This window comes from Eleutherodactylus coqui, chromosome 4, assembly GCF_035609145.1.
Source record: "Eleutherodactylus coqui strain aEleCoq1 chromosome 4, aEleCoq1.hap1, whole genome shotgun sequence".
NCBI lineage: Eukaryota > Metazoa > Chordata > Amphibia > Anura > Eleutherodactylidae > Eleutherodactylus > Eleutherodactylus coqui.
In genome coordinates this window covers 285,029,376-285,171,985 of record NC_089840.1, presented here as the reverse complement: position 1 = coordinate 285,171,985, position 142,610 = coordinate 285,029,376, and the positions used below count along the sequence as shown (strand labels likewise).

Sequence of the window (142,610 nt, the reverse complement as noted above, 5' to 3'; positions counted from 1 at the left end):
GTTTCTATCGCTCACCTCTTCCCTTGGTCTCTCACAGCTCACAGCCTCTCCCACTCACAAGGATGGCAATGCTCTTGATTTGGTCTTCCTCCATCTCTGCTGTGATTCCCACTTTACTGACTCCCCTCTTCTGCTCTCGGACCAAAACCTCCTCTCTTTCTCTATCAATCTCTCTAACATCTCTTTTGACCCACCGACCTACCATACGTACAGGAACCTTCAGGCCATTCACACTCAGGACATTGCCAAATCCTTACAGTCCTCTATGTCCCTTATCTCACTCCTCCCCTGCCCCAACCTGGCTGCCACAAACTACAGCACCACTCTCAAATGTGCCCTGGATGAAGCTCCACCCCCCCACCCCCGTGACACAAGCCATCTGATGCAGACCGCGGCAACCCTGGCTTACGCCTCAAACACGTTTCATCTGGCGGTGATCGAGGAGTGCTGACCAGCTGTGGAGAAAGTTGCAAATGTCCGCAGACTTTCTCCACTACAAATTCATGCTCAGAACCCACAACCTCGCCCTCCACCATGCCAAACAAGTCTATTTCACCTCTCTCGCCTCCTCAGTTTTGCACAACCCTAATCTACTCTTTGATGCTTTTCACTCCCTTCTCAGCCCTAAACTGCAGCCCATAGTGAATAATTTCAGTGCTGAAGAGCTGGCTGCTTACTTCCAAAAGAAACTTGATGACATCAATCAAGAAACAACCTCCCAATCCCAGATTAGCCTTGACGCTAGTTTCATCAATACTGCATCTAGTACTACTCACTGCCTGTACTCCAACCAACGACAGAGGAAGAAGTCTCCAATTTTCTTTCCTCTGCTCGCCCCACCACCTGCACTCACGGTCCTCTCCCCTCACACCTCCTCCAGTCCCTCTCCCCAGTGGTTATTTTCCATCTCACCACTATATTCAACCTCTCTCTGACCTCTGGCATCTTTCTCTCTTCTTTCAAACATGCGTGAAACCGACTATTGACTCGACTGATACTGCCAACTACTGACCCATCTCAAATCTCCCCTTCATCTCCAAACTATTGAACGCCTGGTTTACTCTTGCCTTCTAAGCTATCTATCATAAAACTCTCTTCTTGACACCCTACAGTCCAGCTTCCAACCCCTACAATCGACAAAAACTTCCATTACAAGGGTGTCAAACAACCTCCTGACAGCCAAATCGAGCGGCGATTACTCCCTATGATCCTCCTTGACCTTTCCACAGCATTTGATACTGTTGACCACAAACTCCTCCTCAGTAGGCTTTGCTCCATTGGTCTAAAGGACACTGTTCTCTCCTGGTTCTCCTCCTACCTATCTGACCGCTTCTTCAGTGTCTCCTTTGCTGGTTTTACCTCTCCTCCTCTTCCCCTTGCTGTTGGGGTCCACCAGGGTTCGGTTCTCTGCCCCCTCCTTTTCTCTATCTACACAGCCCCTATTGGCCAAACCATTAGGAGATGGCCTCCAATACCACCTCTACACTGACGGCACCCAGTTATACATCTCTTCCCATGACATCTCTGCACCTTTCCTCCAAAACATCACCGACTGTCCACTGTCTCTAACACTATGTCCTCTCTCTACCTAAAACTGAACCTCTCCAAAACTGACCACCTGGTGTTTCCGCCCTCTATTAACCGACCTCATTCTGGCATCTCCATCTCAGTGTGTGGCACCACCATAACTCCCAAACAGCATGCCTTGGGGTCATACTCAACGCCGATCTCTCCTTGACCCTCTACATCCAATCTCTGGCCCGAACATGTCAGCTGACCTCAAGAATCTGCCCTTTTCTCACCGTGGACTCGCTTAAAATGCTCACTGTTGCCCTCATCCATTCTCGACTCGATTATTGCAACTCGTTGCTGATTGGACTCCCCTGCTTCAGACTCTACCCTCTCCAATCCATCCTGAATGCAGCGGCCAGTCTCATCTTCCTGTCCAGCCGCTACTCTGACGCCTTTGCCCTGTGCCAGTCACTGCACTGGCTGCCCGTTAAATACAGAATTCAATTTAAACTCACTACCTTCATCCATAAAGCTATCCACAGTGCCGCACTGCCCTACATTGCTTCCCTCATCTCAATCCATCACCCAGCCCACGCCCTCTACTCTGTTAACAAAATCAGACTGAGTGTTTGAACCTCTCATTCCTGCCTCCAAGTCTTCTCCAGAGCAGCACCAGTCCTCTGGAATGCACTACCAAAGGCTATCCGGGCAATCTATGACTCACAAAACTTCAGGCGTGCTCGAAAAATGTACTTCTTCAATTAGGCATACCATATCTCCTAAACCAAACCCCTCTGTATGCCGCCTGATAACATGCTCCCTGACCTACTGACTGCAATCCCTGCTAGCCACTATCAACTACCCTCTGCAGTCACACTGTTTCTGCCCTCACACAGCTTAATATCTGACCATTGTCTATGTGCATAGCATCCCTCACTCTCCACCTCGCCATACTGGGCACATCTCCAGCCCCTTTACCTTCTGTATCACCCAATTATTTGTAGTATGTAAGCTTGTTTGAGCAGGACCCTCACCCCTATTGTTTCCATCAACTGATTACTACATGTAACCGTGGTTCTGTAATTTATGTACTTTTGTCCTTCTGTATTCCCCGTCTTTATAAGCGCTGCAGAATATGTTGGCGCTATACAAATAAAGATTATTATTACCCCATTTCTTTAAATCTCATCCTCCTCAATCTCCTTCTCTTGTTTCACTTTTCAAGCAAACTCTTAATTTGCCTTTGGGCCCAGCAGCCATTGTTCTGGTTCCCACTCAGGTAACGGTGCATGGAGTTCTATCAGAACCAGTACATCGTCCCCAAGAAGGATGGCTCAGTCCGCCGCATGATGGACCTAAAATGCCTGAACCAGTATATCCGTCTTCTCCGTATACAAATGGATTCCCTCTGCTGTGTGATAGCTTCATAGAGGACAATGAGTTCCTATTCTGGGGGACATTTTGGATGCTTACTTGCACTTTCCCATCTCCCCACTATAGGGTTCCTCCACCTTCCCGTTCAGTCTGACGACTTCTAGTTTGGGACACTTCCGTTTGGGTTTGCAGTGGCTCTTTATGAGTAGTAATATGTGAACATATCTCGTCAAACAAGAAAGTGAGAGTTGCATTGCCCCTTTATAGTGTGTTAACAATGTCCCCACATTTTTTATATAATCTTTATTTGTATAGCACCAACATATTCCACAGCTCTAGATTAATAACCATGCCTCCCACACCCTATTGTAGCATAATAACTAGGCCCCGAGGCCAGTTTTAGGTTAATAGCACCTTATATAGTCAAATTACATGCCCCCTCCCACACCCACATTAGCATAACTAATTGCCCCCCCCCCCCACCGCACAGCTGACCCACCCCATAAATTAGCATAACATAGCAGTTCAGTCCCAGCTCTTCTGGTGATAATACATCATAGGGAGGGGTTATTATACTTTGGAGTTATGCAGCTGTTACATCTACCATGTGATGTTTGGTAATGGAATTATCCAGCTCCGAGGCGTCTTATATGCAGTCCTCCACATTTTTTATTCAGCTTGTATACTTTTATTGAAAGTCATCTACTTCTGTGTCTTATTATAAAAAAAATCACACAGCAGACAAATGGAAAGTTTTAAAATCTTTATTGATCACTCAGCAGGATACAGAATAAAACAAAAGGTAATTGCTGTTCATAGAGGCACTTATACCGCACAAATCTGTACATGTTCAGTATAATTTACGATGTTAACCATGCTGTTTGGAGTAATGGAAGGGTTCTTTCTTTAGGTAGTAAACTTTCTTGCGTTATTCTGGGAGATGCAGGAGAAACACTAGGGTTCTGCGCTGCGGTGGGGCAGGTTCAGAAGTAGTATTCAAGTCCCTTTTCAGGCTGTAAAGAATTTCTTTAGTAGCGAGGTTACCCATGTTATGGGAATAAATCATATTCCAACAGATTTCACTGATCTGCTCCAGATTGGTTATAATGAGAAGCTTAAGGCATGAATATATGTATTTGAACTGACGGATGTTATTGGTCAGCCCCCAATACTCTTATGATTTATTCAAAGGAAGTACAATACAAATATAATTGACCATGATGCACCAATTACATGCATGCCAAAAAAATCACAGGGGCAGAGGGAACTACTGTGACTAGGAATTACATGCATGCCCCACCCAACATCATAACAACTCCTGATTGTCCAAGTATGTAAGGACGCTAATGATTAACATATGTTTTTGCCCCAGGTATATGTCACTATGTGAACACATAATTCCTATATACCCAAGGAGCATAGACTTTATTAATACTCTAATCTTAACTGAAAGAATGCAGTCAGTGATGTGAAAAAATAATTAATATAAAACAAGAAAATAATAAATACATATAAATTACAACAGAAAACAACACAACAACACAGGCTGTCCCCAACCAATTTCACCATGTCAGAGATGGTGAATTGGGAAATGACTCAATTTACTGATATGATTGTATTACCCTCATGCCACTAATGCATGAATAGCAGTAGCAGTTGAATTGCCCCCATTTCCCATAAGTAAAAAAAAACGGATGCCGGCCAAAAATGTTATGTCTCTGAGAGTGATAAAAGTATCTTTGTCCTGAATATTCATGTGCTAGATCTGGCGGGTCAGCCAGTTGGTGGTATAGTGGTTAGGATTCAGAACACTCACCACCGTGGCCCGAGTAGATAAGCTAAGAGACAAGAATATGTCCGGATACTGGGTTCTGTTTTGAGTGCCTCTAGGCGGGACCCCCCGAGAAGGATATAACAGACAGATGGAGTGAGCCCTTATAATAAAACCAGGAGTACTACAAATAAGACCTGTGTCATCACCTGTCTTGAGTTCTTTGAGGTAGTATCAGCCCCAAAGAGTGCAAGACAGATGGAGGTAGACTTTGAACTTCGCTTAGTGACCCGTCGTGATGGCCTTGGGGTGGTATCAGCCACGAAGGCTGGAGACAAAGGCGGGGAGGTTCTGCCTATGTGATGACATTTGTAGGAGACACCTGAGAATTAGTAATAACCAGGTGGATCATGGGAGGCTCACTGAGAAATGAGGGGGGAGGGTAAGGATGTGTTCAAGTGCCCACTAGGCAGATAGTCCAAGAAATAGAAAGCTCTCCTGTCAGATGCACTGACTACAATAGACTGACTTATAAATATCTTGATAGCTTAGACATGAAAGACAGAGAAGGAACAGATGACAAAACATTTTTGCATACACAAAGAATTGCTGGACTGGGGAAGTGTAGAAATATGCCTTCTGGGAACGAGATTGTGGTGAAGTGTATTCAGGAATTGAATGGAGAACCTAGGGCTGATACTGTAGGGTCAGCGGGTGCAGCCATGGATGGGTGCCAGAGTCAGTGGCAGAGGGAAAAAGAGATTATAAGAGTTAAAATTGAAAATCTTCAGAAGCAACTTCACGCTAAAACAATAGATGTCCAGGAAAAGAGAAGGATTATAACACACCTGAAAGGATTGGGCGAAAATATAGGACGCCGTATGAACAGCTTAAGGTCCAGCATAATAAGTTAATATCTGGACCTTTAGTTGCTCAAGGGGGAATGAGCTCTCCTTGTTATAATTATACCCCGACACAATTAGTGGGTAGACATTGCAAAATGAGTAGATGCTGTAATGGTATGACTATGACAGACCTGACAGAGTAAAAATGTAAGACTATACAGAAGTTTTATGCCAAAGGGCAGGTACACTGCTCTGAGATAGTGAAACGTAACCATCGAGAGATGGCAAGAGCGGTGGGAAATATTTCAGAAGTAACATTTAAAGAATAATAGGAAGCATGGTAGAGGACGTGATGAAAAGAAGGGGGCATTCACTCATTAAGTTGTTACAATAGTGTAACGGTGAGACATCTAAAGAAAAAGTGTAGAAGCCCTCCATGCTCCCCCTTCAAAACGAGTTCTAATTCAGAATACAGTGTTATACCTGATCAACTATCTGAGCTGGTGACAGAATTTCCCTTCGGATTTATTAACTGCATATCAAACAATAAACTTGAAAGTCATGCGGCATCATCCTCAGAGCAGTCTCAGAATGCTGAGGTTATTGCCCAGCAGCCTATAGGCAATGAAGTACCTATGTCCCAGCTGCATGATATGACTCCTGTACAAGATTGGGATGATGATGGGTTTCAGGTAGATACTAGTATACATATTACATTACTGGTCCCAGAGGAGATCCCCAAGTATTTCCCAGAGTATTCTGTTAGACCCATAGTAGAAAGAGATATGGATGGTTAATAAATAAAGGTTCCTAATTAGAGATGAGCGAACGTACTCGGTAAGGCCGATTTCGCAATCGAGCACCGCGATTTTCGAGTACTTCACTACTTGGGTGAAAAGTACTCCGGGTCACCGGGGGGCGGGGCGTGGTGTGGTGGAGTGGGGGGTAGCAGCGCGGAACAGGTGGGAGCTCTCTCTCTCTTCCTCCCTCTCCCCCCCACTCCCCTCTGCAACCCCCCGCTCACCCACAGCGCCCCCGAGTACTTTTCACCCAAGTACGTTCGCTCATCTCTATTCCTAATGTTTGTGTAGGATAAATTTGCAGTTAATAAGGGAGGGGCTGTCAGCTTTAGAGGATTATATTAGAATTTATATTACTGCTGCGTCCCGTGTTATATCATATGGAATTGTTGTATAGCATATAAAATATACAAATGTACTCCAAAAAGTGATACCTTTAAGCTACAGCATGTATGAGCCCAAGTAGCCAAGGATAAATTGTGATAATAGTGGTGGAGGTGGCTATTTGCAGCCTCTCTAAGCTATGCTTTTTAGGTAGGTTGTAGATTCCCTAGGATCTTGAAGCATCTGGGCATAGCGCCATTCTTGTCTGAGGCTTACATTTTATGATTCTGACTCTCACAACCAGTAAGTGGCCACATGAAATACGAGCACTTGGTTTGAGTGTAAAGTAAGCTGGGGAGCCCCAATTGTGTTGGAAGCTCTGTATGACCAGACAGAATGATGCTTGTAATGGCCCTTGGTAAATAAGTACTTCACCTATGCTAGAAATTATTGTAAAAGTGTGTGCAAAGATAATTGCAATATACAAAAAAAATGGTCGGTGCACGCCGCAGGGGAGAGGGCGGCTTTATGATTCCCTGTGGTCGTGATGCAACTTCGCCCCGCCCCTCTGGGCGGGGAGTTCTGCATATATACCTTGCTGGCCCAGACTCTGGTTACCAGTGTTTGGTTTTGACTTGTCTGCCTACACCTGCATTTATTGACCTGACTTCAGTGTGTTTGACTTCGGCTTTTCATTTGACTCTGCTTCTGTTTTGTCCTCCTGTACTCTGCATGTGTCTTCTGGTTTTGACCCTGCTTGTTTCTCGACTACTCTCTGTCTGCTTAGTTGTTCCTTCCAGTCAGCTACTCGGTGCTCACCTGCCGGTCTCCCTGTCCCATCTTCTTGGGGTTCCCTGTCACTAGTGCAGCACAGGGACCGTTGACCAGTTGTCGCCCTGGGACCTAGCCCAGGGGGGCAAGTAGGTGGGGACACGGGAGAGGGCTGGCGTAGAGATCCCCTGTCAATCTGCCCCTGCCAGTCCTAACAGAAACACTAGCCCATATTGGGTATCCGGTTCGACCTTCCCGTTTGACCCCTGATGTGGAGGCTATTGCTGCTCTTGTCAATCAAGTGCAAGTCTTGACAGGTATGGTGCAAGACCTGTCCACTCAGCTCCAGCAACAGGAGCAGACTGCTACCAGTACGTTGGTCACAACTCCTGCAGGTCGGGAGTCGAATCTAAGATCTCTCTACCTGATGTTTTCGATGGTGACCGTAGGACGTTTTTCTCTTTCCGGGAAGCGTGCAGGTTGTATTTCCAATTACGTCCCTACTCGTCGGGTTCTGAATACCAGAGGGTGGGCATTGTTATTTCATGGTTGAGGGATGACCCCCCCAAAACTGGGAATTCTAGCTACCTCCCAACTCACTGTCCCACCAATCGGTAGATGCCTTTTTTACGGCCCTTGGGCAGATTTATGGTGAGCCAGATAGGGCAGGTTATGCCATGAGTAAGTTATTGAGTCTTCAGCAGGGAAGATATCCAGCGGAAGAATTCAGTTCCCAGTTTCGTCAGTTTTTTCACCGAAGTAACAAAAGGTTTCAATAATGACTTGTGAAAGACCCTATGAACCCTCCATGTAGCTGGCAAATCAAGTTCGCAGAAAAAGCCTTCGATAAGATGGCCTGGCCATTCTTAAACATAATATTGGAAAAAAGAGGTTTTGGACAGATCTTTGCGAATTACATAGACACGACGCAAATGAACGCCACTACCACCCTCACAGTCAACGGCCTTAACACCCCCAACATAGATCTATTTAGAGGAGCCAGACAAGGGTGCCCTCTCTCACCACTGTTATTTAATCTATCAATAGACCCCCTACTTAGATACCTGACACAAACGACACTCTTTACAGGGGCGACCTGCGGTGGTACTAAGATAAAAGTTGAAGCATTTGCAGACGACCTCCTATTGGTGATAAATAACCCCAGGGAAACACTAACCCCCATATTACAAGAAATCAAGAAAATCGGTAAACTCTCGGGCTACACTTTAAATCTAGACAAAACAGAGGCTTTGCTTCTCAGAGGACCGGCCAAACCCCCGTGGTCAACACAATATCCATTCAAGTGGGAAAAACATGCTATACAATACTTGGGGGTACAAATCACAAGAAGCCCACTCAAACTATATAACACAAATATAGAACCCCACATCAAAAAACTAGAAACTACCCTAAACACATGGAAAAACTTCACGATCTCTTTCTTGGGAAGGATAAGCCTAATAAAAATGATAGAATTTCCCCGCTTATTATATATCCTACACTCGCTACCCATATTTTTAAAACTAAAAGATATAAAAAGAATAAACTACCTATATAGGAACTTTATATGGGGGGGAAGAAGACCGCGTATTGCGCTCAAAGCGCTACAGAAACATAGAGAGAACGGAGGAACTAACTTACCTAATCTCAGAGACTATAATTTAGCAGCCCAGGCGCGAATCATCCACGACTGGATTCACGATAAGTCATACTTTACAAACAGACCACTTGAACAAGAGATGGTCGGCGCAACACGACTCCAGAATATCCTCCATCACACATATGCAGAACTCCCAGAAAAAACTAAAAAGAATCCCTTGATACTGACGGCCTGGAAAACATGGAATAAACTGCGCAAAGATAGCCAAACATCGCCACAAACATCACTGTATTTGTCACTAATGAACAACCCCAATTTCCAGGACGGTAATCCCCACAATATATTTAGGGAATGGGGGGCCCAAGGAATACATACTATAGATAAACTATTACACATAAGAGAACGACGAGTTTTAACACACGACGAAATGAAACAAAAATACCCCGAACTCCGAATTCCACTATTCTCGTACCTGCAAGTCAGACATTACATCACAGAACTCATACCACGACTACAAGAACCTGATTGGGTACAAACAGGCGACACTTGGATGACCAGGAAAACGGGTCCGCGGGGCATGATCTCAAAGCTATACAGGGCAATAAGAAATATGAGAGAGCAGGAGGATATTGATCCGGGGGTGGGCAAATGGGCCACGGACAACCCCGATTTCACACCGACGCTGATAATGAAATCCCTAACCTCGGCACATAGGTATTTACCATCGGCCAGGTTCTTAGAGATGAGATTGCAAATTGTTCATAGATCATACCTAACCCCAAGCAGAGGATACCACATAGGAATTTACAATACCTCAAACTGCTTCAAATGTCAAGCACCACACGCAAACCTATACCACAGTTTGTGGACATGCCCCTCAATACAGGAATTTTGGACACGAATAGGCGACTACACAAAAACACACTTGACGAACTTTTGCCCACAAGAACCAACATGGGCAATACTTGGCTATTTAGATCCCGAAATCTATCACTGCTCAAGGGGTGTCAGGAAATTACTGCACTTCATAGCAGCGGCAGGACTAAAGGCCATTTTACAGACATGGATACAACCAACAGGGCCTCCATTTAGACTGTTCCTGGACAAGCTAGCGTTTCTGTTTCAAATGGACTGGGCAGAAACATCGCTTTTTAAAGAAAAAAAGGTACAAGCCTTCTTTGAAACCTGGGGGAGTTTCATTCAATTATTACCACAAAGGGTAAAAGATAGACTGAGAAGCTCCTTCCACTATACTTGCGGGTTCCAGGAACAGGTGGCAATAGGAGACATACCTATCTAGGGTGAAACACAGACCGTGCCGTAGCCGTGCGGGGCCTCCACAAAGTTTTGCAGATCCTCAACAAACAGGTCAGTAGACCAAAAAAACAAAAACTTGTGGTCAAAGTGGGTCAAAAGTTTTGATTTAATATGTATAGTTTGTTTGATTTAATGTTTTATTTTATGTTTTATAAAAATACAAAAAATGCAGGTTGATACAAGAAACAAAGAAAAACCCTGCAAAACTACGAGAACACTGAATGTATGTTTTAACCTGTTTAATAAAGACAAATTTAAAAAAAAAATCAAGTTCATAAGCGAGCGGATTTACTACCCGCGTGATGACAAAGGGACCCACGTAACGTGGTGCCAGTTTCAACGACGGAACCTTTAATTTGAGATTTCTAAAATACAAATATACCTTCTGTCCCACCCTGTATGGTTCAGATGCTGATAGACTCCTCCCACTACGCAACTGCATACGAGCCCCCATTGTTTCCAGATTCTTCTGTACTTCTTTCCATACTCCAGACGGAGTAGAAATAGCTATAAGGAAGCAAGGATGCTGACCATATACGCAACGGAATGGAGACACCCCAGTGGAGGAACAAGTACGGTTGTTTAGCGCACACTCTGCCAGGGGCAGGAATTCTGCCCATTCATGAGCCTTTTCGCTAGCAAACAACCGTAAATATTGCACTAAATCCTGCTTCTGCCGCTCAGTCTGACCATTAGTTTGCGGGTGGAATGCTGACGAGAAGGAAAGCGACGTTCCCAGGTTCCTACAGAAGGCTTGCCAGAATTACGCAACAAACTTAACCCCGCGATCAGATACAATGTTCTCGGGCACCCCATGTAGATGAATGATTTCTTTTACAAAAATCTTGGCAAACTCTATAGCAGAAGGTAGCTTCTTTAGTGCCATGAAGTGTGCCATTTTTGAGAAGCGGTCCACAACAACCAGTATCATGGTGAATTTCTGAGACTCTGGCAGATCTGTGATAAAATCTACTGATAAATGCGACCACGGACGAGACAGCACCGGTAACGGTCTCAGGGGCCCCTCTGGACGCCACTGCCGACTTGTACTATGTGCACAGACAGAGCATCCCTTAAAGTCGCAGAGCTCCCGCAACTTGCCTGGCCACCAGTAGTGTCTAGAACAAAGATCCAGAGTCCCCTGAACCCCCGGATGACCTGCGAGAACATATGAGTGAGACTCTTCAATGACCCTGAGACGTAAGGTCTCTGGCATAAACCATCTGCTCTCCAGTACCCCGAGGGAGCGTCCTGCTGACAACTCCGTAGACGAGGAAGAATGAGATCAAATTCTACAGCTGCCACCACCACCCCAGGTGCCAAGATATTCTCTGGAGCCACTGTCTCACTTTCTGGCGAACCAAAACTCCGTGAGAGGGCGTCTGCCTTCACGTTCTTCTCCCCTGGAATATATGTAACGACAAAGTTAAACGCCCACCTGGCTTGAGGAGCTGTGAGTCTCTTGGCATTGGTGAGATATACCAAGTTTTTATGATCACTCTATACAGTAATGGGATGCCTTGCCCCCTCAAAATGGTGACGCCACTCTTCTAAAGGCCACCTAATCGCCAACAACTCACGATTACCCATGTTGTAGTTACGTTCTGCCAAACTGAACTTCCGCGAGAAGAAAGCACATGGGCTATACCCAGATCTCCTGCTGATCTCCTGAGACAGTACAGCCCCTGCCCCTATCTCAGACGCATTGACCTCAATGAAGAACGGTCGCCACGCGTCAGGCTGTACTAGTACCGGGGCAGCAGCAAACGCCCTCTTGAGACAACTAAAAGCCTCTAGGGCCTCTGGTGACCATCTCACCAAGTCGGCCCCCTTCTTTGTAAGATCGGTCAGGGGCTGCACAATAACAGAATAATTCTTAATGAATTTACGGTAAAAATTTGCGAAACCTAAAAACTGCTGGAGAGCTTTCAGGTTATCTTGTCGTAGCATTCCTTTGCGGAATCACGGCTTACTCAATTTGGAATGTTTACAGCTCTCCATATTAATTCTGAATTGATAATGCGCATAAGAAGTTTTTCACACTGACACGAGGTTCAGCATGCATAGCTTCCTCAATTCTAACTTTAATGATCGGCGTGTAGCCTATTTTAAGAGTTTAACAAATCCGCCCATCTGGGCAGGTCAAAGATTACATAGATACAACGTATTGTTTAATTATTGGATAAGCATCTTGCAATTCTTCCATCCTCCGGTCATCTGTGATTGGCCATCAGGTGGTGGATGAAATGAGTGGGTTGTCTTGGAGCCACGTGGGGTTCCTTCGATATGATTGGATGTTACATCATGAACTATAAATTGCACAAACCTCCCATGTTATTTGCATACGTTTCCAGTAAAATTGCTTGTGTAATTTCTGCGGTTGTCCATGTCTGGGTTACTGTCCTCCAAAATTGCGAACAGATGGAAAATGTAACGTGTTTATACTATATATTATCTTGTCAGCGTTTTGAGAACAGAAGTTTCATGTTGGCTTCCCCATGTCAGCAGAGTTATGAAAAAACAGATACTTCATTGCCTAATAGTATTGTGTAATTGTAAGAATATTATATTTATAGCAAGCCAGAAAGCAAATATGTGTATAGAATGTTAAATTGATAACTGTCTACTGCCAAGGCCCACCGATCCAAAATATAGGAATACTGGACTTCCACCACAGACCCCCCTTGAAACTATCTGTTTCACTAAACTCGCCCTGCTCCGTCCCACCCCAATCCCCCACCGCTGACCCTAGACTCGCATTGCTTTGTAGACGACTGGGCCTACTACTGCCATGGGGGTATAGGATGGTTCGACATCATCACATTCTGGATCCATGATGACGACGGTTGCGCTGACAGTGGGCTTTTTGTTGGACGTCGTAGTGGGACAGGTGGACCAGGCAGTCATCAGGGTCGGAATACACTGTATGCAACGACAAACAGAAATTAGGAGGACTATAAAGGTGACAAATATAATGAGGTTAGGAGAGGTGCGACTTTCACTATTTCAGGTAAACACTGCATAACTTGTATAGGACCCCGCCTTCTTGACGTTACCTTGGTTCATCAACAAGAGTGCAAAATCAGGACTATCTAATAACTGATCAACATGACTGAACCCCTGTCTTATTAGTAAGTGCATTATCATATATATTAGTCTGGAAGGAAAGAGCTACAAGCTGATTATTCCCACTTCCCTTTTCCAGAGGCGGCAAGGTAACAGGACCAGGGGCGTTGTAACACCGGTATGTTGCGTGGACATAAGCAGAGTGCACTGCAGATAAAATAAAGCAAAATCTTAGCGAAAACCTATCACAGTGTTCTAAATACACAATGTTTCAAAGCTTATTTTTCTATATTTTTCCCTTCTCCTGTTAGGTACCTAACTGAGGAAAACAGACTAAGGTTAGCTCTTTTTAGTTAGTGCGGTCAGCTTCTTAATGGCAACTGCGTCTTTACCTGTGGGTCACGTTTTGTCTGGAATGCAGGTACAAGTCTCCCCTATCATCTTACAGACACTCCCTTTTTTGGCTAAAATCGTACCTAGTGCCATTCTATTTTGAAAAGTCGTAGTCGAGGTAGGTTCTATTGGTCGACTAGTCCCTATAAGGCGTCTCTAGTATAATTTATAAACCGCTGTTAATTATAATAAACATAATTAATCCAGTCAACATTTATTTACCCTAATGATCGGGAAAATGGACTTGAATCTAGTTTTAACTTGGTCTCTAATTTTTAAAACTTGTCAGGTACCCCCCTTGGCTATCCTATGATGTCAATGTATACGTGTAGATCAAAACTATCACCAGGAGCCTCTCTTCTCACTCTAATGTGCTGTACTAGAAGTACATACTAGTAGTGTGCACAGGTACGCACGGCGTGGGACTCCCTAATCTTCACCCACACCATTGTCCCTCCTGGAGATAGTCCTAATGGTGAACACGTCCAGGTCGCCTCACCCTCGCGTCAGGGTTTTCCCACTGCCCGTAAGTCCCTACTCCTAAAGGGGGAGGGATCCCTACCTCACCTCAGAAGGAGGCCATGGATTCCCTGGGCTTATTTCCGGGCATCCATACCCTCTATCTGTACGAGTTAACACCCCACAGGGTGTGCCCTCGCCGGAACCTAAGGTCTTCTGCACTTTCCCTAGGCAAATGGGAAGTCCACTGACAGTCCGTCTTATGAGACTGAGGCAGGCGCAGTACTGGTACATTTCTCCATTCTTCTGGTAACGTACCTGGTTGGCATTATCGGAACTGGCTCTTCATCTTTTTCAAACAAGGGAAACATTGGTCACATTAAAGGAAGAATACATGTACAGGAAATTACATACCCCACCTCTTTCCGCGAAAATCATATCCACGGCCACTCTATTTTGGAACGCCATGGATGCAGTGGGCCCTAATTGGTCAGCTAACCCTTGCAAAGCATATCTGGTGTAGTTTACAAACCTCTGCTGATTGTACGAGATATAATTCATCTAATCTACATTATTATTAACAGTGACAAAAGCGAATGAGGAATCAAAACCTGCTTTAACCTGATCTCTAGAATTAAATTAATCTCGCTCCCCCTTGGCACTCCTATTACATCTATGTGTACATGTGGATCAAAGTTACCACCTGGAGCGTCAACGTCTCTCTTAGCACGATGCGGTGTTAGATTCTCACCCTCAGTGTAGGCTTCATATTGCACATTTGATTGTATTAATTTGTTCTGAAACAGGGGGCTAGTGTACAGTAGTCAAAGGTGTGTGTTAGAGGAATTGTACCACATTATAGCATGTAAGGATCATTAGTTTTTTCAGTGCGAAGTGTGGATCCAAGTGGGTTTTCCTTTGAGCTTAACTGCAGTTGGGGTGGTGAACAACATCTGGTAGGGACATTCAAACAGGGTTTCTCTCTTAAACTTTTCCACATAGACCCTGTCACCTGGTTTTAGATTGTGACACTCATCTGTAGGACCTGGGGAAAAGCAGAGACTGCAGAATGCATTACTAACAATTCCTTGGAGAGGCCTATGACAAAATTAACAAGAAAATCATTCCCCAAATTCAGCTACTGTGGCATGTATCCTCCTAAGAAAAAGAAAAACTAATGAAAGACACTCAATTCAAAATTTACCCATTTTCTCTATTGTCTTTCGTATCTACTTTTCCCCTACTCCGTGGATGGTAGGGTGTGTGAAAAGCCTGAAATATACCCAAAACAGACATGATGTGTTGCATTATTTCACCTGTGAAGTGTGTACCTTTGTTCGACTCAACCACTTCTGGTACCCCATATCTGCAGATTACCTCATTCATGAATTTCTGTGTGGTTATCTGCTCATTTACCTTAGTATCCGGGTGGGCCTCCAACCTGAAAAAGACTCGAGCAACAACAAGCACATATTCATACTCCCCAACAGGTGTGAGCTGAATGTGGTCAAATTGGCAATCTCTGAAATGCGTAGAGTGGTCAAGGCAAGTGTTATATGGCCACCTTACTTCTGTCCGGACTCGCATATGGCAAAGATCATGCTAACTGGACAAATGATGCAGCAGCTACAGAGAACCCAGGTGTCACCCATTCTTGTTCAGTGTCGCCGTCATCGCTGCTTTCGATTCTGTATACCAGCTGGGCCATCATGGGGAACAGGGACCTCTGTAGGCAAGTTCTGTTGATTGTTCGCCATACGCCGTCCTGTGCTGTCGCTCCCGTATTTTAGCCCATCTGCTTTCCTCGTTGACTTGTAACTGTAAAGTCCTTGACATATCAAAGTCCAAAGGTTTTATCAAAGTCCAAAGGTTTTATCAAAGTCCAAAGGTTTTATCAAAGTCCAAAGGTTTTATCAAAGTCCAAAGGTTTTATCAAAGTCCAAAGGTTTTATCAAAGTCCAAAGTCTTATCACTGACTCATGCTGTCAGTATCTATTCTTCTTTCTTCCACGGCTTGAGGGCCGCTGCCTTTGCTGTGTTGTCGGCGAGGGTGTCATCTCTCGCTTCTCCGTTGTAGAAATCGGTGTGGATTCTCCATTGCCAGGTAGTAGTGGTAGGGTTTCCATGAGACTCTGCACCGCTGCACCATTCTTAATTGGCTGTCCTACTGAGATAACAAGCTGTCTGGCCTTCCATATTGGGCCATAATCATGAGCTATGCCAAATGCATTCCAGGAGTCAGTGTAAAAAGTTGCCGACTTACCTTCTACCACTCCACACGCCTCAGTGAGGGCCTCCGGTTCCGCTTCTTGCCCTGAGACATGCGGAGGCAGAGCTTCTGCGTTTAGGACATCTTGTTGTGTGACCTCTGCATATCTGGTTCGGAATCATCAATCCTCACCCTGATACCATCTACAAAAGAAAACTCAAAATATGCATCATTAACAGTGTGTACATCACTACAATAATGCTATTTAAAAAAATAGCTGATCCGCCATACTCAAATCACCTATGCCTCCCCTCCCCCCCAGGAATACCTGATTAAAAGAAGAGTAGCCGGATTCAAGGTATTACAACATTGGGAAGCCCAGAGCAATATTGGGGGAGGCATGGAAAGAGCACATTGTAGTCGGATCTAATAGGCCAGAGATAAGTGCTTGGGTTGCACTTCCATGAGTATGTTCTGGGTGTCATTTGGGGTGTGGACCACTAGGGGGTAGTCCAATACCAACTTAGAAGATTTGTCAACCATTGCCTGTACTGCTGCCACCGCAAAAGCAGATGAGGGAGCTCCTCAAGTCACTGGATCCACCCTCATGGCTGTCAATACTGTCATATGGCCGGCAGTATGAAACAAGGCCCAGAAAGGTGCGGAATTTGGCAACGGGTGTATGTACAGGTATGGCCTGCAGAACTTGGTTAATCCTTGGAGGCCTCCAGGCCTTACAGCCTTCTGCAAGAGAAATTAACAGTGAAATTGTGGCCGGTTGGCAGTTTTTCCAAAGCATCAGCACACAGCACCTAACATGTGTGGCTGACCCTTCACCCTTTTTTTTTTTTTTTTTTTTAACTAGGGGGATACTGTTTGACCCAGGGGTGTGTATCTGGGTCTCGTATATATTATCATGGTCGATACATTCAATTTTCCTATGTCTGTCTTGTGGGTGTCCCATAATTTGTCAGGAACCGTGGAAAGCTGAGTTTGAGACAGGAAGAAAAAAACAAAAACTTTTTCTTCTGGCTATCTATGATTCTTACCCCCTCCTTGGATAAGAGACGTGTTCTTGCATCATCAAGCTCCACCCCTCTGAGTGTGGCTAATCACTTACTTCCTTATTCTCTCATTCAATGTTTGGCAGTCCTTGGGTACACATCACAACTCAATAAAGATAAAGTCTTATGCACCACACAATTTACATTTTACAAATTACGGGTCAATCTGCCCCGTTCCTCCTGTGGATACCCGGCCTTATCGTTACCTGCTTGTTTCCTCTTCCTTGGCTTCTCTACCGTCTCTTACTCCCTGTAGTTTATTTTATTTATTTTTATATTGTCTGTGAATATACGTTACTTGTGCTGGGACTACAGGGCAAGTAACTTCCTCTTTTCAGAATCTCTCCCTCCCGTGACAGCCTAGCGAGAGGATTACAACAGTTTTTGTCCCAGACTTCCAGCGACTGGGCAGATGCAGTCTTAGATGCCGGGCATCTCCATCTGATTGGTAATGTACTGCAATTCTCTCTATTCACTAAAATGGTGTCTTTGTGTATTAATACAGACGCCATTGCAGCCCACCTTCACTTCCTCTTTTTAAGTCTCTTAGGAAAATTCTAACGTCTAATGCATAAATCACATATATTATGTTGTAACTTCTGTCATAGCGGTGACCACCTAACATTGTATGTGGTTACAATTGAATTGGGGACTAAACACCTATTGGGGACTTGGCAAACATAGACGTATTTTCTTGTGGGCACGGTGTATTGGGATTTGGTGGACTACGCAGTCTGTATTCTTAAGAGCCCCCTCAGGATGTGAGTGGCATATAACTTTTTACATTTGTATGACGGATGTATTTGTCTGAAGGATTAGGTTACATAACAAGCCATCCGCAGTAGTTTTAACATCCAACAGTAGTTATTTATTACAGCACAGGAATTGCTCCGCTTCTATTAAGAGTTCCACTTCCTCTTTTTAAATGAAGTTAGTAGCCTTTTTTTTTTTCTTTCTCCAAACACACTTACGGGCATAAGCCTATACTTCTATGCTATTATTAACGTTTAACAATTCAAAGGCAACACAGTTTAGTAGTCTGTCTTTTACTAGAAGGGATCCAATAATGCAACCTAACCTATAAAGTCCAAACCCACAGCGCGCCGCTGTGTACGGTGCATTATCTTGGCTATAACCCAGCCAATGCATTCTCATTGCTAACACTCCCTTCTTACAGTTTAGCAGGACTGATACTAATTCTATATGACCAACTCAGCAGGATTAGCTCTACACAACAGACAAGCACACTAACTTTATATAAAGGACAGGTAGGACGTTTTAAACACACAGAAAGATTGCTTGATTAATCAATGATAACTTGACTCTCCACCCCTTCCACACTTTTCTGGAGGGTGTAAGAATTAACCTTGGCTCATTGTTTGCTGCCTTGCAATTTCAATCATGGCTGCCAAATTCATGATTATAGAAGTCTCCTCAGACGCCGGACACAGTATGCCCCGCCCTAGAGTCTCTAGCATTTCTGTCGCTACACAGTTTATCAATCTACCCTCAGACGGAGGGATCTACTCGTGGACATTCAAACGATAAACAAATATTTGTGGACACACACAAGTAGACAGACAATTAGACGGAGCACCAGTACGGCTGGTTTGGTCTAAACTGCCCCTCGGGATACTGTCTGGCAGCCCCTCTGTCCTAGATCTTTTTACCAGACTTTACCGGAGCATCGGTGCCTGTCCAGACGTTTGACCGTTTCCTGACTCTAAGGTTTTAGACACCAAACCTGACCCGAGCAAGGACCTCCTAGTCAAACTACCCCGTCAGGTTCTCCTGACTCTAAGGTTTTAGACACCAAACCTGAACCGAGCAGGGGGCCCCTGCGGGGACTTCCTCTCCCTTAAAGCAATTCACTGACCTTGCCAACCGACCAGTACTCTCAAAACGACAGGCATGTAAACATTCCTTTATATCTCATGACAGGTTCTTATCGAGTGATCGAGACTTAAAGAAGTACCTTTCGATCGGGTCCAAATCATTCGGCCTTGACACGGCACATAGGCGAGCTTGAACTTAGCCACACAGGTATAGATAATTAATTTATCTCACCGTGTTCTGATGATATTTTGGGCCCACCAAGTCCAAGGTCGCATATGTCCGTGTCTTCCGTCCGAATTCTATGGAACCTGTGGATCACTCCCCGTACGGGCCACCACTGTCGTAGCATTCCTTTGCGGAATCACGGCTTACTCAATTTGGAATGTTTACAGCCCTCCATATTAATTCTGAATTGATAATGCGCATAAGAAGTTTTTCACACTGACACGAGGTTCAGCATGCATAGCTTCCTCAATTCTAACTTTAATGATCGGCGTGTAGCCTATTTTAAGAGTTTAACAAATCCGCCCATCTGGGCAGGTCAAAGATTACATAGATACAACGTATTGTTTAATTATTGGATAAGCATCTTGCAATTCTTCCATCCTCCGGTCATCTGTGATTGGCCATCAGGTGGTGGATGAAATGAGTGGGTTGTCTTGGAGCCACGTGGGGTTCCTTCGATATGATTGGATGTTACATCATGAACTATAAATTGCACAAACCTCCCATGTTATTTGCATACGTTTCCAGTAAAATTGCTTGGGTAATTTCTGCGGTTGTCCATGTCTGGGTTACTGTCCTCCAAAATTGCGAACATATGGAAAATGTAACGTGTTTATACTATATATTATCTTGTCAGCGTTTTGAGAACAGAAGTTTCATGTTGGCTTCCCCATGTCAGCAGAGTTATGAAAAAACAGATACTTCATTGCCTAATAGTATTGTGTAATTGTAAGAATATTATATTTATAGCAAGCCAGAAAGCAAATATGTGTATAGAATGTTAAATTGATAACTGTCTACTGCCAAGGCCCACCGATCCAAAATATAGGAATACTGGACTTCCACCACAATCTGAATCTCCGTGGGTGAAGTCACATAACCCAGGAAAGACACTTGTTTAGTGCCAAAATTGCATTTCTCCAACTTGACAAAAAGTTGGTACTCACGCAAACGGGTCAGAACCAGCCTCAGATGCCGCACATGAGAATCCCAGTCTGGGGAGTACACCAGAATATTATCGAGATATATGACCAAAAATACCCCCAGGAAGTCATAGAAGACCGCATTCATAAATCCCTGAAACACAGTGAGGGCATTACAAAGTCCGAAGGGCATGACCAGACATTCAAAATGTCTGAACGAGGTATTGAATGCGGTCTTCCCCTCATCTCCCTCTCGGATGCAAATTAAATTGTAAGCCCCTCTTAAGTCTAATTTGGAAAACCAGTGGGCCCCTACCACCTGATTCAATAAGTCAGGAATCAGGGGCAAGGAGCACTGGTTCTTCACGGTAATTTTATTCAAAGCCCGATAATCCACACAAGGCCTCAATGTCCCATCCCTCTTCCCTCCTCTCTGTTTGGCCAGGGACTCTGAGATATAGGACTTAAGGGCTTCGTGCTCATGCCCCGACAAATTGGAAATGGCTCCCTTAGGGATGGGGATCAAATCAATGCCACCGTCCCACTCCCTATGGGGGGACAAAGTCTCAGACAGGTTCTTGGAAAATACGTCATGAAAATCAGACAAATACTCCGTAATAAGTATGGCATCTGCTGAACACATAGGTATAGTAGATAAGTGACTATGACAGGACAACCCCCAATGTGTCAATTCCAGAGTGGACCAATCAAATCGGGGATTGTGCAGTGCCAACCAGGGCATGCCAAGCACTACATCAACGGACATCCTTTCCATTACTAGGAATGACAGATTCTCTGAATGGAGACTTTTGCTGACAAGCGCACACACACAGACGCTTACTGACGGGCACGCACACAGACACTTTACTGACGAACATGCACACAGACACTTTACTGACGAACATGCACACAGACACTTTACTGACGAACATGCACACAGACACTTACTGACGGGCACGCACACAGACACTTACTGACGGGCACGCACAGAATATACTTATCAGCCCGCAACAGCAGCAGACTTCTCTTCATCAGCAGCCGAATGACATCACCCTCAGTCTTGGGACCTCTCTCCTTGCGGCAGCATTCTTTGGTCTGGTGCCGCTCCACTACCTCTGCCTGCTGGATGGATCCTTCAGCAGGCAATCTCCCTCGGTCTCCTGATAATGGTTCCTGGCCGCTCCGATATCTCCCTTCTGCCCTGCTCGCTTCTGGCGTCTGACGCCACTTCTGGTCAAATGCTTCCTGTCATGGGCACTTCAATATGATACTTGCATTGATTACTAATGTACCTGATGCCAGTAAGGCTTGTGTAGTTTTTGATGCCAGGGACACCTTCACTGGCACAGATGCTAATAGCAGCCACAGACACCCCCGCTGGCACTGAGTTTTGTAGCGACTACAGACACGCTACAGACTACTTCCACTGATTCTTCCAGCGACTAGAGACGCCCACGCTGGCACTGATGCTACAGACATCCCGTCTGGCACTGATGCTTGCAGCGACTACAGACATCCCCGCTGGCACTGATGCTTCCAGCGACTACAGACATCCCGGCTGGCACTGATGCTTCCAGCGACTACAGACATCCCGGCTGGCACTGATGCTTCCAGCGACTACAGACATCCCGGCTGGCACTGATGCTTCCAGCGACTACAGACATCCCGGCTGGCACTGATGCTTCCAGCGACTACAGACATCCCGGCTGGCACTGATGCTTCCAGCGACTACAGACATCCCGGCTGGCACTGATGCTTCCAGCGACTACAGACACCCCGGCTGGCACTGATGCTTCCAGCGGCCAACCAGTATGGAAATCCGCTCTGTGCTGAACACACTGGCCCAGAGAACAGCTGATCAGTAGGGGTCCCTAGTGATGGACTCCAACGATCCACTATTCATACCTGGTCTTGAGGATCGGCCATCAATAGTTTACAACTGGACTATCCCTTTAATTCTCAAATCAAACTCTGCTACAAATCTGTAATTCAGGATAAAACAAACTGTAACCAAAATGTTTGGCTGAGTAGGTGAGGAGTAACAGGCACCGGCCAGGATGAGGACAACATAAAACATATGGGAGTGGGTTCTTATAGGCTAGCAATTACTTAATGCTAGTCTCTCAATTCTAGGTGGGCTGGTCTATAGTGGAGTGTAGGGGACAAAACATCTGTTCTGTGCTGCCTGAGGATGAAAAGGAAAGTTCAGACTTATGTTTATTATTTATTGCTTAGACTGTTATGGAAAGAAGCATAAGTAGCAACGTTTCGGCCCCAGGACAGGCCTTTTTCAAGCACACTTGAAATGCTTGAAAAGGCCTGTCCCAGGCAAAACGTTGCTAATTATACTTCTTATGGAGATTTAAATAAAGAAGGCACGGGTTAGTGCTGAACCAGTTTTAACAAGAATCCCTGTGTGCTGCTACATCTTCAAATTTTTGATTCCTTTTAAAGCAGTTGCTCTGTAATTCCAGACTGTTGTCCCCTCTGAGGTCCTGCAGACTGCCGTCTAGGAGGTGGGGTGCCCCGTGTGTATATTGTGTATGTATATAAGGGAGTAGGGGTCAAATAAGTTTTCCAGGATGTAATATTGATCATATAGCCTTAGGACAGCAATATCAGACCAGTGGGAGCGCAACTTCCAGGAGCCCTATCATTTTAGGGTCTTTGGCCTGTGAGGTCATGCTCACAGATCACATGGCCCGTGCATCTCTGTCCCATTGAAGTGAATAGGAATGAGATGCAATACAAGCCACAACCACTATGCAATGTACAGCGCTGTGCTTTTAAACAAGATGAAGGTGAAGATAGAAATTGTATTCATCTGGAAGGCATCCAAGTAATCCGGTCTCATACTTAAAGGTTAAAAGAAAAGTTTATTTAGAATACGTTTTACTAGTTAAAGGTAAGTAAATAAGAAATACAAACAAGGAGACCCCCACAAAAAAAAAAGAGCCAGAATCTAATGAAACACCGTAATGGTTGTATGTAAGTATGTTTTCTGGTTCTCCGCCATAAGGAGTCTCAATGTTAATATGATGAATTTTCAAGAAATCTGCAATTCAGCAACAATAAACATACAATAAACTTAAAGAGCTTCTTACATCTATTAGTTAAACATGTCTGCATCCCCCCGCACCTCATCAGAAAACCTTCTGGCCAAGAACATTGCTTTATCTTTACCATTTAGGCCTCATGTTTATGGGCAGATCGGATTCCGCATGCGGATTTCTACAGCGGCAGACCTGCGGAAACCATTTTCAGGAGATCGCGGATGTAATTGTTTTTCCGCACGGATAATCTGTGCAGAAAACAATCTGCCGCCCCCCCTCCAGCCTTCTCCCCTTCTCCCTAATTGATTTTAACTTTCCAATTCACAGTGCCTCCACAACTGTATTTGCGGATACACTGTGGATCATCCGCACCCATTGACTTCTTTTGAGCCCGTCCACACAGAATCTGCACTGAAATGGAGCATGCTGCGATCTATTTTTCATACCAAGCGGTCCGTACATCAAATCCGCACGCTTAAATTCAGCTGCGGATGCCTATGCTTCCCTAAGGGCAGATCGAATTGCGGATCTTCCACACGGGTCACCCACAAATAATTCCACAAATCAAATCCGCTCATGGACATTGGGCCTAAAAGGGTTGTCACACTTCTAGCTATTTTGCTGCAGGAAGCAGACAGCTCTGTGCAGCTATTTGCAGCCCGCCATCTTGTATTCGAACAGCTATGGATGTTCAATGTATAAATTATAAGGATTGGATAACGGAGTCTTATAGACTTGCTGGACCCATGTTAATATCTGGATATAGTATCTCCATTGTCTTGTGATTCTATTGTCTAATTAATCATGCAAATCTATCATCATTGTCTTCTGACTGAACTGGGCCTTATGTATATTTGGGGGTTAGTGCTGTCAGGGTTTTAAGAATCAGTTTTGTTTCTCTGATCTGCTCCCATTTGAGGAATGGCCACTTACGGCTGTGACCTTGATATTCTCAATACAAATAGACAAGCAATAGATGATACTAAGTGTAAAAGACAGGAGAAGGCTCTGGAGAGTTAGTAGCATGATGGACCTGTGATGGGGAATGCCCTCCCACAGTGGGGTTCCCAAGAGGCCCCTTGTTCTCTGACTTTTCAGAGCTGCTTTTCCAGTTGACGCACAAACGAGTATACCTAAGGCTCTTCATGTAACCATTGTTTAAGAATTATTTACAAGACATATATGCAGTATCACCTATTTTAGTCTATTACTTTGTTTTATTTTATCACTAGCTTACCCGTCACGCGTTGCTGCGAAGACAGACAGACATACATACATTCGTTTTTATATATCTAGATAACAACCAATCACAGCGCAGTTTTCATGTTACCCCAGCGGTATAATATATAACAACCAATCGCAGCGCAGCTTACATGTTACCTCAGCTTTATAATATATAAGACCCAATCACAGCGCAGCTTTCATGTTACCTCAGCAGTATAATATATAACAACCAATCACAGCGCAGCTTTCATGTTACCTCAGCAGTATAATATATAACAACCAATCACAGCGCAGCTTTCATGTTACCTCAGCAGTAAGAGAAATAACAACCAATCACAGCGTAACCTTTATTCTGCCTCAGCAATATAAAAAATAGCAACCAATCACAGCGCAGCATTCATTTTACCTCAGCGGTATAATATATAGCAACCAATCACAGCACAGCTTTCATGTAGCCTCAGTAGTATAAGAAATAGCAACCAATCACAGCACAGCTTTCATGTTGCCTCAGCAGTATAAGAAATAGCAACCAATCACAGCACAGCTTTCATGTTACCTCAGCAGTATAAGAAATAGCCACCAATCACAGCGATGCTTTCATTTTACCTCAGCATTCTCAATATCCAGCAATTGTCTTGTGATACGTTTGGTGGATGCATCATTTTGTAGTTGAACACGCATCCCGTTGCTCGTAATGCCTTTTGCTTTCGTGCTTGAGATGGAAATCAAACGATCTTTGTCTGGGGGGCAGAACTGTTGACAATGCTCGCACGCGCGCCACCTATCATAGGATAGTTGTACTATGCCAGTAATCTTCCCAGGAGTGTACTCAATGACTTCCCAAAGATTCATGGCGATTGGATGAATGGTGCAGTAATGAATAACGGACAGACAGACATACATTCATTTTTATATATATAGATGACATCAGGAAGTGAGAGAATTAAGATTCCGTACGTAAAATTTGGACGCTAATTCTTTTGCGCTTAGAATTTAATAATCGAGTTAGGACCTATTAACTTTTCCTATTTATGACAATCAATGCTCGTGCCAAATTTCAAATTTTTATGACATTGGGAAGTGAGAGAATTAGTGGCAATGATGGAAATCGAACGATCTACGTGGGGGGGGGGGGGGCGTAACTGTCGACGACGCTCGCACGTATGCTATTTATCATAGGATAGATGTACTATGCCAGTAATCTTCCCAGGAGTGTACTCAACAACTTCCCAAAGTTTCATGGTGATCGGATGAATGGTGTAGTAGCGCATAAAGAACAGACAGACAGACATTCAATTTTATATATATAAAAATTTGTATTAATAAATTGTGTTGTATCAGCCCACTTGTCCTTCTTTAACCCCTTAGTGACCAAGCCTGTTTACGCCTTAATGACCAGGCCAAATTTTGCAAATCTGACACGTGTCACTTTAGCATGGAAAAAGACCAGAAAGGTTTTGCATATCCAAGCGATTCTGACATTGTTTTATCGCCACATGTTGTACTTCATTTAGGTGGAAAAAAAAGACCGATAGAATTTGTGTTTATTTATTAAAAGCGCCAAAATTGGGAAAATTTTGAAAAAAATCCTCATTTTTTCACATTTCCAACTGCAATATCTCAAATATGTGCAAACATAATATAGAAATTTTTGCTAAGATTTATATTTCCATCCGTTTACTTTATTTTGGGCGCACATTGGAAAAACTTTCGTTTTTTTTTTAACCATTTAGGAGACGTACAAATGTAACATTACTTTTCAGCATTTTGAGGAACACTTTGTTTTCCTACACCAATCCAAGATTGGAAAGGCTCATAGGAGTCAAAATGATAGATACCCCCACAAGTGACCCCATTTTAAAAACTACACCCTTTAACGTATTCACTGAGGGGTGTCATGAGTATTGTAACCCCACAGTTTTTTTTCAGGAGTCAATGCAATTTAGAAGAGAAAAACAAAAATTTCATATTTTTGCAAATATGTCATTTTAAAGACAGGACTTTTTTCTATAGTACACATGAAAATTAGGATTTGCACCCCAGAATGGATACCCCTGTTTGTCCTGTGCTCAGAAACATACCCATTGTGGCCCTAATCTTACGTTTGGATGCACAATGGGGCCCAAAATGAAAGGAGCAATCAGTGGCTTTCGGAACAGAAATTTTGCTTGAAGGAGATTTAGGCCCCATTGCCCACTTGTAGAGCCATTGAGTGACCAAAACTATGGAGAACCCCCACAAGTGACCCCATTTTGAAAAGTAGACCCCTTAACGAATTTATCTAGGGGTATAATGACTTTTTTGACTTCACAGTTTTTGAATGAATCTAAGCAAAGCCGAAGGAAAAAAATTACAATTTTCATTTTTTTGGTAATTCTGTCATTTTAAAAGCAGTTTTTTTGTACAGCACATATATGAATGAAGACTTGCACCCCAAAATGGATACCCCTGTTTCTCCCGTGCTCAGAAACATACCCATTGTGGCCCTAATCATATGTCTGGATGCACAATGGGGCCCAAAATGAAAGGAGCAATCAGTGGCTTTCGGAACAGAAATTTTGCTTGATGGAGATTTAGTCCCCATTGCCCACTTGTAGAGCCCTTGAGTGACCAAAACGATGGAGAACGCCCACAAGTGACCCCATTTTGAAAAGTAGACCCCTTAACGAATTTATCTAGGGGTAGGATGACTTTTTTGACTTCACAGTTTTTGAATGAATCTAAGCCAAGCCGAAGGAAAAAAAATACGATTTTCATTTTTTGGTAATTCTGTCATTTCAAAAGCAGTTTTTTTTGTACCACACATATATGAATGAAGACTTGCACCCCAAAATGGATACCCCTGTTTGTCCTGTGCACAGAAACATACCCATTGTGGCCCTAGTATTACGTCTATATGCACAATGGGGCCCAAAATGAAAGGAGCAACCGGTGGCTTTCGGAACAGAAATTTTGCTTGAAGGAGATTTAGGCCCTATTGCCCACTTGTAGAGCCATTGAGTGACCAAAACGATGGAAAACCCCCACAAGTGACCCCATTTTGAAAAGTAGACCCCCTAACGAATTTATCTAGGGGTATAATGACTTTTTTGACTTCACAGTTTTTGAATGAATCTAAGCCAAGCAGAAGGAAAAAATTACGATTTTCATTTTTTTGGCAATTGTGTCAATTTAAAAACTGTTTTTTTTGGAAAGTGTACATAGGAATGAAGACTTTCGCCCCAAAATGGATACCCCCATTTGTCCCGTGTTCAGAAACATACCCAATGTGGCCCTAATCTACTTAAAGGAAACATAGATAGGCCTATAATGGAAGGAGCACCCGTTGGATTTCAGGGTACAACGGAATAAATTCCAGTCCCCATTGCCCACATGTAGAGCCATTGAGCGTCCAAAACGATAGAGAACCCCCACAAATGACCCATTTTAAAAACTAGACCCCTTAACAAATTCATCTAGGGGTGTACTGCATATTTTGACCCCAAAGTATTTGAATGAATCTAAGCAAAGCAAAAGGAAAAAATTACGATTTTCATTTGTTTGGCAATTTTGTCTATTTAAAAACTGTTTTTTTTGTACAGTGTACATAGCAATGAAGACGTTCACCCCAAAATGGATACCCCTGTTTGTCCCCTGTTCAGAAACATACCCATTGTGGCCCTAATCTACTTACAGGACACATGGCTAGGCCCATAATGGAGGGAATGCCCGCTGGATTTCAGGGCAGAACTGAATAAATTCAAGGCCCCATTGCCCACTTATAAGGAAAAAAAATTGACTTCCTAAAAATAATCCCCCCCCCGCCATCCCCATTTTTTGGCATTCCCTAAATATTAGATAAAGGTAATAATATAAATGCGTTTTATGTCCGAAGACAGGGGTAATTACGGAGGCTGGTTGGGCTGGGCACATGGGGCAAGAAAACCAGGTATCCCCCCCCCTCCTCTCATGTATTTTGGGGGGTATTTCGTAAACTCAGCAGCGGGGATGGGGTGTAGAAAGTGGCGCTGTGAGGCTTTGTAATCTTGCTGCGGTGCAGCGGTCTCACAGAGAAGGCGCTCAACAAGCTGCTCCTGGAACTGCAGGAAGGCGAGCGTTCCCAGGGCTTCTTGTAAATTACGGATTACAGGTAGCGGTCTGAATAACGCCGGGCTCACGTAGCCGTAGGCGGAATCTGCTTGCGGAGGCCCGCAGCGGATTCCAGCTGTGAGCCTGGCTGTGACCCTGCGTACGGTTGCGTGATGTACTGCACATAACTGCCTACTCACACAGGCGGTTTTTTGTTTGCATTTCCCGCGCCGTCGCTTAGAGATGACTCTGGTACCCGCAGCCCGTACACAATGTGTTTGCATATGGGGTGCGAGTATATCCGCGGTCATAGAGCACAAAGGGCTCTAGGTCGCAGATATTCGTGGTAAAATATAGCATGCTGTGTTCTGTTTCTGCGAGTGGATTACGTAATTCTGACCCGCTAATTGGGGGGAATTGTGTAATCCAATGCATGCGATTGATCCGTGGATTACCGCTGATCAAGCGCATGCAGAACCTGTAATTCCTCTCCAGTCATGTGTGACCGGCCTAATGTTAGTTCGCTACTTTATCATGTGACCGGGGACCGCTCAGCGAGGCCACCGGTCACTGCTCCAAGCACTCAGCAACCGTTGGTCGCTGGGAGCAAGGAGATTTAACATTTCCTGGGCTTCCCGGCTCCTGCGAATGTGTCCGGCATTTTGCCGGCGGGCGCATGCGCAGCAGCCGGAAGGGTCCATGGAGGATAATCGCATCTGGATTCAAATGCGGAAGCCTCCGAGAAGATGTTTCATCTCCCCCCACCGATCGGATCGGTGAGGGGAAATGAAACTGCCACTTTTTAAAGAACTTTTACGTGATCGCCATTATGCATTGGATAACGGCGATCACGTGACCAGTAACCGCATATCGCGGCTCCCCGTGACATCTCCAGGCTCTTGGCTACCTTTTGTAGCCAGCAGCAGGGAGATTTTATATTTCTTGGGCAATCTTTCACTTTTGCGCATGCGTCCGCCATCATGCTGACGGGCGCATGCGCCGAAGCTGGGGTAACATCCGCGGATCAACATCCCACCAGGGAACAAATCCGGGACCTTGGGTACGTAATTTCATCCCCCCTTACGGATACGATCCATAAGGGGAGATGAAACTTTAACTTTTTAAACTTTTTTTTACTTTTAACTTTTTTTTTTTTTTTTTACTTTTTAACTTTATATGATCACCATTATCCGATGGATAACGGTGATCATATGACTGGAAACCGCATACAGCGGTCCCCAGTCATATCGCCCTGCACTCGGCTATCTGTGACAGCCGGGTGCAGGGAGATTTTGAATTTGCCGGGCTCGCCGGCTTCTGCGCATGCGCGCCGCATCGGCACATCGCAGAAGCCAGCGGGGGGTCCAGACATCGGCTGGAGGACATCGGCGGACCTGAGGTGAGTATTTTCACCTCCCCTCATGGATCCGATCCATGAGGGGAGGTGAAACTTTTCTTTTTTTACACTTTTTTTTAACTTTTTTGCGATCGCCGCTATCCATTGGATAACGGCGATCGCGGTACCGGGGACAGCTCACCGCAGTCCCCGCTGACATCTCCTGCCTCCCGGCTACCTACAGGAGCCGGGAGCCAGGAGATTTTAAGTCTCCTGCGCCGCCGGGCCTTCTGCGCATACGGCTGACGTAATGCCGCCAGGCGCGCATGCGCAGAAGGACGGCTACGGCACCCGGAGCATCGGGACAGCTGGGAGTCGTGCGACGGACATCGGTGAGTAATTTCAGCTGCTCCGATGGATCCGATCCATCAGAGCAGCTGAATCTTTAACTTTTATTGCACTTTTATTTACTTTTTTGCGATCAACGCTATCCATTGCATAGCGCCGATCGCAATGCCGGGGGGGGGGGGGCTCCGAACAGCCCGGGATGACAGCTCCATGCTGTCAGCTACCTGCGGACACCAACAGCATGGAGCTGTCACGTCCACAGCCCGAGCGGCATTATTCTCTGCAGGAAGCATGTTTTTACGTCCTCAGAGAATAAGGCCCACTTCGGGAGGACGTAAAAACACTATGGGCTGGTCGTTAAGGGGTTAAAGCCATACCTGAACTTGTTGCCTTTCGAATTGACAATACACTCTATACATTGTGCAGTGGGCTAGATTGGTTTTGCAGGCTTAGTACAATTCATTTCAGTAGTACTCAGCCTGCAGTAACAACCCCAAGCACTGTGCAAAGTACAGAGCTGTCTGCTTCCTGCAAAAAAAAAAAAACGCTAGAAATGGGACAATCCCGTTAAAAAATACAAAGACGGTGCAAAACAATAATATATTCCAGAGGTTGTTACATATAAGCAATCGGTTATTGCAAAGCTATTTTGATTATAAAGGGAGATTCAAAAGTCAGGGCCACCCAGCGTATCTTCTGAACAAAAAGAGATACAAGTGGGTAACTTTGTAAAACAATTAGATAGGTGGGTACAAACTTTTTGCCCTAGTGGTAGTTCCTATTGGCTATCTTGTTGGCAGCCGTCTTAGATTAAGCCTAAAATACTTTCATAGAAAAAGGATCATGGGATGCATGATTTATGAGCAGACTTTCATCAGAAAATGATAGGTGCAGTCATTTTTTTCAATATTTCCAACCATTTTAGAGTTATACATGATGTGATGTTGAGTATTAATAAAGTTATGTAAAATTATGTAGTGTGGAGGACAATGGCTGGATGTTCTTCAGGACACAAATGTCCAAATAGTTTGGGAAATATTGTGAAAGCACAATAGTTAACAATCCCTAAAATAAGGAAGAATGGGAAACATTTAAAGAAACCAGGATGGATGAACACAGAACTTGCACACATGTTAAAAATGAAGAAAAATATGTTAATCAAACGGAAAGAGGGCGGAATATCTAAAGAAGAATATAATGTGGCCCACAGAAACTGTAGGGCAAGTGTCAGGAAAGCTAAAACTAATAATGAATTGAGGCTTGCAACAGAGGCCAAAAGCAATAAAAAAGGATTTTGGGGGGTATGTCAAAAGCAAAACAAAAGTCAAAGATGCTATTGGATGATTACAAGATAAAAATGGTGAATTGGTTAAGAATGATGTTGAGAAGGCTGAACTTTTAAATTCCTATTTTGTATTTGTTTTCTTTCAGAAAGTAGATGGAACATCAGTTGAACTTCCCTGTGCTATTGGGGGGATAAAAGAATGCAGGATATGTATAAGCAGAAAGATGGTGAGGAACACTTAGCTAACTTAAATGAATTCAAGTCTCAAGGTCCAGATGAACTACATCCTAGGATACTAAAGGAAGCAGCGGAGGTAATTGCTGAACTACTCACCAAAATCTGTGAAAATTCCTGGAGAACAGGAGAAGTCCCAGAAGATTGGAAAAGGGCAAATGTCCCTATCTTCAAAAAAGGGAAAAAGGTGGATCCAGGAAACTACAGGCCTGTTAGCCTGACTTCTATACCAGGAAAGATCTTTGAACAAATTATTAAACAGCACGTATGCAAGAACTTGGATGAGAATGGAGTAATTAACCAGAACCACCATGGGTTTGTAACAAACAAGTCATGCTACATTATTCTAATTTCCTTCTATGACAGTATGTATCACCGACTGGGTTGATCAGGAAAATGTGGTGGATATAGTTTATCTTGACTTTAGTAAAGTATTTGACAAAGTATCTAATACTATACTTATTGAAAAAATGACCAAATATGGGATTGACAAGGCAACTGTTAGGTGGATTCACAACTGGCTCAGTGAGCAGACTCAAAGAGTGGTCCTAAATGTCTGCACATCTACGTGGAAGAATGTATCAAGTGGGGTACCAAAAGGCTCTATCCTAGGCCCAGTGTTGTTCAAAATTTTCCTAAATGATCTGGAGGAGTGAATTGATGGGAAACTGATCAAATCTATTGACGACACACAGCTAGGGGGGATATCTAAAACTAGGGAAGAGAGAGAGAGTATTCAAAAAGATCTAGAAAAGCTTGCATAGTGAGCAGCAACAAACAGAATGGTATTTAACAAGGAGAAATGCAAAGTCCTACATCTGGGTAACTCTGCCATTCTAAAATTCTACGACACTAATTGCATGACTTTTCAGGTACCTGAAGATGCTCTTAACAATCCAGGGCACAAATTAGATCATCTTGATGGTCACTAACAGAAGTTCACATTAGGTGGACGAGGCTTTCAATCAAGATAACCCAAGAGGACAGCCAGATTCAAAATATTAATATGGTTTATTCCCTACATAACCTTTCTATGGTTAAAATGTTTTGATTGTCGAGAAAAATATTTCCCACATTCTGGACATGAATACAGGTTTTTCCCTGTGTGACTTCTCTGATGTTTAACAAATTCTAATTTATCTGTAAAATATTGTTAACAGTCTAAAGAAGAAAATTGCTTCTCCCTTGTGTGAATTCTTTGATGTTTAATTAGATTTGGCTTAGAGGTAAAACACTTCCCACATTCTGAACAGGAAAATGGCTTCTTCCCTGTGTGAATTCTCTGATGTCCAACAAGACTTGATTTATATGCAAAACACTTCCCACATTCTGAACAGGAAAATGGCTTTTCCCCTGTGTGAATTCTCTGATGTACAAGAAGACTTGATTTATCGGTAAAACACTTCCCACATTCTGAACAGGAAAGTGGCATCCGCATTTTGTGATTTCTCTGATGATGTTTTTCTAGACTTGATTTAGAGTTAAAACACTTTCCACATTCTGAACATGTGGAAAATGACTTCTCTCTTGTGTGAGTTCTCTGATGTCTAACTAGATGGGTTTTCTGAGTAAAACACTTCCCACAAACTGAACAAGAAAATTGCTTCTCCCCTGTGTGAATTCTCTGATGTTCAACAAAATTTGACTTATGGGTAAAACGTTTCCCACATTCTGAACAGGAATATGGTTTCTCCCCTGTGTGAATTCTATGATGTTCAACAAGATTTGATTTATTGATAAAACCCTTCCCACATTCTGAACAGGAAAATGGCTTCTCCCCTGTGTGATGTATCTGATGTTGAACAAGATGTGCTTTCTGGATAAAACACATCCCACATTCTAAACAGGAAAATGGTTTCTCTCCTGTGTGAATTCTCAGATGCTCAACAAGATTTGATTTATAGTTAAAACTTTTCCCACATTCCGAACAGGAAAATTGCTTCTTTCCTGTGTGAATTCTCTGATGCACAACAAGATTTGATTTAAAGGTAAAAGACTTTCCACATTCTGAACAGGAAAATGGCCTTTCCCCTGTGTGAATTTTCTGATGTTTAACAAGATGTGATTTATCTATAAAACGTTTTTCACATTCAAAACAGGAAAATGGTTTTTCCCCTGTGTGAATTTTCTGATGTTTAACAAGATGTGATTTATGTATAAAACTTTTTTCACATTCTGAACAAGAAAATGGCTTCTTCCCTGTATGAATTATCTGATGTTTAGCAAGATATGATTTTTCCGTAAAACATTTTTCACATTCAGGACAAGAAAATGGCTTCTCCCCTGTGTGATGTATTTGATGTTGAACAAGATGTGCTTTCTGGCTAAAACACTTCCCACATTCTGAACAGGAAAATGGCTTATCCGCTCTGTCAGCTGTTTCTTCTTCAACATCTCTTCCGTAAATGTTATGTTGCTTACTAGTCTGTGATGAATCAGAAGATGGAACCTGTATAGAAGGATCAGATGACAGATGTCTGCTGGGAAGGGCTGAGGGTACATCTGGGATAATGGCAGGCTCTTCATATGTATCTTGTATGATACCATCATCTTCCACTGTAGAACCTGAAGATATCAGATGTCCCTCTGATCTCCTGGTGTCGTCATCTGCCAAGAATTAAACAGATTTTTATATTTTTGAATATAACAATTATATTAATATTTTATTACATTTCTATATAAACTGTTCATACGCATTGTGAACAAGACAGGTTACACAAATCCCGCGCTCCAAAGTCTGCCGGTCGGTAATTGGTAAAGATTATGTATAAGGTTTTACTCATTTGAATGAGGGGTTCGCTGACATTAGAGATCCTCCTCCAGGGTCCATTTTAGCCTCTGAATTATCATTTGTTCCTCTAGGTTTCTTTTGGAGAGTCAGTATCTTCCGCTGTTTATTCCATTAGCATAGGACAATAGATACAATACAGGAGATGCAACACATGTCAGAGGGCTAACAGAGACATGATAACAATCTAAGGTACTTCTTATAACTGGACGACCGGAAGTATGTACGTGCGTGCACCTGAAAGAAAGTGACCACCAAACTACATCCATGCGCACGCCTGACAGGAAGTGGAGGGAAATTTCTAGACACAATTCTGTGGCAATGCTCCGCTCACACGTTATTCACACAGATTTAGTATACTTATTAATGAAGCATCACCACATTCCTGAAAAGGATTTTATATGCATTAATACTCCAGAAACCGCATCCTTTTGTTTTTACCGAAAATCTACAAATTCCTTAGGAACCCCCCAGGACGCCCAATCACAGCCGAGATCAGGTCTATTACCAGTAATCTTTCAGAATATGTAGACTGCCATTTACAACGCTTTTTTATATACCTTCTGGGGCCCGACGGGTCACTGAATGTACCCGCTTTAAATTTTTGGATTTTACAGCGGTGGTCAGCATCTAATGAAATTAATGACACCAAAATCATCCTCCTGAGGTGAGGCAAACTGGTCAGAGTGTGGAGCAGGAAAAGCCTGTAGGCTAATTTACAGTTTCCTAATAGTTAATGTGATCCGTATTCCCTATACATAAAAAAGAAATCTTGGTATTTGTATAGCACCAACTTATTCCGCAGCACTTTCAGGTAATCATTATTTATTACCCCCCACCAAGCTGGGTTCTCATTTTACCAACCTCGGAAGGTTGACCCAGCTACCTGAATCAGGCGGGGATTGAACTTGCAACCTTTAGGTCATAGGCAAGAGCTCCGTCAGGGAGATGTAGTGGCCCTGCCCGCCTGTGCTTGTCCACATGTCCGTTGTTAAGTGGACCTTGGCAGTAACCGCGTTGGTGAGGGCGCGTACAATGTTACGGGAGACGTGGTCGTGCAGGGCTGGGACGGCACATCGGGAAAAGTAGTGGCGACTGGGAACTGAGTAGCGCGGTGCCGCCGCCACCATCATACTTTTGAAGGACTCCGTTTCCACAACCCTATACGGCAGCATCTCCAGGCTGATAAATTTTGCTATGTTCACGGTTAACGCTTGAGCGTGCGGGTGAGTGGCGGCGTACTTGCGCTTGCGCTCAAACACTTGCGCTATCGACGGCTGGACGGTGCGCTGACAGACATTGGTGGATGGGGCTGCGGACTGCGGAGGTAAGGGTGTGGGTGCAGACCAGGAGACGGTAGTGCCTGTGTCCTGAGAGGGGGGTTGGATCTCAGTGGCAGGTTGGGGCACAGGGGAAGAGGCAGCGGTGCAAACCGGAGGCGGTGAACGGCCTTCGTCCCACCTTGTGGGGTGCTTGGCCATCACATGTCTGCGCATGCTGGTGGTGGTGAGGCTGTTGGTGGTGGCTCCCCGGATGATCTTGGCGCGACAAAGGTTGCACACCACTGTTCGTCGGTCGTCTGCACTCTCAGTGAAAAACTGCCAGACCTTAGAGCACCTCGGCCTCTGCAGGGTGGCATGGCGCGAGGGTGCGCTTTGGGAAACAGTTGGTGGATTATTCGGTCTGGCCCTGCCTCTACCCCTGGACACCGCACTGCCTCTTGCAACCTGCCCTGCTGCTGGCCTTGCCTCCCCCTCTGAAGACCTGTCCTGAGTAGGCATTGCAAACCAGGTGGGGTCAGTCACCTCATTGTCCTGCTGCTCTTTCTCCGAATCCTCTGTGCGCTCCTCCCTCGGACTTACTGCCCTCACTACTACCTGACTGCAAGACAACTGTGTCTCATCGTCATCGGCCTCCTCACCCACTGAAATGTCTTGAGACAGTTGCCGGAAGTCCCCAGCCTCATCCCCCGGACCCCGTGAACTTTCAAATGGTTGGGCATCAGCCACGATAAACTCCTCTGGTGGGAGAGGAACCACTGCTGCCCAATCTGAGCAGGGGCCCGAGAACAGTTCCTGGGAGTCAGCCCGATCCTGAGAATGTGTCATTGTAGTGGAGTGAGGAGGCTGGGAGGAAGGAGGAGCAGCAGCCAGAGGATTCGGATTTGCAGCAGTGGACGGCGCAGAACTGTGGGTGGACAATAGCTTGCTGGAAGCACTTTCTGCCATCCACGACAGGACCTGCTCACACTGCTCATTTTCTAATAAAGGTCTCACGCGTGGACCCATTAATTGTGCGATGAATGTGGGGACGCCAGAAACGTGCCTCTCTCCTAATCCCGAAGAAGTCGGCTGGGATACACCTAGATCAGGTGCTCGGCCTGTGCCCACACCCTGACTTGGGCCTCCGCGTCCTCGGCCGCGTCCACGTCCTCTAGGCCTACCCCTACCCCTCAGCATGCTGTATTACCAGTAATTCAGAAACAGAACGCTGTAAGAAATAATGTGGCGCAAGCCTGCTGTTAAACGTAGCCGGCTGCGTATGATTTTTTTTACGTTGTACACCCAGCACACACGTACCCAGAACGCTGAGGACTGTGAGAGGCAGGCCAAATAGATTTTTTGCCCTTTTTTTTTTAAGGAAAGGCCCACTGCGTATATTCAATCAATAATATATGTCTTCTGGCCCTGCCTACACAATTCTGTCCCTGGAGTATTACTGCAGGGCGCAATGCTCTGCACGGCCGATTTGGAAAAAAAAAAAAGGGCAACACTGCAAAAACCAGCCTCCACAGTACTGCACACGGTTAGATGTGGCCCTAAGAAAGACCGTGGGGGTTCTTGAAGCCTACAATCACTCCTAACACTCTCCCTGCCTAACCACCACTTCTGTCCCTGTAGTATTACTGCAGGGCGCAATGCTCTGCACGGCCGAGATACCAAAAAAAAACAAAACGGGTGCAACACTGCAAAAAAACAACCTCCACAGTACTGCACACGGTTAGATGTGGCCCTAAGAAAGACCGTGGGGGTTCTTGAAGCCTACAATCACTCGTAACACTCTCCCTGCCTAACCACCACTTCTGTCCCTGTAGTATTACTGCAGGGCGCAATGCTCTGCACGGCCGATACACCAAAAAAAAAAAACGGGTGCAACACTGCAAAAAAAACAGCCTCCACAGTACTGCACACGGTTAGATGTGGCCCTAAGAAGGACCGTTGGGGTTCTTGAAGCCTACACTAACTCCTAACACTCTTCCTATAGCAGCTCCACTAAGACAGCTCTTTCCCTCAGCTATGTCAGACCTCATGTGTGGCGAGCCGCGGGAGGGGCCGATTTTTATACTCGGGTGACACCTGATCTCGCCAGCCACTCACTGCAGGGGGGTGGTATAGGGCTTGAACATCGCAGGGGGAAGTTGTAATGCCTTCCCTGTCTTTCAATTGGCCAGAAAAGCGCGCTAACGTCTCAGAGATTAAAGTGAAAGTAACCCGAACATCGCGTGGTGCTCGTTAAGAGTAACGAGCATCACGAACACCCTAATATTCGCCCGAGCATCAAGTTCGGACGAGTACGTTCGCTCATCTCTAAGGTTCATATTATAGGTTTCTGTTACTCATGTTTTACCTTTCTATTAATTTAACACTTTTTATTGTATTTTTTTCTAATTGATGCTCATAACTTTCTCCACCTTTGATTTTATAACTCTTTGCAATTTGGACGCCTTTAGGACAAAAACAGCTTTTCCTTGCCATATTCTATGATATAATATCCCATGAGGACTATAAATGTGCTGCTGGTTCAGTAATAAGCATACTGAATCTATCTGAATAACATGTCTGAATGGAGCATACGCACGGAATTAAGTCTAGAATTTACCCAAAATTGTGTCTGGTCAGGCAAGCGTACGTACATAATTTGATGGCCATTTTTCTTCGCCTACGTGTCCGTATGGCATGTAGGATTTTTCTCATGTGTGCCAATCATGGGCGCAGGCAGGTACACACTTCTGGGTGGATAAGAGCTGCTGAGGCCCCCTGCTGTAAACTGCCCTGAACTGCACTGCAACTACAGTCTGCTGATCATGTACGGCTGACCGGGGAATAAAGACGCCTTTACAAGCCCGGCACCGCCATTATCAGTGGGCACAGATATGTTTGTAGCCATTCACTAACCCAGCTGTCTGTTACTTGTACCAAGATGTGGGAAGTTCCTACTGAGCATGCCCAGTCCTTCTGGTTCCAGCAGCAGAGGAGAGGGACATGATAATAGTACTTGCACATGTGCGGGGGCAGCACTGGGGACGGGGGTCCAGGTCTGATAGAGTGATTGGATGTTGCAGAGACCCTGACATAGTGCATGGGGTATCAGCTGGGGGCAGATGGAAGGAGCAGCTGAATGCAGAATGAGGATGGCTTCTCCTTACACGGTGCCTGTGGCTCTACCAAAACATTAAAGGGGTTGTCCGGCCATAAACATTAGGTCTCATTACTTCTGTTTGCCCAATACAATGCACTTTGTAATATACATTGTGCATTGTAAATTAGGCAAACAGAAGTTATTCACTTACCTCTTGGCTGCCCCCCCCCCCCCCGTGTTGCTCCTCGGTTGCCATGGTTCCTGGTTCCGACAAGTCTCTAGTCCTCTTCTTGTCGGGACGACCAGGGACGCGCCTCTCCAGCACAGCTCTGCGCATGTGCAGAAGAACTTCAGCCTGGGAAGCTCAGTTCTGCCTGCAGGGGTTGTGTGTCTGCTGGCTCTTCAACTCCAAGGTAAGAATGAGAGGAGGGGCGGGCTCTCGTGGGGGGATGGGAGGAGGGAGGGAGGGAGGGGGGAGGATGGATGGATGGATGTGTGCAAGTGGCTGTCAGACGTCCCGGGGGGGGGGGGGGAGCGAGCGGCAGTGATGTGTGTGTGTGCAATGTCAGGAGACCCGGCTGTCAGAAGTCCCGGGGGGAGGGGGGAGGGGGGGGGTGCTGTTAGTGTACTTGTGTGTGGGCACTGTAAAGGGGGACTCTGTGGGGGAGGTCACAGGGGGGGCACTGTATAGGGACGCTGTGGATGGGGGGCATGTGGAGGGGGGCTACTTTGGAGTGCAGTGGGGGGACTCTGGGGGGGGGGTGGCATGTGTAGGGGGGGTACTGCGGAGGGCACTGTGGGGGGGGGAATACTGGGGGGGCACTGTTGAGGGGGGACTGTGGAGAATGCTATGGTTGGGGGGAATGAGGGGGGCTACTTTGGAGGGCACTGTAGGGGTGACACTGGGGGCCATGTGTAGGGGGTACTGTAGAGGGCACTGTTTGTGGCACTGTGGGCGATCATTAGGGGGGCACTGTGGGAGAGTGCACTGTGGGGGGGGGGGTCATTGTGAGGGGGGGTCGCCGTGGGAGGGGCACTATGAGGGCATGTGAGTGTGGGGAAATGTTTTGTTTCACTTTAGCAGGGTGGGGGGCAGTAGGTAGCCTTGCAGTGGGGGGCTGCAGGAGAGTTCTCTCTGGTCTCTCCCCCGCCCCTCTCCATTCACTATACACTGTGCTGCTGTTTACACTCATGCCAGGAAATTTATCCTGACATGAGTGTATAACGCAGTCTCCCCTGGCCACACCCCCTCTGATTATAGTATGCAGCAGGGGGCGGGGCCTGGGCGGGGAGAGACTGTAGAGCAGTTCAATAGAGGTGGGCATGTCGTGGGCGGGGCTAGGACGTGAGCTGAGGGAGGCCATGAAATCCTGCCTTTTCATGTCTCTTACTACCATCGGGAGCGCGCACACAGAGGCGCCATCTTTGAAAGCTGCAGTGAAGATCAGAATCTAAGGTAAGAAACTGACATTGCAGCTGATCTGCCGGCCGGTTTGAGCCCCTGTATGCTGTCTGTTACTATCCTTACTGAAAGGAAAGCAGCAGCATTATAAAAATTTTTACCCTGTGTGGCCGGACAACCCCTTTAAGGGGAAATAACAAACTGTATATATCAGAAATACTCCATAAGGGGCCACGAGGGCCCGACGTCCTGTAGTGGAAGCTGAGCTCACATCCCAGCACCATGCAGCCTGAAGAGCATTCGTCAGACAACCCAGAATCGGCAGGTCGGCCATTGGCACCCCGTTCTCTTCACAGATGAGAGCAGCTTCACAATGAGCACATGTGACAGACATGAAAGCGTCTGCAGAGGATGGAGATTATCCAGATCTGATGTGTGATTGAGATGTTCCCTCAGTTCTTTTTAGCAGAAAATATTGAATGTTTAGGTTTACATAAAAATATTATATAACATTTACACTTTATTATATACTAGCTGATTACACGGCTTTGCCCATGTATTTTTTTTTTTAGACACGAAAAGAATTTAAACATGTGTGTATATATATATATAGTATTAGTTTAATATATTCGTATATGAGTAGGAGGTTGTCTGCGTAATATAATGGCATATGAGGAGGTCGTCTGTGTAATATTAGTATTTGAGGACGAGGAAGTTGTCTGCGTAAAATATTATTATCTGAGGAGCAGGTGGACTGTGTAATACTGGCGTAATTAAAAATCAAAAACTCCCCATCTTCCCCTGTAATTTTTGTTGCCAATAGCAACCAATCACAGCTCAGCTTTCATTTGTTATACTGCTGAGGTAAAATGAAAGCTGCACTGTGATTGGTTTCTGTGGGCAACACAGATTTAGTTTTGGACAGCTTTTATAAGAGTGGCTGCTGGGTTCATTTCTGTGTGGTACATAGTGGCTCAGTGCTGGTGGGAAGCTGCGTGGTAGTTGGAGCAGAGGAGGAGGTTGTCTGTGTAAGATATTATCTGGGAGCAGGAGGTCTGTGCAATATATTAGTATTAGAGGAGGAGGAGGTAGTCTGTGTAAGACTGAAATAAAAACCATCTGCTCAAGTACAATTCCGGCATTCGACACCTCTCCCCCCTGGGGTAGTGGGGTTGTCTTATCCCCCCCCCCCCCAAAAAAAAAATTGTCAACACGGAATGACATATATGTATCAAGTTTGGTTGAAATTGTTCCAGGCGTCCATGAGTTATGGTGGCGCATACACACATCCTATTTTATATATATAGATAAATTGTGGCTGAATAAGGGAATATACAGCTGAAAACCCCGACAACACAGACTCTTCTCTACATGCAGTCTCACCTGGGGGGCCATCTGTAGGAATCCCCTCCTTACACGGCTGATACCCCCTCACATGTGTCTCTGTAGCATCAATGGGGATCAGATCTTCCTCCAGTTTCACCAGCTGTGAAATAAATATTGTAAAAGTCATCACACAGTTGGAGAAGTCGTGTGGAAGGTTTTATATGGCCAGAAAAGGTCATTAATTAGTATGAGGAGCCGGAATGACATGACAGCAGTAGTGATCTGGGCCAAATAGCTGCAGGTCTCCTGTATAACTCCAACCTGTTGCTTCTTTATTCCAACCAGAAGTCTCCAGAACCAGAAAAAAGTGATAAGATGTGGAGATCTAATGTCTGCGGTCGGCTGTAATCCTGCCATCTCCAGCTTTCTCATTACACAAGTATCAATCATATAATAAGACTAAACACAAGACCTTCCCAGCCGTCCTACAGACCAGGGGGGAGATTTCATGAGACCTTCTCTCCATCTACCTGATCATCCTGTGGAAGAAGAGGCCGGGGACATCTCTCCGCTGCTGTTCTCTTACTGGATCTACCTGCAGAAAACACAGACAGCCACTGAATTTATTCTCTACATACAAATAATAAAGGCCGTGTGGATTTAGTCCTGTCTATTACCTGGTGATGGGAGGGGTTGGTGGTCCTCCATCATGACGTCCTTGTACTGATCCTTGTGTCCTTCTAAATACTCCCACTCCTCCATGGAGAAATAGACAGTGACATCCTGACACCTTATAGGAACCTGACAACACAATGATACCGTCATCACCCAGACACGTTATACCGCCATAGTGTTACAGTATAATCTCCCAGCATTCCCAGCAGTGTTACCTCTCCAGTCAGCAGCTCAATCATCTTGTTGATGAGTTCTAGGATCTTCTGCTCATTGATCTCCTCCAGTATCAGGGGGTGAGGTGGAGGCCCTGTGATTGGGCTCAGGGGTCTCCCCCATCCATCAGACACCGGGGCCTGACAGCCATCACTAGAAGTCTTCTTCACTACAGTGTAATCCTGTTTATGAGAAGACACATCCATAAATATCCCTGCAGACATTTCTAGAGTCCTCCCAGTCTGGTCCGGCAGTTATGTCGGCTCTTCACATCTGTGTTCATCAGTTCTGTTGTTCTATTCTGTTGGCTGTTGCTGCAATAGTTTCCAGCATTCCGGCCGTCTTCACACTTGGCTGCAGCATTTACAGTACAGGCCATGCGGGGAGATTTATAAAATGTCTTTCACGCGGTGCCGGTATTTTCTATAACAAATCTACTTAGTCTTTGAGAACTGCGGCAGATTCTAAATCCGCAGCGAGACTATTTATACTACGGATTTATGCTGCGGATTTTGAACTCCTGAAGAACAAAGGATAAAATCCGCAGCAGTTTGGCAAGTAAGTCCGCAGCATAATACGAGCCATTAAGATACGGATTTGGCCAGTGCGGATTTACTGGGTAATAGCTGCAGGCTACCATTGTGGAACACCCGCAGTAATCACACTTCATGTGAAGGCGGCCAAAGGACTGAATCTGCAGTAAATCCTCGGCCATAGATGTGAACATAGACTGACAGAGATAAGAATGATGGAACGTGACATCATCCCCAGAATCTCTCACCTCTCCTGTAAGCTGGAAGAGTATCTCTAGGGTGAGGGTGAATATACTCTCCGCCATCTTGTCCCGGTTCCTGTCCATCCTTGTCGGGTCAATCAGGATAATTATCTGATATAGAAGATATCAGCCGAGTATCTTGAATGGGAAGAAGACGAGACAATGTAAAATCGAAGGGTCGAGATGGAATACACCCAAGTTTTCTAAAGGAATTAAGAGACATGATAGCTAGACAGCCATTTCTTATATTGACACTATTGAGACCGGGGTCATAGCACTGGATTGATGCATTGCCCATGTGGTTCCAATATGCAAAAAGGGGTCTGAAAGAGAGACTAGTAACTACAGACTGGTAAGTCTCGCTTCAATAATTGGAAAAATATTTGAGGGATTTCTGAGAGACGCCATCCTAGATTACCTCAAGGAAAACAACACCATAACCGCTCATCAGCATGGGGGAGGGGGGGGGGGGGGGTCGATCATGTCAGACCAATTTGATTAGCTTCTACAATGAAATACGTTCTAGGCTGGACCTGGAGAGTCTATTGATCTTGTATATCCATATTTCTCTAAAGCATTTGATACCGTGCCGAATAATAGGCTGATATATAAAATGAGGCAGCTCAGTCTGGGCAAAACCGTGTGCATCTGGGTAAGGAACTGGCTCAGAGATAGAAAGCAGAGGGTGGTAATAAATGGTTCATACTCTGATTGGGCGACAGGGTGTCACAGGGTTCAGTATTAGGCCCCATTCTGTTCAATATATTTATCAATGACCTGATAGAGGCACTGCACAGAAAAATATCAGTATTTGCAGATGATACAAAATTATATACGAAAATTAATACAACTGGAGACGATCTATGGCTACAAAATAACCTAGATAAGCCGGGGGCTTGGGTAGAAAAATGGAAAATGAAGTTCAATGTTGATAAATGTAAGGTTATGCACATGGGCAGGAGAAACGGATGTCACCAATATACACTAAATGGGGTACTGCTAGGGAAAAGTGATATAGAAAAGGACCTGGGGGTACTAGTGGGCTGTAGATTTAACTGGAGAAATCAATGCCAGTCAGCTGCTGCAAAAGCTAACAAAGTCTTGGGGTGCATTAAAAGAGGTATAGGGGCGAGGGACGAGAACATTATCCTCCCACTATATAAGGCACTTGTCAGGCCCCACATGGAATACTGTGTACAGTTCCGGACACCGGTGCTCAGGAAAGATGTTGCAGTGCTTGAAGGGGATGAAAGAAGGGCAACTAAACTAATAAACGGACCGAAAGGACTGGAATACCCAGAGAGGCATCAAAATTTGGATTATTCACCCTGAAAAAAATACGGTTAAGGGGCGATCAAATAACTATGTATAAATACATTACGGACAATACAAGGATCTCTCCCATGATCTGGTTATACTCAGGACTGCGATGGTTACAATACGGCATCCTCTATTTCTAGAGAAAAGCAGGTTTCATCACCAACTGAAAAGGGGGTTCTTTACTGTAAGAGTGGTGAGACTGTGGAACTCTCTGCCTGAGGATGTGGTGATGGTAAAATCCAGAGGAGTTTAAGATGGGACTAGATGCCTTTTTAGAGCGCTATGCTATTACAGGATATAGACATTAGCTGACCAACGGTGTTGTTGATCTCAAATGTTGATCCAGGGATTACTCTGCCTGCCATCATGGAGTCAGGAAGGAATTTTTTTCCTTCAAATGAGCTTGGCTTGTTGGGCTTCTTCTTGCCGTCCAAGGGGGAGGGGAGGTTTGATGCAGGAAGAATTAGATGAATATGGTTTTCATTAAGCCTAACATACTATGTGACGTAGAAAATCCCCTATAATAATACAATTACCGGACATTCACCCCTCTTCCCTTACGCAACACTGCTGACCCCGAACACAACACCCTCCACACCCCACTGCTCGGCCCCCACTGCTGGCCCGCAGTTCATTAGCACCATTATTAAAGGAGATGTCCCGCGCCGAAACGGGTTTTTTTTTTTTTAAACCCCCCCCCCGTTCGGCGCGAGACAACCCCGATGCAGGGGTTAAAAAAACCACCCGCACAGCGCTTACCTGAATCCCGGCGGTCCGGCGTCTTCATACTCACCTGCTGAAGATGGCCGCCGGGATCCTCTATCTTCATGGACCGCAGGGCTTCTGTGCGGTCCATTGCCGATTCCAGCCTCCTGATTGGCTGGAATCGGCACGTGACGGGGCGGAGCTACACGGAGCTACACGGAGCCCCATAGAGAAGAGGAGAAGACCCGGACTGCGCAAGCGCGGCTAATTTGGCCATCGGAGGGCGAAAATTAGTCGGCACCATGGAGACGAGGACGCCAGCAACGGAGCAGGTAAGTATAAAACTTTTTATAACTTCTGTATGGCTCATAATTAATGCACAATGTACATTAAAAAGTGCATTATTATGGCCATACAGAAGTGTATAGACCCACTTGCTGCCTCGGGACATCTCCTTTAACCATCTTCTGTCTTCCTGACTATCAGGACTGCCGCCCAGCGGTAATGTTCCCAGCATTACCCGACTTGTCCCACGAACTCCAGACACACTGGGCGCAAGGCTGGAGAGGGGGCGGAGTCAGGTGATGCTGGGAACAGAGCGGCACTGGGTGATACATAGGGGGCACTATAACTAAGTGGGCCAACAAAGGCAGCCTTATAGTATAGTGGAGTCACAAAAGGACACCTGAATTATAGGGAAAGAGACATTACTGATTTGTCAGGTCACAGAAGATGCATTAGTACTACAGGGGAGTTACTGAGAGGTTAATTGGAGTAGCGTCAGGATGGACAGCGTGTGCAGAGACTAGTCATAGCTGGAAGAAGCCTTTATGGCGGTCTGGGCCCAGAGCAAGAAGATAAATGTATGACCCCAAATCAGAGGGCACATCACCTGTGATCACTGAAGGTAACTTCACTGTATTCACTAATACTGGAGGTAACTGCACTGTATTCACTAATACTGGAAGTAACTGCACTGCAATCACTATCTCTGCCGCTGTGTTTGAGAGCTGTACTATCACTCTGAAGGGGTCAGTAAGCTTCCAACACTCAAGGATATATGGAATACAAGAGCTTAATGTGCGCAATGATTTTTGATACATTTCTGTAAAATTAAAAGCTGCTGATTACACTGGTTACACTGAATAATAGCCGCACGTCTCATTTTGAAGTTATTTAACTCCTTAGTGACCAAGCATTTTCTTCGTAACTCCTTTATTTATCCATCGATGTCACTGTATGAGGGCTTGTTTTTTGCGGGACGAGTTGTATTTTTCAGTGGTATTATTAAATGTGCCGTATACTGTACTGAAAAACATTTAAAAAGTGAAGTAAAATGAAACAAACACATGAAATTCCGCTATCTTCCGGTGCGCCTTGTTTCTGCGGCCCATAAACTGCGACAAAACTGACATAACTTTGTTCTGTAGTTCAGTATAATTACTACGATACCAAACTTATGTGGTTTATTTTTTGCTGTACTACTTTTATTTTTTTTCAAAATCATTTAATTTAAAATAAAATTATTTTCTGTTGCCATTTTCTGCGATCAAAAACTTTTTTTCCCATCCACATAGTTCTGCATGGGCTCATTTCTTGCGGGACGTCCTGTAGTTTACGTTATTACCATATTGGAATACATATGAATTTTCGCTCATTTTTAAATTACATTTTTTCTTGGAGACAGAATGACCAATAAGCGCATTTTTGGCGTTTTTAATTGTTTTTTTGGATGCTGTTCACCTTGCAGGGTAAATAATGCATTACTTTGATAGATCGGACCTTTATGGATGCAGCGATACTTAACATGTATTTTTGTTTTATGATTTTGATTCTTTAATTGAGTCTAACCAATGACCTGTAAAAACACAGTTCATTAATTACAACTTACTGGTGGATGATCTGCAGTCTTTACGCCACGTGGAGACATACCCTATATGTTACACAAACCTACCGTTATAGTGTTCAGTCAGCACGCGGTGTGTACCCTATATGTTACATTAACCTACCCTTATAGTGTTCAGTCAGCACGCAGTGCGTAGCCTATATGTTACACAATCCTACCCTTATAGTGTTCAGTCAGCACGCGGTGCGTACCCTATATGTTACACAAACCTACCCTTATAGTGTTCAGTCAGCATGCGGTGTGTACCCTATATGTTACATAAACCTACCCTTATAGTGTTCAGTCAGCACGCGGTGTGTACCCTATATGTTACATTAACCTACCCTTATAGTGTTCAGTCAGCACGCGGTGCGTACCCTATATGTTACACAAACCTACCCTTATAGTGTTCAGTCAGCAAGCGGTGTGTACCCTATATGTTACATTAACCTACCCTTATAGTGTTCAGCCAGCACGCGGTGCGTACCCTATATGTTACACAAACCTACCCTTATAGTGTTTGGTCAGCATGCGGTGTGTAACAGTGATTGTGAAATAGTTGTGCAATCACTTTTGTTATTCTTTTTATTAAGCAAGGTTAATCGAGTCGACTGGATTAATTGTAAAGGCAAATTTCCAAAAAATACAATACAATGGCAATTAGATTACATTATTCCCATTGAAAAACATGGCAGAAAAAAACAGATATCATATTTGAATTTAGCGCAAGTAACTACAAGCCGCTTATCTGTTACAAAAATTGTGTTCCACAGTGTAATCTTCATTAAAGGAGATGTCTCGAGGAAGCAGTTAATTTTTTTTTTTGCCCAGTCCCCCTTATTCAGCATACAAAACTAAGCACCCGTTTAAATGACTTTTAAAGCCGGTTTCTACTCACTGTTCCAGCGTTTCAGCAACTTTTAAAAACTTTTCCAAAGATGGCCGCCGGTTCTTCTCCCAAAGTGTACAGCCCTTGCTTCAGCCCGACGTGCGCGCTCCCGAGACGCCGCCAGCTGTGTCTCCATGGCAACCGGACGCATCGCAGCCGCCGACCAGACGCCCACCGCCAGGCAGCAGGTAAGCGGCGCTAGCCCCCGGCTCCCCAGCGCTAGTTCCCCCGGCGCAGCGGCAGCCCCCCCGGCCTAGCGACAGCCCCCCCGGCCTAGCGACAGCCCCCCCCATCGCAGCGGCAGCCCCCCCGGCCTAGCGACAGCCCCCCCGGCCTAGCGCTAGCTCCCCCGGCCTAGCGACAGCCCCCCCATCGCAGCGACAGCCCCCCCGGCCTAGCGCTAGCTCCCCCGGCGCAGCGGCAGCCCCCCCGGCCTAGCGACAGCCCCCCCCCCCCCCCGGCGCAGCGGCAGCCCCCCCCGGCGCAGCGGCAGCCCCCCCCCCCGACCCATCACTTACCTGGGAGGCTTCTCGGGGCGGCTGGGCTGGGCTGGTCTTCTCCGCTGGGCAGCTCCAGTTTCTGCACCTTCCTCTAACAGAGGATGGTGCAGAATGGCCGCTTCAGCGCGCTCCCGAGCAGTGACAGCTCGTCTGCGCATGCGCAGAAGAGCTGTAGCGGGGAGCACACTGAAGCGGCTCGTGCTGAATGGAGAAGACCGGACTGCGCAAGCGCGTCTAAAAAAGCAAGCTGCCAGCGAATTTAGACGGAACCATGGAGACGAGGACGCTAGCAACGGAACAGGTAAGTGGAATAACTTCTGTATGGCTCATATTTAATGCACAATGTACATTACAAAGTGCATTAATATGGCCATACGGAAGTGTATAACCCCACTTGGTTTCGCGAGACCACCCCTTTAATCAATCCAACTGCAGTGAGGCTATATTCAAACGTGGAGCTTTAGGCCTGTTCACACGGGTGATGCGATATTGTGGCGGGAAAAATCGCAGCGATATCACATCGGTGGTGTAAGCAATATCGCAGCGTTTTCTGGTGGCAATATCGCAATTTTGTGGTGCCATAAAGTCGCACGTCGTGCAACAAAGTTGCGCGACTTTGTAGTACTACGTGCGAGGATTTTTGGGGGTGTGACTTGAAATATAACCCCTACTTCGAAAATCAGCCCCAGCTGCTTTAAAAAAAAAACAAAAAACAGATTGCTGAACAGGATTTAGGCTCATCCCGCAATTTTGGAGCCTGGGATAGCTAAAACACCTGGCCGATGTCCTCCTGTGCTACTGAGGATTGAATAGAGTCCCCTCTAGGGCGGATCCGTGACCACAGGCACATACGGGACCCACGGCCTAGCGAGGCCTGCACATTCCCGGCCTTGATTACTGAAACTATCCAGGCATTCACTGCAAACGAGTAGACAGTAACAGCCTCACCTGTTAGCTGAGGAGCTCGCCGCAGACCCAACCATCCTCTGGGGAGCGGTGGTGAGGAGGAAAGTCACTACGGTGCTGTGCAGCTGCTTGGTTCAGCAGGAGAGAAGGAGAGGATAGGTGATGAGCCTGCTCCGCTGTGGAGAGGGGGAGTCTGCCGGCTCTGAGCCCATGATGACTGCAGCAGCTCATCAATCAGGGGGACCCTGGTTCTCACACCAGAGCATCAGGATAATGCTCTCCAAGTAATAGCCTATCTCGCTCATCAACCTCAGGAGACACTACAAGCTGCCACGGTGGCACATGATGTATCCCAATTTCTTATGCCGATGTTTGACAAACGCGCCCTCTCACTTATAACCACAAATGCCCAGAAGATTACAGAACTAGAAAATAAAGTGGGTTCTCAGGAGATCTCAAGTCTCCAACAATCAATTACCATATGTTGAGAAATGGAGCAGAAACTGAAGGAGAAGCTTGAGGATTCGGAGAATCAAGACTGCAGAAACAACTTGCGCTTCATAGGTATCCCAGGGAACATCATGGGTTGTGAATTGCTTACTCTCCTGACGGAGCAGCTCCCTAAAGCTCTACCTCCAGACATACCCATTGATAACACCTGTATAGAAAGAGTCCATAGAATTGGACCCCACAGACCTCCAGATGCAGGAAACCAACGTCCCAGATGAGTAAAAGCGAGATATCTAAACTGGACAGTTAAGGAGAGGATCCTGAGAGATTACTGCGGTCAATCAACTTTACAGATCAGAGATTTCAAAGTGCTGATTTTCCAGGACTTTTGGCGCTTGTCTCCCAGAAACGCAGGACCTTCTCCCCAATTTGTCGCTATCTTCACAAAAAAAATATACAGCTCCAACTCCTGCTCCCGGCCAGGCTTAAAACGCAACATAATGTTCAATACCTGATATACGATGACCCAAGGTCAGCAGGTCGATATTTCAACCTCAACAAAGATGGTCACCTGCAATAAAACAGGCTTTGGGAAACACTGACGTTCTCCAGTAGGCAAGAGGCTTAGAGCCAGAGATCACATTGACCCTTCAGGGCAGCAGTACCTTTTCTTTCTCTTATTTCATTTTTTTTGTATTCATGTTGATCTGGTAACTATACAACTAAGAATGTTAATGGTTAATTTTGATGGTTGTACTGTTCTGACGCCAAGATGTTTTTCCTCTCCGCTGCCTCCCAGGTTGAGCTGGCTGGCGCGTGGGTTCCTGACCTGCATCTATCTGATCCTACGTTGCTCGCTGGGATGATGGGGAACAAGGTAATAAATATTAACTTGACACACACTAATCCACTCTTGTCACTATGACAAACACCAGGTATACATCACAACAAGAATACATGAGCTCCATCGACATTAAAGGGGTTGTCCCGCGCCGAAACAGGTTTTTTTTTTTTTCAACCCCCCCCCCCCCCCAGTTCGCCGCGAGACAACCCCGATGCAGGGGTTAAAAAAGAACACCGGAGAGCGCTTACCTGAATCCCCGCGCTCCGGTGACTTCTTACTTACCTGATGAAGATGGCCGCGGAGATCTCACTCGGTGGACCGCAGGGCTTCTGTGCGGTCCATTGCCGATTCCAGCCTCCTGATTGGCTGGAATCGGCACGTGACGGGGCGGAGCTACACGGAGCCGGCATCCAACACGAGCAGCCCCATTGAAAAAAGAAGACCGGGACTGCACAAGCACGGCTAATTTGGCCATTAGACGGCGAAAATTAGTCGGCTCCATGGAAACGAGGACGCTAGCAACGGAGCAGGTAAGTAAAAAACTTTTTATAACTTCTGTATGGCTCATAATTAATGCACAATGTACATTACAAAGTGCATTAATATGGCCATACAGAAGTGTGTAGACCCACTTGCTGCCGCGGGACAACCCCTTTAAATTGGTTTCGTGAAATGTGACGGGCCTCAACACACCGATCAAGCATAAGAAGGTCCTCACTCACTTGAGGCGCCTTGGACCGGATGTGGTCTTTTTACAGTAAATGCATTGGCAGTCTGCATCAGGAGCCTCCTTGAGGGCCTAGACTCCTGCTATACATCCCAGACTCGTGGCGTGGCCATTCTCTTTTGAAGGGGCCTGTCATCCCCCATAGTAGAGGAGCTAATTGATGAAGAGGGTAGACATCTGCTATAAACAGTAAATATATACAATAAACAATATGCTTTCCTCAATATATATACCCCAAATCATCCAAACAGTAATTTTTTATCCAAAATTACCTCTTTTCTACTTCATAGACAGGACACACACTTAGTTGTAGGGGGAACTTTAACACCACTATTTGCCTAACCCTACACAAATACTCACTAAATGTGTCCCACATGCAACCCTCTAAAGATCTGGCCTATCTCATGGAACTGGGAATGCTTTGTGACCTCTGGCGCATGACCAGTACCACTTCCAGAGAATATACAGTTTATTCCTTGGCCCACCAGAGCTTCTCCAGGATAGATTTCTTTCTTATTGCACTCTCCCTATTTGAAAGGCTCTCCGCCATAGAAATACTACCCATAGCAATCACGGACCACGCCCTGATTAGTATGACCCTCATCGGTAGAAACTTAGCAGTAAGGATTAGAACCTGGCCTTTTCCATTACATCTATACAATTCAGAAGATTTTCACAAATACTTAAAAACACATTGGGCTAACTATTTGAACAACGATATTGAACACTTAAATAACACCCCTCTGCTTTGGGTGATGCCCAAACCAGCAATGAGAGGCCATGTGATAAGCTTCGTCTCATTTAAGCGGAAACAGATCAGGTCTCAATTCAGTAAACTCCAACATTCCCTGCTGACTGCACAGCGGCAGCTCGCCGCTCCCCTTCCCAACAAGACAAACTAAACAAACTTTAGAAGCTTTCGTGCAATGGCAGGCAGTTTGGGTCACTAAACGGGAACAGAATAAATTTTACCGCCAAGCCAATAAACCTGGCAGATTGCTGGCAAGTATAGCAAACTCACAACAAAAACACAAACCAATCACATATATCACAGACCCACGCACAGGGGTGAGATACTCCGAACAAACAGACATAGAGGGGACCATATGCGACTACTTTGAAGACATCTATAGGGCAACCCCCACTGACATGAAGAAGATAGACTCCTGGCAACAGTCTCTTGTATTACCCAAACTCACACCGGACCAGGTAGCCTTCCTGGAATCACTGTTCTCGGAACAGAAGATACGGGAGGTAATCATGGCTGCACCAAATAATAATACCCCAGGCCCCCAATGTAGTGAGTATTACAAGATCCTGCTGACAGAGATGGCTCTTACAGCAACCAAACTATTATATATATTCCTAAAATACACAGGTTGACTTGATTCTAGACTCCAGGACCAAACTCCTTCTTAAACCCAATAAAGATCCCTACTAGTCCAGTCCTACTGCCAATTTCCCTACTAAATAGTGATTATAAATTCCTGACAAAGGCTCTAGCCAGCCGCCTCCAAAGCCTACTCTCCACTCTCATACATCCCTCCCAATGAGGATTCACAATATGCAGACACTTCCAACAAAAATATATGAACGGCCATCGCTGCAACGATAGACGCTGGTAAACCGCACGCCCCTCAGATGTTACAACTTGCCCTAGATGCAGAAAAGGCGTTTGACAAAGTGCCTTGTCCTTTTTTAAATTCTACCCTACAACATGGGAAATTTGGAGCAAATTTTTACAATTTCATACAATATATCCAATCAGAAATAAACCCCACTTTCATGGTAAACGGTCATATAACCCAACCTATAGATATCGTTAGGGGAACTAGACAGGGTTGCCCCCTCTCGCCCCTACTATTTAATTTTTCACTGGACCCCCTACTTTATCATTTTCAGCCAGTGCCATTAGTACAGACAATCCAAGCGAGCCACCCTGATATTTCGGTAGCAGCGTTCGGGGAGGACATACTTCTAATCATTAACAGCCCGTCTAAGTCTCTCTCACTGATCCTGCGGGACCTTCGGGAACTGGGCTCTCCGTTGGGATATTTTCTTAGCCTGGAGAAATCAGAGGCTCTATTGCTGAACGGCCCATCGCGACCGAGCTGGACTCATAGACACTCATATTCACAATTGACAATTGCTTTCACTGCCGGGAGGCGGGGGTGGGTCTCCGCCATTGCTTGTGGGACTGCACGGTACTTCACAACTTTCGGATCACAGGACACAGATTCACTACAACACATCTACCGTCGGCCTGTCTGTTTAACCCGACATGGGCAATTTTTTTCCTTTTCAATAATTTTTATTGGTTTTATAATAAACAAACAAAAATAAGAGAAATTTTACATATTTGTTGCGTTAGAATTAGAGATGAGCGAACGTACTCGTCTGAGCTTGATGCTCGGGCGAATATTAGGGTGTTCGGGATGCTCGTTACTCGTAACGAGCACCACGCGGTGTTCCGGTTACTTTCAGTTTCCTCTCTGAGACGTTAGCGCGCTTTTCTGGCCAATTGAAAGACAGGGAAGGCATTACAACTTCCCCCTGTGACGTTCAAGCCCTATACCACCCCCCTGCTGTGAGTGGCTGGGGAGATCAGATGTCACCCGAGTATAAAAGTCGGCCCCTCCCGCGGCTCGCCTCAGATGCCTTGTGAGTTAGCTGAGGGAAAGTCCAGTTGTGTTGGAGTTGCTGTAGGGAGAGTGTTTGTAGTGAGTGTAGGCTTCAAGAACCCCAACGGTCCTTCTTAGGGCCACATCTACCTGTGTGCAGGCTGCTGTTAGCTGTGTTGCATTTTTTTTTTCTTCTCAAAATCGGCTGTGCAGAGCATTGCACCCTGCATTAGGGACAGAAGTGGTGGTTAGGCAGGGAGAGTGTTAGGAGTGAGTGTAGGCTTCAAGTACCCCAACGGTCCTTTCTAGGGCCACATTTAACCGTGTGGAGTACTGTGCAGGCTGCTGTTAGCTGTGTTGCATTTTTTTTTTTTCTCAAAATCGGCTGTGCAGAGCATTGCACCCTCCATTGATACTACAGGGACAGAATTGTGTAGGCAGGGCCACAACACAGTTATTATTCATTGAATAGACGCAGTGGGCCTTTCCTTTTAAAAAAAGGGAAAAAAGTATATTTGGCCTGACTCTGACACTCCTCAGGGCTCTGGGTACGTGTGTGCTGCGTGGAGAACGTAAAAAAATCAGACGTAGCCAGCTACGTTTTACAGCAGGCTTGCGCCACTTTCTTTCCTGCCTGTGAAATTCCTTGCTCTGCTCTAGTTAATAACTCTGCAACACTAAAGTTCTGTGACACATTAGCAGGGGCACAACACAGTTATTATTCATTGAATAGACGCAGTGGGCCTTTCCTTTTAAAAAAAAGGGAAAAAATTATACTTGGCCTGCCTCTGTCAGTCCTAAGGGCTCTAGGTACGTGTGTGCTGCGTGGAGAACGTAAAAATAATCAGACGCAGCCAGCTACGGTTTACTGCAGGCTTGCGCCAATTTCTTTCCTGCCTGGGAAATACCTGCTCTGCCAAAGTTAATAACTCTGCAACACTGCAGTTCTGTGACACATTTGCAGGGGCACAACACAGTTATTAAACTTATTATTCATTGAATAGACGCAGTGGGCCTTTTCTTTTAAAAAAAAGGGAAAAAAGTATATTTGGCCTGCCTCTGACACTCCTCAGGGCTCTGGGTACGTGTGTGCTGCGTGGAGAACGTAAAAAAATCAGACGCAGCCAGCTACGTTTTACAGCAGGCTTGCGCCACTTTCTTTCCTGCCTGTGAAATTCCTTGCTCTGCTCTAGTTAATAACTCTGCAACACTAAAGTTCTGTGACACATTTGCAGGGGCACAACACAGTTATTAAACTTATTATTCATTGAATAGTTGCAGTGGGCCTTTCCTTTTAAAAAAAAAGGGAAAAAAGTATATTTGGCCTGCAGGCTTGCGCCTATTTATTTCCTGCCTGGGAAATCAAATCACTGGTAATACAGCATGCTGAGGGGTAGGGGTAGGCCTAGAGGACGTGGACGCGGCCGAGGACGCGGAGGCCCAAGTCAGGGTGTGGGCACAGGACGAGCTCCTGATCCAGGTGTATCGCAGCCGACTGCTGCGCGATTAGGAGAGAGGCACGTTTCTGGCGTACCGACATTCATCGCACAATTCATGGGTCCACGCGGGAGACCTTTATTAGAAAATGAGCAGTGTGAGCAGGTCCTGTCGTGGATGGCAGAAAGTGCTTCGAGCAACCTATCGTCCACCCACAGCTCTGCGCCGTCCACTGCTGCAAATCCGAATCCTCTGTCTGCTGCTCCTCCTTCCTCCCAGCCTCCTCACTCCACTACAATGACACATGCTCAGGAGGGGGAAGACTCCCAGGAACTGTTCTCGGGCCCCTGCTCAGATTGGGCAGCAGTGGTTCCTCTCCCACCAGAGGAGTTTATCGTCACTGATGCCCAACCATTGCAAAGTTCCCGGGGTCCGGGGGATGAGGCTGGGGACTTCCGGCAACTGTCTCAAGACCTTTCAGTGGGTGAGGAGGACGATGACGATGAGACACAGTTGTCTATCGGTGAGGTAGTAGTAAGGGCAGTAAGTCCGAGGGAGGAGCGCACAGAGGATTCTGAGGAAGAGCAGCAGGACGATGAGGTGACTGACCCCACCTGGTTTGCAACGCCTACTCAGGACAGGTCTTCAGAGGGGGAGGCAAGGGCAGCAGCAGGGCAGGTTGCAAGAGGCAGTGCGGTGGCCAGGGGTAGAGGCAGGGCCAGACCGAATAATCCACCAACTGTTTCCCAAAGCGCACCCTCACGCCATGCCACCCTGCAGAGGCCGAGGTGCTCTAAGGTCTGGCAGTATTTCACCGAGACGCCTGACGACCGACGAACAGTGGTGTGCAACCTTTGTCGCGCCAAGATCAGCCGGGGAGCCACCACTAACAGCCTCACCACCACCAGCATGCGCAGACATATGATGGCCAAGCACCCCACAAGGTGGGACGAAGGCCATTCACCGCCTCCGGTTTGCACCGCTGCCTCTCCCCCTGTGCCCCAACCTGCCACTGAGATCCACCCCCCCTCTCAGGACACAGGCACTACCATCTCCTGGCCTGCACCCACACCCTCACCTCCGCTGTCCTTGGCCCCATCCACCAATGTCTGTCAGCGCACCGTCCAGCCGTCGCTAGCGCAACTGTTGGAGCGCAAGTACGCCGCCACTCACCCGCACGCTCAAGCGTTAACCGTCCACATAGCCAAATCTATCTGCCTTGAGATGCTGCCGTATAGGGTTGTGGAAACGGAGTCCTTCAAAAGTATGATGGCGGCGGCGGCCCCGCGCTACTCAGTTCCCAGTCGGCACTACTTTTCCCGATGTGCCGTCCCAGCCCTGCACGACCACGTCTCCCGCAACATTGTACGCGCCCTCACCAACGCGGTTACTGCCAAGGTCCACTTAACAACGGACACGTGGACAAGCACAGGCGGGCAGGGCCACTACATCTCCCTGACGGCACATTGGGTGAATTTAGTGGAGGCTGGGACAGAGTCAGAGCCTGGGACCGCTCACGTCCTACCCACCCCCAGAATTGCGGGCCCCAGCTCGGTGGTGGTATCTGCGGCGGTGTATGCTTCCTCCACTAAAGCACCCTCCTCCTCCTCCTCCTCCGCAACCTCTGTCTCGCAATCAAGATGTGTCAGCAGCAGCACGTCGCCAGCAGTCGGTGTCGCGCGGCGTGGCAGCACAGCGGTGGGCAAGCGTCAGCAGGCCATGCTGAAACTACTCAGCTTAGGAGATAAGAGGCACACGGCCCACGAACTGCTGCAGGGTCTGACAGAGCAGACCGACCGCTGGCTTGCGCCGCTGAGCCTCCAACCGGGCATGGTCGTGTGTGACAACGGCCGTAACCTGGTGGCGGCTCTGCAGCTCGGCAGCCTCACGCACGTGCCATGCCTGGCCCACGTCTTTAATTTGGTGGTTCAGCGCTTTCTGAAAAGCTACCCACGCTTGTCAGACCTGCTCGTAAAGGTGCGCACATTTCCGCAAGTCCCACACGGACGCTGCCACCCTGCGCACCCTGCAACATCGCTTTAATCTGCCAGTGCACCGACTGCTGTGCGACGTGCCCACACGGTGGAACTCTACGCTGCACATGTTGGCCAGGCTCTATGAGCAGCGTAGAGCTATAGTGGAATACCAACTCCAACATGGGCGGTGCAGTGGGAGTCAGCCTCCTCAATTATTTTCAGAAGAGTGGGGCTGGTTGGCAGACATCTGCCAGGTCCTTGGAAACTTTGAGCAGTCTACCCAGGTGGTGAGCGGCGATGCTGCAATCATTAGCGTCACCATTCCTCTGCTATGCATCTTGAAAAGTTCCCTGCAAAGCATAAAGGCAGATGCTTTGCGCTCGGAAACGGAGGCGGGGGAAGACAGTATGTCGCTGGATAGTCAGAGCACCCTCCTGTCTATATCTCAGCGCGTTCAGGAGGAGGAGGAGGAGCATGAGGAGGATGAGGAGGAGGGGAAAGAGACAGCTTGGCCCACTGCTGACGGTACCCATGCTGCTTGCCTGTCATCCTTTCAGCGTGTATGGCCTGAGGAGGAGGAGGAGGATCCTGAAAGTGATCTTCCTAGTGAAGACAGCCATGTGTTGCGTACAGGTACCCTGGCACACATGGCTGACTTCATGTTAAGATGCCTTTCTCGTGACCCTCGCGTTACACGCATTCTGGCCACTACGGATTACTGGGTGTACACATTGCTCGACCCACGGTATAAGGAGAACCTTCACACTCTCATTCCCGAAGAGGAAAGGGGTTCGAGAGTGCTGCTATACCACAGGACCCTTGCGGACAAGCTGATGGTAAAATTCCCATCCGACAGCGCTCGTGGCAGAAGGCGCAGTTCCGAGGGCCAGGTAGCAGGGGAGGTGCGGAGATCGAGCAGCATGTACAGCACAGACAGTGCAACAGTCTTTAAGGGCCTGGACAGCTTTATGGCTCCCCACCAAGACTGTGTCACCGCTCCCCAGTCAAGGCTGAGTCGGCGGGAGCACTGTAAAAGGATGGTGAGGGAGTACGTAGCCGATCGCACGACCGTCCTCCGTGACGCCTCTGCCACCTACAACTACTGGGTGTCGAAGCTGGACACGTGGCCTGAACTAGCGCTGTATGCCCTGGAGGTGCTTGCTTGTCCTGCGGCTAGCGTCTTGTCGGAGAGGGTGTTTAGTGCGGCTGGGGAAATCATCACAGATAAGCGTACCCGCCTGTCAACCGACAGTGCCGACAGGCTAACACTCATCAAGATGAACAAAGCCTGGATTTCCCCAGACTTCTCTTCTCCACCAGCGGACAGCAGCGATACCTAAGCAATACGTAGGCTGCACCCGCGGATGGAAGCATCGTTCTCTCTCACCATCTAAAACGGGGACATTTCTGCTTCATCAATCTGTGTATAATATTCCTCCTCCTCCTCCTGCTCCTCCTCCTGAAACCTCACGTAATCACGCAGAACGGGCAATTTTTCTTAGGGCCACAAGGCTCACTCATCTAATTTTTCTAAACAATTTTTATACGTTTCAATGCTCTTAAAAGCGTTGAAACTTTAACTTGAACCAATTTTTCGTTAAACTGGGCTGCCTCCAGGCCTAGTTACCACTTAAGCCACATTAACCAAAGCGATTAATGGGTTTCACCTGCCATCTTGGTTGGGCATGGCCAATTTTTTCTGAGGTACATTACTACTGTTGGTACACCAATTTTTTGGGGCCCTCACCTACAGTGTAATCATAGTATTTTCTATGTTCTTCGCCTGCACTCATGGTACAGAAAGGTGTGTGGGGTTGGCCTACACTTTAGCTACATAAATGTAACTGGGGCCTTGTCTATACTGCAGCTACTGAAATGTGAAAGAGACTGTTATCTCCCTAAACTGCTGCAATGGGAATGTTACTGTGGCCTGCCTTGACTGCTACTATTACTGAAATGGAACTAAGACTGCGCTCCCACTATACTGCTGCTTCGGAATTGTTCCTGGGGCCTGTGTAGGCTGCTACTATTACTGAAATGGAACTAAGATTGCGCTCCCACTATACTGCTGCTTCGGAATTGTTACTGGGGCCTGTGTAGGCTGCTACTATTACTGAAATGGAACTAAGACTGTGCTCCCCCTATAATGCTGCTAGTGATATGTTAGTGGGGCCTGTCGCTAATGCTACGGCTGAAATGTTACTAATTATGGGCTTTGCCTATACCGCTGCTAATGGTATGTCTCTGGGGTGTGGAAACAGAGGCTTCCCAAAGACATGATGGCGGCGAGGCCATTTCCCACCAACGCTGTTACTGTTAAGGTGCATATAACCATGGACACGTGGAGAGGACACATAGTGCCTCAAAAACATCCCCCTCCTCCTCCAACAATGAAAACATTCTTGGCAAATGCCTTTGCATTGGTTCGTCTGGTGGCAGTCCAGGAATTTCACCTTTACCGACACAACAAGAGAGCCCCCCCACCATCCTCCCGCCACGGCCCACTTAATCCTGGCCACATTCCGAAAACCAACAAAATAAAACCGCGCTACTAGGTCCGCAGTCACCACCACATTACCACTAACGCGGTTACTGTTAAGGTACATATTACCAGTCTGACTGGGGCATGCAGTGTGGGCCGAAGCCCACCTGCATTTAGCACGACATTACTACCTCAGCTGTGTTGGGCAATGCAATGGGATATATTTATGTACCGCCGGTGGCTTCCTGGCACCCACCCATGCTGTGGGTCCACAGGGAGTTTAACCTACATGTGTCCACTTGTAAAGAACCCCAGTCTGACTGGGGCATGCAGTGTGGGCCGAAGCCCACCTGCATTAAGCACGACATTACTACCTCAGCTGTGTTGGGCAATGCAATGGGATATTTTTATGTACCGCCGGTGGGTTCCAGGGAGCCACCCATGCTGTCGGTCGACAGGGACTTCACAATAGGGAGTTGTACCTGCCTGTGTCTATGAATTAAAAAGCCCGGTCTGACTGGGGCATGCAGACACCTTGACAGAATGAATAGTGTGTGGCACATAGGTTCCCCATTGCTATGCCCACATGTGCAGCTCCTGATGGCGGTGGCACAGGATTCTATTTCTCATTGCTTCTGTACAGCATTGTGTGCTTTTAAAGAGGGTTGCTGCCTAGCCGTGCCAACCCTCTGCAGTGTGTGCCTGCGGTTCCTCCTCATGGCAGACGCACTTATAAATAGACATGAGGGTGGTGTGGCATGAGTGTAGCTGAAGGCTGCGCAGAGACACTTTGGTGTGCGGGGGGGGGGGGGGGGGGGGGTTGGGCAGCATGTAAGCCAGGAGAAGTGGCAGCCAAGTGTCATGCAGGCAGTGATTGTGCTTTGTTGGAGGTAGTGTGGTGCTTAGCAAAGGTATGCATTGCTAATGAGGGCTTTTCAGAAGTAAAAATTGTTGGGAGGGGGTGGGCCACTCTTGCCGGTATTGTGGCTTAATAGTGGGACCTGTGAACTTGAGATGCAGTCCAACATGTAGCCCCTCGCCTGCCCTATCCGTTTCTGTGTCGTTCCCATCACTTTCTTGAATTGCCCAGATTTTCACACATGGAAACCTTAGCGAGCATCGGCGAAATACAAAAATGCTCGGGTCGCCCATTGACTTCAATGGGGTTCGTTATTCGAAACGAACCCTCGAGTATCGCGAAAAGTTCGTCCCGAGTAACGAGCACCCGAGCATTTTGGTGCTCGCTCATCTCTAGTTAGTATACAATTACCATGACAGATATTTTAATCATGCAGTGCGTTGCTGAATAGCAGTACGAAATATAAAAAGTAGTTGCCAGGTTGATGTAGTTCATCATCTGAGGACTAGATATCAACTATAAACCAGAAACCTATGTGTATCACTTGAAGGCTTTTACTTTATGGTAAAAGGGTCTATTAGCGAAATAAGAGGGGGGGGGGGGGGGTTAAGGCATGGAGATATAGGAAGGGGGTATGTGGAGTGATTTGTATGCTAGTTAGTTGAGGGATGATTTGTCAGCCACAGGTTCCCTTTCGGACTGCCAGCATTGTTTCATAGGTGCAGTTTGAACACATTAACCAGGATGAAATCAGATGTACATCAGGCAGTCGAAACCTATTACACATGGTGGCCATGGCCGGGGTTAAAGCAGTCCTGCAGACTGTGACGGCTCTTTATGGGAAAACTATCTTTCCTCATGCGTGTGGATTAGGCGGAGGCAACAATAGCAAAAGAAGCACAGGTTCAAAGTTTCTTTGAAATGTGGGAGAGCTTCATTGAGATTTTGCCTCGATGGGTAAAAGGATCTATTAAGGAGTCCCTTAAACTAACTTGCTGGTACTTGGAGTAATGGTGGGAGACCCGCCAATAAACACCACATAGAAGTGTTCTATGATGGGGGGCGAGAGACCTGGGCACCACGGCGTGGAAATGGGTCCTGTGACCTCCCTATACCGAAACAGAGATAATAGTAAGAGGGGGATAAAAAAGAAATGACACTCAAAATACATCTCAGAATCGTTTTGGCTCAATGGTTATTGTTGGCCTGGTTGAAAGCCTCTGCTGTTACCCCCCCCCTCCCCTTCCCCTGTGTTCCACCCCACCCCCCCCAATAAGGAAAGAAACATCTCTTTTCCCTTCTTCCCAATATCCCCCTGATGAATCATACGAGGAGAAGTTTGGAATGTCCGTATCTAAGCTGGATTAGATGAGTTATATAAGGAATTCTCAGGAAAAAGTATTTTTTATTGAACATTCATATATTACCAGTTTGCCTTTTGTAATGTGGAAAAGAGTTTAATACCGTGTTTCCCTGAAAATAGGACAGTGTCTTATATTAATTTTTGTTCAAAAAGGTTTAACTTTTTTACATGTATAGCTGCCTGGACACTATTTAAATTGACTTTTTTAATTAACTATTAGTAGGACTTAATTTTGGAGTAGGGCTTATATTTCAAGCATCCTCAAAAAGCCTGAAAAATCATTTTGCATCCTCAAAAATTCAGGAAAATCATGCTATGTCTTATTTTCAGGGAAACAGGGTAGAAACATTTAAATATAAAACAAACATCAACTAAGAAGTGCTGTCAGCTCCGCCACGTCTTCTACCCGGTCCCTGGCAGTTGTCATTTTTTTCTGGTCAGGGATTGGAAAATCCCCGCCTCCGCTTGATGAACCAATCATAGACATTCATTCATTTATTGAATGGCCGTGATTGGTTCATTGAGCGCTGGCTCTGATTGGCTGAGTGCTGCGACGCTCAGCCAATCAGAGGCAGCACTTTCTGGAGGTGGGGATTTTATAATCCCCGACCAGAAGAAATGCCGGAAGACAACAGCCGGGCAGAAGACGCGGCGGAGCGGACAGCACGTCTTAGGTGATCTATGTGTTTTGGGTTTTTCCTGCAGCTAGGGCTTAGTTTAGGGCTTTGACATTAGGATTTCCTCCTGTAAAAGGTGCATCACACATAGACCACGCTTTCATGTGATGCAACAGAGAGGAAGATCCATAGGGGAACATGAGCTACAAAACATCACCGGTCACGGGCATATTGTGAACCCAGCATGCTACACAACATTGCAAATGTGAGGGAACCAATAGGAAAGCTTGGGCTTCACATACATGCGACTTGTCGGATTAGTCGGGGCTTGAGTCAATCACAAAAATAATCCCAAGGACACGACTTGTAAGAAGCTGTTCAGTCCACGGTGCTCCAACCGCAGCAATTGGTAGGAAAATCGAGAGCCGGCCCCCTGGTTGTCCGCGGCGTTATCTCCTCCAACATCAACACTGATGGCACAATGCTCCCGGTCATTCTAGATCGGCGCTACAGACCCTCGTCATCCAAGCGAGATAACTAACTAACTTGTCCCCCTGCTTCCACCCTGCTTATCGCATACGACCTCCACCCCCCCTGCACCCTCTTACCGCCCCCTGCTTCCACCCTGCTTATCGCATACGACCTCCACCCCCCCCCCCTGCACCCTCTTACCGCCCCCTGCTTCCTAATAATTGATCTGCACATGTAACTCCCGGCCTCCATAAATCTGCCCCCCAGTGCTGGTGCCCCCACATACCTCCACCTGCAGCCGGACAGGAGCCCTGGGGTTGTTCTGTGCTTACAGGACCTGTGATGATGTCACCGTCATGTGATCAGTGTGTGGGAGGAGACAAGGGGTCACATGACCAGGTCTCTCCGCTCAGTGGATGCGGGACTCTGCTGTGTGAGGATGTATTCAGAGAGTGGATGGAGCAGAGCCGAGTGTGTGCAAGACGGAGGAGCGGAGCCGAGTGTGTGCGAGACGGAGGAGGAGAGCCGAGCGTGTGCGAGACGGAGGAGCGGAGCCGAGCGTGTGTGAGAAGGAGGAGCGGAGCCGAGCGTGTGCGAGACGGAGGAGCGGAGCCGAGCGTGTGTGAGAAGGAGGAGCGGAGCCGAGCGTGTGCGAGACGGAGGAGCGGAGCCGAGCGTGTGCGAGACGGAGGAGCGGAGCCGAGTGTGTGCGAGACGGAGGAGGAGAGCCGAGCGTGTGCGAGACGGAGGAGCGGAGCCGAGCGTGTGTGAGAAGGAGGAGCGGAGCCGAGCGTGTGCGAGACGGAGGAGCGGAGCCGAGCGTGTGCGAGACGGAGGAGCGGAGCCGAGCGTGTGCGAGACGGAGGAGCGGAGCCGAGCGTGTGCGAGACGGAGGAGCGGAGCCGAGCGGGTGCGAGACGGAGGAGCGGAGCCGAGCGGGTGTGAGACGGAGGAGCGGAGCCGAGCGGGTGTGAGACGGAGGAGCCGAGCATGTGCGAGACAGAAGAGCCAAGTCAAGTGCGTGTGCGTGACGCGGGAGCGGAGCGCGTGTATGAGACGGAGGAGCAGAACCGAGTGCGTGTGTGAGACGGAGGAGCAGAACCGAGTGCGTGTGTGAGACGGAGGAGCAGAACCGAGTGCGTGTGTGAGACGGAGGAGCAGAGCTGAGTGCGTGTGTGAGACGGAGGAGCAGAGCTGAGTGCGTGTGTGAGACGCGGGAGCGGAGCCAAGCTTGCGCGAGACGGAGGAGCCCAGGGACATTACTGCAGTACTTCATAAGTTGGCATTATTGCCACATCAGGAGACAACGGGGCATTATTACTATATAGGGGAGCATTCATGGGGACATTATTACTATATATGGACTTTCAAGTGACCAATATAGCGTGGAGGTCAGGTGGGCACTGCTATTTTGTAAGGGGCCGCTCACAGGCAGAACTATTACTTAAACAAACCACAAAGGGGGAATTATTAATGTCTATGGGGAACAAGAGGGCACTATTGGGAGGATGGATAGAGGGGACAATATTACTTACAAGGGAGCACTACTGTGGCTATTATTACTGTGTGTGGGCACAAAAGGGGCATTATTATCATGGAGGGTCTGGCTAACTGCCATCAAGGAAGCTTGGGTCAAAGAGGTGATCTCTACCGCGTACAAGAGAGATATTTCCGCTACCCTCTTTAAATGTGCGCTCTGGAACTGCCAGTCAGCATGTAATAAACTCCCCACCATCCATGACTTTTTCACAGCTAAATCCCTAATCTGCTAGCTCTAACAGAAACGTTGATACAGCAGTCTGACACGGCCTGCCCTGCTGCACTGTCCTATAACGGCCTGAAGTTCTCACATACCTCAAGACCGGAAAACAGGTGTGGAGGAGGAGTAGGTGCTCTTCTAACCCCAAAATGCACCTACCAGGTCACCCCCCTCGTACCCTCACTACCCATCATTTGAGGTACATATGCTATGACTTTTCTGCCCACTTTCCATACGAGTTGCAGTTATATACCACCCCCCAGGTGCTCCTCGCCTGTTTCTGGACCACTTTGCTGCCTGGCTGCCCCACTTCCTCTCCTGCGAAATTCCAACCTTCATTTTGGGTGACTTTAATATCCCCATAAATGATCCCATCTCCCCATCTGCCTCTTAGTTTCTATCGCTCACCTCTTCCCTTGGTCTCTCACAGCTCACAGCCTCTCCCACTCACAAGGATGGCAATGCTCTCGATCTGGTCTTCCTCCATCTCTGCTGTGATTCCCACTTCACTGACTCCCCTCTTCTGCTCTCGAACCAAAACCTTCTCTCTTTCTCTATCAAGCTCTCTAACATCTCTTTAGACCCACCGACCTACCATACTTACAGGAACCTTCAGGCCATTCACACCCAGGACTTTGCCAAATCCCTACAGTCCTCTCTGTCCCCTATCTCACTCCTCCCCTGCCCCAACCTGGCTGCCACAAACTACAGCACCACCCTCAAATGTGCCCTGGATGAAGCTCCACCCCCCCACCCCCCCTGTGACGCAAGCCAATTCATGCTCAGAACCTACAAACTCGCCCTCCACCATGCCAAACAAGTCTATTTCACCTCTCTCGTCTCCTCAGTTTTTCACAACCCTAATCGACTCTTTGATGCTTTTCACTCCCTTCTCATCCCCAAAAACTGCAGCCCATAGTGAATAATTTCAGTGCTGAAGAGCTGGCTGCTTACTTTAAAAAGAAAATTGATGACATCCCTCAAGAAACAGCCTCCCATTCCCAGATAAGCCTTGACGCTAGTTTCATCAATAGTGCATCTAGTACTACTCACTGCCTGTACTCCCACCAACGACAGAGGAAGAAATCTCCAATTTTTTTTCCTCTGCTCGCCCCACCACCTGCACTCGCGATCCTCTCCCCTCACACCTCCTCCAGTCCCTCTCCCCAGTGGTTATTTCCCATCTCACCACTATATTTAACCTCTCTCTGACCTCTGGCATCTTTCTCTCTGCTTTCAAACATGCGATAATATCCCCCCTGCTAAAGAAACCGACTATTGACTCGACTGATACTGCCAACTACTGACCCATCTCAAATCTCCCCTTAATCTCCAAACTATTGAACGCCTGGTTTACTCTTGCCTTTTAAGCTATCAGAAAAGTCTCTTCTCAACACCCTACAGTCCAGCTTCCAACCCCTACAATCGACAAAAGCAAGTCTCAGTCACACCCATTCATGAATTCATGAATGGGTGTGACTGAGATCAGCCTCTGATTGGCTCAGGCTGAGCCAATCAGGGGCAAGCCTGAGTCACACCCCCTTCACACCCACTGCAGGACGGCCGCGGGGATCTCAGGCTGCCGGGAGCAGGTGAGTACATCCTTTTTTTTATTTTTTCACTTTTCAGGATGCATTGCAGGAAAGGGGTTATATATTTAACCCCTTCCCGACAATTAACCCCGCGCACGCCGGCAGCCCATTGCTTTCAATGGAGCGGCTGTATTGCCGCTCCATTGAATTCAATGGGCAAACATCGTTCTTCTCTGCCACAGCTGTTCCAGCTGTGACAGAGAAGAATGATTTGTCTTCTATATGTTCTCATTGGGGTCGGCGCTGCTGCCGCCGGCCCCATTGAGCGCATATAGAGAAGAGAACAGGAATCGCAGATCGCAGATAGGTGCGATCTGCGATTTCTGTTCTCTAATTTATCGGACGAGCGCATAAAAAGCGCTCATGTGTCCGATACCATTGCAAAGCAATGGTTTTAAAAAATCGCCGGACGCATGCGCATGCGCAAATCGCGGCAATAAACGCCCGTGTGACTGAGCCCTCAGGCTGTAAAGAATTTCTTTAGTAGCGAGGTTACCCATGTTATAGGAATAAATAATATTCCAACAGATTTCACTGATCTGCTCCAGATTGGTTATAATGAGAAGCTTCAGGCATGAGAATATATGTATTTGAACTGACGGATGTTATTGGTCAGCCCCAATACTCTTATGATTTATTCAAAGGAAGTACAATTCAAATATAATTGACCATGATGCACCAATTACATGCATGCCAAAAAAATCACAGGGGCAGAGGGAACTACTGTGACTAGGAATTACATGCATGCCCCACCAAACATCATAACAACTCCTGATTGTCCAAGTATGTAATGACGCTAATGATTAACATATGTTTTTGCCCCAGGTATATGTCACTATGTGAACACATAATTCCTATATACCCAAGGAGCATAGACTTTATTAATACTCCAATCTTAACTGAAAGAATGCAGTCAGTGATGTGAAAAAATAAATATAAAACAAGAAAATAATAAATACATATAAATTACAACAGAAAACAACACAACAACACAGGCTGTCCCCAACCAATTTCACCATGTCAGAGATGGTGAATTGGGAAATGACTCAATTTACTGATATGATTGTATTACCCTCATGTCACTAATGCATGAATAGCAGTTGAATTGCCCCCATTTCCCATAAGTAAAAAAAAACGGATGCCGGCCAAAAATGTTATGTCTCTGAGAGTGATAAAAGTATCTTTGTCCTGAATATTCATGTGCTAGATCTGGCGGGTCAGCCAGTTGGTGGTATAGTGGTTAGGATTCAGAACACTCACCACCGCGGCCCGAGTAGATAAGCTAAGAGACAAGAATATGTCCGGATACTGGGTTCTGTTTTGAGTGCCTCTAGGCGGGAGTCCCCCGAGAAGGATATAACAGACAGATGGAGTGAGCCCTTATAATAAAACCAGGAGTACTACAAATAAGACCTGTGTCATCACCTGTCTTGAGTTCTTTGAGGTGGTATCAGCCCCAAAGAGTGCAAGACAGATGGAGGTAGACTTTGAACTTCGCTTAGTGACCCGTCGTGATGGCCTTGGGGTGGTATCAGCCACGAAGGCTGGAGACAAAGGCGGGGAGGTTCTGCCTATGTGATGACATTTGTAGGAGACACCTGAGAATTAGTAATAACCAGGTGGATCATGGGAGGCTCACTGAGAAATGAGGGGGGAGGGTAAGGATGTGTTCAAGTGCCCACTAGGCAGATAGTCCAAGAAATAGAAAGCTCTCCTGTCAGATGCACTGACTACAATAGACTGACTTATAAATATCTTGATAGCTTAGACATGAAAGACAGAGAAGGAACAGATGACAAAACAATTTTGCATACACAAAGAATTGTGGACTGGAGAAGTGTAGAGAGATGCCTTCTGGGAACGAGATTGTGGTGAAGTGTATTCAGGAATTGAATGGAGAACCTAGGGCTGATAGTGTAGGGTCAGCGGGTGCAGCCATGGATGGGTGCCAGAGTCAGTGGCAGAGGGAAAAAGAGATTATAAGAGTTAAAATTGAAAATCTTCAGAAGCAACTTCACGCTAAAACAATAGATGTCCAGGAAAAGAGAAGGATTATAACACACCTGAAAGGATTGGGCGAAGATATAGGACGCCGTATGAACAGCTTAAGGTCCAGCATAATAAGTTAATATCTGAACCTTTAGTTGCTCAAGGGGGAATGAGCTCTCCTTCTTGTTATTATTATACCCCAACACAATTAGTGGGTAGACATTGCAAAATGAGTAGATGCTGTAATGGTATGACTATGACAGACCTGACAGAGCAAAAATGTAAGACTATACAGACCTTTTATGCCAAAGGGCAGGTACACTGCTCTGAGATAGTGAAACGTAACCATCGAGAGATGGCAAGAGCGGTGGGAAATATTTCAGAAGTAACATTTAAAGAATAATAGGAAGCATGGTAGAGGAAGTGATGAAAAGAAAGGGGGCATTCACTCATTAAGTTGTTACAATAGTGTAAGGGTGAGACATCTAAAGAAAAAGTGTAGAAGCCCTCCCCCTTCAAAAAGAGTTCTAATTCAGAATACAGTGTTATACCTGATCAACTATCTGAGCTGGTGACAGAATTTCCCTTCGGATTTATTAACTGCATATCAAACAATAAACTTGAAAGTCATGCGGCATCATCCTCAGAGCAGTCTCAGAATGCTGAGGTTATTGCCCAGCAGCCTATAGGCAATGAAGTACCTATGTCCCAGCTGCACGATATGACTCCTGTACAAGACTGGGATGATGATGGGTTTCAGGTAGATACAAGTATACATATTACATTACTGGACCCAGAGGAGATCCCTAAGGCTGGGTTCACACAGGGCGGATTCTCAACGGAAAACCGTGAGATTTCCGGCGGGAGAACCGCTGCTTCAAAACCCGCGGTGGTTTTGAAGAGGCCTGGCGGCTTGCTCTTCCGCTGTGGCAGGCGCTCCCATAGAGGAGAGTGCAACCGCAGCGGAAGAAAAAAAAAAAAAAAGAAATCTCGTCCACATGGCTGGCTAAACCCCGGGATTAGCGGCCGCATGCGGATTTGCCGCAGCAGAATTCCGGACGGAATTTCCGCGGCAAATCCGCCCCGTGTGAACCCAGCCTAAGTATTTCCCAGACCCATAGTAGAAAGAGATATGGATCTTTAATAAATAAAGGTTCCTAATTGGAGATGAGCGAGTATACTCGCTAAGGGCAATTGCTCGATCGAGCATTGCCCTTAGCGAGTACCTGCCCGCTCAGGAGCAAAGATCAGCTGCCAGCGGCGGGCGGGGAGCTGCGGGGGAGAGCAGGGAGATCTCTCTCTTCCCCCCGCTCCCCCTGCTGACTGCCGCAAATCACCTGTCACCCGCGCCGGCAGCCGAACCTTTTCTCCCGAGCGGGGAGATACTCGCTAAGGACAATGCTCGCTCATCTCTATTCCTAATATTTGTTTAGGATAAATTTGCAGTTAATAAGGGAGGGGCTGTCAGCTTTAGAGGATTATATTAGATATTATATTACTGCTGCGTCCCGTGTTAAATCATATGGAATTGTTGTATAGCATATAAAATATACAAATGTACTCCAGAAAGTGATACCTTTAAGCTACAGCATGTATGAGCCCAAGTAGCCAAGGATAAATTGAGATAATAGTGGTTGAGGTGGCTATTTGCAGCCTCTCTAAGCTATGCTTTTTAGGTAGGTTGCTGTAGATTCCCTAGGATCTTGAAGCATCTGGGCATAGCGCCATTCTTGTCTGAGGCTTACATTTTATGATTCTGACTCTCACAACCAGTAAGTGGCCACATGAAATACGAGCACTTGGTTTGAGTGTAAAGTAAGCTGGGGAGCCCCAATTGTGTTGGAAGCTCTGTATGACCAGCCAGAATGATGCTTGTAATGGCCCTTGGTAAATAAGTACTTCACCTGTGCTAGAAATTATTGTAAAAGTGTGTGCAAAGATAATTGCAATATACAAAAAAAATTGTCGGTGCACGCCGCAGGGGAGAGGGCGGCTTTACGATTCCCTGTGGTCGTGATGCGACTTCGCCCTGCCCCTCTGGGAGGGGAGTTCTGCATATATACCTTGCTGGCCCAGACTCTGGTTACCAGTGTTTGGTTTTGATTTGTTTGCCTACACCTGCATTTATTGACCTGACTTCAGTGTGTTTGACTTCGGCTTTTCATTTGACTCTGCTTCTGTTTTTTCCTCCTGTACTCTGCACGGGTCTTCTGGTTTTGACCCAGCTTGTTTCTCGACTATTCTCTGTCTGCTTAGTTGTTGCTTCCAGTGAGCTACTCGGTGCTCACCTGCCGGTCTCCCTGTCCCATCTTCTTGGGGTTCCCTGTCACTAGTGCAGCACAGGGACCATTGACGAGTTGTCGCCCAGGGGCCTAGCCCAGGGGGGCAAGTAGGTAGGGACACGGGAGAGGGCTGGCGTAGAGATCCCCTGTCAATCTGCCCCTGCCAGTCCTAACAGAAACACTAGCCCATATTGATGCTGGGTATCCGGTTCGACCTTCCCGTTTGACCCCTGATATGGAGGCTATTGCTGCTCTTGTCAATCAAGTGCAAGTCTTGACAGGTATGGTGCAAGACCTGTCCACTCAGCTCCAGCAACAGGAGCAGACCACTACCAGTACGTTGGTCACAACTCCTGCAGGTCGGGGGTCGAACCTAAGATCTCTCTACCTGATGTTTTCGATGGTGACCGTAGGACGTTTTTCTCTTTCTGGGAAGCGTGCAAGTTGTATTTCGAATTACGTCCCTACTCGTCGGGTTCTGAATACCAGAGGGTGGGCATTGTTATTTCATGGTTGAGGGGTGACCCTCAAAACTGGGAATTCTAGCTACCTCTCAACTCACTGGCCCACTAATCGGTAGATGCCTTTTTTACTGCCCTTGGGCAGATTTATGGTGAGCCAGATAGGGCAGGTTACGCCATGAGTAAGTTATTGAGTCTTCAGCAGGGAAGATGTCCAGCGGAAGAATTCAGTTCCCAGTTTCGTCAGTTTTCTCACTGAAGTAACAAAAGGTTTCAATAATGACTTGTGAAAGACCCTATGAACCCTCCATGTAGCTGGCAAATCAAGTTCATAAGCGAGCGGATTTACTACCCGTGTGATGATAAAGGGACCCATGTAAGGCGGTGCCAGTTTCAACGACGGAACCTTTAATTTGAGATTTCTAAAAGACAAATATACGTTCTGTCCCACCCTGCAAGGTTCAGATACTGACTGACTTCACTACGCAACTGCATATGAGCCCCCATTGCTTCCAGATTCTTCTGTACTTCTTTCCATACTCCCTGCAGCGCATCTGTGGCGACATCAGCTGTAGGACAGGCAGACGGAGTAGAAATAGCTATAAGGAAGCAAGGATGCTGACCATATACGCAACGGAATGGAGACACCCCAGTAGAGGAACAAGTACGGTTGTTTAGCGCAAACTCTGCCAGCGGCAGGAATTCTGCCCACTGATGAGCCTTTTCGCTAGCAAACAACCGTAAATATTGCACTAAATCCTGGTTCTTCCGCTCAGTCTGACCATTAGTTTGCGGGTGGAATGCTGACTAGAAGGAAAACGACGTTCCCAGGTTCCTACAGAAGGCTTGCCAGAATTACGCAACAAACTTAACCCCACGATCAGATACAATGTTCTCGGGCACCCCATGTAGACGAATGATTTCTTTTACAAAAATCTTGGCAAACTCTATAGCAGAAGGTAGCTTCTTTAGTGCCATGAAGTGTGCCATTTTTGAGAAGCGGTCCACAACAACCAGTATCATGGTGAATTTCTGAGACTCTGGCAGATCTGTGATAAAATCTACTGATAAATGCGACCACGGACGAGACGGCATCGGTAACGGTCTCAGGGGCCCCTCCGGACGCCACTGCCGACTTGTACTGTGTGCACAGACAGAGCATCCCTTAACAAAGTCGCAGAGCTCCCGCGACTTGCCTGGCCACCAGTAGTGTCTAGAACAAAGATCCAGAGTCCCCTGAACCCCCGGATGACCTGCGAGAACAGATAAGTGAGACTCTTTAATGACCCTGAGATGTAAGGTCTCTGGCATAAACCATCTGCCCTCCAGCACCCCGAGGGAGCGTCTTACTGACAACTCCGTAGACGAGGAATGAGATCAGATTCTACAGCTGCCACCACCACCTCAGGTGCCAAGATATTCTCTGGAGCCACTGTCTCACTTTCTGGCGAACTGAAACTCCGTGAGAGGGCGTCTGCCTTCACGTTCTTCTCCCCTGGAATATATGTAACGACGAAGTTAAACACCCACTTGGCTTGAGGAGCTGTGAGTCTCTTGGCATTGGTGAGATATACCAAGTTTTTATGATCACTCTATACAGTAATGGGATGCCTTGCCCCCTCAAGATGGTGACGCCACTCTTCTAGAGCCCATTTAATCACCAACAACTCACGACTACCCACAATGTAGTTACGTTCCGCCGAACTGAACTTCCGTGAGAAGAAAGCACATGGGCTATACCCAGGTCTCCTGCTGATCTCCTGAGACAGTACAGCCCCTGCCCCTACCTCAGACGCATCGACCTCAATGAAGAACGGTCGCCGCGTCAGGCTGTACTAGTACCGGGGCAGCAGCAAACGCCCTCTTGAGACAACCAAAAGCCTCTAGGGCCTCTGGTGACCATCTCACCAAGTCGGCCCCCTTCTTGGTAAGATCGGTCAGGGGCTGCGCATTAACAGAATAATTCTTAATGAATTTACGGTAAAAATTTGCGAAACCTAAAAACTGCTGGAGAGCTTTCAGGTTATCTGGTCTGACCCCTTGGGAGATTGCTGCCACTTTATCAGACCCCATCTGAATCTCCGTGGGTGAAATCGCATAACCCAGGAAAGACACTTGTTTTGTGCCAAAATTGCATTTCTCCAACTTGACAAAAAGTTGGTACTCACGCAAACGGGTCAGAACCAGCCTTAGGTGCTGCACATGAGAATCCCAGTCTGGGGAGTACACCAGGATGTTATCGAGATATATGACCAAAATACCCCCAGGAAGTCATAGAAGACCGCATTCATAAATCCCTGAAACACAGTGGCGGCATTACAATGTCCGAAGGGCATAACCAGGCATTCAAAATGTCTGAACGAGGTATTGAATGTGGTCTTTCACTCATCTCCCTCTCGGATGCAAATTAAATTGTAAGCCCCTCTTAAGTCCAATTTGGAAAACCAGTGGGCCCCTACCACCTGATTGAATAAGTCAGGAATCAGGGGCAAGGAGCACTGGTTCTTCACGGTAATTTTATTCAAAGCCCGATAATCCACACAAGGCCTCAAAGTCCCATCCTATAGGACTTAAGGGCTTCAAGCTCATGTTCCGACAAATTGGAAATGGCTCCCTTAGGGATGGGACTGTCGGGGATCAAATCAATGCCACAGTCCCACTCCCTATGGGGAGGCAAAGTCTCAGACAGGTTCTTGGAAAATACGTCATGAAAATTAGACAAATACTCCGGAATAAGTATGGTATCTACTGAACACATGGATCTAGTAGCTAAGTGACTATGACAGGACAACCCCCAATGTGTCAATTCCAAAGTGGACCAATCAAATCGGGGATTGTGCAGTGCCAACCAGGGCATACCAAGCACATCAACAGACATCCTTTCCATTAGTAGGAACAACAGATTCTCTGAATGGAGACTCTTGCTAACATGCACACACACAGACGCTTACTGACGGGCACGCACACAGACGCTTACTGACGGGCACGCACACAGATGCTAACTGACGGTCACGCACACAGACGCTTACTGACGGGCACGCACACAGACACTTACTGACGGGCACGCACACAGACACTTACTGACGGGCACGCACAGAATATACTTATCAGCCCGCAACAGCAGCAGACTTCTCTTCAGCAGCAGCCGAATGACATCACCCTCATTGTTGGGACCTCTCTCCTTGCGGCAGCACTCTTTGGTCTGGTGCCGCTCCGCTACCTCTGCCTGCTGGATGGATCCTTCAGCGGGCAATCTCCCTCGGTCTCCTGGCAATGGTTCCTGTGCCGCTCCGATGTCTCCCTTCTGCGCTGCTTGCTTCTGGCGTCTGACGTCACTTCTGGTCAAATGCTTCCTGTCACGAGCACTTCAATATGATACTTGCATTGACTACTAATGTACCTGATGCCAGTAAGGCTTGTGTAGTTTTCGATGCCAGGGACACCTTCACTAGCACAGATGCTAATAGCAGCCACAGACACCCCGCTGGCACTGAGTTTGGTAGTGGCTACAGACACGCCCGCTGGCACTGATGCTTGCCGCGACTATATACATCCCCGCTTCCACTGATTCTTCAAGCGACTAGAGATGCCCACGCTGGCACTGATGCTTCCAGCGACTACAGACATCCTGGCTGGCACTAATGCTTCCAGCGACTACGGACATCCCGGCTGGCACTGATGCTTCCAGCGACGAGACACCCCCGCTGGCACTGGTGCTTCCAGCGACGAGACACCCCCGCTGGCACTGGTGCTTCCAGCGATAACCAGTATGGAAATCCGCTCTGTGCTGAACACACTGGCCCAGAGAACAGCTGATCAGTAGGGGTCCCTAGTGATGGGCTCCAACGATCTACTATTCATAACTGGTCTTGAGGATCGGCCATCAATAGTTTACAACTGGACGATCCCTTTAATTCTCAAATCAAACTCAGCTACAAATCTGTAATTCAGGATAAAACAAACTGTAACCAAAACGTTTGGCTGAGTAGGTGAGGAGTAACAGGCACCGGCCAGGATGAGGACAACATAAAACATATGGGAGTGGGTTCTTATGGGCTAGCAATTACTTAATGCTAGTCTCTTAATTCTAGGTTGGCTGGTCTATAGTGGAGTGTAGGGGACAAAACATCCGTTCTGTGCGGCCTGAGGATGAAAAGGAAAGTTCAGACTTATTCTGGTGCAGCGATATCAATTATGTTTATTTTTTATTGCTTAGACTGCTACGGAAAAAGCATAAGTAGCAACGTTTCGGTCCCGGGATAGGCCTTTTTCAAGCATGCTTGAAATGCTTGAAAAGGGCTGTCCCAGGCCGAAACGTCGCTAATTATACTTCTTATGGAGATTTAAATAAAGAAGGCACAGGTTAGTGCTGAACCAGTTTTAACAAGAATCCCTTTGTGCTGCTACATCGTCAAATTTTTGATTCCTTTTAAAGCAGTTGCTCTGTAATTCCAGACTGTTGTGCCCTCTGAGGTCCTGCAGACTGCCGTCTAAGAGGTGGGGTGCCTCGTGTGTATATTGTGTACGTATATAAGGGAGTAGGGGGTCAAATACGCTTTTTAGGATGTAATATTGATCATATATCCTTAGGACAGCAATATCAGACCAGTGGGAGCGCAACTTCCAGGAGCCCTATCATTTTAGTGTCTTTGGCCTGTGAGGTCATGCTCACAGATCACATGGCCCGTGCATCTCTGTCCCATTGAAGTGAATAGGAATGAGATGCAATACAAGCCACAATCACTATGCAATGTACAGCGCTGTGCTTTTAATCAAGATGAAGGTGAAGATAGAAATTGTATTGATCTGGAAGGCATCCAAGTAATCCGGTCTCATACTTAAAGGTTAAAAGTAAAATTTATTTAGAATACGTTTTACTAGTTAAAGGTAAGTAGATAAGAAATACAAACAAGGAGACCCTCACAAAAAAAAAAAAAAAAAGAGCCAGAATCTAATGAAACACCGTAATGGTTGTATGTAAGGATGTTTTCTGGTTCTCCGCCATAAAGAGTCTCAATATTAACATGATGAATTTTCAAGAAATCGGCAATTCAGCAACAATAAACATACAATAAACTTAAAGAGCTTCTTACATCTATTAGTTAAACATGTCTGCATCCCCCCGCACCTCATCAGAAAACCTTCTGGCCTAGAACATTGCTTTATCTTTACCATTTAGGCCTCATGTCCACGGGCAGATCGGATTCCGCATGCGGATTTCTACAGCGGCAGACCTGCGGAAACCATTTTCAGGAGATCGCGGATGTAATTGTTTTTCCGCACGGATAATCTGTGCAGAAAAAAAATCTGCCGCCCCCCCCCCTCCCTCCAGCCTTCTCCCCTTCACCCTAATTGATTTTAACTTTCCAATTCACAGTGCCTCCACAATTGTATTTGCGGATACACTGTGGATCATCCGCACCCATTGACTTCTTTTGAGCCTGTCCGCACAGAATCTGCACTGAAATAGAGCATGCTGCGATCTGTTTTCCATACCAAATGGTCCGTACATCAAATCCACACGCTTAAATTCAGCTGCGGATGCCTATGCTTCCCTAAGGGCAGATTGAATTGCGGATCTTCCACACAGGTCCTCGACAAATAATTCCACAAATCAAATCCGCTCATGGACATTGGGCCTAAAAGGGTTGTCACACTTCTAGCTATTTTGCTGCAGGAAGCAGACAGCTCTGTTGGGGTGAAAATGTATAAAAGTGGCTATTTGCAGCCCGCCATCTTGTATTCGAACAGCTATGGATGTTCAATGTATAAATTATAAGGATTGGATAACGGAGTCTTATAGACTTGCTGGACCCATGTTAATATCTGGATATAGTATCTCCATTGTCTTGTGATTCTATTGTCTAATTAATCATGCAAATCTATCATCATTGTCTTCTGACTGAACTGGGCCTTATGTATATTTGGGGGTTAGTGCTGTCAGGGTTTTAAGAATCAGTTTTGTTTCTCTGATCTGCTCCCATTTGAGGAATGGCCACTTACGGCTGTGACCTTGATATTCTCAATACAAATAGACAAGCAATAGATGATACTAAGTGTAAAAGACAGGAGAAGGCTCTGGAGAGTTAGTAGCATGATGGACCTGTGATGGGGAATGCCCTCCCACAGTGGGGTTCCCAAGAGGCCCCTTGTTCTCTGATTTCTCACCACTGCTTTTCCAGTTGATGCACAAAAGAGTATACCTAAGGCTCTTGGTGATGTGATTATTGATGTAACCATTATTTAATTATTTACAAGACATATATGCAGTATCACCTATTTTAGTCTATTACTTTGTTTTATCTTATCACTAGCTTACCCGTCACGCGTTGCTGCGAAGACAGACAGACATACATACATTTGTTTTTATATATTTAGATAACAACCAATCACAGCGCAGCTTTCATGTTACCTTAGTGGTATAATAAATAACAACTAGAGATGAGCGAACCTACTCGGCCACGCCCCTTTTTCGCCCGAGCACTGCGATTTTCGAGTACTTCCGTACTCGGGCGAAAAGATTCAGGGGGCGCCGTGGGTGAGTGGGGGGTTGCAGCGGGGAGTGGGGGGGGAGGGAGAGAGAGAGAGAGAGCTCCCCCCTGTTCCCCGCTGCTACCCCCCGCTCCGCCACGGCTCCCCCTGCCCCCCGAATCTTTTCACCCGAGTACGGAAGTACTCGAAAATTGCAGTGCTCGATCGAGTAATTACTCGAAACGAGTAGGTTCGCTCATCTCTAATAACAACCAAACGCAGCGAAGCTTACATGTTACCTCTGCTTTATAATATATAAGACCCAATCACAGCGCAACTTTCATGTTACCTCAGCAGTATAATATATAACAACCTATCACAGCGCAGCTTTCATGCTACCTGAGCAGCAAGAGAAATAACAACCAATCACAGCGCAACCTTTATTCTGCCTCAGCAATATAAAAAAATAGCAACCAATCACAGCGCAGCATTCATTTTACCTCAGCGGTATAATAATAATAATCTTTATTTGTATAGCGCCAACTTATTCCGCAGCGCTTATAATATATAGCAACCAATCACAGCACAGCTTTCATGTAGCCTCAGTAGTATAAGTAGCAACCAATCACAGCACAGCTTTCATGTTGCCTCAGCAGTATAAGAAATAGCAACCAATCACAGCACAGCTTTCATGTCACCTCAGTAGTATAAGTAGCAGCAACCAATCACAGCACAGCTTTCATGTCACCTCAGTAGTATAAGTAGCAGCAACCAATCACAGCACAGCTTTCATGTTATCTCAGCAGTATAAGAAATAGCAACCAATCACAGCACAGCTTTCATGTCACCTCAGCAGTATAAGAAATAGCAACCAATCATAGTGATGCTTTCATTTTACCTCAGCATTCTTAATATCCAGCAATTGTCTTGCGAAACGTTCGGCGGATGCATCATTTTCTGGTTGAACACGCATCCCGTTGTTCGTAATGCCTTTTGCTTTCGTGCTTGAGATGGAAATCAAACGATCTTTGTCTGGGGGGGCATAACTGTCGACGACGCTCGCACGCACCCCACCTATCGTAGGATAGTTGTACTATGCCAGTAATCTTCCCAGGAGTGTACTCAACAACTTCCCAAAGTTTCATGGCGATTGGATGAATGGTGTTGTAATGAATAACGGACAGACAGACATACATTCATTTTTTATATATATATATATATATATATATATATATATATAGATGACATCAGAAAGTGAGAGAATTAGATTCCGTACGTAAAATTTGAACGCTAATTCTTTTGCGCTTAGAATTGAATAATTGAGTTGGGACCCATTAACTTTTCCTATTTATGACATAACCAATGCTCGTGCCAAATTACACCGGGAAGTGAGAGAATTAGATTATACGTAAAATTTGGACGCTAATTCTTTTGCGCTTAGAATTGAATAATCGAGTTCGGATCCAATAACTTTTCCTATTTATGACATAATCAATGCTCGTGCCAAATTTCACGTTTCTATGACACCGGAAAGTGAGAGAATTAGATTCTGTACGTAAAATTTGGACGCTAATTCTTTGGCGATTAGAATTGAATAATCGAGTTGGGACCCATTAGCTTTTCCTATTTATGACATAATCAATGCTCGTGCCAAATTTCAGGTTTCTATGACATTGGGAAGTGAGAGAATTAGATTCTGTACGTAAAATTTGGACGCTAATTCTTTTGTGCTTAGAATTGAATAATCGAGTTGGGACCCATTAGCTTTTCCTATTTATGACATAATCAATGCTCGTGCCAAATTTCATGTTTCTATGACTTTGGGAAGTGAAAGAAGTAGTGGCAATAATGGAAATCGAACGATCTACGTGGGGGGCGTAACTGTCGACGACGCTCGCACGTGCGCCATTTATCATAGGACAGATGTACTATGCCAGTAATCTTCCCAGGAGTGTACTCAACAACTTCCCAAAGTTTCATGGTGATCGGATGAATGGTGTAGTAGCGCATAAAGAACAGACAGACCTTCATTCAATTTTATATATATAGATTTGTATTAAAGGGGTTGTCCCGCGCCGAAACGGGTTTTTTTTTTTCTTCTTCATAGACCCCCCGTTCAGCATGGGACAAACCCAAGGGACGTGATAAAAAAAAAAAAAAAATTTTACTTACCCGAATCCCGTCTCTGCAGCTTCTTTCTTCTTTCCTTCACCAAGATGGCCGGCGGGATCTTCACCCACGATGCACCGCGGGTCTTCTCCCATGGTGCACCGTGGGCTCTGTGCGGTCCATTGCCTATTCCAGCCTCCTGATTGGCTGGTATCGGCACACGTGACGGGGCGGAGCTACGCAGTGACGCGTAGAAGGGGGCGGAGCCATAACGCCGCTCGTGCCCAGACCGAAGAGAAGGGAGAAGACCCTTCTGCACAAGCGCGTCTAATCGGGAGATTAGACGCTGAAATTAGACGGCACCATGGCGACGGGGACGCCAGCTGCGGAGTAGGTACCGTATATACCGGCGTATAAGGCGACGGGGCGTATAAGACGACCCCCCAACTTTCACCTTATATGCCGGTAATACAGTGTAGAAAAAAAAAATCATTACTCACCTCCCCCGGCGTTCTGTCGCGCTCCGGCAGGATGTCGCTTGCTCCTCGTCCCCGGCGCAGCATTGATGTCATTGAATAGTGTGATTGGCTGAAGCCACGTGCGCCTTCAGCCAATCACAGCCATTCAATGCTGTCATTGAATGGCTGTAACTGGCTGACGGCGTGTATTAGCTTTCTGGAGGCGGGGATTTCAAGCCCCGCAATCAGAAAGCAATGCTGCGTCGGGGACGAGGAGCGAGCGACATCCTGCCGGAGCGCGACAGAACGCCGGGGGAGGTGAGTAATGATTTTTTTTTTTTACACTTTTTTTTTGGTATTACCGGCGTATAAGACGACCCCCGACTTCAGAGCAGATTTTTCGGGGTTCAAAAGTCGTCTTATACGCCGGTATATACGGTAAGTGAATAACTTCTGTATGGCTCATATTTAATGCACAATGTATATTACAAAGTGCATTAATATGGCCATACAGAAGTGTATAACCCCACTTGCTATTGCGGGACAACCCCTTTAATAAATTGTGCTGTATCAGCCCACTTGTCCTTCTTTAAAGACGTACCCGAACTTGTTGCCTTTCGAATTGACAATACACTCTATACATTGTGCAGTGGGCTAGATTGGTTTTGCAGGCTTAGTACAATTCATTTCAGTAGTACTCAGCCTGCAGTACCAACCCCAACCACTGTGCAAAGTACAGAGCTGTCTGCTTTCTGCAAAAAAAAAAAAACAGCTAGAAGTGGGACAATCCCTTTAAAAAATACAAAGAGAGTGCAAAACAGTAACACAATAATATATTCCAGAGGTTGTTACATATAAGCAATCGGTTATTGCAAAGCTATTTTAATTATAAAGGGAGATTTAAAAGTCAGGGCCACCCAGCGTATCTTCTGAACAAAAAGAGATACAAGTAGGTAACTTTGTAAAACAATTAGATAGGTGGGTACAAACTTTTTGCCCTAGTGGTAGTTCCTATTGGCTATCTTGTTGGCAGCCGTCTTAGATTAAGCCTAAAATACTTCCATAGAAAAAGGATCATGGGATGCATGATTTATGTGCAGACTTTCATCAGAAAATGATAGGTGCAGTCATTTTTTTCAATATTTCCAACCATTTTAGAGTTCTACATGATGTGATGTTGAGTATTAATAAAGTTATGTAAAAGTATATAGTGTGGAGGACAATGGCTGGATGTTCTTCAGGACACAAATGTCCTAAAAGTTTGGGAAATATTGTGAAAGCACAATAGTTAACAATCCCTAAAATAAGGAAGAATGGGAAACATTTAAAGAAACCAGTATGGATGAACACAGAACTTACACACATGTTAAAAACGAAGAAAAATATGTTAATCAAATGGAAAGAGGGCGGAATATCTAAAGAAGAATATAATGTGGCCCACAGAAACTGTAGGGCAAGTGTCAGAAAAGCTAAAACTAATAATGAATTGAGGCTTGCAACAGAGGCCAAAAGCAATAAAAAAGGATTTTGGGGGGTATGTCAAAAGCAAAACAAAAGTCAAAGATGCTATTGGATGATTACAAGATAAAAATGGTGAATTGGTTAAGAATGATGTTGAGAAGGCTGAACTTTTAAATTCCTATTTTGTATCTGTTTTCTTTCAGAAAGTAGATGGAACATCAGTTGAACTTCCCTGCGCTATTGGGGGGATAAAAGAATGCAGGCTATGTATAAGCAGAAAGATGGTGAGGGAACACTTAGCTAACTTAAATGAATTCAAGTCTCAAGGTCCAGATGAACTACATCCTAGGATACTAAAGGAAGCAGCGGAGGTAATTGCTGAACTACTCACCAAAATCTGTGAAAATTCCTGGTGAACAGGAGAAGTCCCAGAAGATTGGAAAAGGGCAAATGTCCCTATCTTCAAAAAAGGGAAAAAGGTGGATCCAGGAAACTACAGGCCTGTTAGCCTGACTTCTATACCGGGAAAGATCTTTGAACAAATTATTAAACAGCATGCATGCAAGAACTTAGATGAGAATGGAGTAATTAACCAGAACCACCATGGGTTTGTAACAAACAAGTCATGCTACATTAATCTAATTTCCTTCTATGACAGTATGTATCACCGACTGGGTTGATCAGGAAAATGTGGTGGATATAGTTTATCTTGACTTTAGTAAAGTATTTGACAAAGTATCTAATACTATACTTATTGAAAAAAATGACCAAATATGGGATTGACAAGGCAACTGTTAGGTGGATTCACAACTGGCTCAGTGAGCAGACTCAAAGAGTGGTCTTAAATGGCTGCACATCTACGTGGAAGAATGTATCAAGTGGAGTACCAAAAGGCTCTATCCTAGGCCCAGTGTTGCTCAAAATTTTCCTAAATGATCTGGAGGAGTGAATTGATGGGAAACTGATCAAATTTATTGACGACACACAGCTAGGAGGGATATCTAAAACTAGGGAAGACAGAGAGAGAGTATTCAAAAAGATCTAGAAAAGCTTGCATAGTGGGCAGCAACAAACAGAATGGTATTTAACAAGGAGAAATGCAAAGTCCTACATCTGGGTAACTCTACCATTTTATAACACCTGAAGATGCTCTTAACAATCCAGGGCATAAATTAGACCATCTTGATGGTCACTAACAGAAGTACACATTAGGTGGCCGATGCTTTCAATCAAGATAACCCAAGAGGACAGCCAGATTCAAAATATTAACATGGTTTATTCCCTGCATAACTTTTCTACGGTTAAAATGTTTTGATTGTCGAGGAAAATATTTTCCACATTCTGGACATGAATACAGGTTTTTCCCTGTGTGACTTCTCTGATGTTAAATTAGAATTTGTTAATCTGTAAAATATTGTTAACAGTCTAAAGAAGAAAATTGCTGGTAAAACACTTCCCACATTCTGAACAGGAAAATGGCTTCTTCTCTGTGTGAATTCTCTGATGTTCAACAAGACTTGATTTATCGGTAAAACACTTCCCACATTCTGAACAGGAAAGTGGCATCCGCCTTTTGTGAATTCTCTGATGTTTTACTAGACTTGATTTAGAGTTAAAACACTTTCCACATTCTGAACAGGAAAATGATTTCTCTCTTGTGTGAGTTCTCTGATGTCTAACTAGATAGGTTTTCTGAGTAAAACACTTCCCACAATCTGAACAAGAATATTGCTTCTCCCCTATGTGAGTTCTCTGATGTTCAAGAAAATTTGACTTATGGGTAAAACATTTCCCACATTCTAAACAGGAAAATGGTTTCTCCCCTGTGTGAATTCTATGATGTTCAACAAGATTTGATTTATTGATAAAACCCTTCCCACATTCTGAACAGGAAAATGGCTTCTCTCCTGTGTGAATTTTCTGATGTTTAACTAGATAGGTTTTCTGAGTAAAATATTTCCCACATTCTGAACAAGAAAATGGCTTCTCCCCTGTGTGAATTCCCTGATGATCAACAAGCCTTGTTTTCCGACTAAAACACTTGCCACATTCTGAACAGGAAAATGGCTTCACCCCTGTGTGAATTCTCAGATGCTCAACAAGATTTGATTTATAGTTAAAACTTTTCCCACATTCCGAACAGGAGAATTGCTTCTTTTTCGTGTGAATTTTCTGATGTTCAACAAGATTTGATTTAAAGGTAAAAGACTTTCCACATTCTAAACAGGAAAATGGCTTTTCACCTGTGTGAATTTTCTGATGTTTAACAAGATGTGATTTATCTATAAAACTTTTTTCACATTCAGAACAGGAAAATGGCTTTTTCCCTGTATGAATTATCTGATGTTTAGCAAGATATGATTTATCCGTAAAACATTTTTCACATTCAGGACAAGAAAATGGCCTCTCCCCTGTGTGAAGTTTCTGATGTTGAACAAGATGTGCTTTCCGGCTAAAACACTTCCCACATTCTGAACAAGGAAATGGCCTCTCTCCTGTGTGAGTTCTCTGGTGTTTAACAAGATTTGCTTTACTTATAAAACATTTTTCACATTCTGAACAAGAAAATGGCCTCTCTCCTGTGTGAATTCTCTGATGTTCAACAAGATTTGGTTTATCTATAAAGCATTTTTCACATTCCGAACAAGAAAATGGCCTCTCCCCTGTGTGAATTCTCTGATGTCTAACAAGATATGATTTTTGGGTATAGCATTTGCCACATTCTGAGCATGAATATGACTTCTTCCCTGTGGCAGCTGTTTCTTCTTCAACATCTCTTCCGTAAATGTTATGTTGCTTACTAGTCTGTGATGAATCAGAAGATGGAACCTGTATAAAAGGATCAGATGGCAGATGTTTGCTGTGAAGGGCTGAGGGTTTATCTGGGATAGTAGTAGGCTCCTCGCCTGTATCTTGTATGATACCATCATCTTCCACTGTAGAACCTGAAGATATCAGATGTCCCTCGGATCTCCTGGTGTCGTCATCTGCCAAGAATTAAACAGATTTTTATATTTTTGAATATAACAATTATATTAAAATTTTATTACATTTCTATATAAACTGTTCATACACATTGTGAACAAGACAGGTTACACAAATCTCGCGCTCCAAAGTCTGTCGGTTGGTAATCGGTAAAGATTATGTATAAGGTTTTACTCATTTGAATTTCTAGGTACCATTCCGTGCACACTCTGCTCACACGTTATTCACACAGATTTAGTATACTTATTAATAAACCAGCACCACATTCCTGAAAATGATTTTATATGCATTAATACTCCAGAAACCGTATCCTTTTGTTTTTACAGAAAATCTACAAATTCCTTAGGAACTCCCCAGGACGCCCTATCACAGCCAAAATCAGGTCTATTACCAGTAATCTTTCAGAATATGTAGACCGCCATTTACAACGCTTTTTATATACCTTCTGGGGCCAGACGGGTTACTGAATGTACCCGCTTTAAATTTTTGGATTTTACAGCGGTGGTCAGCATCCTGAGGTGAGGCAAACTGGTCAGAGTGTGGTGCAGGAAAAAGCATGTAGGCTTATTTACAGTTTCCTAAGAGCTAATGTGATCTGTGTTCCCTACTAGAGATGAGCGAGCACCAAAATGCTCGGGTGCTCGTTACTCGGGACGAAAATTTCGCGATGCTCGAGGGTTCGTTTCGAATAACGAACCCCATTGAAGTCAATGGGCGACCTGAGCATTTTTGTATATCGCCGATGCTCGCTAAGGTTTTCATGTGTGAAAATCTGGGCAATTCAAGAAAGTGATGGGAACGACACAGCAACGGATAGGGCAGGCGAGGGGCTACATGTTGGGCTGCATCTCAAGTTCCCAGGTCCCACTATTAAGCCACAATAGCGGCAAGAGTGCCCCCCCCCCCCAACAATTTTTACTTCTGAAAAGCCCTCATTAGCAATGCATACCTTAGCTAAGCACCACACTAACTCCAACAAAGCACAATCACTGCCTGCATGACACTCCGCTGCCACTTCTCCTGGGTTACATGCTGCCCAACCCCCCCCCCCCCCCGCACGACACAGTGTCCACAGCACACACCAAAGTGTCCCTGCGCAGCCTTCAGCTGCCCTCATGCCACGCCACACTCATGTCTATTTATAAGTGCGTCTGCCATGAGGAGGAACCGCAGGCACACACTGCAGAGGGTTGGTACGGCTAGGCAGCGACCCTCTTTAAAAGGGGCAGAACGATAGCCCACTCTTCTGTCTTCTGTCTGCCAACCAGGCCCACTCTTCTGTAAAGAATTGAGGAGGCTGACTCCCACTGCGCCGCCCATGTTGGAGTTGGTATTCTACTATAGCTCTACGCTGCTCATAGAGCCTGGCCAACATGTGGAGCGTAGAGTTCCACCGTGTGGGCACGTCGCACAGCAGTCGGTGCACTGGCAGATTAAACCGATGTTGCAGGGTGCGCAGGGTGGCAGCGTCCGTGTGGGACTTGCGGAAATGTGCGCAGAGCCGGCGCACCTTTCCGAGCAGGTCTGACAAGCGTGAGTAGCTTTTCAGAAAGCGCTGAACCACCAAATTAAAGACGTGGGCCAGGCATGGCACGTGCGTGAGGCTGCCGAGCTGCAGAGCCGCCACCAGGTTACGGCCGTTGTCACACACGACCATGCCCGGTTGGAGGCTCAGCGGCGCAAGCCAGCGGTCGGTCTGCTCTGTCAGACCCTGCAGCAGTTCGTGGGCCGTGTGCCTCTTATCTCCTAAGCTGAGTAGTTTCAGCATGGCCTGCTGACGCTTGCCCACCGCTGTGCTGCCACGCCGCGCGACACCGACTGCTGCCGACGTGCTGCTGCTGACATATCTTGATTGCGAGACAGAGGTTGCGTAGGAGGAGGAGGAGGGTGGTTTAGTGGAGGAAGCATACACTGCCGCAGATACCACCACCGAGCTGGGGCCCGCAATTCTGGGGGTGGGTAGGACGTGAGCGGTCCCAGGCTCTGACTCTGTCCCAGCCTCCACTAAATTCACCCAATGTGCCGTCAGGGAGATATAGTGGCCCTGCCCGCCTGTGCTTGTCCACGTGTCCGTTGTTAAGTGGACCTTCGCAGTAACCACGTTGGTGAGGGCGCGTACAATGTTGCGGGAGACGTGGTCGTGCAGGGCTGGGACGGCACATTGGGAAAAGTAGTGGCGACTGGGAACTGAGAAGCGCGAGGCCGCCGCCGCCATCATACCTTTGAAAGCCTCAGTTTCCACAACCCTATACGGCAGCATCTCCAGGCTGATAAATTTGGCTATGTGCACGTTTAACGCTTGAGCGTGCAGGTGCGTGGCGGCGTACTTGCGCTTGCGCTCCAACACTTGCGCTAGCGACGGCTGGATGGTGCGCTGAGAGACATTGGTGGATGGGGCCGAGGACAGCGGAGGTGAGGGTGTGGGTGCAGGCCAGGAAACGGTAGTGCCTGTGTCCTGAGAGGGGGGTTGGATCTCAGTGGCAGGTTGGGGCACAGGGGAAGAGGCAGCGGTGCAAACCGGAGGCGGTGAACGGCCTTCGTCCCACCTTGTGGGGTGCTTGGCCATCACATGTCTGCGCATGCTGGTGGTGGTGAGGCTGTTGGTGGTGGCTCCCCGGATGATCTTGGCGCGACAAAGGTTGCACACCACTGTTCCTCGGTCGTCTGCACTCTCAGTGAAAAACTGCCAGACCTTAGAGCACCTCGGCCTCTGCAGGGTGGCATGGCGCGAGGGTGCGCTTTGGGAAACAGTTGGTGGATTATTCGGTCTGGCCCTGCCTCTACCCCTGGACACCGCACTGCCTCTTGCAACCTGCCCTGCTGCTGCCCTTGCCTCCCCCTCTGAAGACCTGTCCTCAGTAGGCGTAGCAAACCAGGTGGGGTCAGTCACCTCATCGTCCTGCTGCTCTTCCTCCGAATCCTCTGTGCGCTCCTCCCTCGGACTTACTGCAATTACTACTACCTGAGTGATAGACAACTGTGTCTCATCGTCATTGTCCTCCTCACCCATTGAAAGCTCTTGAGACAGTTGCCGGAAGTCCCCAGCCTCATCCCCCAGACCCCGGGAACTTTCCAAAGGTTTGGCATCGGTCACGACAAACTCCTCCAGTGGGAGAGGATTCGGAACCATTGCTGCCCATTCTGGGCAGGGGCCCGAGAACAGTTCCTGGGAGTCTGCCTGCTCCTCAGAATGTGTCATTGTAATGGAGTGAGGAGGCTGGGAAAAAGGAGGAGCAGCAGCCAGAGGATTCAGAGTTGCAGCAGTGGACGGCGCAGAACTCTGGGTGGTCGATAGATTGCTGGATGCACTTTGTGCCATCCACGACAGGACCTGCTCACACTGCTCATTTTCTAATAAAGGTCTACCGCGTGGACCCATTAATTGTGAGATGAATGTGGGGACGCCAGAAACGTGCCTCTCTCCTAATCCCACAGCAGTCGGCTGCGATACACCTGGATTAGGAGCTCGGCCTGTGCCCACACCCTGACTTGGGCCTCCGCGTCCTCGCCAGCGTCTACGTCCTCTAGGCCTACCCCTACCCCTCAGCATGCTGTATTACCAGTGCTGCAGAAACAGAACGCTGTAATTAAATGTGCCGCTTATTGGCCTGTGGTTGGAGGCTGACTTCGCTTACGGAACGCACAGCAGAGCCAGGAAAGAATTTTGCGCAAGCCTGCTGTAACACTTAGCTGGCTGTGTATGAATTAGGACAACTACCCCCAGCAGAGATGCAGTAGACTGAGGACGGTCACAGGCAGCCCAAATAGATGTTTTTCCCCAAATTTTTTTGGAAAAGCCCACTGCCTACATAGACTGTATATGTCTTCTGTCCCTGCGTCACCACTACTGGCCCTGGACTATGTAAAATTACTGCAGACTGTTTCACTGTGGACAGGAATACAGCGGTGATGTAACAGGCAACACAGAGCCAGGAAAGAATTTTGCGCAAGCCTGCTGTAACACTTAGCTGGCTGCGTATGAATTAGGACAACTACCCCCAGCAGAGACCCAGTACACTGAGGACGGTCACAGGCAGTGCAAATAGATTTTTTTCCCCAAATGTTTTTGGAAAAGCCCACTGCCTATATAGACTGTATATGTCTTCTGTCCCTGCCTCACCACTACTGGCCCTGGACTATGTAAAATTACTGCAGGACGCAATGCTCTGGACGCAATGCTCTGCACTGCCGATATACAAAAAAAAAAATAAATGTGCAACACTTCAAAAAGCAGCCTCAAGAGTACTGCACACGGTCAGATGTGGCACTAAGAAGGACCGTTGGGGTTCTTGAAGCCTACAATAACTCCTAACGCTCTCCCTATAGCAACTCCAGCAAGACAGCACTTTCCCTGAACAATGTCAGAATGCATCTGTGATCTCGCCAGCCACTCACTGCAGGGGGGTGGTATAGGGCTGGAACGTCACAGGGGGAAGTTGTAATGCCTTCCCTGTTTTTCTATTGGCCAGAAAAGCGCGCTAACGTCTCAGAGATGAAAGTGAAAGTAACTCGAACATCGCGTGGTGCTAGTTTCGAATAACGAGCATCCCGAACACGCTAATACAATAACGAGCATCAAGCTCAGACGAGTACGTTCGCTCATCTCTATTCCCTACACATCCCTCATACTTCATCCTACTGTAGTGTATTTTATTGTATTTTAAAACCCTCACCAATTGCAGAATTGCTTTTAATGCAGCTTTACTTAATAGGATAAAATGATTGTATTATTTAATAATTTTATAATTCTATACAGTTTTACATAAATTTTTGAATTTAATATGTTGATATTATAGGTTTATGTTACTCATGTTTTACCTTTCTATTAATTTAACACTTTTTATTGTATTTTTTTCTAATTGATTCTCATAATTTTCTCCACCCTTGATTTTATAACTCTTTGCAATTTGGACGCCTTTAGGACAAAAACAGCTTTTCCTTGCCATATTCTATGATATATTATCCCATGAGGACTATAAATGTGCTGCTGGTTCAGTAATAAGCATACTGAATCTATCTGAATAACATGTCTGAATGGAGCATACGCACGGAATTAAGTCTAGAATTTACCCAGAATTGTGTCTGGTCAGGCAAGCGTACGTACATAATTTGATGGCCATTTTTCTTCGCACACGTGTCCGTATGGCGTGCAGGATTTTTTCATGTGTGCCAATCATAGGCGCAGGCAGGTACACACTTCTGGGTGGATAAGAGCTGCTGACGCCCCCTGCTGTAAAGTGCCCTGTACTGTGCTGCAACTACAGTCTGCTGATCATGTGCTGCTGACCGGGGAATAAAGACGCCTTTACAAGCCCGGCACCGCCATTATCAGTGGGCACAGATATGTTTGTAGCCATTCACTAACCCAGCTGACTGTTACTTGTACCAAGATGTGGGAAGTTCCTACTGAGCATGCCCAGTCCTTCTGGTTCCAGCAGCAGAGGAGAGGGACATGATAATAGTACTTGCACATGTGCGGAGGCAGCACTGGGGACGGGGGTCCAGGTCTGATAGAGTGATTGGATGTTGCAGAGACCCTGACATAGTGCATGGGGTATCAGCTGGGGGCAGATGGAAGGAGCAGCTGAATGCAGGATGAGGATGGCTTCTCCTTACACGGCGCCTGTGGCTCTACCAAAACATTAAGGGGAAATAACATAACTGCTTGTGTAGCTTATTGCTGTATATATCAGAAATACTCCATAAGGGGCCACGAGGGCCCGACATTCTGTAGTGGAAGCTGAGCTCACATCCCCGCACCATGCAGCCTGAAGAGCATTCGCCAGAGACACCAGAATTGGCAGGTCGGCCATTGGCACCCCGTTCTCTTCACAGATGAGAGCAGCTTCACAATGAGCACATGTGACAGACATGAAAGAGTCTGCAGAGGATGGAGATCATCCAGATCTGATGTGTGATTGAGATATTCCTGCAATTCATTCTAGCAGAATATATTGAATGTTTATATAAAAATATTATATAACATTTACACTTTATTATATACTAGCTGATTACACGGCTTTGCCCGTGTATTTTTTTTTTAGACACGAAAAGAATTTAAACATGTGTGTGTATATATATATAAAAAAAGGTACTAATTTAATATATTCGTATATGATGAGGAGGTTATCTGCGTAATATAATGGCATATGAGGAGAAGGTCGTCTGTGTAATATTTTACTGCATGAGGAGGTCATCTGTGTAATGTATTGGTATATGAGGAGGTTGTCTGTGTAATATTAGTATTTGAGGAGGAGGACGTTGTCTGTGTAAAATATTATTATCTGAGCAGGTGGACTATATAATACTGGAATAATTAAAAATCAAAAACTCACCAACTTCCCCTGTCATTTTTGTTGCCAATAGCAACCAATCACAGCTCAGTTTTGGACAGCTTTCATAAAAGTGGCTGCTGGGCTCATTTCTGTGTGGTACATAGTGGCTCAGTGCTGGTGGGAAGCTGCGTGGTAGTTGGAGCAGAGGAGGAGGTTGTCTGTGTAAGATATTATCTGGGAGCAGGAGGTCTGTGCAATATATTAGTATTAGACGAGGAGGAGGTAGTCCGTGTAAGACTGAAATAAAAACCATCTGCTCAAGTACATTTCCGGCATTCGACACCTCTCCCCCCTGGGGTAGTGGGGTTGTCTTATTCCACCCCCCAAAAAATTTGTCAACACGGAATGACTTATAAATGTATCAAGTTTGGTTGAAATTGTTCCAGGTGTTCATGAGTTATGGTGGCGCATACACACATCCTATTTTATATATATAGATAAATTGTGGCTGAATAAAGGAATATACAGCTGAAAACCCTGACAACACAGACTCTTCTCGACATGCAGTCTCACCTGGGGGGTCATCTGTAGGGATCTCCTCCTTACACGGCTGATCCCCACTCACATGTGTCTCTGTAGCATCAATAGGGATCGGATCTTCCTCCAGTTTCACCAGCTGTGAAATAAATATTGTAAAAGTCATCACACAGTTGGAGAAGTCGTGTGGAAGGTTTTATATGGCCAGAAAAGGTCATTAATTAGTAGGAGGAGCCGGAATGACATGACAGCAGTAGTGATCTGGGCCAAATAGCTGCAGGTCTCCTGTATAACTCCAACCTGTTGCTTCTTTATTCCAACCAGAAGTCTCCAGAACCAGAAAATAGTGATAAGATGCGGAGATCTAATGTCTGCGGTCGGCTGTAATCCTGCCATCTCCAGCTTTCTCATTACACAAGTATCAATCATATAATAAGACTGAACACAAGACCTTCCCAGCTGTCCTACAGACCAGAGGGGAGATTTCATGAGACCTTCTCTCCATCTACCTGATCATCCTGTGGAAGAAGAGGCCGGGGACATCTCTCCGCTGCTGTTCTCTTACTGGAGCTACCTGCAGAAAACACAGACAGCCACTGAATTCATTCTCTACATACAAATAATAAAGGCTGTGTGGATTCAGTCCTGTCTATTACCTGGTGATAGGGGGGGCTGGTGGTCCTCCATCATGACATCCTTGTACAGATCCTTGTGTCCTTCTAAATACTCCCACTCCACCATTGAAAAATAGACAGTGATGTCCTGACACCTTATAGGAACCTGACAACACAATGATACCGTCATCACCCAGACACGTTATACCGCCATAGTGTTACTGTATAATGTCCCAGCATTCCCAGCAGCGTCACCTCTCCAGTCAGCAGCTCAATCATCTTGTTGGTGAGTTCTAGGATCTTCTGCTCATTGATCTCCTCCAGTATCAGGGGGTGAGGTGGAGGCCCTGTGATTGGGCTCAGGGGTCTTCCCCATCCATCAGACACCGGGGCCAGACAGCCATCACTAGAAGTCTTCTTCACTACCGTGTAATCCTGTTTATGGGGAGATACATCCATAAATATCCCTGCAGACATTTCTAGAGTCCTCCCCGTCTGGTCCGGCAGTTATGTCGTCTCTTCACATCTGTGTTCATCAGTTCTGTTGTTCTATTCTGTTGGCTGTTCGACATTTTACCAGCTGCAATAGTTTCCAGCATTCCGGCCGTCTTCACACTTGGCTGCAGCATTTACAGTACAGGCCATGCGGGGGAGATTTATAAAATGTCTTTCACGCGGTGCCGGTATTTTCTATAACTAATCTACTTAGTTTTTGAGAACTGCGGCAGATTCTAAATCCGCAGCGAGACTATTTATACTACGGATTTATGCTGCGGATTTTGCACCCCTGAAGAACAAAGGATAAAATCAGCAGCAGTTTGGCAAGTAAGTCCGCAGCATAATATGAGCCATTAAGATGCGGATTTGGCCACTGCGTATTTACTGCGTATTTACTGGGTAATAGCTGCAGGCTACTATTGTGGAACATCCGCAGTAATCACGCTTCATGTGAAGGCGGCCGAAGGACTGAATCTGCAGTAAATCCTCGGCCATAGATGTGAACAGAGACTGACAGAGATAAGAATGATGGAACGTGACGTCATCCCCAGAATCTCTCACCTCTCCTGTAAGCTGGAAGAGTATCTCTAGGGTGAGGGTGAATATACTCTCCGCCATCTTGTCCCGGTTCCTCCCCATCCTTCTCGGGTCAATCAGGATAATTATCTGATATAGAAGATATCAGCTGAAGATCTTGAATGGGAAGAAGACGAGACAATGTAAAATCGCCGGGTCCAGATGGAATACACCCAAGTTTTCTAAAGGAATTAAGTGACATGATGGCTAGACATTATTGAGACCGGGGTTGTAGCACTGGATTGACGCATTGCCTATGTAGTTCCAATATGCAAAAAGGGGTCTGAAAGAGAGCCTGATAACTACAGGCCGGTAAGTCTCACTTCAATAATTGGAAAAATATTTGAGGGATTTCTGAGAGACGCCATCCTAGAATACCTCCAGGAAAACAACTGTATAACCCCTCATCAGCATGGGTTCATGAGGGGTCGATCATGTCAGACCAATTTGATCAGCTTCTACAATGAAATAAGTTCTAGGCTGGACCTGGGACAGTCTATTGATCTTGTATATCCGGATTTCTCTAAAGCATTTGATACCGTGCCGCATAATAGGTTGATATATAAAATGAGACAGCTCGGTCTGGGTGAAAACGTGTGTATCTGGGTAAGGAAATGGTTTGGAGATAGAAAGCAGAGGGTGGTAATAAATGGTTCATACTCTGGGCGACAGGGTGTCACAGGGTTCCGTATTAGGCCCCATTCTGTTCAATATATTTATCAATGACCTGATAGAGGGACTGTACAGCAAAATATCAATATTTGCAGATGATACAAAATTATATACGAAAGTTAATACAACTGGGGACTATCTATGGCTACAAAATAGCCTAGATAAGCTGGGGGCTTGGGTAGAAAAACGGAAAATGAAGTTCAATGTTGATAAATGTAAGGTTATGCACATGGGCAGGAGAAACGGATGTCACCAATATACACTAAATGGGGTACTGCTAGGGAAAAGTGAGATGGAAAAAAGACCTTGGGGTACTAGTGGATTGCAGACTAAACTGGAGTAACCAATGCCAGTCAGCTGCTGCAAAAGCTAACAAAGTCTTGGGGTGCTTTAAAAGAGGTATATGTGTGAACAACGAGAACATTATCCTCCCACTATATAAGGCCCCACATGGAATACTGTGTACAGTTCTGGTCACCGGTGCTCAGAAAAGATGCTGCAGTGCTTGAGGGGGATGAAAGAAGGGCAACTAAATTAATAAACGGAATTACGGGACTGGAATACCCAGAAAGGCATCAAAATTGGGATTATTCACCCTGAAAAAAAGACAGTTAAGGGGTGATCAAATAACCATGTATAAATACATTAGGGGACAATACAAGGATCTCTCCTATGATCCGTTTATACCCAGGACTGATGGTAACAATAGGGCATCCTCTATTTCTAGAGAAAAGCAGGTTTCATCACCAACTGAGAAGGGGGTTCTTTACTGTAAGAGCAGTGAGACTGTGGAACTCTCTGCCTGAGGATGTGGTGATGGTAAAATCCAGAGGAGTTTAAGACGGGACTCGATGCCTTTTTAGAGCGCTATGCTATTACAGGATATAGACATTAGCTGACCAACGGTGTTGTTGATCTCAAATGTTGATCCAGGGATTACTCTGCCTGCCATCATGGAGTCAGGAAGGAATTTTTTTCCTCCAAATGAGCTTGGCTTGTTGGGCTTCTTCTTGCCTTCCTCTTGACCAACAAGGGGGAGGGGAGGTTTAATGCAGGAAGAATTAGATGAATATGGTTTTCATTAAGCCTAACATACTATGTGACGTACAAAATCCCCTATGATAATACAATTACCGGACATTCACCCCTCTTCCCTTACGCAACACTGCTGACCTCCAACACCCTCCACACCCCACTGCTCAACACCCACTGCTGACCTCCAACACAACCCCCTCCACACCCCACTGCTCAACACCCACTGCTGACCCTCAGTTCATTAGCACCATTATCAGCCATCTTCTGTCTTCCTGACTGTCAGGACTGCCGCCCAGCGCCGCGCTGTTCACAACATTACCCGACTCATCCCGCGAACTCCAGACACACTGGGCGCAAGGCTGGAGAGGGGGCGTAGTCAGGTGATGCTGGGAACAGAGTGGCACTGGGTGATACATAGGGGGCACTATAACTAAGTGGGGCAACAAAGGCATTATAGTAGAGTGGAGTCACAAAAGTACACCTGAATTATAGGGAAAGAGACATTACTGATTTGTCAGGTCACAGAAGATGCATTAGTGCTATGAGGGAGTCACTGAGAGGTTAATTGGAGTAGCGTCAGGATGAACAGCGTGTGCAGAGACTAGTCATAGCTGGAAGAAGCCTTTATGGCGGTCTGGGCCCAGAGAAAGAAGATAAATGTATGACTCCAATCAGAGGACACATCACCTGTGATCACTGAAGGTAACTTCACTGTAATCACTATTACTGGAAGTAACTGCACTGTAATCACTATCTCTGTGTGCAGCTGGTGTGTTTTAGAGCTGTACTATCACCCTGAGGGGGTCAGTAAGCTTCCAACATACAAGGATACATAAAATACTAGAACTTAATGTGCGCAATGATTTTTGATACATTTCTGTAAAATTATAACCTGCTGATTACACTGGTTACACTGAATAATAGCCGCACGTCTCATTTTGAAGTTATTTAACTCCTTAGTGACCAAGCATTTTCTTCATAACTCCTTTATTTATCCATCGATGTCGCTGTATGGGGGCTTGTTTTTTGCGGGAGGAGTTGTATTTTTCAATGTTACTAGTAAATGTGCCGTATACTGTACTGAAAAACGTTTAAAAAGTTCCAAGTGGAGTAAAATGAAACAAACACATGAAATTCCACTATCTTTCGGTGCGCCTTGTTTCTGCGGCCCATAAACTGCAACAAAACTGACATGATAACTTTATTCGATGGTTCAGTATAATTACTACGATACCAAACTTATGTCATTTATTTTTTGCTATACTACCTTTTTTTTTTTTCAAAATCATTTAATTTTTTAAAAATTATTTTCTGCTGCTATTTTCTGCGATCAAAAACTTTTTTGTCCATCCACATAGTTCTGCATGGGCTCACTTCTTGCAGGACGTCCTGTAGTTTACGTTATTACCATATTGGAATACATATGAATTTTTGCTCATATTTAAATTACATTTTTTCTTGGAGACAGAAATTTTGGAGCCTGGGACAGCTTACAACACCTGGCCGATGTCCTCCTGTGCCGCTAAGGATTGAAAAGAGTCCCCTCTAGGGCGGATCCGTGACCACAGGCACATACGGGACCCACAGCCTAGCGAGGCCTGCACATTCCCGGCCTTGATTACAGAAACCATTCAGGCAGGCACTGCAAACGAGCAGACAGTAACAGCCTCACCTGTCAGCTATGGAGCTCGCCGCAGACCCAACCATCCTCTAGGGAGCGGTGGTGAGGAGGAAAGTCAGTACGGTGCTGTGTAGCTGCTTGGCTCAGCAGGAGAGAAGGTGAGGAGAGGTGATAAGCCTGCTCCGCTCTGGAGAGGGCATGTCTGTCGGCTCTGAGCCCATGGTGACTGCAGAAGCCCATCAATCAGGGCGACCCTGGTTCTCACACCAGAGCATCAGGATAACGCTCTCCAAGTAATAGCCTATCTCGCTCATCAACCTCAGGAGACTCTACAAGCTGCCGCGGTGGTACGAGAGGTGTCCAGATTTCTTATGCCGATGTTTGACAAACGATTGGAAGTGCCTTACACCTCTATCAACTGTGCCCTCTCCCTTATAACCACAAATGCCCAGAAAATAACAGAACTAGAAAATAAAGTGGGTTCTCAGGAGATCTCAGTCTCCAACAATCAATTACAATGTGTTGAGAAATGGAGCAGAACCTGAAGGAGAAGCTTGAGGATTTGGAGAATCGAGACCACAGAAACAACTTGCGCTTCATAGGTATCCCAGGGAACATCATGGGTTGTGAATTTCTTACTCTCCTGACAGAGTAGCTTCTTAAAGCTCTATTTCCAGACATACCCATTGATAACACCTGTATAGAAAGAGTCCATAGAATTGGACCCCCCAGAATACTTAAAACACATTGGGCTAACTATTTGGACAACGATATCGAACACTTTAATAACACCCCTCTGCTTTGGGTGATGCCCAAACCAGCGATGAGAGGCCATGTGATAAGCTATGTCTCATTTAAGAGGAAACAGATCAGGTCTCAATTCAGTAAACCCCAACATTCCCTGCTGACCCCACAGCGGCAGCTCGCCGCTCCCCTTCCCAACAAAACAAACTAACCTATGAACAAACTAAACAAACTTTAGATGCTTTCGTGCAATGGCAGGCGGTTTGGGTCACTAAACGGGAACAGAATAAATTTTACCTCCAAGCCAATAAACCTGGCAGATTGCTGGCACGTATAGCAAACTCACAACAAAAACACAAACCAATCACATATATCACAGACCCACGCACAGAGGTGAGATACTCCGAACAAACAGACAGAGGGGACCATATGCAACTACTTTGAAGACATCTATAGGGCAACCCCCACTGACATGAAGAAGATAGACTCCTGGCAACAGTCTATTGTATTACCCAAACTCACACCGGACCAGGTAGCCTTCCTGGAGTCACTGTTCTCGGAACAGGAGATACGGGAGGTGATCATGGCTGCACCAAATAATAATACCCCAGGCCCCCAATGTAGTGAGTATTACAAGATTCTGCTGACAGAGGTGGCTCCCATAGTAACCAAACTATTTAACGATATATACACCCAAAATATACAGGTTGACTTGATTCTAGACTCTAGGACCAAACTCATTCTTAAACCCAATAAAGATCCCACACTAGTCCAGTCCTATTGCCAATTTCCCTACTAAATAGTGATTATAAATTCCTGACAAAGGCTCTAGCCAGCCGCCTCCAAAGCCTACTCTCCACTCTCATACATCCCTGCCAATGAGGATTCACAATATGCAGACACTTCACCAAAAATATGTGAATGGCCATCGCTGCAATGATAGACACTGGTAAACCGCACGCCCCTCAGATGTTACAACTTGCCCTAGATGCAGAAAAGGCGTTTGACAAAGTATCTTGGCCTTTTCTAAATTACACTCTACAACATAGGAAATTTGGGGCAAATTTTTGCAATTTCATACAATATATCCAACCAGAAATAAACACCCCTTTAATGGTAAATGGTCGTATTACCCAACCTATAGATATCTTTAGGGGAACTAGACAGGGTTGCCCCCTCTCGCCCCTACTATTTAATTTTTCACTGGACCCCCTACTTTATCATTTTCAGCCAGTGCCATTAGTACAGACAATCCAAGCGAGCCACCCTGATATTTCGGTAGCAGCGTTCATGGACGACATACTTCTAATCATTAACAACCCGTCTAAGTCTCTCTCACTGATCCTGCGGGACCTTCGGGAACTGGGCTCTCCGTTGGGATATTTTCTTAGCCTGGAGAAATCAGAGGCTCTATTGCTGAACGGCCCATCGCGACCGAGCTGGACTCATAGACACTCATATTCACAATTGACAATTGCTTTCACTGTCGGGTGGCGGGGGTGGGTCTCCGCCATTGCTTGTGGGACTGCACGGTAGTTCACAACTTTTGTATCAGAGTACATAGATTCACTACAACACATCTACCGTCGGCCTGTCTGTTTAACCCGACATGGGCAACTTTTTTCCTTTTCAATAATTTTCATTGGTTTTATAATAAACAAACAAAAATAAGAGAAATGTTACATATTTGTTGCGTTAGAATACAATTACCATGACAGATATTTTAAACATGCAGTGTGTTGCTGAATAGTATTACGAAATATAAAAAGTAGTTGCCAGGTTGATGTAGTTCATCATTTGAGGACTAGATATCAACTATAAACCAGAAACCTATGTGCATCACTTGAAGGCTTTTACTTTATGGTAAAAGGGTCTATTAGCGAAATAAGGGGGGGGGGGGGAGGGGGTTAAGGCATGGAGATATAGGAAGGGGGTATGTGGAGTGATTTGTATGCTAGTTAGTTGAGGGATGATTTGTCAGCCACAGGTCCCATTTCGGACTGCCAGCATTGTTTCATAGGTGCAGTTTGAACACATTAACCAGGATGAAATCAGATGTACATCAGGCAGTCGAAAACTATTACACATGGTGGCCATGGCCGGGGTTAAAGCAGTCCTGCAGACTGTGGCGGCTCTTTATGGAAAAACTATCTTTCCTCATGCTTATGGATTAGGCGGAGGCAACAATAGCAAAAGAAGCACAGGTTCAAAATTTCTTTGAAATATGGGAGAGCTTCATTGGGATTTTGCCTTGACGGGTAAAAGAGTCCTTTAAACTAACTTGCTGGTACCCTGTTTCCCTAAAAATAAGACATAGGATGATTTTCCAGAATTTTTGAGGATGCAAAATGATTTTTCAGGCTTTTTGAGGATGCTTGAAATATAAGCCCTACTCCAAAATTAAGCCCTGCTAACAGTTAATTAAACAAGTCAATTTAAATAGTGTCCAGGCAGCTATACATGTAAAAAAGTTAAACCTTTTTGAACAAAAATTAATATAAGACACTGTCTTATTTTCGAGGAACCACGGTACTTTCGAGGAGACCCGCCAATAAACACCACATAGAAGTGTTCTATGATGTGGGGCGAGAGACCTGGGCACCACGGTGTGGAAACGGGTCCTGGGACCTCCCTATACCGAAACGGAGATAATAGCAAGAGGGGGATTAAAAAAAAAAAAAAAATGACACTCAAAATACATCTAAGAATCGTTTTGGCTCAATGGTTATTGTTGGCCTGGTTGAAAGCCTCTGTTGTTACCCCCTTCTCCTGTGTTCCACCCCACCCCCCCAATAAAGAAAGAAACATCTCTTTTCCCTTCTTCCCAATATCCCCCTGATGAATCATACGAGGAGAAGTTTGGAATGTCCGTATCTAAGCTGGATTAGATGAGTTATATGAAGAATTCTCAGGAAAAAGTATTTTTTATTGAACATTCATATATTACCAGTTTACCTTTTGTAATGTGGAAAAGAGTTTAATAGAAACATTTAAATATAAAATAAACATCAACTAAGAAGTGCTGTCAGCTCCGCCGCGTCTTCTCCCTGGTCCCCGGCAGTTGTCTGGTCAGGGATTGGAAAATACCCGCCTCCGCTTGATGAACCAATCATAGACATTCATTCATTTATTGAATGGTCGTGATTGGTTTATCGAGCGCTGGCTCTGATTGGCTGAGTGCGTCGACGCTCAGCCAATCAGAGGCAGCACTTCCTGGAGGCGGGGATTTTATAATCCCTGACCAGAAGAAATGCCTGAAGACAACAGCCGGGCAGAAGACGCGGCGGAGCGGACAGCACGTCTTAGGTGATCTATGTGTTTTGGGGTTTTTCTGCAGCTAGGGCTTAGTTTAGGGCTTTGACATTAGGATTTCCTCCTGTAAACGTTGCATCACACATAGACCACGCTTTCATGCGATGCAACAGAGAGGAAGATCCATAGGGGAACATGAGCTACAAAACATCACCGGTCACGGGCATATTGTGAACCCAGCATGCTACACAACATTGCAAATGTGAAGGAACCAATAGGAAAGCTTGGGCTTCACATACAAGCGACTTGTCGTATTTGTCGGGGCTTGAGTCAATCACAAAAATAATCCCAAGGACACGACTTGTCAGAAGCTGTCCCAGTCCACGGTGCTCCAACCGCAGCAATTGGTAGGAAAATCGAGAACCGGCCCCCTGGTTGTCCGCGGCGTTATCTCCTCCAACATCAACACTGATGGCACAATGCTCCCGGTCATTCTAGATCGGCGCTACAGACCCTCGTCATCCAAGCGGGATAACTAACTAACTTGTCCCCCTGCTTCCACCCCGCTTATCGCATACGACCTCCACCCCACCTGCACCCTCTTACCGCCCCCTGCTTCCTAATAATTGATCTGCACATGTAACTCCCAGCCTCCATAAATCTGCCCCCAGTGCTGGAGACCCCACATACCTCCACCTGCAGCCATACAGGAGCCTTGGGGTTGTTCTGTGCTTACAGGACCTGTGATGATGTCACCATCATGTGATCAGTGTGTGGGAGGAGACAAGGGGTCACATGACCAGGTCTCTGCGCTCAGTGGATGCGGGACTCTGCTGTGTGAGGATGTATTCAGAGAGTGGATGGAGCAGAGCAGAGCGTGTGTGAGATGGAGGAGCGGAGCCGAGTGTGTGTGAGACAGGGGAGCGCAGCCGAGCGTGTGTGAGACGGAGGAGCGGAGCCGAGCGTGTGTGAGACGGAGGAGCGGAGCCGAGCGTGTGTGAGACGGAGGAGTGGAGCCGAGCGTGTGCGAGACGGAGGAGCGGAGCCGAGCGTGTGTGAGACAGGGGAGCGCAGCCGAGAGTGTGCGAGATGGAGGAGCGGAGCCGAGCGTGTGTGAGACGGAGGAGTGGAGCCGAGCGTGTGCGAGACGGAGGAGCGGAGCCGAGCGCGTGTGAGATAAGGAGCGGAGCCGAGCGTGTGTGAAATGGAGGAGCGGAGCTGAGCGTGTGTGAGATGGAGGAGCCGAGTCAAATGCGTGACGCAGGAGCGTAGCTGAGCCAAACGTGCAAGATGCAGGAGCCGAGCGCATGCGAGACGCGGGAGCGGAGCGCGTGTATGAGATGGAGGAGCAGAACCGAGTGCGTTTGTGAGACGGAGGAGCAGAGCTGAGTTCGTGTGTGAGATGGTGGAGTGGAGCAGAGTGCGTGCAGGATGGAGGAGCCGAGCCAAGGGACATTACTGTAGTACTTCATAAGTTGGCATTATTGCCACATCAGGAGACAACGGGGCATTATTACTATATAGGGGAGCATTCATGGGGACAGTATTACTATATATGGACTTTCAAGTGACCAATATAGCGTGGAGGTCAGGTGGGCACTGCTATTTTGTAAGGGGGCGCTCACAGGCAGAACTATTACTTAAACAAACCACAAAGGGGGAATTATTAATGTCTATGGGGAACAAGAGGGCACTATTGGGAGGATGGATAGAGGGGACAGTATTACTTATAAGGGAGCACTACTGTGGCTATTATTACTGTGTGTGGGCACAAAAGGGGCATTATTATCATGGAGGGTCTGGCTAACTGCCATCAAGGAAGCTTGGGTCAAAGAGGTGATCTCTACTGGGTACAAGAGAGATATTTCCGCTACCCTCTTTAAATGTGCGCTCTGGAACTGCCAGTCAGCATGTAATAAACTCCCCACCATCCATGACTTTTTTTACTGCTAAATCCCTAATCTGCTAGCTCTAACAGAAACGTTGATGCAGCAGTCTGACACGGCCTGCCCTGCTGCACTGTCCTATAACGGCCTGAAGTTCTCACATACCTCAAGACCGGAAAACAGGTGTGGAGGAGGAGTAGGTGCTCTTCTAACCCCAAAATGCACCTACCAGGTCACCCCCCTCGTACCCTCACTACCCATCATTTGAGGTACATATGCTATGACTTTTCTGCCCACTGTCCATGCGAGTTGCAGTTATATACCCCACCCCCCAGGTGCTCCTCGCCTGTTTCTGGACCACTTTGCTGCCTGGCTGCCCCATTTCCTCTCCTGCGAAATTCCAACCTTCATCTTGGGTGACTTTAATATTCCCATAAATGATCCCATCTCCCCATCTGCCTCTTAGTTTCTATCGCTCACCTCTTCCCTTGGTCTCTCACAGCGTCTCCCACTCACAAGGATGGCAATGTTCTCGATCTGGTCTTCCTCCATCTCTGCTGTGAGTCCCACTTCACTGACTCCCCTCTTCTGCTCTCGGACCAAAACCTCCTCTCTTTCTCTATTAAGCTCTCTAACATCTCTTTAGACCCACCGACCTACCATACTTACAGGAACCTTCAGGCCATTCACACCCAGGACTTTGCCAGATCCCTACAGTCCTCTCTGTCCTCTATCTCACTCCTCCCCTGCCCCAACCTGGCTGCCACAAACTACAGCACCACTCTCAAATGTGCCCTGGATGAAGCTCCACCCCCCCAGCCCCGTGACACAAGCCATCTGATGCAGACCGCAGCAACCCAGGCTCACGCCTCAAACATGTTTCATCTGGCGGTGATCGAGAAGTTCTGACCAGCTGTGGAGAAAGTTGCAAATGTCCGCAGACTTTCTCCACTACAAATTCATGCTCAGAACCTACAACCTCGCCCTCCACCATGCCAAACAAGTCTATTTCACCTCTCTCGTCTCCTCAGTTTTGCACAACCCTAATCGACTCTTTGATGCTTTTCACTCCTTTCTCAGCCAATAGTGAATAATTTCAGTGCTGAAGAGCTGGCTGCTTACTTCAAAAAGAAAATTGATGACATCCATTAAGAAACAACCTCCCAATCCCAGATTAGCCTTGACTCTAGTTTCATCAATACTGCATCTAGTACGACTCACTGCCTGTAATCCAAACCAACAACAGAGGAAGAAATTTCCAATTTTCTTTCCTCTGCTCGCCCACCACCTGCACTCGCGATCCTCTCCCCTCACACCTCCTCCAGTCCCTCTCCCCAGTGTTTATTTCCCATCTCACCACTATATTCAACCTCTCTCTGACCTCTAGCATCTTTCTTTCTGCTTTCAAACATGCGATAATATCCCCCCTGCTAAAGAAACCAACTATTGACTCGAATGATACTGCCAACTACTGACCCATCTCAAATCTCCCCTTCATCTCCAAACTATTGAACGCCTGGTTTACTCTTGCCTTCTAAGCTATCTATCAGAAAACTCTCTTCTTGACACCCTACAGTCCAGCTTCTAACCCCTACAATTGACAAAAACTTCCATTACAAGGGTGTCAAACAACCTCCTGACAGCCAAATCGAGAGGCGATTACTCCCTACTGATCCTCCTTGACCTTTCCACAGCATTTGATACTGTTGACCACAAACTCCTCCTCAGTAGGCTTTGCTCCATTGGTCTAAAGGACACTGTTCTCTCCTGGTTCTCCTCCTACCTATCTGACCGCTTCTTCAGTGTCTCCTTTGCAGGTTCTACCTCTCCTCCTCTTCCCCTTGCTGTTGGGGTCCCCCAGGGCTCAGTTCTCTACCCCCTCCTTTTCTCTATCTACACAGCCCCTATTGGCCAAACCATCAGGAGATGGCCTCCAATACCACCTCTACACCGACGACACCCAGTTATACATCTCTTCCCATGACATCTCTGCACCTTTCCTCCAAAACATCACCGATTGTCCACTGTCTCTAACACTATGTCCTCTCTCTACCTAAAACTGAACCTCTCCAAAACTGACCTCCTGGTGTTTCCGCCCTCTATTAACCGACCTCATTCTGACATCTCCATCTTAGTGTGTGGCACCACCATAACTCCCAAACAGCATGCCTTGGGGTCATACTCGATGCCGATCTCTCCTTGACCCTCTACATCCAATCTCTGGCCCGAACATGCCAGCTGCACCTCAAGAACATCTCAAGAATCTGCCCTTTTTCTCACCGTGGACTCGCTAAAAATGCTCTCTGTTGCCCTCATCCATTCGCGGCTCGATTATTGCAACTCATTCCTGATTGGACTCCCCTGCTCCAGACTCTACCCTCTCCAATCCATCCTGCATGCAGCAGCCAGTCTCATCTCCCTGCCCAGCCGCTACTCGGGCGCCTCTGCCATGTGCGAGTCACTGCACTGGCAGCCCGTTAAATACAGAATTCAATTTAAACTCACTACCTTCATCCATAAAGCTATCCACAGTGCCGCACTGTCGTAGATCGCCTCCTGCCTCCCTCATCACCCAGCCCACGCCCTCCACTCTGTTAACAAAATCAGACTGATTGTTCGAACCTCTCATTCCTGCCTCCAAGTCTTCTCCAGAGCAGCACCAGTCCTCTGGAATGCACTACCAAAGGCTATCCAGGCAATCTATGACTCACAAAACTTCAGGCGTGCTTGAAAAACGTACTTCTTCAATTAGGCATACCATATCTCTTAAACCAAACCCCTCTGTATGCCGCCTGATAACATGCACCCTGACCTACTGACTGCAATCTCTGCTAGCCACTATCAACTACCCTCTGCAGTCACACCGTTTCTGCCCTCACACGGCTTAATATCTGACCATTGTCTATGTGTATAGCATCCCTCACTCTCCACCTCGCCATACTGGGCACATCTCCAGACGCTTTACCTTCTGTATCACCCAATTATTTGTAGTATGTAAGCTTGTTTGAGCAGGACCCTCACCCCTATTGTTTCCATCAACTGATTACTACATGTAACCGTGGTTCTGTAATTTTTGTACTTTTGTCCTTCTGTATTCCCCGTCTTTATAAGCACTGCGGAATATGTTGGCGCTATACAAATAAAGATTATTATTACCCAATTTCTTTAAATTTCATCCTCCTCAATCTCCTTCTCTTGTTTCACTTTCCAAGCAAACTCTTAATTTGCCTTTGGGCCCAGCAGCCATTGTTCTGGTTCCCACTCAGGTAAAGGTGCATGGAGTTCTATCAGAACCAGTTTATCGTCCCCAAGAAGGATGGCTCAGTCCGCCCCATGATGGACCTGAAATGCCTGAACCAGTATATCAGTCTTCTCCGTATGCAAATGGATTCCCTCTGCTGTGTGATAGCTTCATAGAGGACAATGAGTTCCTATTCCGGGGGGACATTTTGGATGCTTACTTGCACATTCCCATCCCCCCACTATAGGGTTCCTCCACCTTCCTGTTCAGTCTGACGACTTCTAGTTTGGGACACTTCCGTTTGGGTTGGCAGTGGCTCTTTGTGAGTAGTAATATGTGAACATATCTTGTCAAACATGAAAGTGAGAGTTGCATTGCCCCTTTTATAGCGTGTTAACAATGCCCCCACATTTTTTATATAACCTTTATTTGTATAGCACCAACATATTCCGCAGCGCTAGATTAATAACCACGCCCCCACACCCTATTATAGCGTAATAACTAGGCCCCGACGCCAGTTTTAGGTTAATAGCACCTTATATAGTCGAATTATATGCCCCCTTCCACACCACATTAGCATAACTAATTGCCCCCCCCTCCCACCGCACAGCTGACCCACCCCACAAATTAGCATAACATAGCAGTTCAGTCCCAGCTTTTTTTGGTGATAACACCTCCCTATGATGTATTATTATGCTTTGGAGTTATGCAGCCATTCCATCCACCATGTGATGTTTGGTAATGGAATTATCCAGCTCCGAGGCGTCTTATATGCAGTCCTCCACATTTTTTTATTCAGCTTTTATACTTTTATTGAAAGTCATCTACTTCTGTGTCTTATGATAAAAATTCACACAGCAGACAAATGGAAAGTTTTAAAATCTTTATTGATCACTCAGCAGGATACAGAATAAAGCTAAAGATAATTGCTATTCATAGAGGCACTTATACTGCACAAATCTGTACATGTTCAGTATAATTTACGATGTTAACCATGCTGTTTGGAGCAATGGAAGAGTTCTTTCTTTAGGTAGTAAACTTTCCTGTGTTATTCTGGGAGATGCAGGAGAAACGCTAGGGTTCTGCGCTGCGGTGGGGCAGGTTCAGAAGTAGTATTCAAGTCCCTTTTCAGGCTGTAAAGAATTTCTTTAGTAGCGAGGTTACCCATGTTATGGGAATAAATCATATTCCAACAGATTTCACTGATCTGCTCCAGATTGGTTATAATGAGAAGCTTCAGGCATGAATATATGTATTTGAACTGACGGATGTTATTGGTCAGCCCCCAATGCTCTAATGATTTATTCAAAGGAAGTACAATACAAATATAATTGACCATGATGCACCAATTACATGCATGCCAAAAAAATCACAGGGGCAGAGGGAACTACTGTGACTAGGAATTACATGCATGCCCCACCCAACATCATAACAACTCCTGATTGTCCAAGTATGTAATGACGCTAATGATTAACATATGTTTTTGCCCCAGGTATATGTCGCTATGTGAACACATAATTCCTATATACCCAAGGAGCATAGACTTTATTAATACTCCAATCTTAACTGAAAGAATGCAGTCAGTGATGTGAAAAAATAATTAATATAAAACAAGAAAATAATAAATACATATAAATTACAACAGAAAACAACACAACAACACAGGCTGCCCCCAACCAATTTCACCATGTCAGAGATGGTGAATTGGGAAATGACTCAATTTACTGATATGATTGTATTACCCTCATGTCACTAATGCATGAGTAGCAGTAGCAGTTGAATTGCCCCCATTTCCCATAAGTAAAAAAATCGGATGCCGGCTAAAAATTTTATGTCTCTGAGAGTGATAAAAGTATCTTTGTCCTGAATATTCCTGTGCTAGATATGGCGGGTCAGCCAGTTGGTGGTCTAGTGCAGGGGTCCCCAACTCCAGTCCTCAAGGACTACCAACAGGTCATGTTTTCAGGATCTCCTATGGTAAGAACACCTGTGGCAATGTCTGAGGCACTGACAATAATTACATCACCTGTGCAACACCTTAGGAGATCCTGAAAACATGACCTTTTGTCGGTCCCTGAGGACTGGAGTTGGGGAACACTGGTCTAGTGGTTAGGATTCAGAACACTCACCACCGTGGCCCGAGAAGATAAGGTAAGAGACAAGAATATGTCAGGACACTGGGTTCTGTTTTGAGTGCCTCTAGGCGGGAGCCCCCCGAGAAGGCTATAGCAGACAGATGGAGTGAGCCCTTATAATAAAACCGTGAGTACTACAAATAAGACCTGTGTCATCACCTGTCTTGAGTTCTTTGGGGTGGTATCAGCCCCAAAGAGTGCAAGACAGATGGAGGTAGACTTTGAACTTCGCTTAGTGACCCGTCGTGATGGCCTTGGGGTGGTATCAGCCACGAAGGCTGGAGACAAAGGCGGGGAGGTTCTGCCTATGTGATGACATTTGTAGGAGACTGCAGAATACACCTGAGAATTAGTAATAACCAGGTGGATCATGGGAGACTCACTGAGAAATGAGGCGGGAGGGGAAGAATGTGTCAAGTGCCCACTAGGCAGATAGTCAAAGAGATAGTAAGCTCTCCTGTCAGATGCACTGACTACAATAGACTGACTTATAAATGTCTTGATAGCTTAGACATGAAAGAAACAGAAGGAACAGATGACAAAACATTTTTGCATACACAAAGAATTGCTGGACTGGGGAGGTGTAGAGAGATGCCTTCTGGGAAAGAGATTGAAGTGAAGTGCATTCAGGAATTGAATGGAGAAACTAGGGCTGATACTGTAAGGTCAGCGGGTGCAGCCATGGATGGGTGCCAGTGTCAGTGGCAGAGGGAAAAAGAGATTATAAGAGTTAAAATTGAAAATCTTCAGAAGCAACTTCACGCTAAAACAATAGATGTCCAGGAAAAGAGAAGGATTATAACACACCTGAAAGGATTGGGCGAAGATATAGGACGCCGTATGAACAGCTTAAGGTCCAGCATAATAAATTAATATCTAAACCTTTAGTGGCTCAAGGGGGAATGAGCTATCCTTGTTATAATTATACCCCGACACAATTAGTGGGTAGACATTGCAAAATGAGTAGATGCTGTAATGGTATGACTATGACAGACCTGACAGAGCAAAAATGTAAGACTATACAGACCTTTTATGCCAAAGGGCAGGTACACTGCTCTGAGATAGTGAAACGTAACCATCGAGAGATGGCAAGAGCGGTGGAAAATATTTCAGAAGTAACACTTAAAGAATAATAGGAAGCATGGTAGAGGACGTGATGAAAAGAAAGGGGGCATTCACTCATTAAGTTGTTACAATAGTGTAAGGGTGAGACATCTAAAGAAAAAGTGTAGAAGCCCTCCATGCTCCCCCTTCTAAAAGAATACAGTGTTATACCTGATCAACTATCTGAGCTGGTGACAGAATTTCCCTTCGGATTTATTAACTGCATATCAAACAATAAACTTGAAAGTCATGCAGTATCATCCTCAGAGCAGTCTCAGAATGCTGAGGTTACTGCCCAGCAGTACCTATGAAGTACCTATGTCCCAGCTGCATGATATGACTCCTGTACAAGATTGGGATGATGATGGGTTTCAGGTAGATACTAGTATACATATTACATTACTGGTCCCAGAGGAGATCCCCAAGTATTTCCCAGAGTATTCTGTTAGACCCATAGTAGAAAGAGATATGGATGGTTAATAAATAAAGGTTCCTAATGTTTGTGTAGGATAAATTTGCAGTTAATAAGGGAGGGGCTGTCAGCTTTAGAGGATTATATTAGAATTTATATTACTGCTGCGTCCCGTGATAAATCATATGGAATTGTTGTATAGCATATAAATTATACAAATGTACTCCAGAAAGTGATACCTTTAAGCTATAGCATGTATGAGCCCAAGTAGCCAAGGATAAATTGAGATAATAGTGGTTGAGGTGGCTATTTGCAGTACTACACCTGTGCTAGAAATTATTGTAAAAGTGTGTGCAAAGAATTGCAATATACAAAACAAAAATGGTCGGTGCGCGCCGCAGGGGAGAGGGCGGCTTTATGATTCTCCCCGGTCATGATGCGACTTAGCCCCGCCTCTCTAGGCGGGGAGTTCTGCATATATACCTTGCTGGCCCAGACTCTGGTTACCAGTGTTTGGTTTTGACTTGTCTGCCTACACCTGCATTTATTGACCTGACTTCAGTGTGTTTGACTTCGGCTTTTCATTTGACTTTGCTTCTGTTTTGTCCTCCTGTACTCTGCAAGTGTCTTCTGGTTTTGACCCTGCTTGTTTCTCAACTACTCTCTGTCTGCTTGGCTGTTGCTTCCAGTCAGCTACTCGGTGCTCACCTGCTGGTCTCCCTGTCCCATCTTCTTGGGGTTCCCTGTCACTAGTGCAGCACAGGGACCGTTGACCAGTTGTCGCCCTGGGGCCTAGCCCAGGGGGGCAAGTAGGTAGGGACATGGGAGAGGGCTGGCGTAGAGATCCCCTGTCAATCTGCCCCTGCCAGTCCTAACAGAAACACTAGCCCATATTGGGTATCCGGTTCGACCTTCCTGTTTGACCCCTGATATGAAGGCTATTACTGCTCTTGTCAATCAAGTGCAAGTTTTGACAGGTATGGTGCAAGACCTGTCCACTCAGCTCCAGCAACAGGAGCAGACCGCTACTAGTACGTCGGTCACAACTCCTGCAGGTCGGAGGTCGAACCCAAGATCTCTCTACCTGATGTTTTCGATGGTGACTGTAGGACGTTTTTCTCTTTCCGGGAAGCGTGCAGGTTGTATTTCGAATTACGTCCCTACTCGTCGGGTTCTGAATACCAGGGGGTGGGCATTGTTATTTCCTGGGCATTCTAGCTACCTACCAACTCACTGTTCCACCAATCGGTAGATCCCTTTTTTACGGCCTTTGGGCAGATTTATGGTGAGCCAGATAGGTCAGGTTACGCCATGAGTAATTTATTGAGTCTTCAGCAGGGAAGATGTCCAGCGGAAAAATTCCGTTCCCAGTTTCGTCAGTTTTCTCACCAAAGTAGCGAAAGGTTTCAATAATGACTTGTGAAAGACCCTATGAACCCTCCATGTAGCTGGCAAATCAAGTTCATAAGCGAGCGGATTTACTACCCGCGTCATGACGAAGGGACCCACGTAACGTGGTGCCAGTTTCAACGACGGAACCTTTAATTTGAGATTTCTAAAAGACATATACCTTCTGTCCCACCCTGTATGGTTCAGATACTGATAGACTCCTCCCACTACGCAACTGCATACGATCCCCCATTGCTTCCAGATTCTTCTGTACTTCTTTCCATACTCCAGATGGAGTAGAAATAGCTATAAGGAACCAAGGATGCTGACCATATACGCAACGGAATGGAGACACCCCAGTGGAGGAACAAGTACGGTTGTTTAGCGCAAACTTTGCCAGCGGCAGGAATTCTGCCCACTGATGAGCCTTTTCGCTAGCAAACAACCGTAAATATTACACTAAATCCTGGTTCTTCCGCTCAGTCTGACCATTAGTTTGCGGGTGGAATGCTGACGAGAAGGAAAGCGACGTTCCCAGGTTCCTACAGAAGGCTTGCCAGAATTACGCAACAAACTGAACCCCGCGATCAGATACAATGTTCTCGGGCACCCCATGTAGACGAATGATTTCTTTTACAAAAATCTTGGCAAACTCTATAGCAGAAGTTAGCTTCTTTAGTGCCATGAAGTGTGCCATTTTTGAGAAGCGGTCCACAACAACCAGTATCATGGTGAATTTCTGAGACTCAGGCAGATCTGTGATAAAATCTACTGATAAATGCGACCACGGACGACACGCCACCGGTAATGGTCTCAGGGGCCCCTCCGGATGCCGCTGCCGACTTTTACTGTGTGCACAGACAGCATCCCTTAACAAAGTCGCAGAGCTCCCGCGACATGCCTGGCCACCAGTAGTGTCTAGAACAAAGATCCAGAGTCCTGTGAACCCCCGGATGACCTGCAAGAACAGATGAGTGAGACTCTTCAATGACCCTGAGACGTAAGGTCTCTGGCATAAACCATCTGCCCTCCAGCACCCCGAGGGAGCGCCCTGCTGACAACTCCGTATACGTGGAATGAGATCAGATTCTACAGCTGCCACCACCACCCCAGGTGCAAATATATTCTCTGGAGCCACTGTCTCACTTTCTGGCGAACCAAAACTCCATGAGAGGGCGTCTGCACATGGGCTATACCCAGATCTCCTGCTGATCTCCTGAGACAGTACAGCCCCTGCCCCTACCTCAGATGCATTGACCTCAATGAAGAACGGTCGCCGCGCATCAGGCTGTACTAGTAACGGGGCAGCAGCAAACGCCCTCTTGAGACATCTAAAAGCCTCTAGGGCCACTGGTGACCAAGTCGGCCCCCTTCTTGGTAAGATCAGTCAGGGGTTGCGCAATAACAGAATAATTCTTAATGAATTTACGGTAAAAATTTGCGAAACCTTAAAACTGCTGGAGCGCTTTCAGGTTATCTGGTCTGACCCATTGGGAGATTGCTGCCACTTTATCAGACTCCATCTGAATCTCCGTGGGTGAAATCACATAACCCAGGAAAGACACTTGTTTAGTGCCAAAATTGCATTTCTCCAACTTGACAAAAAGTTGGTACTCACGCAAACGAGTCAGAACCAGCCTCAGGTGCTGCACATGAGAATCCCAGTTTGGGGAGTACACCAGAATGTTATCGAGATATATGACCAAAAATACCCCCAGGAAGTCATAGAAGACCGCATTCATAAATCCCTAAAACACAGTGGGGGCATTAAAAAGTCTGAAGGGCATGACTAGACATTCAAAATGTCCTAACGGGGTGTTGAACGTGGTCTTCCACTTATCTCCCTCTCGGATGCAAATTAAATTGTAAGCCCCTCTTAAGTCCAATTTGGAAAACCAGTGGGCCCCTACCACCTGATTCCATAAGTCAGGAATCAGGGGCAAGGAGCACTGGTTCTTCACGGTAATTTTATTCAAAGCCCGATAATCCACACAAGGCCTCAAAGTCCCATCCTTCTTCTCTACAAAGAAGAGACCTGCCCTGGCAGGTGACCTGGATGGCCTGATATGTTGTTTGGCCAGAGACTCTGAGATATAGGACTTAAGGGCTTCGTGCTTATGCCCCGACAAATTGGAAATGGCTCCCTTAGGGATGGGACTGTCGGGGATCCAATCAATGCCACAGTCCCACTCCCTATGCCCCCAAAGCCTCAGACAGGTTCTTGGAAAATACGTCATGAAAATTACACAAATACCCCGGAATAAGTATGGCATCTGCTGAACACATGGATATAGTAGCTAAGTGACTATGACAGGACAACCCCCAATGTGTCAATTCCAGAGTGGACCAATCAAATCGGGGATTGTGCAGTGCCAACCAGGGCATACCAAGCACTACATCAACAGACATCCTTTCCATTAGTAGGAACAACAGATTCTCTGAATGGGGACTCTTGCTAACATGCACTCACAAAGACACTTGCTGACAAGCGCACACACACAGACACTTACTGACAGACACAGACACTTACTGACGGGCACACACACAGACACTTACTGACGGGCACGCACACAGAATATACTTATCAGCCCGTAACAGCAGCAGACTTCTCTTCAGCAGCAGCTGAATGACATCACCCTCAGTGTTGGGACCTCTCTCCTTCCGGCAGCACTCTTTGGTCTGGTGCCGCTCCACTACCTCTGCCTGTTGGATGGATCCTTCAGCGGGCAATTCCCCAGCGGTTCCCTCGGTCTCCTGGCAACGGTTCCTGTGCCGCTCCGATGTCTCCCTTCTGCCCTGCTCGCATCGGGCGTCTGACGTCACTTCTGGTCAAATGCTTCCTGTCACGGGCACTTCAATATGATACTTGCATTGACTACTAATGTACCTGATGCCAGTAAGGCTTGTGTAGTCTTTGATGCCAGGGACACCTTCACTGGCACAGATGTTTATAGCAGCCACAGACACCCCCGCTGGCACTGAGTTTTGTAGTGACTACAGGCGCCCGCTGGCACTGATGCTTCCAGCGACTAGAGACGCCCACGCTGGCACTGATGCTTCCAGCGACTAGAGACATCCTGGCTGGCACTGATGCTTCCAGCGACTACAGACATCCCGGCTGGCACTGATGCTTCCAGCGACTACAGACATCCCGGCTGGCACTGATGCTTCCAGCAACTACAGACACCCCCGCTGGCACTGATGCTTCCAGCGACTACAGACACCCCTGCTGGCACTGATGCTTCCAGCGACTACAGACACCCCCGCTGGCACTGATGCTTCCAGCGACTACAGACACCCTGGCTGGCACTGATGCTTCCAGCGACTACAGACACCCCTGCTGGCACTGATGCTTCCAGCGACTACAGACACCCCCGCTGGCACTGATGCTTTCAGCGACTAGAGACATCCCGGCTGGCACTGATACTTGCAGAGGCCAACCAGTATGGAAATCCGCTCTGTGCTGAACACACTGGCCCAGAGAACAGCTGATCAGTAGGGGTCCCTAGTGATGGACTCCAACGATCTACTGTTCATACCTGGTCTTGAGAATCGGCCATCAATAGTTTACAACTGGACGATCCCTTTAATTCTCAAATCAAACTCAGCTACAAATCTGTAATTCAGGATAAAACAAACTGTAACCAAAAGGTTTGGCTGAGTAGGTGAGGAGTAACAGGCACCGGCCAGGATGAGGACAACATAAAACATATGGGAGTGGGTTCTTATGGGCTAGCAATTACTTAATGCTAGTCTCTTAATTCTAGGTGGGCTGGTCTATAGTGGAGTGTAGGGGACAAAACATCTGTTCTGTGCTGCCTGAGGATGAAAAGGAAAGTTCAGACTTATTCTGGTGCAGCGATATCAATTATGTTTATTTTTTATTGCTTAGACTGTTATGGAAAGAAGCATAAGTAGCAACGTTTCGGCCCCAGGACAGGCCTTTTTCAAGCATGCTTGAAATGCTTGAAAAGGCCTGTCCCAGGCCGAAACGTCGCTAATTATACTTCTTATGGAGATTTAAATAAAGGCACAGGTTAGTGCTGAACCAGTTTTAACAAGAATCCCTGTGTGCTGCTACATCGTCAAATTTTTGATTCCTTTTAAAGCAGTTGCTCTGTAATTCCAGACTGTTGTGCCCTCTGAGGTCCTGCAGACTGCCGTCTAGGAGGTGGGGTGCCTCGTGTGTATATTGTGTATGTATATAAGGGAGTAGGGGTCAAATACGCTTTTTAGGATGTAATATTGATCATATATCCTTAGGACAGCAATATCAGACCAGTGGGAGCGCAACTTCCAGGAGCCCTATCATTTTAGTGTCTTTGGCCTGTGAGGTCATGCTCACAGATCACATGGCCCGTGCATCTCTGTCCCATTGAAGTGAATAGGAATGAGATGCAATACAAGCCACAACCACTATGCAATGTATGGCGCTGTGTTTTTAAACAAGATGAAGGTGAAGATAGAAATTGTATTCATCTGGAAGGCATCCAAGTAATCCGGTCTCATACTTAAAGGTTAAAAGAAAAGTTTATTTAGAATACGTTTTACTAGTTAAAGGTAAGTAAATAAGAAATACAAACAAGGAGACCCTCACAAAAAAAAAAAAAAAGAGCCAGAATCTAATGAAACACCAAAATGGTTGTATGTAAGTATGTTTTCTGGTTCTCCGCCATAAAGAGTCTCAATGTTAACATGAGGAATTTTCAAGAAATCGGCAATTCAGCAACAATAAACATACAATAAACTTAAAGAGCTTCTTACATCTATTAGTTAAACATGTCTGCATCCCCCCGCACCTCATCAGAAAACCTTCTGGCCAAGAACATTGCTTTATCTTTACCATTTAGGCCTCATGTCCACGGGCGGATCGGATTCCGCATGCGGATTTCTACAGCGGCAGACCTGCGGAAACCATTTTCAGGAGATCGCGGATGTAATTGTTTTTCCGCACGGATAATCTGTGCAGAAAACAATCTGCCGCCCCCCCCCCCCCCCCTCCAGCCTTCTCCCCTTCACCCTAATTGATTTTAACTTTCCAATTCACAGTGCATCCACAATTGTATTTGCGGATACACTGTGGATCATCCGCACCCATTGACTTCTTTTGAGCCCGTCCACACAGAATCTGCACTGAAATAGAGCATGCTGCGATCTGTTTTCCATACCAAGCGGTCCGTACATTAAATCCGCACGCTTAAATTCAGCTGCGGATGCCTATGCTTCCCTAAGGGCAGATCAAATTGCGGATCTTCCACACGGGTCACCCACAAATAATTCCACAAATCAAATCCGCTCATGGACATTGGGCCTAAAAGGGTTGTCACACTTCTAGCTATTTTGCTGCAGGAAGCAGACAGCTCTGTTGGGATGAAAATGTATAAAAGTGGCTATTTGCAGCCCGCCATCTTGTATTCGAACAGCTATGGATGTTCAATGTATAAATTATAAGGATTGGATAACGGAGTCTTATAGACTTGCTGATTCTATTGTCACGTGCGCCTTCAGCCAATCACAGCCATTCAATGCTATCATTGAATGGCTGTAACTGGCTGACGGCGTGTGTATTAGCTTTCTGGAGGCGGGGATTTCAAGCCCCGCAATCAGAAAGCAATGCTGCGCCGGGGACGAGGAGCGAGCGACATCCTGCCGGAGCGCGACAGAACGCCGGGGGAGGTGAGTAATGATTTTTTTTTTTTACACTTTTTTTTTGGTATTACCGGCGTATAAGACGACCCCCGACTTCAGAGCAGATTTTTCGGGGTTCAAAAGTCGTCTTATACGCCGGTATATACGGTAAGTGAATAACTTCTGTATGGCTCATATTTAATACACAATGTATATTACAAAGTGCATTAATATGGCCATACAGAAGTGTATAACCCCACTTGCTATTGTGGGACAAACCCTTTAATAAATTGTGCTGTATCAGCCCACTTGTCCTTCTTTAAAGCCGTACCCGAACTTGTTGCCTTTCGAATTGACAATACACTCTATACATTGTGCAGTGGGCTAGATTGGTTTTGCAGGCTTAGTACAATTCATTTCAGTAGTACTCAGCCTGCAGTACCAACCCCAACCACTGTGCAAAGTACAGAGCTGTCTGCTTTCTGCAAAAAAAAAAAAAAAACAGCTAGAAGTGGGACAATCCCTTTAAAAAATACAAAGAGAGTGCAAAACAGTAACACAATAATATATTCCAGAGGTTGTTACATATAAGCAATCGGTTATTGCAAAGCTATTTTAATTATAAAGGGAGATTTAAAAGTCAGGGCCACCCAGCGTATCTTCTGAAGAAAAAGAGATACAAGTGGGTAACTTTGTAAAACAATTAGATAGGTGGGTGCAAACTTTTTGCCCTAGTGGTAGTTCCTATTGGCTATCTTGTTGGCAGCCGTCTTAGATTAAGCCTAAAATACTTCCATAGAAAAAGGATCATGGGATGCATAATTTATGAGCAGACTTTCATCAGAAAATGATAGGTGCAGTCATTTTTTTCAATATTTCCAACCATTTTAGAGTTATACATGATGTGATGTTGAGTATTAATAAAGTTATGTAAAAGTATATAGTGTGGAGGACAATGGCTGGATGTTCTTCAGGACACAAATGTCCTAAAAGTTTGGGAAATATTGTGAAAGCACAATAGTTAACAATCCCTAAAATAAGGAAGAATGGGAAACATTTAAAGAAACCAGTATGGATGAACACAGAACTTACACACATGTTAAAAACGAAGAAAAATATGTTAATCAAATGGAAAGAGGGCGGAATATCTAAAGAAGAATATAATGTGGCCCACAGAAACTGTAGGGCAAGTGTCAGAAAAGCTAAAACTAATAATGAATTGAGGCTTGCAACAGAGGCCAAAAGCAATAAAAAAGGATTTTGGGGGGTATGTCAAAAGCAAAACAAAAGTCAAAGATGCTATTGGATGATTACAAGATAAAAATGGTGAATTGGTTAAGAATGATGTTGAGAAGGCTGAACTTTTAAATTCCTATTTTGTATCTGTTTTCTTTCAGAAAGTAGATGGAACATCAGTTGAACTTCCCTGTGCTATTGGGGGGATAAAAGAATGCAGGCTATGTATAAGCAGAAAGATGGTGAGGGAACACTTAGCTAACTTAAATGAATTCAAGTCTCAAGGTCCAGATGAACTACATCCTAGAATACTAAAGGAAGCAGCGGAGGTAATTGCTGAACTACTCACCAAAATCTGTGAAAATTCCTGGAGAACAGGAGAAGTCCCAGAAGATTTGAAAAGGGCAAATGTCCCTATCTTCAAAAAAGGTGGATCCAGGAAACTATAGGCCTGTGAGCCTGACTTCTATACCGGGAAAGATCTTTGAACAAATTATTAAACAGCACGTATGCAGGAACTTGGATGAGAATGGAGTAATTAACCAGAACCACCATGGGTTTGTAACAAACAAGTCATGCTACATTAATCTAATTTCCTTCTATGACAGTATGTATCACCGACTGGGTTGATCAGGAAAATGTGGTGGATATAGTTTATCTTGACTTTAGTAAAGTATTTGACAAAGTATCTAATACTATACTTATTGAAAAAATGACCAAATATGGGATTGACAAGGCAACTGTTAGGTGGATTCACAACTGGCTCAGTGAGCAGACTCAAAGAGTGGTCCTAAATGTCTGCACATCTACGTGGAAGAATGTATCAAGTGGGGTACCAAAAGGCTCTATCCTAGGCCCAGTGTTGTTCAAAATTTTCCTAAATGATCTGGAGGAGGGAATTGATGGGAAACTGATCAAATCTATTGACGACACACAGCTAGGGGGGATATCTAACACTAGGGAAGAGAGAGAGAGAGTATTCAAAAAGATCTAGAAAAGCTTGCATAGTGAGCAGCAACAAACAGAATGGTATTTAACAAGGAGAAATGCAAAGTCCTACATCTGGGTAACTCTGCCATTCTATAATTCTACGACACTAATTGCATGACTTTTCAGGTACCTGAAGATGCTCTTAACAATCCAGGGCACAAATTAGATCATCTTGATGGTCACTAACAGAAGTTCACATTAGGTGGACGAGGCTTTCAATCAAGATAACCCAAGAGGACAGCCAGATTCAAAATATTAATATGGTTTATTCCCTACATAACCTTTCTATGGTTAAAATGTTTTGATTGTCGAGAAAAATATTTCCTACATTCTGGACATGAATACAGGTTTTTCCCTGTGTGACTTCTCTGATGTTTAACAAATTCTAATTTATCTGTAAAATATTGTTAACCGTCTAAAGAAGAAAATTGCTTCTCCCTTGTGTGAATTCTTTGATGTTTAATTAGATTTGACTTAGAGGTAAAACACTTCCCACATTCTGAACAGGAAAATGGCTTCTTCCCTGTGTGAATTCTCTGATGTCCAACAAGACTTGATTTATATGCAAAACACTTCCCACATTCTGAACAGGAAAATGGCTTTTCCCCTGTGTGAATTCTCTGATGTACAAGAAGACTTGATTTAGCGGTAAAACACTTCCCACATTCTGAACAGGAAAGTGGCATCCGCATTTTGTAATTTCTCTGATGATGTTTTTCTAGACTTGATTTAGAGTTAAAACACTTTCCACATTCTGAACATGTGGAAAATGACTTCTCTCTTGTGTGAGTTCTCTGATCTCTAACTAGATGGGTTTTCTGAGTAAAACACTTCCCACAATCTGAACAAGAAAATTGCTTCTCCCCTGTGTGAATTCTCTGATGTTCAACAAAATTTGACTTATGGGTAAAACGTTTCCCACATTCTGAACAGGAATATGGTTTCTCCCCTGTGTGAATTCTATGATGTTCAACAAGATTTGATTTATTGATAAAACCCATCCCACATTCTGAACAGGAAAATGGCTTCTCCCCTGTGTGAATTCCTTGATGATCAACAAGACTTGTTTTATAGGTAAAACACATCCCACATTCTAAACAGGAAAATGGTTTCTCTCCTGTGTGAATTTTCTGATGTTTAACAAGATGTGATTTATGTATAAAACTTTTTTCACATTCTGAACAAGAAAATGGCTTCTTCCCTGTATGAATTATCTGATGTTTAGCAAGATATGATTTTTCCGTAAAACATTTTTCACATTCAGGACAAGAAAATGGCTTCTCCCCTGTGTGATGTATCTGATGTTGAACAAGATGTGCTTTCTGGCTAAAACACTTCCCACATTCTGAACACGAAAATGGCTTCTCCCCTCTGTCAGCTGTTTCTTCTTCAACATCTCTTCTGTAAATGTTATGTTGCTTGCTAGTCTGTGATGAATCAGAAGATGGAACCTCTATAAAAGGATCAGATGACAGATGTTTGCTGGGAAGGGCTGAGGGTACATCTGGGATAATGGCAGGCTCTTCATATGTATCTTGTATGATACCATCATCTTCCACTGTAGAACCTGAAGATATCAGATGTCCCTCTGATCTCCTGGTGTCGTCATCTGCCAAGAATTAAACAGATTTTTATATTTTTGAATATAACAATTATATTATTATTTTATTACATTTCTATATAAACTGTTCATACGCATTGTGAACAAGACAGGTTACACAAATCCCGCGCTCCAAAGTCTGCCGGTCGGTAATCGGTAAAGATTATGTATAAGGTTTTACTCATTTGAATGAGGGGTTCGCTGACATTAGAGATCCTCCTCCAGGGTCCATTTTAGCCTCTGAATTATCATTTGTTCCTCTAGGTTTCTTTTGGAGAGTCGGTATCTTCCGCTGTTTATTCCATTAGCATAGGACAATAGATACAATACAGGAGATGCAACACGTGTCAGAGGGCTAACAGAGACATGATAACAATCTAAGGTACTTCTTATAACTGGACGACCGGAAGTATGTACGTGCGTGCACCTGAAAGAAAGTGACCACCAAACTACATCCATGCGCACGCCTGACAGGAAGTGGAGGGAAATTTCTAGACACAATTCTGTGGCAATGCTCCGCTCACACGTTATTCACACAGATTTAGTATACTTATTAATGAAGCATCACCACATTCCTGAAAAGGATTTTATATGCATTAATACTCCAGAAACCGCATCCTTTTGTTTTTACCGAAAATCTACAAATTCCTTAGGAACCCCCCAGGACGCCCAATCACAGCCGAGATCAGGTCTATTACCAGTAATCTTTCAGAATATGTAGACTGCCATTTACAACGCTTTTTTATATACCTTCTGGGGCCCGACGGGTCACTGAATGTACCCGCTTTAAATTTTTGGATTTTACAGCGGTGGTCAGCATCTAATGAAATTAATGACACCAAAATCATCCTCCTGAGGTGAGGCAAACTGGTCAGAGTGTGGAGCAGGAAAAGCCTGTAGGCTAATTTACAGTTTCCTAATAGTTAATGTGATCCGTATTCCCTATACATAAAAAAGAAATCTTGGTATTTGTATAGCACCAACTTATTCCGCAGCACTTTCAGGTAATCATTATTTATTACCCCCCACCAAGCTGGGTTCTCATTTTACCAACCTCGGAAGGTTGACCCAGCTACCTGAATCATGCGGGGATTGAACTTGCAACCTTTAGGTCATAGGCAAGAGCTCCGTCAGGGAGATGTAGTGGCCCTGCCCGCCTGTGCTTGTCCACATGTCCGTTGTTAAGTGGACCTTGGCAGTAACCGCGTTGGTGAGGGCGCGTACAATGTTACGGGAGACGTGGTCGTGCAGGGCTGGGACGGCACATCGGGAAAAGTAGTGGCGACTGGGAACTGAGTAGCGCGGTGCCGCCGCCACCATCATACTTTTGAAGGACTCCGTTTCCACAACCCTATACGGCAGCATCTCCAGGCTGATAAATTTTGCTATGTTCACGGTTAACGCTTGAGCGTGCGGGTGAGTGGCGGCGTACTTGCGCTTGCGCTCAAACACTTGCGCTATCGACGGCTGGACGGTGCGCTGACAGACATTGGTGGATGGGGCTGCGGACTGCGGAGGTAAGGGTGTGGGTGCAGACCAGGAGACGGTAGTGCCTGTGTCCTGAGAGGGGGGTTGGATCTCAGTGGCAGGTTGGGGCACAGGGGAAGAGGCAGCGGTGCAAACCGGAGGCGGTGAACGGCCTTCGTCCCACCTTGTGGGGTGCTTGGCCATCACATGTCTGCGCATGCTGGTGGTGGTGAGGCTGTTGGTGGTGGCTCCCCGGATGATCTTGGCGCGACAAAGGTTGCACACCACTGTTCGTCGGTCGTCTGCACTCTCAGTGAAAAACTGCCAGACCTTAGAGCACCTCGGCCTCTGCAGGGTGGCATGGCGCGAGGGTGCGCTTTGGGAAACAGTTGGTGGATTATTCGGTCTGGCCCTGCCTCTACCCCTGGACACCGCACTGCCTCTTGCAACCTGCCCTGCTGCTGGCCTTGCCTCCCCCTCTGAAGACCTGTCCTGAGTAGGCATTGCAAACCAGGTGGGGTCAGTCACCTCATTGTCCTGCTGCTCTTTCTCCGAATCCTCTGTGCGCTCCTCCCTCGGACTTACTGCCCTCACTACTACCTGACTGCAAGACAACTGTGTCTCATCGTCATCGGCCTCCTCACCCACTGAAATGTCTTGAGACAGTTGCCGGAAGTCCCCAGCCTCATCCCCCGGACCCCGTGAACTTTCAAATGGTTGGGCATCAGCCACGATAAACTCCTCTGGTGGGAGAGGAACCACTGCTGCCCAATCTGAGCAGGGGCCCGAGAACAGTTCCTGGGAGTCAGCCCGATCCTGAGAATGTGTCATTGTAGTGGAGTGAGGAGGCTGGGAGGAAGGAGGAGCAGCAGCCAGAGGATTCGGATTTGCAGCAGTGGACGGCGCAGAACTGTGGGTGGACAATAGCTTGCTGGAAGCACTTTCTGCCATCCACGACAGGACCTGCTCACACTGCTCATTTTCTAATAAAGGTCTCACGCGTGGACCCATTAATTGTGCAATGAATGTGGGGACGCCAGAAACGTGCCTCTCTCCTAATCCCGAAGAAGTCGGCTGGGATACACCTGGATCAGGTGCTCGGCCTGTGCCCACACCCTGACTTGGGCCTCCGCGTCCTCGGCCGCGTCCACGTCCTCTAGGCCTACCCCTACCCCTCAGCATGCTGTATTACCAGTAATTCAGAAACAGAACGCTGTAAGAAATAATGTGGCGCAAGCCTGCTGTTAAACGTAGCCGGCTGCGTATGATTTTTTTTACGTTGTACACCCAGCACACACGTACCCAGAACGCTGAGGACTGTGAGAGGCAGGCCAAATAGATTTTTTGCCCTTTTTTTTTTAAGGAAAGGCCCACTGCGTATATTCAATCAATAATATATGTCTTCTGGCCCTGCCTACACAATTCTGTCCCTGGAGTATTACTGCAGGGCGCAATGCTCTGCACGGCCGATTTGGAAAAAAAAAAAAGGGCAACACTGCAAAAACCAGCCTCCACAGTACTGCACACGGTTAGATGTGGCCCTAAGAAAGACCGTGGGGGTTCTTGAAGCCTACAATCACTCCTAACACTCTCCCTGCCTAACCACCACTTCTGTCCCTGTAGTATTACTGCAGGGCGCAATGCTCTGCACGGCCGAGATACCAAAAAAAAACAAAACGGGTGCAACACTGCAAAAAAACAACCTCCACAGTACTGCACACGGTTAGATGTGGCCCTAAGAAAGACCGTGGGGGTTCTTGAAGCCTACAATCACTCGTAACACTCTCCCTGCCTAACCACCACTTCTGTCCCTGTAGTATTACTGCAGGGCGCAATGCTCTGCACGGCCGATACACCAAAAAAAAAAACGGGTGCAACACTGCAAAAAAAACAGCCTCCACAGTACTGCACACGGTTAGATGTGGCCCTAAGAAGGACCGTTGGGGTTCTTGAAGCCTACACTAACTCCTAACACTCTTCCTATAGCAGCTCCACTAAGACAGCTCTTTCCCTCAGCTATGTCAGACCTCATGTGTGGCGAGCCGCGGGAGGGGCCGATTTTTATACTCGGGTGACACCTGATCTCGCCAGCTACTCACTGCAGGGGGGTGGTATAGGGCTTGAACATCGCAGGGGGAAGTTGTAATGCCTTCCCTGTCTTTCAATTGGCCAGAAAAGCGCGCTAACGTCTCAGAGATGAAAGTGAAAGTAACCCGAACATCACGTGGTGCTCGTTAAGAGTAACGAGCATCACGAACACCCTAATATTCGCCCGAGCATCAAGCTCGGACGAGTACGTTCGCTCATCTCTAAGGTTCATATTATAGGTTTATGTTACTCATGTTTTACCTTTCTATTAATTTAACACTTTTTATTGTATTTTTTTCTAATTGATGCTCATAACTTTCTCCACCTTTGATTTTATAACTCTTTGCAATTTGGACGCCTTTAGGACAAAAACAGCTTTTCCTTGCCATATTCTATGATATATTATCCCATGAGGACTATAAATGTGCTGCTGGTTCAGTAATAAGCATACTGAATCTATCTGAATAACATGTCTGAATGGAGCATACGCACGGAATTAAGTCTAGAATTTACCCAAAATTGTGTCTGGTCAGGCAAGCGTACGTACATAATTTGATGGCCATTTTTCTTCGCCTACGTGTCCGTATGGCATGTAGGATTTTTCTCATGTGTGCCAATCATGGGCGCAGGCAGGTACACACTTCTGGGTGGATAAGAGCTGCTGAGGCCCCCTGCTGTAAACTGCCCTGAACTGCACTGCAACTACAGTCTGCTGATCATGTACGGCTGACCGGGGAATAAAGACGCCTTTATAAGCCCGGCACCGCCATTATCAGTGGGCACAGATATGTTTGTAGCCATTCACTAACCCAGCTGTCTGTTACTTGTACCAAGATGTGGGAAGTTCCTACTGAGCATGCCCAGTCCTTCTGGTTCCAGCAGCAGAGGAGAGGGACATGATAATAGTACTTGCACATGTGCGGGGGCAGCACTGGGGACGGGGGTCCAGGTCTGATAGAGTGATTGGATGTTGCAGAGACCCTGACATAGTGCATGGGGTATCAGCTGGGGGCAGATGGAAGGAGCAGCTGAATGCAGAATGAGGATGGCTTCTCCTTACACGGTGCCTGTGGCTCTACCAAAACATTAAAGGGGTTGTCCGGCCATAAACATTAGGTCTCATTACTTCTGTTTGCCCAATACAATGCACTTTGTAATATACATTGTGCATTGTAAATTAGGCAAACAGAAGTTATTCACTTACCTCTTGGCTGCCCCCCCCCCCGTGTTGCTCCTCGGTTGCCATGGTTCCTGGTTCCGACAGGTCTCTAGTCCTCTTCTTGTCGGGACGACCAGGGACGCGCCTCTCCAGCACAGCTCTGCGCATGTGCAGAAGAACTTCAGCCTGGGAAGCTCAGTTCTGCCTGCAGGGGTTGTGTGTCTGCTGGCTCTTCAACTCCAAGGTAAGAATGAGAGGAGGGGCGGGCTCTCGTGGGGGGATGGGAGGAGGGAGGGAGGGGGGAGGATGGATGGATGGATGTGTGCAAGTGGCTGTCAGAAGTCCCGGGGGGGGGGGGGGGGGGAGCGAGCGGCAGTGATGTGTGTGTGTGCAATGTCAGGAGACCCGGCTGTCAGAAGTCCCGGGGGGAGGGGGGAGGGGGGGGGGGTGCTGTTAGTGTACTTGTGTGTGGGCACTGTAGAGGGGGACTCTGTGGGGGAGGTCACAGGGGGGGCACTGTATAGGGACGCTGTGGATGGGGGGCATGTGGAGGGGGGCTACTTTGGAGTGCAGTGGGGGGACTCTGGGGGGGGGGGGGGCATGTGTAGGGGGGGTACTGCGGAGGGCACTGTGGGGGGGGGGAATACTGGGGGGGCACTGTTGAGGGGGGACTGTGGAGAATGCTATGGTTGGGGGGAATGAGGGGGGCTACTTTGGAGGGCACTGTAGGGGTGACACTGGGGGGCATGTGTAGGGGGTACTGTAGAGGGCACTGTTTGTGGCACTGTGGGCGATCATTAGGGGGGCACTGTGGGAGAGTGCACTGTGGGGGGGGGTCATTGTGAGGGGGGGTCGCCGTGGGAGGGGCACTATGAGGGCATGTGAGTGTGGGGAAATGTTTTGTTTCACTTTAGCAGGGTGGGGGGCAGTAGGTAGCCTTGCAGTGGGGGGCTGCAGGAGAGTTCTCTCTGGTCTCTCCCCCGCCCCTCTCCATTCACTATACACTGTGCTGCTGTTTACACTCATGCCAGGAAATTTATCCTGACATGAGTGTATAACGCAGTCTCCCCTGGCCACACCCCCTCTGATTATAGTATGCAGCAGGGGGCGGGGCCTGGGCAGGGAGGGACTGTAGAGCAGTTCAATAGAGGTGGGCATGTCGTGGGCGGGGCTAGGACGTGAGCTGAGGGAGGCCATGAAATCCTGCCTTTTCATGTCTCTTACTACCATCGGGAGCGCGCACACAGAGGCGCCATCTTTGAAAGCTGCAGTGAAGATCAGAATCTAAGGTAAGAAACTGACATTGCAGCTGATCTGCCGGCCGGTTTGAGCCCCTGTATGCTGTCTGTTACTATCCTTACTGAAAGGAAAGCAGCAGCATTATAAAAATTTTTACCCTGTGTGGCCGGACAACCCCTTTAAGGGGAAATAACAAACTGTATATATCAGAAATACTCCATAAGGGGCCACGAGGGCCCGACGTCCTGTAGTGGAAGCTGAGCTCACATCCCAGCACCATGCAGCCTGAAGAGCATTCGTCAGACAACCCAGAATCGGCAGGTCGGCCATTGGCACCCCGTTCTCTTCACAGATGAGAGCAGCTTCACAATGAGCACATGTGACAGACATGAAAGCGTCTGCAGAGGATGGAGATTATCCAGATCTGATGTGTGATTGAGATGTTCCCTCAGTTCTTTTTAGCAGAAAATATTGAATGTTTATGTTTACATAAAAATATTATATAACATTTACACTTTATTATATACTAGCTGATTACACGGCTTTGCCCATGTATTTTTTTTTTTAGACACGAAAAGAATTTAAACATGTGTGTATATATATATATAGTATTAGTTTAATATATTCGTATATGAGTAGGAGGTTGTCTGCGTAATATAATGGCATATGAGGAGGTCGTCTGTGTAATATTAGTATTTGAGGACGAGGAAGTTGTCTGTGTAAAATATTATTATCTGAGGAGCAGGTGGACTGTGTAATACTGGCGTAATTAAAAATCAAAAACTCCCCATCTTCCCCTGTAATTTTTGTTGCCAATAGCAACCAATCACAGCTCAGCTTTCATTTGTTATACTGCTGAGGTAAAATGAAAGCTGCACTGTGATTGGTTTCTGTGGGCAACACAGATTTAGTTTTGGACAGCTTTTATAAGAGTGGCTGCTGGGTTCATTTCTGTGTGGTACATAGTGGCTCAGTGCTGGTGGGAAGCTGCGTGGTAGTTGGAGCAGAGGAGGAGGTTGTCTGTGTAAGATATTATCTGGGAGCAGGAGGTCTGTGCAATATATTAGTATTAGAGGAGGAGGAGGTAGTCTGTGTAAGACTGAAATAAAAACCATCTGCTCAAGTACAATTCCGGCATTCGACACCTCTCCCCCCTGGGGTAGTGGGGTTGTCTTATCCCCCCCCCCAAAAAAAAAAATTGTCAACACGGAATGACATATATGTATCAAGTTTGGTTGAAATTGTTCCAGGCGTCCATGAGTTATGGTGGCGCATACACACATCCTATTTTATATATATAGATAAATTGTGGCTGAATAAGGGAATATATAGCTGAAAACCCCGACAACACAGACTCTTCTCTACATGCAGTCTCACCTGGGGGGCCATCTATAGGAATCCCCTCCTTACACGGCTGATCCCCCCTCACATGTGTCTCTGTAGCATCAATAGGGATCAGATCTTCCTCCAGTTTCACCAGCTGTGAAATAAATATTGTAAAAGTCATCACACAGTTGGAGAAGTCGTGTGGAAGGTTTTATATGGCCAGAAAAGGTCATTAATTAGTATGAGGAGCCGGAATGACATGACAGCAGTAGTGATCTGGGCCAAATAGCTGCAGGTCTCCTGTATAACTCCAACCTGTTGCTTCTTTATTCCAACCAGAAGTCTCCAGAACCAGAAAATAGTGATAAGATGCGGAGATCTAATGTCTGCGGTCGGCTGTAATCCTGCCATCTCCAGCTTTCTCATTACACAAGTATCAATCATATAATAAGACTAAACACAAGACCTTCCCAGCCGTCCTACAGACCAGGGGGGAGATTTCATGAGACCTTCTCTCCATCTACCTGATCATCCTGTGGAAGAAGAGGCCGGGGACAACTCTCCGCTGCTGTTCTCTTACTGGATCTACCTGCAGAAAACACAGACAGCCACTGAATTTATTCTCTACATACAAATAATAAAGGCCGTGTGGATTTAGTCCTGTCTATTACCTGGTGATGGGAGGGGTTGGTGGTCCTCCATCATGACGTCCTTGTACTGATCCTTGTGTCCTTCTAAATACTCCCACTCCTCCATGGAGAAATAGACAGTGACATCCTGACACCTTATAGGAACCTGACAACACAATGATACCGTCATCACCCAGACACGTTATACCGCCATAGTGTTACAGTATAATCTCCCAGCATTCCCAGCAGTGTTACCTCTCCAGTCAGCAGCTCAATCATCTTGTTGATGAGTTCTAGGATCTTCTGCTCATTGATCTCCTCCAGTATCAGGGGGTGAGGTGGAGGCCCTGTGATTGGGCTCAGGGGTCTCCCCCATCCATCAGACACCGGGGCCTGACAGCCATCACTAGAAGTCTTCTTCACTACAGTGTAATCCTGTTTATGAGAAGACACATCCATAAATATCCCTGCAGACATTTCTAGAGTCCTCCCAGTCTGGTCCGGCAGTTATGTCGGCTCTTCACATCTGTGTTCATCAGTTCTGTTGTTCTATTCTGTTGGCTGTTTGACATTTTACCAGCTGCAATAGTTTCCAGCATTCCGGCCGTCTTCACACTTGGCTGCAGCATTTACAGTACAGGCCATGCGGGGAGATGTATAAAATGTCTTTCACGCGGTGCCGGTATTTTCTATAACAAATCTACTTAGTCTTTGAGAACTGCGGCAGATTCTAAATCCACAGCGAGACTATTTATACTACGGATTTATGCTGCGGATTTTGAACTCCTGAAGAACAAAGGATAAAATCCGCAGCAGTTTGGCAAGTAAGTCCGCAGCATAATACGAGCCATTAAGATGCGGATTTGGCCAGTGCGGACTGAATCTGCAGTAAATCCTCGGCCATAGATGTGAACATAGACTGACAGAGATAAGAATGATGGAACGTGACATCATCCCCAGAATCTCTCACCTCTCCTGTAAGCTGGAAGAGTATCTCTAGGGTGAGGGTGAATATACTCTCCGCCATCTTGTCCCGGTTCCTGTCCATCCTTGTCGGGTCAATCAGGATAATTATCTGATATAGAAGATATCAGCCGAGTATCTTGAATGGGAAGAAGACGAGACAATGTAAAATCGAAGGGTCGAGATGGAATACACCCAAGTTTTCTAAAGGAATTAAGAGACATGATAGCTAGACAGCCATTTCTTATATTGACACTATTGAGACCGGGGTCATAGCACTGGATTGATGCATTGCCCATGTGGTTCCAATATGCAAAAAGGGGTCTGAAAGAGAGACTAGTAACTACAGACTGGTAAGTCTCGCTTCAATAATTGGAAAAATATTTGAGGGATTTCTGAGAGACGCCATCCTAGATTACCTCAAGGAAAACAACACCATAACCGCTCATCAGCATGGGGGAGGGGGGGGGGGGGGGTCGATCATGTCAGACCAATTTGATTAGCTTCTACAATGAAATACGTTCTAGGCTGGACCTGGAGAGTCTATTGATCTTGTATATCCATATTTCTCTAAAGCATTTGATACCGTGCTGTATAATAGGCTGATATATAAAATGAGGCAGCTCAGTCTGGGCAAAACCGTGTGCATCTGGGTAAGGAACTGGCTCAGAGATAGAAAGCAGAGGGTGGTAATAAATGGTTCATACTCTGATTGGGCGACAGGGTGTCACAGGGTTCAGTATTAGGCCCCATTCTGTTCAATATATTTATCAATGACCTGATAGAGGCACTGCACAGAAAAATATCAGTATTTGCAGATGATACAAAATTATATACGAAAATTAATACAACTGGAGACGATCTATGGCTACAAAATAACCTAGATAAGCTGGGGGCTTGGGTAGAAAAATGGAAAATGAAGTTCAATGTTGATAAATGTAAGGTTATGCACATGGGCAGGAGAAACGGATGTCACCAATATACACTAAATGGGGTACTGCTAGGGAAAAGTGATATAGAAAAGGACCTGGGGGTACTAGTGGGCTGTAGATTTAACTGGAGAAATCAATGCCAGTCAGCTGCTGCAAAAGCTAACAAAGTCTTGGGGTGCATTAAAAGAGGTATAGGGGCGAGGGACGAGAACATTATCCTCCCACTATATAAGGCACTTGTCAGGCCCCACATGGAATACTGTGTACAGTTCCGGACACCGGTGCTCAGGAAAGATGTTGCAGTGCTTGAAGGGGATGAAAGAAGGGCAACTAAACTAATAAACGGACCGAAAGGACTGGAATACCCAGAGAGGCATCAAAATTTGGATTATTCACCCTGAAAAAAATACGGTTAAGGGGCGATCAAATAACTATGTATAAATACATTACGGACAATACAAAGATCTCTCCCATGATCTGGTTATACTCAGGACTGCGATGGTTACAATACGGCATCCTCTATTTCTAGAGAAAAGCAGGTTTCATCACCAACTGAAAAGGGGGTTCTTTACTGTAAGAGTGGTGAGACTGTGGAACTCTCTGCCTGAGGATGTGGTGATGGTAAAATCCAGAGGAGTTTAAGATGGGACTAGATGCCTTTTTAGAGCGCTATGCTATTACAGGATATAGACATTAGCTGACCAACGGTGTTGTTGATCTCAAATGTTGATCCAGGGATTACTCTGCCTGCCATCATGGAGTCAGGAAGGAATTTTTTTCCTTCAAATGAGCTTGGCTTGTTGGGCTTCTTCTTGCCGTCCAAGGGGGAGGGGAGGTTTGATGCAGGAAGAATTAGATGAATATGGTTTTCATTAAGCCTAACATACTATGTGACGTACAAAATCCCCTATAATAATACAATTACCGGACATTCACCCCTCTTCCCTTACGCAACACTGCTGACCCCGAACACAACACCCTCCACACCCCACTGCTCGGCCCCCACTGCTGGCCCGCAGTTCATTAGCACCATTATTAACCATCTTCTGTCTTCCTGACTATCAGGACTGCCGCCCAGCGGTAATGTTCCCAGCATTACCCGACTTGTCCCACGAACTCCAGACACACTGGGCGCAAGGCTGGAGAGGGGGCGGAGTCAGGTGATGCTGGGAACAGAGCGGCACTGGGTGATACATAGGGGGCACTATAACTAAGTGGGCCAACAAAGGCAGCCTTATAGTATAGTGGAGTCACAAAAGGACACCTGAATTATAGGGAAAGAGACATTACTGATTTGTCAGGTCACAGAAGATGCATTAGTACTACAGGGGAGTTACTGAGAGGTTAATTGGAGTAGCGTCAGGATGGACAGCGTGTGCAGAGACTAGTCATAGCTGGAAGAAGCCTTTATGGCGGTCTGGGCCCAGAGCAAGAAGATAAATGTATGACCCCAAATCAGAGGGCACATCACCTGTGATCACTGAAGGTAACTTCACTGTATTCACTAATACTGGAGGTAACTGCACTGTATTCACTAATACTGGAAGTAACTGCACTGCAATCACTATCTCTGCCGCTGTGTTTGAGAGCTGTACTATCACTCTGAAGGGGTCAGTAAGCTTCCAACACTCAAGGATATATGGAATACAAGAACTTAATGTGCGCAAGGATTTTTGATACATTTCTGTAAAATTAAAAGCTGCTGATTACACTGGTTACACTGAATAATAGCCGCACGTCTCATTTTGAAGTTATTTAACTCCTTAGTGACCAAGCATTTTCTTCGTAACTCCTTTATTTATCCATCGATGTCACTGTATGAGGGCTTGTTTTTTTGCGGGACGAGTTGTATTTTTCAGTGGTATTATTAAATGTGCCGTATACTGTACTGAAAAACATTTAAAAAGTGAAGTAAAATGAAACAAACACATGAAATTCCGCTATCTTCCAGTGCGCCTTGTTTCTGCGGCCCATAAACTGCGACAAAACTGACATAACTTTGTTCGGTAGTTCAGTATAAGTACTACGATACCAAACTTATGTGGTTTATTTTTTGCTGTACTACTTTTATTTTTTTTCAAAATCATTTAATTTAAAATAAAATTATTTTCTGTTGCCATTTTCTGCGATCAAAAACTTTTTTTCCCATCCACATAGTTCTGCATGGGCTCATTTCTTGCGGGACGTCCTGTAGTTTACGTTATTACCATATTGGAATACATATGAATTTTCGCTCATTTTTAAATTACATTTTTTCTTGGAGACAGAATGACCAATAAGCGCATTTTTGGCGTTTTTAATTGTTTTTTTGGATGCTGTTCACCGTGCAGGGTAAATAATGCATTACTTTGATAGATTGGACCTTTATGGATGCAGCGATACTTAACATGTATTTTTGTTTTATGATTTTGATTCTTTAATTGAGTCTAACCAATGACCTGTAAAAACACAGTTCATTAATTACAACTTACTGGTGGATGATCTGCAGTCTTCACGCCACGTGGAGACATACCCTATAGGTTACACAAACCTACCGTTATAGTGTTCAGTCAGCACGCGGTGTGTACCCTATATGTTACATTAACCTACCCTTATAGTGTTCAGTCAGCACGCGGTGCGTAGCCTATATGTTACACAATCCTACCCTTATAGTGTTCAGTCAGCACGCGGTGCGTACCCTATATGTTACACAAACCTACCCTTATAGTGTTCAGTCAGCATGCGGTGTGTACCCTATATGTTACATAAACCTACCCTTATAGTGTTCAGTCAGCACGCGGTGTGTACCCTATATGTTACATTAACCTACCCTTATAGTGTTCAGTCAGCACGCGGTGCGTACCCTATATGTTACACAAACCTACCCTTATAGTGTTCAGTCAGCAAGCGGTGTGTACCCTATATGTTACATTAACCTACCCTTATAGTGTTCAGCCAGCACGCGGTGCGTACCCTATATGTTACACAAACCTACCCTTATAGTGTTTGGTCAGCATGCGGTGTGTAACAGTGATTGTGAAATAGTTGTGCAATCACTTTTGTTATTCTTTTTATTAAGCAAGGTTAATCGAGTCGACTGGATTAATTGTAAAGGCAAATTTCCAAAAAATACAATACAATGGCAATTAGATTACATTATTCCCATTGAAAAACATGGCAGAAAAAAACAGATATCATATTTGAATTTAGCGCAAGTAACTACAAGCCGCTTATCTGTTACAAAAATTGTGTTCCACAGTGTAATCTTCATTAATCAATCCAACTGCAGTGAGGCTATATTCAAACGTGGAGCTTTAGGCCTGTTCGCACGGGTGATGCGATATTGTGGCGGGAAAAATCGCAGCGATATCACATCGGTGGTGTAAGCAATATCGCAGCGTTTTCTGGTGGCAATATCGCAATTTTGTGGTGCCATAAAGTCGCACGTCGTGCAACAAAGTTGCGCGACTTTGTAGTACTACGTGCGAGGATTTTTGGGGGTGTGACTTGAAATATAACCCCTACTTCGAAAATCAGCCCCAGCTGCTTTAAAAAACAAACAAAAAACAGATTGCTGAACAGGATTTAGGCTCATCCCGCAATTTTGGAGCCTGGGATAGCTAAAACACCTGGCCGATGTCCTCCTGTGCTACTGAGGATTGAATAGAGTCCCCTCTAGGGCGGATCCGTGACCACAGGCACATACGGGACCCACGGCCTAGCGAGGCCTGCACATTCCCGGCCTTGATTACTGAAACTATCCAGGCATTCACTGCAAACGAGTAGACAGTAACAGCCTCACCTGTTAGCTGAGGAGCTCGCCGCAGACCCAACCATCCTCTGGGGAGCGGTGGTGAGGAGGAAAGTCACTACCGTGCTGTGCAGCTGCTTGGCTCAGCAGGAGAGAAGGCGAGGATAGGTGATGAGCCTGCTCCGCTGTGGAGAGGGGGAGTCTGCCGGCTCTGAGCCCATGATGACTGCAGCAGCTCATCAATCAGGGGGACCCTGGTTCTCACACCAGAGCATCAGGATAATGCTCTCCAAGTAATAGCCTATCTCGCTCATCAACCTCAGGAGACACTACAAGCTGCCACGGTGGCACAAGATGTATCCCAATTTCTTATGCCGATGTTTGACAAACGCGCCCTCTCACTTATAACCACAAATGCCCAGAAGATTACAGAACTAGAAAATAAAGTGGGTTCTCAGGAGATCTCAAGTCTCCAACAATCAATTACCATATGTTGAGAAATGGAGCAGAAACTGAAGGAGAAGCTTGAGGATTCGGAGAATCAAGACTGCAGAAACAACTTGCGCTTCATAGGTATCCCAGGGAACATCATGGGTTGTGAATTGCTTACTCTCCTGACGGAGCAGCTCCCTAAAGCTCTACCTCCAGACATACCCATTGATAACACCTGTATAGAAAGAGTCCATAGAATTGGACCCCACAGACCTCCAGATGCAGGAAACCAACGTCCCAGATGAGTAAAAGCGAGATATCTAAACTGGACAGTTAAGGAGAGGATCCTGAGAGATTACTGCGGTCAATCAACTTTACAGATCAGAGATTTCAAAGTGCTGATTTTCCAGGACTTTTGGCGCTTGTCTCCCAGAAACACAGGACCTTCTCCCCAATTTGTCGCTATCTTCACAAGAAAAATATACAGCTCCAACTCCTGCTCCCGGCCAGGCTTAAAACGCAACATAATGTTCAATACCTGATATACGATGACCCAAGGTCAGCAGGTCGATATTTCAACCTCAACAAAGATGGTCACCTGCAATAAAACAGGCTTTGGGAAACACTGACGTTCTCCAGTAGGCAAGAGGCTTAGAGCCGGAGATCACATTGACCCTTCAGGGCAGCAGTACCTTTTCTTTCTCTTATTTCATTTTTTTTGTATTCATGTTGATCTGGTAACTATACAACTAAGAATGTTAATGGTTAATTTTGATGGTTGTACTGTTCTGACGCCAAGATGTTTTTCCTCTCCGCTGCCTCCCAGGTTGAGCTGGCTGGCGCGTGGGTTCCTGACCTGCATCTATCTGATCCTACGTTGCTCGCTGGGATGATGGGGAACAAGGTAATAAATATTAACTTGACACACACTAATCCACTCTTGTCACTATGACAAACACCAGGTATACATCACAACAAGAATACATGAGCTCCATCGACATTAAAGGGGTTGTCCCGCGCCGAAACAGGTTTTTTTTTTTTTCAACCCCCCCCCCCCCCCCAGTTCGCCGCGAGACAACCCCGATGCAGGGGTTAAAAAAGAACACCGGAGAGCGCTTACCTGAATCCCCGCGCTCCGGTGACTTCTTACTTACCTGATGAAGATGGCCGCGGAGATCTCACTCGGTGGACCGCAGGGCTTCTGTGCGGTCCATTGCCGATTCCAGCCTCCTGATTGGCTGGAATCGGCACGTGACGGGGCGGAGCTACACGGAGCCGGCATCCAACACGAGCAGCCCCATTGAAAAAAGAAGACCGGGACTGCACAAGCGCGGCTAATTTGGCCATTAGACGGCGAAAATTAGTCGGCTCCATGGAAACGAGGACGCTAGCAACGGAGCAGGTAAGTAAAAAACTTTTTATAACTTCTGTATGGCTCATAATTAATGCACAATGTACATTACAAAGTGCATTAATATGGCCATACAGAAGTGTGTAGACCCACTTGCTGCCGCGGGACAACCCCTTTAAATTGGTTTCGTGGAATGTGACGGGCCTCAACACACCGATCAAGCATAAGAAGGTCCTCACTCACTTGAGGCGCCTTGGACCGGATGTGGTCTTTTTACAGTAAATGCATTGGCAGTCTGCATCAGGAGCCTCCTTGAGGGCCTAGACTCCTGCTATACATCCCAGACTCGTGGCGTGGCCATTCTCTTTTGAAGGGGCCTGTCATCCCCCATAGTAGAGGAGCTAATTGATGAAGAGGGTAGACATCTGCTATAAACAGTAAATATATACAATAAACAATATGCTTTCCTCAATATATATACCCCAAATCATCCAAACAGTAATTTTTTATCCAAAATTACCTCTTTTCTACTTCATAGACAGGACACACACTTAGTTGTAGGGGGAACTTTAACACCACTATTTGCCTAACCCTACACAAATACTCACTAAATGTGTCCCACATGCAACCCTCTAAAGATCTGGCCTATCTCATGGAACTGGGAATGCTTTGTGACCTCTGGTGCATGACCAGTACCACTTCCAGAGAATATACAGTTTATCTCCAGGATAGATTTATTTCTTATTGCACTCTCCCTATTTGAAAGGCTCTCCGCCATAGAAATACTACCCATAGCGATCACGGACCATTCCCCGATTAGTATGACCCCCATCGGTAGAAACTTAGCAGTAAGGATTAGAACCTGGCCTTTTCCATTACATCTATACAATTCAGAAGATTTTCACAAATACTTAAAAACACATTGGGCTAACTATTTGAACAACGATATTGAACACTTAAATAACACCCCTCTGCTTTGGGTGATGCCCAAACCAGCAATGAGAGGCCATGTGATAAGCTTCGTCTCATTTAAGCGGAAACAGATCAGGTCTCAATTCAGTAAACTCCAACATTCCCTGCTGACTGCACAGCGGCAGCTCGCCGCTCCCCTTCCCAACAAGACAAACTAAACAAACTTTAGAAGCTTTCGTGCAATGGCAGGCAGTTTGGCTCACTAAACTGGAACAGAATAAATTTTACCGCCAAGCCAATAAACCTGGCAGATTGCTGGCAAGTATAGCAAACTCACAACAAAAACACAAACCAATCACATATATCACAGACCCACGCACAGGGGTGAGATACTCCGAACAAACAGACATAGAGGGGACCATATGCGACTACTTTGAAGACATCTATAGGGCAACCCCCACTGACATGAAGAAGATAGACTCCTGGCAACAGTCTCTTGTATTACCCAAACTCACACCGGACCAGGTAGCCTTCCTGGAATCACTGTTCTCGGAACAGAAGATACGGGAGGTAATCATGGCTGCACCAAATAATAATACCCCAGGCCCCCAATGTAGTGAGTATTACAAGATCCTGCTGACAGAGATGGCTCTTACAGCAACCAAACTATTATATATATTCCTAAAATACACAGGTTGACTTGATTCTAGACTCCAGGACCAAACTCCTTCTTAAACCCAATAAAGATCCCTACTAGTCCAGTCCTATTGCCAATTTCCCTACTAAATAGTGATTATAAATTCCTGACAAAGGCTCTAGCCAGCCGCCTCCAAAGCCTACTCTCCACTCTCATACATCCCTCCCAATGAGGATTCACAATATGCAGACACTTCCAACAAAAATATATGAACGGCCATCGCTGCAACGATAGACGCTGGTAAACCGCACGCCCCTCAGATGTTACTGCTGGCCCTAGATGCAGAAAAGGCGTTTGACAAAGTGCCTTGTCCTTTTCTAAATTCTTCTCTACAACATAAGAAATTTGGAGCAAATTTTTGCAATTTCATACAATATATCCAACCAGAAATAAACACCACTTTCATGGTAAACGGTCATATAACCCAACCTATAGATATCTTTAGGGGAACTAGACAGGGTTGCCCCCTCTCGCCCCTACTGTTTAATTTTTCACTGGACCCCCTACTGTATCATTTTCAGCCAGTGCCATTAGTACAGACAATCCAAGCGAGCCACCCTGATATTTCGGTAGCAGCATTCGTGGACGACATACTTCTAATTATTAACAACCCGTCTAAGTCTCTCTCACTGATCCTGCGGGACCTTCGGGAACTGGGCTCTCCATTGGGATATTTTCTTAGCCTGGAGAAATCGGAGGCTCTATTGCTGAACGGCCCATCGCGACCGAGCTGGACTCATAGACACTCATATTCACAATTGACAATTGCTTTCACTGCCGGGAGGCGGGGGTGGGCCTCCGCCATTGCTTGTGGGATTGCACGGTAGTTCAGACCTTTTGGATCAGAGTACATAGATTCACTACAACACATCTAGCGTCGGCCTGTCTGTTTAACCCGACATGGGCAACTTTTTTCCTTCTCAATAATTTTTATTTGTTTTATAATAATCAAACAAAAATAAGAGAAATTTTACATATTTGTTGCATTAGAATACAATTACCATGACAGATATTTTAACCCCTTAGTGACAAAGCCTGTTTGCGCCTTAGTGACGGAGCCAAATTTTGGAAATCTGACATGCGTCGTTCAAGGTAGCATAACTTCGTAAAGGCTTTACATATCCAAGTGATTCTGATACTGTATTTTCGCCACATGTTGTACTTCATTTTGGTTGTAAAAAGAGACCAATATAATTTGTGTATATTTATTAAAAGCGCCAAAATTGGGAAAATTTTGAAAAAATTGTCATTTTTTCACATTTTCAACTGTAATATCTCAAATATGTCCAAACATACTGTACAAATTTTTGATAAGATATATATTTCCATCTGTTTACTTTATTCTGAATGCACATTTGAAAAACTTTTGTGTTTTTTTTAACCATTTAGATGACGTACAAATTTTACATTACTTTTCAGCATTTTGAGGAGCACTTTGTTTTCCTGCACCAAGCCAAGTTTGCAAAGGCTCATGAGTGTCAGAATAATAGATACCCCCCAAATGACCCCATTTTAAAAACTATACTCCTTAATGTATCCACTGAGGGGTGTCATGAGCATTTTGACCCCACCGTTTTTTTTCAGGAATTAATTAAATTTAGAGGAGAAAAAATACAATTTCATATTTTTGCAAATATGCCATTTTAAAGATATATTTTTTTCCTATAGTGTCCATGAAAATGAGGATTTACACTCCAAAATGGATATCCCCGTTTCTCCCGTGTTCAGAAACATACCCACCGTGGCCCTAATCTTATCTCTGGATGCACAACGGGGCCCAAAATGAAAGGAGTAGTCGATGTCTTTCAGAACTGAAATTTTGCTTGAAGGCGTTTTAGGCCCCATGGCACTTTTGTAGAGCTCTTGAGCGGCCAAAACCATAGAGAACCCCCACAAATGATCCCATTTTAAAAACTAGACTCTTAACGAATTTATCTAGGGGTGTACTGCCCATTTTGACCCCACAGTTTTTGAATGAATTCTAGCAAAGCAAAAGGAAAAAATTGTGATTTTCGTTTTTTTGTCAATTCTGTCATTTTAAAAACAGCTTTTTTTGTACAGCACACACATGAATGAAGCCTTGCACCCCAAAATGGATACCCCTGTTTCTCCCGTGTTGAGAGACATACCCATTGTGGCCCTAATCTTATGTCTGGATGTACAACGGGGCCCAAAATGAAAGGAGTAGTCGGTGGTTTTCAGAACTGAAATTTTCCTTGAAGGCGTTTTAGGCCCCATAGTACATTTGTAGAGCTCTTGAGCGGCCAAAACCAAAGAGAACCCCCACAAGTGACCCCATTTTGAAAACTAGAGCCCTTAACGAATTTATCTAGGGGTGTACTGTGTATTTTTACGCTACAATTTTTGAATAAATCTAAGCAAAGCAGTAGGAAAAAAATTACAATTTTCATTTTTTTGGCAGTTGTATCAATTTAAAAACTGTTGTTTTTGTATAGCACACATAGGGATGAAGACTTTCACCCCAAAATGGATACCCCTGTTTGTCCCGTGTTCAGAACCATACCCCTTGTGGCCCTAATCTACTTAAATGACACATGGCTGGGCCTATAATGGAAGGAGCACCCGTTGGATTTCAGGGTACAACGGAATAAATTCCAGGCCCCATTGCCCACTTGTAGAGCCATTGAGCGTCCAAAACGATAAAGAACCCCCCTCAAATGACCCCATTTGAAAAACTAGACCCCTTAATGAATTCATCTAAGGGTGTACTGCGTATTTTGACCCCACAGTATTTGAATGAATCTAAGCAAAGCAGAAGGAAAAAATTCCAGGACCCATTGCCCACTTGTACAGAATAAAAATTGACTCCCTAAAAATATCCCCCCACACACACACACACACACACCCCTACCCCTCCGCACCCTTTTCGGCGTTCCCCAAATCTTAGATAAAAGTAATAATGTGAACTGTGTAGTATTTCCGAAGACAGGGGTAACTACGGAGGCTCGTTAGGATGGGCCCATGGGGCAATAAAACCGTGTATCCCCCCTCCTCTCATGCTTTTTGGGGGTATTTCGTGACCTCAGTGGTGGGTATGGGGTGTAAAAATTGGCGCTCTGTGAGTCTCCGTAAGCTTGCTGAGGTGCGGCGGTCTCGCACAGAAGACGCTCAACAAGCTGCTCCTGGAACTGCAGGAAGGCGAGCGTTCCTGGGGCTTCTTGTAAAATACGTATTACAGGTAGCGGTCTGAATAACGCCAGGCTCACGCAGAATCCGGGAAAGTTCACGGATGAGGATTGTGTCGGGGTGCAAATACGGAAGCCTCTGTTAAAAAGTTTAATCTCCTCTCTCCGATCGCATCAGTGAGGGGAGATGATGCTTCACCTTTTTTTTTACTTTTACGTGATCGCCATTATCCATTGGATAACGGCGAACACGTGACCAGAAACCGCTCACCGCGGCTCTCCGTGACATCTCCAGGCTCTCGGCTAAATTTTGTAGCCAGGAGCAGGGAGATTTTAAATTATCCTGGCAATCCACAGCTTTTGCGCATGCGTCCGCCATTTTGGCGACGGGCGCGTGTGCAGAAGCTGGGGTAAGGTCCGCGGATAAATCTGTGGGCCTTAGGTATGTCATTTCATCCACCCTCATGGATATGATCCGTGGGGGGTGATGAGCCGTAAGATTTTTTTAACTTTTTTTAAAAACTTTTTTACACCTTTTTTTAACTTTTTTTTTACTATACATAATCACTGTCATCCATTGGATGACAGTGATCATGTCCCCAGTGACATCCCTCTGCTCCGGGCTACACATGGCAGCTTGGAGCAGAGGAATTTTAAATTTCCCGGGGCGCGAGCCCCTCTGTGCACGAGCCCGATGTCAATCATCGGGCGCACATGCGCAGAGGGGAACTTCGGGTCCCGGAACATCGGGACACCGCTGAGGACCGGGGGTGAGTATTTTCACCTCCCCTCATGGATCCGATCCATGAGGGGAGGTGAAACGGACACTTTTTAAAAACTTTTTAAAACTTTTCCGCGATCGCCGCTATCCACCGCGGTCCCCGGTAACACCTCCTGGCTTCCGGCTACCTTCGAGAGCCAGGAGATCTTAATTTTGCCGGGGGCTCCCGGGCTTCTGCGCATGCGCGTGACGTCATCGTCTGGCGCGCATGCGCAGAAGACCGCCGGCGGGTCCGGGAGAAGCATATCTCCGGGGGACACCGCCGACAAGCCGCGTGAGTATTTTCAGCTTTCCTGATGGATCCGATCCATCAGGGCAGCTGAATCTTTACTTTTTTCCACTATTTTGTTTACTTTTTTGCGATCGGCGCTATCCATTGGATAGCGCCGATCGCAATGCCGGGGGGGACTGCCCGCATCCTGGGATGACAGCTCCATGCTGTCGGCTACCTGCGGGCACTGGCAGCATGGAGCTGTCACGTCCTCAGGCCAGTGGGCATTAATCCAAAGAGGATGCATAAAACTACGTCCTCTAGGATTAAAGCCCACTTACTGAGGATGTAGTTTCCCGATGGGGCAGTCGTTAAGGGGTTAAACATGCAGTGTGTTGCTGAATAGTATTACGAAATATAAAAAAGTAGTTGCCAGGTTGATGTAGTTCATCATTTGAGGACTAGATATCAACTATAAACCAGAAACCTATGTGTATCACTTGAAGGCTTTTACTTTATGGTAAAAGGGTCTATTAGCGAAATAAGAGGGGGGGGGTTAAGGCATGGAGATATAGGAAGGGGGTATGTGGAGTGATTTGTATGCTAGTTAGTTGGGGGATGATTTGTCAGCCACAGGTCCCATTTCGGACTGCCAGCATTGTTTCATAGGTGCAGTTTGAACACATTAACCAGGATGAAATCAGATGTACATCAGGCAGTCGAAAACTATTACCCATGGTGGCCATGGCCGGGGTTAAAGCAGTCCTGCAGACTGTGACGGCTCTTTATGGAAAAACTATCTTTCCTCATGCGTGTGGATTAGGCGGAGGCAACAATAGCAAAAGAAGCACAGGTTCAAAATTTCTTTGAAATATGGGAGAGCTTCATCGAGATTTTGCCTCGACGGG

General features: G+C 45.9%; 2 protein-coding genes across 2 annotated transcripts; both read right to left on the bottom strand.

Moving 5' to 3' along the window:
• Nucleotides 1-33,029: 33,029 nt before the first annotated feature.
• LOC136626740 (zinc finger protein 585A-like) lies at nt 33,030-129,870 on the bottom strand. The gene is made up of 8 exons (XM_066601746.1): nt 129,518-129,870; nt 128,803-128,982; nt 128,590-128,713; nt 128,443-128,507; nt 127,970-128,072; nt 83,652-85,196; nt 72,589-72,963; nt 33,030-34,644 (listed from the first exon to the last, which is right to left on the bottom strand). Exons 1-8 carry the CDS (start codon nt 129,593-129,595, stop codon nt 33,191-33,193), a joined length of 3,924 nt encoding a protein of 1,307 aa, XP_066457843.1. The 5' UTR covers nt 129,596-129,870; the 3' UTR covers nt 33,030-33,190.
• LOC136624459 (gastrula zinc finger protein XlCGF66.1-like) lies at nt 90,960-101,735 on the bottom strand. Its single transcript, XM_066598438.1, has 7 exons — nt 101,709-101,735; nt 93,680-93,811; nt 92,876-93,055; nt 92,663-92,786; nt 92,516-92,580; nt 92,043-92,145; nt 90,960-91,123 (listed from the first exon to the last, which is right to left on the bottom strand). Exons 2-7 carry the CDS (start codon nt 93,755-93,757, stop codon nt 91,092-91,094), a joined length of 582 nt encoding a protein of 193 aa, XP_066454535.1. The 5' UTR covers nt 93,758-93,811; nt 101,709-101,735; the 3' UTR covers nt 90,960-91,091.
• Nucleotides 129,871-142,610: the final 12,740 nt, after the last annotated feature.

Coding starts and splice junctions, on each gene's coding strand:
- LOC136626740 (XM_066601746.1), bottom strand. CDS start 129,595: ATGGACAGGAACCGGGACAAGATGGCGGAGAGTATATTCACCCTCACC. Junction 72,964..83,651: donor ATGTGGGAAGTGTTTTACCA/GCAATTTTCTTC, acceptor CTGTTCTCGCAG/GTCATCCGGGGGTTCAGGGG. Junction 34,645..72,588: donor CGAGAACATTGTATCTGATC/GTGGGGTTAAGT, acceptor AATTCTTGGCAG/ATGACGACACCAGGAGATCA.
- LOC136624459 (XM_066598438.1), bottom strand. CDS start 93,757: ATGGGGAGGAACCGGGACAAGATGGCGGAGAGTATATTCACCCTCACC. Junction 92,787..92,875: donor TTGAGCTGCTGACTGGAGAG/GTGACGCTGCTG, acceptor TTGTGTTGTCAG/GTTCCTATAAGGTGTCAGGA. Junction 92,581..92,662: donor CCAGCCCCCCCTATCACCAG/GTAATAGACAGG, acceptor TGTTTTCTGCAG/GTAGCTCCAGTAAGAGAACA.